At 36.2% G+C, this 124,311-nt stretch overlaps 4 protein-coding genes across 7 annotated transcripts in view; 3 read left to right on the top strand and 1 right to left on the bottom strand.

The window, feature by feature from the left end:
- The window catches only part of kcnq3 (potassium voltage-gated channel, KQT-like subfamily, member 3), a 56,042-nt gene extending 9,571 nt beyond the window's left edge, over positions 1-46,471 (top strand). For 2 of the 3 annotated variants that reach the window (XM_058794592.1, XM_058794600.1), the window contains exons 5-18: positions 20,139-20,229; positions 20,323-20,449; positions 21,018-21,190; positions 21,486-21,659; positions 25,597-25,707; positions 26,637-26,732; positions 26,833-26,927; positions 29,697-29,723; positions 41,267-41,502; positions 41,775-41,880; positions 42,359-42,490; positions 42,673-42,768; positions 43,045-43,129; positions 43,206-46,471. In XM_058794592.1, coding sequence (XP_058650575.1) covers positions 20,139-20,229; positions 20,323-20,449; positions 21,018-21,190; positions 21,486-21,659; positions 25,597-25,707; positions 26,637-26,732; positions 26,833-26,927; positions 29,697-29,723; positions 41,267-41,502; positions 41,775-41,880; positions 42,359-42,490; positions 42,673-42,768; positions 43,045-43,129; positions 43,206-43,733 — 2,077 coding nt within the window. In that variant the 3' untranslated portion in view covers positions 43,734-46,471. The remainder of the gene's footprint in view (positions 1-20,138; positions 20,230-20,322; positions 20,450-21,017; positions 21,191-21,485; positions 21,660-25,596; positions 25,708-26,636; positions 26,733-26,832; positions 26,928-29,696; positions 29,724-41,266; positions 41,503-41,774; positions 41,881-42,358; positions 42,491-42,672; positions 42,769-43,044; positions 43,130-43,205) is intronic. The other variant, XM_058794608.1, reaches the window with a different exon arrangement.
- Positions 46,472-49,538: 3,067 nt separating this feature from the next.
- Positions 49,539-61,146, top strand: LOC131528588 (HERV-H LTR-associating protein 1). The gene is made up of 14 exons (XM_058757857.1): positions 49,539-49,620; positions 49,702-49,758; positions 50,113-50,193; positions 51,206-51,289; positions 51,422-51,505; positions 51,585-51,668; positions 51,828-51,884; positions 54,005-54,085; positions 54,187-54,216; positions 54,349-54,447; positions 54,550-54,816; positions 58,550-58,745; positions 59,287-59,369; positions 60,928-61,146. Exons 1-14 carry the CDS (start codon positions 49,539-49,541, stop codon positions 60,969-60,971), a joined length of 1,329 nt encoding a protein of 442 aa, XP_058613840.1. The 3' UTR covers positions 60,972-61,146.
- Positions 61,147-61,941: 795 nt separating this feature from the next.
- Positions 61,942-71,978, top strand: oc90 (otoconin 90). The gene is made up of 15 exons (XM_058757843.1): positions 61,942-61,984; positions 63,602-63,664; positions 63,815-64,010; positions 64,248-64,354; positions 64,768-64,890; positions 64,973-65,032; positions 65,292-65,342; positions 66,301-66,417; positions 66,562-66,669; positions 67,706-67,798; positions 67,880-68,971; positions 69,634-69,732; positions 70,175-70,346; positions 71,036-71,142; positions 71,297-71,978. Exons 1-15 carry the CDS (start codon positions 61,942-61,944, stop codon positions 71,677-71,679), a joined length of 2,814 nt encoding a protein of 937 aa, XP_058613826.1. The 3' UTR covers positions 71,680-71,978.
- Positions 71,979-72,578: 600 nt separating this feature from the next.
- efr3a (EFR3 homolog A (S. cerevisiae)) lies at positions 72,579-113,716 on the bottom strand. Of its 2 annotated transcripts, XM_058794564.1 has the most exons (24): positions 113,598-113,713; positions 113,283-113,391; positions 102,022-102,098; positions 99,539-99,666; positions 98,820-98,970; positions 97,862-97,983; positions 96,399-96,548; positions 93,616-93,720; positions 86,998-87,076; positions 86,736-86,871; positions 85,168-85,335; positions 84,962-85,076; positions 84,302-84,353; positions 82,671-82,843; positions 81,027-81,102; positions 80,776-80,937; positions 80,511-80,642; positions 80,368-80,435; positions 79,860-79,987; positions 76,573-76,658; positions 76,439-76,487; positions 76,254-76,357; positions 75,315-75,364; positions 72,579-75,204 (listed from the first exon to the last, which is right to left on the bottom strand). In XM_058794564.1, the coding sequence occupies exons 2-24, from the start codon at positions 113,290-113,292 to the stop codon at positions 75,099-75,101; spliced, it is 2,427 nt and encodes an 808-aa protein (XP_058650547.1). In that variant the 5' UTR covers positions 113,293-113,391; positions 113,598-113,713; the 3' UTR covers positions 72,579-75,098. The 2 variants fall into 2 exon arrangements, 1 of the variants encoding a protein (XP_058650547.1); XR_009273793.1 differs by lacking the exons at positions 72,579-75,204; positions 75,315-75,364; positions 76,254-76,357 and having other exon boundaries at positions 79,860-79,941; positions 113,598-113,716.
- Between the last annotated feature and the right edge of the window lie 10,595 nt (positions 113,717-124,311).

Genomic DNA, 124,311 nt, shown 5'->3' with positions numbered 1-124,311 from the left:
ATATCGAAATATCGGAAATGTGTTTAAAAATCATATCACCGTTATTGAAAAAATATATATCGTAATACATGTTGATATCGAATTATTGTCCAGCCCTATATATATATATATATATATATATATATATATATATAGAAAGATGATTTACCTTTTATATATGAATAGATATTTTCAATAATTAATCATTTGATTTTCAGGCTGCACCACTAGAGGCATAATTATCTGTATTGGGTGACCCAACTATTGGTAACTTCCTCTAGAACTTGCCTCAGTTGTTCCCATAGCGATGGGGTGCTCACTATTGGCTGATATGAGAAAAATATATCCAACCAGCACACTTTTTATGTCTCTGTCTGGCATCTTTAAACTGAAATTGCCAAAGCCAAGTTGTCTCTGACAGGTCAAAGTCAAAGTGTGATGGGGAGTTGTGAAGTGAATAAAAGAGAATAGAAAAGGGTTTGTAAATGCCTCATCAATAGATTGATATAGTAATGATGGGGTGGGATGGGATCAGCAGAGCTGCTTAACTTAGTAAAAAAGTGGGTTTGGATTTCTTATGTCCATTATACTTGCTCTTTAAAATTTGACAGGATATGTCGGATTTTCAGAATTGAGTTCTCACTTTGCCTTTGGCTATTGATTAGTGACCACCAACGTACAACAGGGAATTGTAAAGCATATCTCAGAAATTCCTTGATCTATATCTCAAGAAAGAACATCCCGCTTTTCTTGAACACACAGAAGATTGGAGATTAATCTTGTATAAGATGTCAGCCTGACACATGAGGCTGATTTACTCAGAAGATTAAGATGGTGACGTTAGTGTTGTGAAGAGTCGCTGGCTTAATTAAACTTTCCATGTGCTTCATTAAATGAGTTTTGGAAAGGTGTTAAGTCATGTATGAATAATGATTGAAGCAGATTACATAAGTCAGGGCATTGATGATTAATTGAAACCACGCTTTAATGTTACCTTGCATATATGAAGTCAAAACCTTCAGCCGGACTGAGTTGTTGGGTCTGATCATAGCTTGTGGGTAACAGGGGCCAAGGCCACTGACTGCACTCTTGGCCAGAAACTCTAAGTGGAATTTGATACTGGCAGCTAAATCACACTAACACAGGGAGCTCAGCAAATACATAACGTGAGAATTTATGGAGGTTGAATATGACAAGCTGCAAATGGGATGGTGGTAGCAGCTTAATGGTTAAAGATCTGAGCTAGTAATCTGAAGGTTGATGTGGTGATTCATAAAGTGGAGAGCTACTGGGATCCTCCATCACTATTTCGCCCTTGAGCAAAGCACTTCACCCAGGGTTGCTCTGAGCAGGCGGTTCCTGTCATAAATATATTGTTAAGTTGCTTTGGGTAAGAAAGTGTCAGCTGAATGACTAATAAAAATAACATGCTGGATGGATTCAAGAGGGCCAATGAGGAGCGAGTTGCAGTAAACCAGTCTAGTAGCGGGTGGCTGCCGCAATGCAATGATAACCGAAGGTCAGTTAGACATCTAGGATAGTGTCCAGGGTTTGTCCTCACCTGGTGGTGATGACTTGTGACCTTCAACCCATAGAGAGAAAGAGGGCATGTGGGGGAGGTTGTGACTGGTTCAGAGGGGAGCTCAGGGTCTTTGCAGTTTCATTGCTGATTAATGTTGATTCACAGTTTTCTACGGCAAACAGAACCGTGCACTCCTATTCCACACGGAGGTGATCCCACCTAATCCATTCTCTCTATTGACCCAGCCATTATCCATAATTAGAACAAATGTATGTTTAAAGGAACAGTCTCCACATTCATTTTAAAACAAACCCTGAAGTCGAAATGTGTCGTGTTTGTCGATTTGACAATCCATTAAATAAAATTCTTTCTTTGGCGCAGTTTTACTCAGAAACAAAAACCGGAGTTTTGTTTCTAGTTTTATTATGTTTATAATTATATTAAAAAAATATCTGATATTTATGTATTTTTAGCTCTTTCCACACCAGCATTTTTTTTTTTTTTATGTTCCCAGCCAACACCAGCATTTTTGATCATGTTCACAAAATTTTCATGGCCCCCAGAATACTTTGTTGTATGAATATCTGAACATGCAATATGTCAAAAGAAAGAACTGAGACTCTGCTTTTAAACAAACGAACGAACAAAAACGTTTTGTTCTTTGTGCTTTCTTTTTATCATCACTTGGATGTGGGCAAAGCAACATTTTGAACAAAAAGCTGAAAAAATTGTGTTTTTGTAAAAGTCTACACCTGGATCGGATTCAGAACAATCGAGTCCATCAGTATCACCAAAGCTTGCATGGTCCTATACCACTTTGTGGGTCGACATTTAACTTGGTAATGTAACGTTAGACAGTTTTGATTTATATTTTCTTTAATTCTTGATCGCATTATTTTGTAGGCTATATGCATCTGCTCACAGTATGAAATCGCTGCTTCTTCACCAGGCATTCAATATTCTTTCAGAAGATTTGTAATAGCGCCTTCTACCATATAACAGTGGAAACATGGAAAGCCGGAATATTCCATCTGTGGCGGGAAAGCTTTGTCTCATAAATGACGGCAGGGAAAGGGTTAAAGATCTTACTTTTTATTGAAGTGTAGTCAACTACTTTTGTAAGAGTAGGGTACAACGGGCTAAAGGCACACCTTAAGAAAAAATTTGCTATTCACTGCGCCTAAAATGTATAATTGCAGAAAAAATATATATGTTTGTATTGAACATTAATGGAGCAACAGATTTTATGTGAAAATAAATCATTCAAGTTGTTTATTTTGTTTAAAAAACCAGGCTCACCAGCATGGGGAAAAAGGCACAAAGTATTGCTAAAAATACTTCAGCTAAAATAATGTTTTTTTTTTAAATAATGTCTAAGTTAATACTTGTTCAAAACAATCACTTTAGCAATGTTTGTAGATCCAATAATAATTGAATATATATTTACAGTAGTAACAACAAATAATATTTTATTATATGGTATGATTAATATCATATTTTTAAATATGATGGTTTCATTCTAAACATGGTGATTATCTCTAATATGAACACCCAACATAATATGATATTTACCATCTGAATCTAACCATGTCATGTCAACAAATGGAAAAGTCAGCCATCTATTAATTATCAGAGGTGGGACCAAGTCATTGTTTTGCAAGTCACAAGTAAGTCTCGAGTCTTTGCATTCAAGTCTCGAGTCAAGTCCCGAGTCAAGACAGACAAGTCCCAAGTCAAGATAGGCAAGTCCAAGTCGAGTTGCAAGTCCTCAACTTTTAGCTTCAAGTCTTAAACAAGTCATTAGTGCTCTTTGCTGAAATTAGTGTCTCAGTATTAATTACCACATCAAATTTATAGTCATTTATATCAGGATGTTGGGTAGAATATGTTTTACATAGGCTAGTTTAATTTCTTGTGAGATGGGTGCCCTTAGTAAAACTGCTCAAGTTCAATTTAGGGATTGTGCCAAAATACAAGCAGTGAAAAAAACTATTTTATTAAGTTAAGTTAAGTTAAGTCAGTAACAGAATTTCATAGAAATAACAGCTGCAATACTTTGCATGTGTGCATAAGAAGAATATATGCTTCTAGGTGTTATATCTAAGCCAATGAGCCATTATTTGGAACCTCAATGAAACAGATTTAAAAACGAGAGCGGAAACGCAGAAAGAACTGCTTTGAAACAGCTAGAAGAAATAACTGCTACCATACTTTACAAGTGAGAGGAAACATGCAATATGGATGCAGACAAACTCATGAAGACAGTCATTCAAAAAGGATGCGCTACAATCCTTTATAACTAAGAGTAACAAAGACAAAATGTTGTACGTCAAATGTTAAGTTTATAATATGCATAGTTGATCGCTAAATTTAGGGGCTATGCATGTGCGCTATATACAGACTGATTTACAACATGTGAATTCAGTTATTTATCCCGAAAGAAATAAAAGTGAAATGAGTGCCTGGTGAAGAGGGAGAGAAATTGAGTATATTTTATAGTTATATATACAAGGCTCATTTTGTGAAAGAAACACTTCTTCAAATTATATTTTAAATGATCATTAGGCCTATTGCTGCTTCAAATCATAGCTAAATTGTTTGCAATGATTAATTTTAAATCTAGATTAAATCAAGGTTTATCTAATAATTCTGTTGCACCAAACTTTAAATCTTTAAAAAATAAGCAGGTTTACATTTTAACCCATCATTTTGATCCTGGATTTAAGTAATATTTAAGATTAACTTTAATCCTGTTGCACCATAACTTTAAACTCAGATTTAAATCTCGATTATGGATTAACTTAATTTAATGGAGGTTTAAATAAAATAAAATGCACATGCAATCAAAATATGTAACTGACTGAACAAAAACAGTGGAGATCTGACAAAAAAAAAGAAAAAAAAAGGTCTCTGAGAGGTGTTTATTACAAATAAAAATGAAAATGAAAGCACATCGAGTTGGCAGAGTGCAAGGGTCATGGCGGGATTCCCGGGATGTGGATCCGTCACTCATGGTGCACCTCGTTGTCGGACAAACAAAAGAAGTGAGGAATATGTTTAGCATTTCACAGCAGCGGTCACGGTGATGATAAGGCGAGCACTAGTGATCACGGCAGTGCCTCTTGTTTCTCATGCCTGCTCCGTGTGTCTGCTGGGCGGTGATCAAACGGGCAGGGCAGCGCTTTTCACAAGTGGAGATAGCTACTAGACGAATCATGTCATTTTTTTTTTTTCTTTTTCCTTTTTCTTATCTCAGTTCTTATGTTGTAAGTTATGCTATTACTACATTAATTTATACTAGCATATACTGTATATCAAGCGCTCCCTGAATGCAGTCTCTGGCTTACTGCCAGTCAAGCACAAGCACCCATCTAGAGTGATAACGACCCTGATCTGATCATAAAGTCTTTCTGAGTCACAGGGCTCAAGTCCAATTCAAGTCTTGAATCATTGCTGTCAAAGTCTAAGCCGAGTCTTAAGTCTTCTTTAATTATGTCGAGTCAAGTCGCAAGTCATCAAATTTGGGACTCGAGTCCGAGTCAAGTCTCGAGTCATGTGACTCGAGTCCACACCCCTGTTAATGATCATGTTAATTACTGTGCCTTTTAGCCCCAACAGCAGGGGCGCTTTTTACCCCAAATACCATACTTTTACATATTCTTTCGTTATTTAAAAACTGTTGCTTTAATTATCTTAAACAAAACTGAAAATGGTTAAGAAGACCTTTGTCTCAAAATATATACATTCATTGTAGTGATTCTAATTTGCTACTTAAATCTACAACATTTAAAAAAACATAAAATATTAGATCATGAATCAACTGTGAATCAGATGTGCCCGAAGCGTGAATCCTGCTCCATAGTACTTGGCTGAGTACTGTCGCTCCATAGTATAAACAGAGTACATGCGATCGCGAAACAAAAAAATAAATCTCCGCATCCACACGTACATACACAACCATGGCAACAACAATTGCGGAAACAAGCGAAGATGACACAAAAGCGTATTCAAGCAAAAGCCAACACGGATGAGTTATGATATTTACGCGGGTCCTACCTCTTGCCTGATCGTAACCCTTCTTTTTAATGTTTTGTTTCTCTGATATTTTCCTTTTTCTTTATCTGCCATCTCTCTCTATCTATAGTCGATCTGCTAATATCAGTCCTGTGCACTCAAATAGAGCGCTCTCTTCTCTCTATCAGTACAAGACACGCTCCCTTACTGCTGATTGGCTACAAGTGTTTTGGGACTTGGTCAGACACTGCGGTCAAAAGCGTTTTTCAAAAATCGCTTAGTGCACGTTTAAGGAGCGGCGGGCCAGGCCATCACTACTTAGGCTAATGTAGATAGCGGAAAACCCTGATTAATCCTCTGTTTACCGATGTTGCCTTTCGTAGAGACAGTGAGGGGGACGGACTGGGTCACCATGAATCTGTGGGTGTCATGTCCCCCCCGTCTCTAGTGCCATCTGCGCGTCTGCCTACTGTACAGTGAAACTTCTCAAGCTGCTCATAATTTATTACTGCAGTTAGGGTGAAGTATGTTTTTTTTTTGTACTGTACTAAAGCATAAAAATACTATAATATGTTTGCAGATATTTAGAAAACATGTTAGTTCACATACTTGTTTCTCCATAAAAAAAACAGCCAGTTATTCTAAATGTGAGTTCCGTATCAGAATGTCCGTTTTTGTTTTGGTCTGTATGTTTTCGCCTATTGCCAATTTACCCTATATGATTTTGACACCCTGGGTTGCCAATTGGTGGAAAATACAGCGTATTGCAGCCATGGAAGCCAGCAAACGAATTTGGCCAGAGATCACAGATTCTACCCAACATAAAAAGCCTCGGCATCCAACTAAAAAGCTCCGTGACCAGAGCAGAATAAAACTCATCAACTTACAGTTTAAGGCTCCTCGCTTTCCATTGTTAATTGCGCTCTGTTGTGTGTCCTCAATCTGGCAACCTGCATGAGTGTCGAGTCTGAGGAGGAGCAGGCGGGAGAAACAGCTCTCTCCAATATTTTGAATTTGGCCTGCAGTATTAGTCAATATTAAGTCAGTATTATTAATATTACATACTGCACCTTTTAAAAGTAGTTATCTGCAATAAATATCAGTCTGCATAAATATCAAACTATATTCTTTTATTTATGATAGATAGATTATAAATAGGTGTTGGTAAGGTCTTTTAATTGGTTACTAGAGCTTTCTAGGGTATTTTAGCTGGTTGCTATGATGTTTTAAATAGTTTCTAGGCGTTGCTAAGGTCTTTTGGTTAATTACTGGACATTTCTGTGCTATTCTAGCTGGTTCTGTCTTCAGATCAGCTAAGCATAATGAGCTCAGTTGATAGAAAAATTAGTTTTCTTACATTTGCAACAGGTGATTTAGGGACTTCAGTGTCCTTTTGCCTAAGCAGCAGTTTTACAGTGAGATAAAACTGGAAACACTAACGGCAGTATCACCTCACACATTTGCAGAAGGTGCAAAGTCTCTTCCTCCCTAAACTGCATTACCCAGCATTCTGAGGCCACATGGTGATTCCTCACCTCTAGTTGGCCTCCTCTGCAAGTGTGTGTGTGTGTGTGTGTGTGTGTGCATGTGAGTGTGACCTTCGCAGTCAGATAAAAGGTTAAAGGATTTGTTTCTCAAAGTGAGAGAAAATCCATTTATGTCATATATGTACAGCTCTAGGCCAATGTACTCTGTCTCTTTCTTTAACACACACACTCGCAATTTGGAGGTGTAAATATGTTTGTGTGAGCGCATGTGCTGTGTGTGTGCGCTCTCTGCTGTTCTGTAATTCACAGATCATTTTATCACGGCAGGTTGTTGTGTTACTGAGTGAGAATGGAAATGGCGTGCTGTCAGAGTGGGAAATCCCTCTGTATGTGTGTGTGTGTTCAGATATGTGCCAACAAAATAATGTGTTCTTATTTTTGCTAAGCAAACTCGTTTGTCAAACTGAATTAAAGATGCTGGAGAAGGTGGTTAGCTCATGGGACATGGTGCTCATCTGGGCAGCTTGAGTTCGAATCTAACATTTCTCATTCACATTCCCTACCTTTCTTCCTATGATTTAACATCCCTCTCTCTTCTGTACCTATAAATAAAAGAGACAAGAATCCACAAAAAGGTGTGCATAACAATAATTCTTTGCAACGACCGAATAGACTATAGCTGTACGATTGAATTGTGGCTTTTACAAGTAATTTGGTTTGTAAGCAAACATAGCTTTCTCCTGGAGACAGATTCTCACTATAATATGTGAGTAGTGTAGAGTAAATGTTGCCTGAATCGAGGTGCATTTTTTGTGTGTTGCTCCACTCACATATTCCAATCCTCATGTCATATTATGTCTAGTCTGTTTTCATTAGTCTGACATTTCCCATAAAAGAGGTCAAGAATTAAATGGCAATTTGGTGATAAAGTCTTTAGCAGAATATGATAACTGTATTATTGATATTTATTGCAAAATGTTTAAATAGATATTGTTTGTAGTACAGTACCCGCAGTTGGATTTAAATTGTGTATTTTAATAATATATTAATTTTTCTAATATAAATTACACATTAAAGTGATAGTTCACCCAAAAAAAAAGAGAAAAAAAGTCATCATTTATCTGATCAAAATCAATGTAAACCTGCATGACTTGCTTTCTTTTGTGGAACATAAAAAATATGTGAAAGGCAGTGGTGTCCAAACAACATTGATTTTTATTGTATGGGAAAAAGCATTTTCAATTTATTTATAACATTTTATTATACATGTAACATACGGAGGATTTTCAGAAACTATATATGATATTAATGAACATTTAAAATGTAAGATAAATTTATATGTAATTTTGATATATTAAATTCTATTAATAATCTTTTTGTAAATGTTGGACACTGTAAACAGATATTGAAGTTCTGAACGTGAACTTGTTAACAATTTGTTGTTTTATCAAACGAAATTCTGCTTTTGTGTTGAATTTCTTTGAATTGCAATTCAGTAAATTTAGCATGCTGTGGGGTGTGGCCAATTCACTTCAAATTAGGGGTGGGCGATATGGCAAAAATATAATATCACAATATTTTTAAGAAAAATCACGATTCACGATTTTATCATGATTCTTTGTCATGTTGGTTTTACTATTTTGCAAGTTGTCTGAGCATTACAGCCAAACTAATTTCCCTATTATAAAGACAAAACCTTTCAAGATAACAAAAATATTAAAAAAGAATGGCGGATATTTAGGCCAAAGTGTTATTTTTATTTTCAGGTAGTCAATAGGTGTATTTAGCAGGAGCATTCAAGAAATTGAATCAACAAATATAAAAATAAAACACTATATAGATTGATTCCTATTAAATCATCTGTATTAACATTTTTCAGTCATGAGTAGTGAGTGATTTTTCTCTTTGTGTTTTGGTGTTTTATTAACATTGAAGGAATAATTAACCCCAAAATAAAAAGTTTTATATTTATACTATCATTTACTCACTCAAAAGTTTCTTTAAACCTGAATGAGTTTCTTCTGCTGAACATAAATGCTATTTTGAGGAACATGGAAAACCAAACAGTTGCTGGTCCCCAGTGACTTATTCCATAGTATTTTTTTTTCCTTCTATCAAAAGTCAATGTGGACCAGATACTGTTTGGTTACCCACATTCTTCAAAATATCATCTTTTGTGTTCAGCACAAGAAAAAAATTAATACAGGTTTGGGACAACATGCGAGTTAGTAAATAATGACAGAAATTAAATTTTAAGGTGAACTATCCCTTTAATGACAGTCGGCAGCATCTTCAATATACAGAGGCACGCATCCATTTCTCTCAGCTGTTTACTTACTCATTTTAGACATAAGCAACGGAGTCTATACATAAACCTTGTATGTTTTGACAGTATTAGTGCACAAGATAACTTAGTTCAGTAATCAGGCGCTTTTTGACGGGCTTTAGCACGCGCGCTTCGGGTGTACAGGCTCAGAAAAAGCGCACGTCAGACCGAAGCGTGAATAAAACAATTAACCGGCAAGGCTTTAAAGCAGATCCGAATAATGTACAGTATATTGAGACGGAGGAATAAGAACTGCAGCTGATAGAATGTGCGCTGTAGCACGATACTACGATATTTCTTCAAAAGCAGATCGTGGAGACATTTTTATCGTCCACGATCAAAAATCGTCATATCGCACACCCCTACTTCAAATTCTAGATCATGTATTTAAAGGGAACCGATTCTTAAAGGGATAGTTCACCCCAAAAATCTCTCATCATTTACTCACCCTTCCAAACTTGAGTGTTCCTTTAAATCAGGGGTCTTCAACTAAAACGGCTCGAGGTCCAGTAATGAACCCTCCCCACCAGCCGAGGTCCGAACAATTATATATAAAAAAACAATTGATGGTTTTTGCCAGGCCAGGGTATCTGCAGGATATTTAAGCTTAAATTCAAGACTTTTAAAGACCTATTTTAAGACCTGCACAAAAAAATAAATTACAAATTAAATGACTGTAAAAAGCGTGATTTACAGTTCAGATGCAGGTTTTCACAAAAACAATCAAGTATTATATTAATTAAATAACATATAAATATATTTTACTGCCTTAATTGTTTACATTTTATAACACATGATCTTCTTGTTGATCAACCAGTTCACATTTACAACTCTGCGTGTTTGCTGCTTAAAAACATGGGTTGATTTTCACATTGGCCTTTGACAACAGCAGACTGTACGGGCTGATTGAAAATGGAAAATCATTCTCTTCCAGCAGGTGGCGCTTTGGGAATGGCAGTATACAAAGCCCAAGAGACAGACTCCACAAAGCAGCGAAGCAGATGACTTTGAAACGTGCAGCGCTTATATTTATTCAATGAATAGCCGTTTTTAAGTTTAATCGCAATCCTTGTCTTTCAGTCCCCACATTTAAGACCTCCTGAAATCATAATTAAGACTTTCTTGTAACATTTAAGATTTTTAAGGACCCGTCAACTTTCCTAATTTTTGAAAATGCCATTGTTTTTCACCCACTGAAAGTTTCATCTGTCTGTGCGCAGCGGGCCGCTCTCTGCTCTCATCACTGCTCGCATGACTGCACTGCACCCAAACAGCTCTAGAGCTGACCTTGATCTGCTAGATATAAATTTGATTTACTAGAAATTAGCGTTTGGTATTTATTTCATTATGTCAAAAGCCTTCACGGATTTGGACCGGAGTCCACTACCGTAAAGACTACAAAAGCTGCGCCAGTTGAAATAGAAGCTAGATATGTAGGTCCAGGTCCAGATGGGACGGCTTCTGGGTCCGGACCCGGACCGCGGTCCGCCTGTTAGTGACCTATGCTTTAAATCAGTGGTCTCAAACTCAATTCATGGAGGGCCACAGCTCTGCAGAGTTTAGCTCCAAGCAGCTCCAACTCACACCTGCTTGGGAGTTTCTAGTAATCCTGGGGCCTGTTTCATAAAACAAGTTTACCAATAAGCCAGGTTTATTTCAGTTAGTCTGATTTATTATCAGTTGATTTGGTTCAAAATAAGTCAGAATAACTGAAATAAGCCTGGCTTGTTTGGTAAACTTGTTTTATGAAACAGCCCCCTGAAGAGCTTGATTAGCTGGATTAGCTGTGGTGGCCCTCCAGGAATTGACTCCTAAAGACACATCAATACAGCAGAAGTAGAAGTAGGTACTCTCTGTACAGGTGAACGTAACCTGCTGAATACAGAATTTGTTTGAAGCATTTGAAGGGAAGCATAAAATGATCTACCACTGATTGATCTTGCTGAGTTTAATGAGGCCATGAGCGCCGGCTCATCCACACACACACACACACACACATCTGCCTGAGTCAGGTCTGTCTGGGTAAAAGAGTCCCCAAATGTACCAGGTCCAATTCCCTCAAGCTCCAAATCTTTGCCTACTCTGACAGAATGACTTGCAATAAGTCTGAAATGCTGCTTGTCATGTGAAAGAAGCGGTCATTCAGCAGACCTTTTTATCCAAAGCAGCTTACGGAACATTTATTACAGGCACAATCTCCCTGGTGCCTTGCACAAAAGCACAGCGGTGATCGCTTATGAGTCATTCTGCTTTCTGGCTCTAAGTTTTATGCGGCATCACCTTTCTAAGAAGTTTTGTTGCTGTTAAGTAATGGTGAAGTAGTGAATATGGTCAAAAGTGAGCGGCTTGATGTAAAGCCATCAGGGGCTTCCTTCCTGTTTGGAGCTCTTAATTAGATCTGTTCTGTATTAGATCTGTTCGTTTCTTCCATATATTTAAGCTAAAAGCTCTGCCAAATCATATTTGAATCTTATTCTAGTTTTGCTTCAGGACAACCAGTTCAGGATTCTACATTAGACATCAGTGGCTATACAAGATAAGCGCAAAAACATCTTTAAAATCGAGCATTAGTTCATTAGGTTTCTGAATAATATACAGCCCTGCATCTTGAAAAAAAGCCTAATATTACCTAATTTGATGATGCTGAGTTAAAAAAAAAACTTTTCAGTTTTTTTCCCCTTATGATATGAGATTAATAAGGCCTTTAGATAGGAAGTACATGTTATCTAAGAAAAATATAATTATATTTTCAGAATGACATAACTTTTAGTTTCAAACCTAGCGTGTGGGGTAAAATGCCCCCAGGGGGCATGGCTTAATTACTGTAGTTACTCTGTTCTGAACATCAAATCCTTTGTTTTTCTATCAAATGTATTCTAACTAGTTGGTTGAACAAAAATATTTGGACTTATATATTTTATATTGGACTATATATTTAAAAATGATCTCAAGTTAGCATCAGGTAGCTAGTTAACTAACCAGTTAGCATCAGCTAACTATATTTTTCAAATACATTATTATTTTATTATTCATAATTATGATTATATTCTTTTAAATTTTAAGCTAAAAAAGCCTGTACTCTGATTTTGCTGTAAATGTATAAAGCTGCTTTGTCAGACTGGGGGGCATTTTACCCCACCCATGGGGCAAAACGCCCCTTGGTACATATTAATTGCAATAATAACATGAAAAAATTTGACATTTTTCATACTTGGTTTATAGTTTATGTCATTGTCACTAAAACTATAATAACTGTTCTGGACACTTTCAACTTTTGTTTCACAGAAGAAAATGACAAAGTCCTTAAGGGGGCGTTTCCCCCACTCTACCCTATGTGCTTTAATGCACTTCTAAAAATAACAAAAAGCAGTCAAATGTCACAAGTTTCAGTTTTAATGACAAAAAGAAGTATTCAAAATCTTTCATTTAACTGACAAAATCTGAAAAGGAGTGGAAAAATATTTTCATTTAATGGGATAAAATAAGATCTTCACCTTTGTTGAAAGTGAAAATGCTATGAAATGCATCATATTTTGTAAACAAAAAAACAAACAAAAAAAAAGTGTGATTGGCAAGAGCAATATTTTTGGAATCGGCACTCCAAAATTAGTAAGAAACAAGTAACAATTATTTTTCATTCAGCAAATATTGATGCAGGCCAATGTTATTTATATTTATGAATATTATGCAAAATTATTCCAACATTGACTGGATAGGAAATTGATTGTTTAATGCTCTTGGTAGCCAATAATTCATCTCACAAACAATTTTTATTATAACTGCAATACTTTTGTTCTTAGTTTTGAAAAGAGCAAGTCATGCAACCTGTCCATGTTAGCCTGTTGCTAACTGTGCACATTATATATGGTTAGTTGCATTTTATTATTTGGATGTAGCATTGTTTTAGAGTTGAGTAGTAACATACAAAGTGTGTTAATAGTTGTGAATCACGTGTTCGCTGAAGAGTTTGTCTTTAGATGTTTCTTGAAAAAGGCAGATCTGTCCACTTTTAAACTCTTCTTGTTAATGTGTTTTCTCTAATCAAACAGATGCACTCTAATGTGTTCTATAGTGTAGAAAATGGATTTAATTTGATGTAAAAATAGCATTTTTCAGTGTATCTCTGTCTTTTCCTCTCTCTATTTGCTATGGCCGCTTTACTGCCTCCTCAAGCACACAGTCATGTGACATGTTTCCACGGTAACATCGCCTTGTGCAGCGGAGGAGGGCTGCTCAACTGTCTGCCGTGTGAACATACACACTTCCAGCATATTTACACCACTCAGCCTCCTCACCACACAGACACACACTTACGTGCACTTCTAATTTAAGCAGTTGCTGTGCAACCAACAGCAAACAAAAATAAGGGAGTAAGTGTCAGAGTGTGTGTGAGCGTTCATGCTCGTGTATGTGTGTGTGATAGTGAGTGCATGTGTTTTATTCCCTATGCATGACACAGGGATGTGCTCCACAGCTTCTGTTGCTCAGCAACTGTCCCAAATTAGAGCCACAGCTAAAAGTGAACAAACAGATTATGCCTACACAGGAAGATTGTGTGTTTGGCTTACACGTACATGACACCTTATGCACATAGAAATGTGGAAGTCTATGCGTTTGGTATGTGTATGAGTGATTCTGGTGCCGTAGGCAAGATGGAATATATAAATGCGCTAAAAAGTACAAGTACCTTTGTTGATGTTGTTTCATAACATGTATTTGCTAATAAACATCATCTACATGTATTTGCTAATAAAGAAAATAAAACAAATTTATTTGATATATTATTATATATAATTTTTTTTAATCATTTTATTTTTTTATTTCACCAGCTAAATGGAACAAATGGAGTGTGTGTGTGTGTGTGTGTGTGTGTGTGTATGTGTGTGTGTGTGAGAGAGAGAAAAAATTATTATTATACGAATAATATAAATTATTATATTATTTTTTTTAACAATTTATATTAATGTTTAATATTATATTAAAATAATTATTTATATTTATACTAATTATTTATTTATTATTTATATCTCTAATGGATGTTTTTGTATTATCACATTGCATTTTTGACATAAAATAAAACATTTTATATTTTACATTTTTATTTTATTATATATTTGATGTAATATTTTATATTATTTAATCACAGCTGTCCAATTTAATCTCAGTGGATGTTAACACATTACATTTCTGACAGTTTTTACAGCATTTCATTTGTTTACTAGAAAAGTTCACAGAACACCCATTCTGCCCCTGAGAAAAAGTAACTGAATTGGTCTTGAAATCAAGAAAGGAAAAAAAATCTTGTTTGGCAGTTAGATTTAGGAGGCTGTCACAGGCAGACTTTACTGCAGCCTGTCATGTTGAGTTTAAATGGACAAACCTTTTTTTGAGATGAGTGTTCACTACAAAGCTTTTACATGTTCACATGCCCCGATTAAAGAAACAACTGAAGAAAAGTTTAGCTACTTTAGTTTGGAAAGGGTTACAAAGTCCATTTCTTGGCCTCTGTTGAACCACGGTGCAGTCCATTACCTGCGAATAGAGTAGTGGTGAATATTCCCAGAAGTGGTTGACCGGACAAAAAATTCTCCAAGAACACGGCAGCTCCTGATCCGGGAAGTCTCAAAAGATCCCAGAACAACAGCAGGCATCTCAAGCATGAGCTTAGGTCGGTGTTCGGGACTCAAAGCTTCATTTCAGTGGCTGAAAGGAAACGAAAGTAAAGTTTTAGAGTGGCCTAGTTAAAGTTTTGAGTTGAATCCTATAGAGAGGAAGAGGGACGTGAAAAAACAGTTCACACTTGAAGACCTAGTTTGTCAGGGTTAAAAGAGAGTTTTTCAAAAAAGAATGAGTTCCTCAACAGAGACTTGTGGAGGTGTTTAGTTGCAGTTATTGTCATCCAAGCAGATATTAAGTTTAATATTATGGCATTTACTTTTTTACAGTGGTGAAATGAGTGTATGTTCACTATTTACACTTTTCAGCAAATTTTGTTTCAAAAACTACAACCAAGATATCTAAAAAAAAAGTCACAAAGGGGGCACATACCTCATGGCTATCTGATAAGTCATTTCTAGACATAAGACACATTTTCAGTTCAGTTTGTCTAAATAATACTAATAACCCTGCAGCATAAATTTTTTAAAATCAGCCAAACAAAATAGACCTGGAAACCAATTTTGGGGGGTTTTGAAGCTCTTGTCTGCACATGCTTGCTGCTTTGTGCTCTGGTCTCCGGTGAGAGCTGTAATCTGCTGTTCCCTGAAATCAGCAGAGAAATACTGTGCTTTTAACATCCACCTCACTAATAACCTCTAATGGGGCTACATGTCTCTCTCTCTCTGGCTCCTTCTCTTTTCCTCACAAGTACTACAGAATAATTCACTCTAGTAGAATCCAGCATGCTCTGGAGCAGAACCGCACGGCTGTGTGTATGTGTGTGTTTTATTATAAAGGTTGATGTGTCCTGTTATGACTCACCTCATATATTGATGCTCCCATTACAGCCAATATGCCCTCAACATCGATCAGACAAACAGCCAAGTTACACACACATTCTCACAGATGCACACGTACACACACACACACTACACACACACACACACACACACACACACACACACACACATTACTCTCACAGCATTACCAAGACAGAACACAGGCATAGGAAAGCTTCCATGACAGACTCTCTCTTTCGAAGACATGCACAGTATTTTGGGTTTTGGACAATTTATGTTTCCTGCACTTCTGCTGTTCTCTTGAACTTTGTTTTAGACCCAAAAAAGAGACTGAAATGAGAAATACTGTAGAATTTCGTTCTGTAGAATAGAGTATATCCCCTGGGAACGGCTAATGTTCTGGCAAGTTATGAACAAAATGTTCTTTCAGTAAAGTTAATATAATGTTCATTCAAAGTTTTCTGGTCTTTAACAATGTTTTAAAAACAATAGCACAAAAACATTATTTATACATCATTCATGGAATGTTTTTCTGAAACGTTTTAGATGGACATTCGTCAACGTTTTTTTTTTTTTATATATATATTACTTTCAGAATGTTCAGAGAACATTTATGTAACATTCCCATAATGTTTACAAAAGGATCAAATGGAATGTTCCCTTAACGTTCATATATAATCAAAACAATGTTTTTTTTGAATATTTAAAAAAGTGGGCCTTTATTTTTACTTTCAGGTAAAATTCATTAAAAAAAATTCATAATGATTTGATCAGTAAGTCAAGATTACTTATGTTTTTACATTACTTTAACTCATCAAAATAAGTTAAGCAATTTCAATTTAAGTTGATTTTATAAGTCATTTTAACGTAATTTAAGTTGGAATGACTTGTACATCAAGTTGATTATACTTCATAATTTCAAGCAGCAGCTTAAGTTGAAATAGGTGGACATTTGTTGCAATGTAGAAATGTTAGCAAAACGTTCTTAGAACATATGTTTGTTAGCCATAATCTTTATCTAAATCTACTAAATCTTTGTATTTGTCTCTGTTTTAAGTTATATGTGAATGTGGGCTTGGTTTAAAGCCGACAAACCCCAGCAAAATATAATTATGCAAATAATTTTTAGATGCAAATCATATTATAGTTTTATAAGCCTCTATGGTAAAGTGTAACAGTAGATTTATTAGTAGTAGAAGCACTGATCATGTTTACCCCATAATTAATATGCATTCTCAAAAATTATACCTTGTATGTCTCTGCATGCCGATGGTCTTATTTGGTTTTTAGTTAAAAACTGCACACTGCATAGTTGCCTCCATTCAGTGGAGTATAAAATGATTCCACTTACCAACTGAATCACTATTGATCGGTGTGGATTGCTCTCACCAACCTCTATATTCAACAAACATCTCTAACAATTCTTTGTAAACAGCACTGAAGGGGTCATTTTACGAACAATCAAATTTTCCTTGATGTTGTTGGATAAAAGAGTCTGATATACTGTGGAAACATACTGGAAATTTTAAAACTTCCTGTCAATCCAAAAAGAGCTTTTATTGAAACTAAGCTGCACAAATGACTCGTTATAAACATCTGCAACTTTATGACATCAGACAAATGAAGGCATCAACACGTGACTGTCAGTGGTTACACATTGATGACACCTATAGAGTGATCAGACACTTGTTGTTGCTGGAATTTTTGTTTTGTTTTGTTTTTTGTCTTGTTTATGTATCTTGTTTTTTGCGAGGAGGTTTTAAAAGTTTTAGTATTTTTCCACAGTTTTGTTTTGTTTTTGTTGTTTTGTTTTGTTTTGCTTTGCTTTGCTTTGCTTTGCTTTGCTTTGCTTTGCTTTGCTTTGTTTTGCTTTGTTTTGTTTCGCTTTGTTTTGCTTTGTTTTGTTTTGCTTTGTTTTGTTTCGCTTTGTTTTGCTTTGCTTTGCTTTGTGATTCTCTATGTTGGGGAATTCTTTAATTGAAACCAAGCTGCAAAAATGACTCAACTCACAGAGAATGTTCACAACTTTGTAACTTCAGAAAAATGAATGCATCAGCACATGACTATCAATGGTTATACATCAGTGACGCCTATCGAGTGATCGCACACATGTATCTTGTTGCTGGAATGCAGTCATCTGATTTGATTATGAAATAAGACACCACCATTATTTTTCAGGCTTTGATATTATAGACCTCACAAACATTTGATTATGTAATATTAGATGCATTGCTCACCTCACACCAAAAATTCCCTGTGAAATTTTAATGGTTTTTGTCTTTTTAATAATTATGAATAAAAATAATAATTAAAACATTTTTAATTCTGTGGATAACAGTATGTGCAGTTATTTATCGCAAACACATTCGCTTGATCAAATTGAGGCCTAGATTAGTTATATATATATAATCATATTTTTTCATAATCATCTCTACATTCTGGGTTGTTGAGTGGTTTTCTCTCTTAATAGCCATTTTCATTAAGAACATAATCATATTTTAGAGCAACAGTTGAGAATGAGCACCCTGAGAGTCATGGTATTCCATCGTTGTGTTGAGGGAAGCATCACTCTTCAAGAAAACCCTGCACACTTCAGTCGACACACAGTAAGAGAGATAGCAGCATGACCATTACAGGTTATTAGTGTGCTGATGCTAAAAGCTTTCACTGGAGACCAGATGCTGAGCATGTAGCAGTGTGTATGACTGTGTATATGTGTGTGTGATGAATATTTGTATCCATGGAAACAGCACAGATATAACCTACAAATGCGAAACCATAGAAACTGCCAACAGGTCAACTGACAAATAGAGTGAGGATGATAAGGGAAATATGTGAGTCTGCATGTGTGTTCTGCTGGATGCCACACGGTACAGCTAGATTCCCAGACGTAACAGAACAAGACAGCAGAAAACGGCTTAATCACCCCAGTCACTTGCATACACAAATCATTACACACATTTATGGCTGTGTTTCTGTGTTCAAGTATTTGGCACTATATCCTTGCTAAAGGTTTATTTCACACAAAAAATAAAAATGATGCATTATAAATATATTATGGCTCATATAACTCTGTGCTTTATAGAGTATTCCAGTATTTCTAAAGCTTTAAAGCCTCTATATTTCAGAAGTAGCACTATTATGATTATTTTACTATTATTAAAGATACTAATCTAGTTTATAAAAATATTTTATTCATTTTTATTTTAGTTATAGTTTGTCATTTTGTTGTTTTTGTCATTTTTATTCATTTTTTAAATACAGATTTTCTCATTTTTATTTTAGTTTAAGTTGACTACAATAACCCTGGGAGTGACAGATCTTTTCTTTCATGTTGTAACGGACATCCAAGTAAAAACAGATTAACTTAAGGGACTTGTTTGTTGACTGGTTGGAGGCTGATCTGAATGTAAGAGCGCAGTCGATTGTGAGAAAGTGGTGGACTAAACAGTTCTATACAGAAGTCCTGAATACTTCACCAGAGATAAGTGTGTCATTTCACTGGAAGTTAAAAAAAAAAAAAAAAACAAGGTAAAAAATGTTTTGAAAATGAGACATGCATAGGTGAATAATAAGATTCATTCATTTATTAAATGGATAGGAAGAATTTTTATTTCATGCCAACTTGCTTTTTGCTGAAAACGGTCTCCTTCACTCATACTCTATTATGCTTCTTTTATGGTGTCTTTTTTGCCTTTTTGTGGAGCATACAAATCATATTATAGGTTTCTAAAGACATGTGGGCGTGTAAAGGATGACAAAATGTATTTTTCTTTTCAGTACTCATAATTAAATACCCAGGTAAGCGAGCACAGCATGTCTTTGTTTGGCTTGATATTCAGGAAGGAAAATGAATGAGCATCCTATACAGTATACAGCAGCACCAGGTTTCTGATTACCTGTTGTAAAAAATTAAGCTTGTAAATCTTACCAGCTCAGCATCTGGTAATAGGATTGTTTTGCAAATGTGTGTGAGAAGGGAGGATATATCCAATACATCCCTCTCTCCCAATACAGTGCCGTGTATTCATCAGCCCCCTCTGCTGGTAAAATGATACCGTGAGCGTTTATATCTAAAGGTAGCAGGTTTTTCCAAGATAGAAAAAAAAAAAAGATTTTATCATGACTCAGCTGAGGTATCCATAGCAACTAAAAAAGATCTTCATTCCAGTTTTTTTCCCCCACAGCTGTTTCTATCTATCTGTCTATCTATCTATCTCCTTGTATATACTCCTTGTATGTATACACATATATATATATATATATATATATATATATATATATATATATATATATATATATACACACACTGTATGAAGCTCCCGCTCACTCTCTGTTTTCTGAATTTCTAGGTTTCTGATTGTTTTGGGATGCCTGATTCTGTCAATTTTAACAACGTTCAAAGAGCACGAGAAAGATTCGGCACACTGGCTAGTGATTCTGGTGAGTGTATACCTTCTGTTCATAGCCAATGCAATGTTTGCATATGAGACTGAATGGTTGAGGAAAATGACTGAATGTTTCTCTCACCTGTAGGAGACATTTACAATCTTTATTTTTGGAGGCGAGTTTGCATTGAGGATATGGGCCGCCGGCTGCTGCTGTCGATATAAGGGCTGGAGAGGACGGCTCAAATTCGCCCGCAAACCGCTGTGTGTCCTGGGTGAGTTAAACTCACTGACCCAATCAAACACACAGTCACACTGAAACATACGCATACAGTATGCACATACACTACTACATTCAAATGTTTGGGAGTTTTTTGAAAGAAAGTAATTTCATTCAGCAAAGACATAAAATTGATCAAAAGTGACAGTACAGGCATTTATAATGTTACAAAAGTTTATAATGTTTCTAGTTCAAATAAATGCTGTTTTCTAAACTTTCCATTCATCCATAATCCTGAAAAAATGTGTCACAGTTTCCATAACAATATTAAGCAGCACAGCTGTTTTCAACATTGATAATAAGAAATGTTTCTTGATAATTGAATCAGCATATTAGAATGATTTCTGAAGGATCATGTGACACTGAAGACTGGAGTAATGATGCTGAAAATTCAGCTTTGCCATCAGTGGAATAAATTACCTTTTAAAATATATTCAAAGAGGAAATAGTTATTTTAAATTGTAATATTTCACAATATTACTATTTTTATTGTTTTTTTAATCAAATAAATGCAGCTTTAATGAGCATAAGAGACTCTCTATGCTCTGTTTCTATGTTGTCAGATATCTTTGTACTGATTGCTTCGGTGCCGGTGGTTGCCGTACGAAACCAGGGAAATGTGTTGGCCACGTCGCTACGCAGTCTGCGCTTCCTGCAGATCCTTCGAATGCTACGAATGGACCGCCGCGGAGGCACCTGGAAACTGCTTGGATCTGCAATATATACACACAGCAAGGTATCCACACACATGATGTGATGTACGCCAACAGACCATTCCCTCTAGATCAACATCTAAGAGCACGTCTTGCTTGTTCAAATCACGTCAAGCATGCTCAAATAAACCGATGGGGTTGGCAATATCCACACAATCCCAAGTACACACACACTCATTCCTCAAAAATGCTATGGTCTGCGATACACAGACATGCAAAGTACATACGCAAGCACAAACAATCAGATATCAGTGTCTGGTGAAGTTTGATCTCAGTACTGCTGTGTGTGTGTGTTTCCCGGCTGGTGTGTGCGGTCAGGAGCTGATTACAGCGTGGTACATCGGCTTCCTGTCATTGATCCTGGCTTCCTTCCTGGTGTACCTGGTTGAGAAGGATGATGTCACTGTGGAGCCATCATACACCGAGGGCCCCTCCCCAACACCAGCCCCGCAGGACTTTGACACCTATGCAGACGCCCTCTGGTGGGGACTGGTGAGAAAGACGCACGGCCCTCGCATTTAGAATTTTCTTTAAATTGATTTGAGAATGCCTTTTAAATTAGTTCAAACTGAGGTAGCAAACTCAGAATTTGGATATAAGGAAGTAAAGTAAAGATATATACACACACACACACACATATACATATATATGTGACCCTGGACCACAAAACCAGTCTTAAGTGTAAATTTTTTCGAAATTGAGATTTATACATCATCTGAAAGTTGAATAAATAAGCTTTCCATTGATGTATGGTTAGTTAGGATCGGACAATATCTGGCCGAGATACAGCTATTTGAAAATCTGGGGCCGGTTGCACCAACTAGACGTAAAAAAGCTGGGTGTAAGCCCTTCGCTGGGCTTTGCTACATCCAGCTTTACGATAAATATTTACACCTGTTGCACCAACTAAAACTACAAACAGACGCAACTATGCCCGGCGTAGACGATGCACGTCCACGCTGACACATTCTCCCGCAGTTATAGATAAAGCTGAGACGACGTTCACGCTGCAATGGCTACAACTACTAATATAGAACTGAATTGCTCAAGACAGCATAACATGTGAAGCCACCATTACCATTGAGTAAACATTTTCTAACAAGTCCGCGTTTTTATATCTGAAATCTCCCTGCACGTTAAAATAAAATATAATAAATGCAATTGTCACGGTACACGGGGGCACGGGGGCACGGGGGCACGGGAACCAGGAACGAGGAGACGAGGAATACACGTGAAGAGTCTTTAATGATCCAACAGGAAACACAGAGAACAGGCAGGGTAGACACTCAAAGACCGACAAACACTAACTGAAAGGACTGGGGCTTATAAAGACAGGACAATCAAAGAACTAAGGAGACACACCTGGAATCAAATCAGACAATCAAAGGGAGACAGAAACTGGGTCACAGGGCACACATGGGGAGCAAAACACACAAGACAGTCCAGGGGCGTGACAGCAATACAATGCTTCTCTCTAGTTTTTTTTTTTTTTCTAGCTGACTATCGAGTTTATGCTACAATGAATGTCTTTCCTGAGGTAAATGTGACTTTTCGTGACATTGTTTTACTGACATCTTTCTGTGGCTGAAAAACCACATTTATAGTTTGTATTTTGTGATAAAACTGACAGAATTTGAAAGCTGATACTTTATTTCTGATTAAAAGCAACAAAGCACAGAACTTACTGCGATTATTGGATGGCAGGCACGCTACAAATAATGAATGGAATTAAAGACGTGAAATATTTCCAAGCATAGGCCTACTGTCCTTCCAAGCAAGATGTCGAATGGTACATTTCTTTTAATAATCCCAGATCATATGTAATATTTTACTGCATAATTACAAGCTGTACTTAAATATTTTTTTATTAGTTCAATTACTGTCGGCAGAGTGTCATGGTGCGTTCAAGTCATGTCAGATACATCGTATTTACGAGTTGAACGCACATGAACGCCACCACAAAGTCCTTATTACGAGTGGGAAACTCAATTTTCTTTAAGCCCCGAGTTTCCGAGTTGGGGGCGTGTCAGTGAAAAAACGTGTCGGATGCAATGGCTGCCAAAGACTAAAGATATGCAGCGTCGGTAAAGTTGTTGAAATAAATAAAATTCTTATTTTTTTGTAATGTACAATAAAACTATATAAGTTACATATACACAATATTATATTATTGTATAATTATAATAGAATATATAATTATTCAGTTTACATCACCTTCATAAATTAAATAAAAACGCAAAAAAGAAAAAACACACTGATGCACATTCTTCATTCAATATTTTGTAGATGCAGAGTTTAAAAAAATCGTTTAAAAATCATTAAATTTTATGTAGAAAAGTTAAATCGCCATCTTTTTCCGACCAAAGTGACTTGAACGCACCCGACGTCGTGATAACGACTTGTCAACTAGTAAGTGTGAACGTCCCAGGAGGACTTGAACGCAGCATTATAGTCAACACCGAGCTCTGCGAAATCACTTATCCTGTCCGAAAAGACCATAAACATTACAGTTCATGTCTGCAGTAATAATTAACTAAGTCAAGTCAAGTCATCTTTATTTATATAGCGCTTTTAACAATACAGATTGTGTCAAAGCACTTAACAGTATCAAATTAGAGGATAGATTGTCAGTAATGTATAATGATAAGATTAAACACTCAATTTTCTCAATTTTCAGTTGAAGGCATTTCATTATTGAATTCAGAGATGTCATTGTCTAGCTCAGTTTAGTTTAAATAGTATCTGTGCAATCAAATCAACGATAATCACTAGAAATTAAGTGTCCCCAACTGAGCAAGCTAGAGGCAACAGTGGCAAGGAACCAAAATTCCCTCTGTGACAGAATGGAGAAAAAAACCTTGGGAGAAACCAGGCTCAGTCGGGGAATCCTAACAGACATGAATCCTAAAAACTAATAATGTCCGAGAAAAGATGTCGAGATGGTGCAGCGGGTATAAATTCTACGCACGACTTAAAGTGCATTTTACGTCCAGGCTAGTCTTACAACCGGGTGTGCGTCCAGCTGGTGCAACTGGCCCCTGGAATCTGAGGGTGCAAAATATTGAGATCTTAAAGTTGTCCAAATGAAGTTCTTAGCAATGCATATTACTAATCAAAAAGTTTTGATATATTTACGGTAAGAAATTTACAAAATATGGAACATGATCTTTACATAATATCCTAATGATTTTTGGCATAAAAGACAAATTTATCATTTTGACCCATACAATGTATTTTTGGCTATTGCTACAAATATACTCCAGCGACTTAAGACTGGTTTTGTGGTCCAGGGTCACACACACACACACACACACATATACATATATACTGTATAAAGTTAAAAAAAAAAACTCATTCATTTTGATTTAGCTTAATTTTAGCTCCATTTTTGAGATGCTCATTTTTAAAATTCATACACTTTGAAGGCCACTTTAAAGTTTGTACCAAGCTGACATGATTACTTTTTAAAATTATTATTATTATTTTTAAAGCAAATATATGATAGCTTGACTGAAAAAATCAGCTCAATAAATAAAATTAAGAAAAATGTTGTAAAAAATAAAAATAATAAAAAAAGTTTACTCTTGACATTTTTTATGCACTGGTTTAGTGATTTAAGCTTAATTTGGCTCCATTATTGAGCTACTCATTTTTCAAATTCATACATTGACACTTTAAAGTTTGTACCAAACCTGCATTATATTACTGGTTTGTGTAATGTTACTTTTTTCAGTTTTTATGAGTGAATGTATAACAAAAAACAGTCCAAGAGCACACATCCAGTAGGCAAAAGCTCAATGTGGGTGCTCCACCACACAAGAATTTGAACCAAAAAATCAAAGTAGGCACACCACAGCTCCAGGCAGAGATAGAAACATATTTATGTTCTCACCACAGGTGACGATTCGAGCTTAGACGCTCTTCATTCAGCTCACATCATGAGCGAATGTATTGAAACTCTGCTGAAAACATCAGCTCCACAACAACAAAAAATATAATTGTAAAAAAAAATTAAAAAAAATTGCCTTATGCACCTGTTCTGTGATTTTAGCATTTTTTGAGCTACTGTGGTGAAGATCCATAAAAGATCCATTTTCCTCCATGATGAAAAGCGAAAGTCAATTTAATAAGAAAGAACATCTGAACCATTGTTTGTCACAATTTCAAAAGTGATTTTTTAAATGCACGGTAATTCTTTTCACAGCAGCTCCATTAACACTACCATACGTGACGGTTTTACATCAGTTCCATTAGTACTACTGATTGGGATGGTTTTATAGCAGCCCCATTTATACCACCTTTCGTGACACTAACAGCAGCTCCATTAATACTACCTTTTTAATGGTTTTACAGCTCAAGTACTTTGATAGCCTCTTAGCCGTGCTAGCCTTAATCACACTGATGACATATGATTTCACTCTTGTGTCAGATCACCCTGACAACCATTGGTTACGGTGACAAGACCCCAAAGACGTGGGCAGGGCGTCTTCTGGCCGGGACCTTCGCTCTTATCGGTGTGTCGTTTTTTGCTCTTCCAGCCGTGAGTACAGCTTCTTTTTTTCCTAAAATACATTTATGCTGTTACAAATTACAGTATAACTGCTAGATTATCCACCTTATTTTTAACGTTAGAACAGGTATGACCATTTGTAACTTATGGTGTCATCTGCTTCCAGTTATTATTCTAGAGCTACAAAAACAGTCTGTTATGTTACTTGATATTGCAAACATTTAATTTATTAATTCATTTTATATAAAATATTACTGACAAAACTCATTATATGTATCTTAAACTACACAGTGTCATATGAACAGCAAATCAGTAACTGATATCAGTCTAACCATATGTTGGTTAGGTATGTTTTGAAGCATGGCAGCTGGTTCGAGCTGGTTATAAGCTGGTTATGAGCTAGTTTAAGCTGGTCATGTGCTGGTCCTAAGCAACTAGCTCCTGCACAGGACCAACTAAGGACCAGTTTAAAGCAGCTCAAATTAGCTGCCATGCTTTTAAACATACCTAACCAACATATGCTGTTTTTTTTCAACAGGGAAGTGCAGCACAAATTGTAAGCTGTATGTGTTTGATTCACTAACACAAACTGACTCATAAGAGAGATCCGAGCAGCCTTCTTCCAGAAAAGGCTAAAAACACATCTCTCCCACCTTTTTTTTTTTTATTGACCCTTGCACTCTCTATTCGTTTTCTAACTGCTTGTTTTCCAAAAAGGCCTCTAACACTATTATTTTTCTATTCTATCTACTTGTTTTCTTCTTAATTACTATATAAAAAACAAACAAAAAACACCTTGCTATGTGTACTGCGTTAGGCTAACCGAGACTTGTCATAGCACGTCGCTTGTTTGTAAGTCGCTTTGGATAAAAGCGTCTGCTAAATGACTAAATGTAAATTAGTTATGCTATTTTAAAAATAGCCTACCACTTTATGCTGAAATCTGGTTATGTTTGTAGGGTATTCTTGGTTCTGGGTTGGCTCTGAAAGTTCAGGAACAGCACAGGCAGAAACACTTTGAGAAACGCAGAAATCCTGCAGCTTCATTAATACAGGTAACCAAAGACAAACTTAAATCCGCAGTAAATTCACTCCTTCAGGCTCATTCCTCAACTGCACATTTGCTTAATATTCAATACTGAATATTGATTTCAGGCTGCATGGAGATACTACTCCACCAACCCCGTCAGAGACGATCTCATCGCCACATGGAGATTCTATGAGACTGTGATCTCTCTGCCATGCTTCAGGTATCATACACATACATCGCTCACAAAAAAAAAAATCAAATCATTTGAATATATTTTAGTTTACAGGGACTTGCTTTTATGTTTGTCATCATCATGATTTCATGTTATGCCTGGGTTGTTTTATGATTTCACGGATACTCATGACAGATTTCACTTGTTTTATTCTCATGATTTCTGTGCATCTCTTTTTAATGTTCATTTATTTTGTTTATTTCCATATGTGTGTTTGTCTGCATGCAGAGACAGCATCATCTAGAGGTCTGCTAGAGGTTACAGGGAGGTACTCACACCTGTGCGTGGACAATTTACTTTTCCATCATAATTGTAAAAAAAATTCTTTGGTTGGAGCCTGAATACAAGATATAAAATGTACTTATATTAATATTAGAACGAAAAAAAAAACAGTATAAATTTTGCAGTAAATAAGGAATATTTGAGCATATTTATGTCTTCTCAAATCAATAAATCAGTGCAAAATGTGTTGCTTGTTTGATAGTTAACGAAAGTCTAAATTGACAGGGTCAGGGACAAATGTATGCAAATATAGGTCCATTTCACACTTTTAAGAGCCCTACCAAAAAGTGGACACTACTCTAATAAATGTGATTTTATATGTTGTTTAAAAAAAAATCTGTCAGAAAAAAAGTTCAGACAGAATGCCTTCGACGAACTAATGGCTGAGTTTGGGAGCAGGACTCAGTTATTACTATTAACTAAAACTAAACCTTTTAAATACATTTCTATTATCTGAATTAATTCAAAAATAAAATAAGACTGAAATATTACATGAAAAACATTAAATGATAAATAGGAATGTTTCTTTGGCAACTAACTGAAATAAGTTGAAGCACTTAAGTTGCCAACTTGAAATAAATAAAAACTTAAATAAATCTAAATTAAACCCAAATAGTAATATTTCAAAAATAAATAAACAAAAATGACAAAAGCACAATTATTTTATATATATATGTATGTATGTATATACATACAGTGGGGGAAAAAATTATTTGATCCCCTGCTGATTTTGTATGTTTGCCCACTGACAAATAAATTATCAGTCTATAATTTTAATGGTAGGTTCATTTGAACAGTGAGAGACAGAATAACAACATAAAAATCCAGAAGAACACATTTCAAAAAAGTTATAAATTGATTTGCATTTTAATGAGTCAAATAAGTATTTGACCCCTTCGCAAAACATGACTTAGTGACTTGGTGGTAAAACCCTTGTTGGCAATCACAGAGGTCAGACGTTTCTTGTAGTTGGCCACCAGGTTTGCACACATCTCAGGAGGGATTTTGTTCCACTCCTCTTTGCAGATCCTATCCAAGTCATTAAGGTTTCGAGGCTGATGTTTGGCAACTCGAACCTTCAGCTCCCTCCACAGACTTTCTATGGGATTAAGGTCTGGAGACTGGCTGTGCTTCTTCTTGAGCCACTCCTTTGTTGCCTTGGCTGTGTGTTTTGGGTCACTGTCATGCTGGAATACCCATCCACGACCCATTTTCAATGCCCTGGCCCTGACGGTACATGGCCCCGTCCATCGTCCCTTTGATGCGGTGCAGTTGTCCTGTCCCCTTAGCAGAAAAACACCCCCAAAGCATAATGTTTCCACTTCCATGTTTGACGGTGGGGATGGTGTTCTTGAGGTCATAGGAAGCATTCCTCCTCCTCCAAACACGGCGAGTTGAGTTGATGGCAAAGAGCTTGATTTTGGTCTCATCTGACCACAACACTTTCACCCAGTTCTTCTCTGAATCATTGGCAAACTTCAGACGGGCTGTACATGTGCTTTCTTGAGCAGGGGGACCATGCGGGCGCTGCAGGATTTCGCCTTCACGGCGTAGTGTGTTACCAATTGTTTTCTTGGTGACTATGGTCCCAGCTGCCTTGAGATCATTGACAAGATCCTCCCATGTAGTTATGGGCTGATTCCTCACCGTTTCTGAGATCTTGCATGGAGTCCCAGACCGAGGGAGATTGACAGTTATTTTGTGTTTCTTCCATTTGCGAATAATCACACAACTGTTGTCAGCTTCTCACCAAGCTGCTTGGCGATGGTCTTGTAGCCCATTCCAGCCTTGTGTAGGTCTACAGTCTTGTCCCTGACGTCCTTGGACAGCTCTTTGGTCTTGGCCATGGTGGAGAGTTTGGAACCTGATTGATTGATTGCTTCTGTGGACAGGTGTCTTTTATACAGGTAACAAACTGAGATTAGGAGCGCTCTCTCCTCATCTCAGCTCCTTACCTGTATAAAAGACACCTGGGAGCCAGAAATCTTGCTGATTGATAGGGGATCAAATACTTATTTGACTCATTAAAATGCAAATCAATTTATAACTTTTCTGGATTTTTTTGTTGTTATTCTCTCTCACTGTTCAAATAAACCTACCATTAAAATTATAGACTGATCATTTCTTTGTCAGTGGGCAAACGTACAAAATCAGCAGGGTCATTTATTCATACTGCTCCCTTACTGACACTTGGCATTGTGATTTCAGTTAGTAAAACTGAGTACTTCTAACTAGCAACCAATAAACAAACTATATCTAGCACTATTCTTTTGATCTGTTTAATTATTTTTGGTAAATGAAATTAATTTCATACTTGTTTACAAATATTACCACAGTTACGTGAAAACGCATTTGTGTATGTGAATACTCAAATGCACCCTAGTGGTCATTCGGAGCCAATGAAGAGAGTTTTGTTATTTATCATAAATGTAATCTGGTCAAACTAAATGTGTGTGTTGTTTCTGTCACCTGCAGGAAGGAGCCTCTTGAGGTTATGGCTAGGTAAGTCTCTCTCTTGCTCTCATTCCCTCTGTCTCTCGTTCACTGTTTTAAAGATTTACAGCATCTCTGGGAAGTGTGAAATTAATGAATCTGTGAAATGTGTTTCCTTAAATAACTCCTCATAACCACCACCTCCATTAATTCAGTGCCAAAGGCGTAATGACCAGCAGTGCGTTTCTGTGTGTGTGAGTGATTGGGAGAGCTCGTTTCTCAGTTCGGGGACACGTGGACAGTAGTTCTATATGTGATATTACCAAGTCCATTAGAAAAGAGTGAATTATGGATCACTGATAGATGACGGTGTCAGAGCAGAGCGAGGGAGAGGGAACTTGAGTGTGTGTGTGGGAGAATTTAATGGACGGCTGGATGTGTGACGTCCATGTCACTGTAAGGAAAATGATGGGAACTGTTATTAGCGATCTAAGCATGACGAGCCTTGACAAAGATGGACTGCATATATAATAATAATGAGTATCAGTTGTCCTTGACCTGGACACTGGCCTGACAGTCCATTTGTTAAAAGATGGAAGATTTACAGATAGAAACAGAGGGAGAGTTGGATTGAGTGCTGGGCTTGTTTGTAGCGCCTGACCCGAGACCTGTAATCCATGTTCAGTCCAGATCAGAGATCAGATTACACATTAATACTGCTAATACATTAGTGCAAAACACACACCTACACAAATACACACCTGCGCAAATATCCACATACACTGGGAAACTTGTAGCCTGACATTATCACTACCGGTGACCTAAAAATATATTTCATAGTTTTCACATTTGCTCACAAAATTGCCCTAAGAAACTTTGCATTCACTCACAAACTTTATGCATTCTCTCGTCAATATATATGCTTCCCTGAGCACTGTTTTTCCTCCCGCCTCATATTATTTCTATTATTTCTTTTATGCAAGTGCATGCAAAGTTTCTCCAGGGAATGCAAGATATTTGCGAATTAATACAAAATTTAATGGGGAACACAAGGATATGCAAGCGAACACAAAAGTTTCTCAGGAGAATGCAAAATATTTGCAAACAAACGCAAACTATCACGGGAATGCAAAAGTTTTGCAAGCAAACACATTTTTTAAGGAACAAAAAAGTTTGTGAGAAAACGCATTGTTTAGCATTATTGTTTAGTTTAGACTAATTTTTGAAAGGAAGAGCTGCTTTTTGAAAAGTGCTCAGTAAAATAATCAATAATAGACTTGCTAAGTTGAATCAGAATCTTGATTCCTTATGACTTCATTTCCTGACCAATCCTTTAAGCACTTTTATATTTTTATTAAAACATTGTCTAGTATGCAGGTGATTTCAGGTCTTACCATCCATTTACAGACATTTTGTTCTCACAATGTAAGCAAAACCTGACCTACTGGTACAAATACGTACACACACACATACAAACAAAGCCAAATGGCTGGGAAACCTGCAGTCTGACATTATCAATGACCTACTAAAACAAGTCCAAAATGGAGAAACTGGATCATACACACACACTGTTAAGTAGCTTGTGATATTTTGCTCCATTCATTTTTTTCATGTGAAATCTATGCGTTGATTCTCTTCCTGTCTGTTCTCACGTTTTCACTGCTTTCCTGTATGTCCGATGTATCTACAACACACACACATAAACACACAGAGTCACTTCAATCATAAAAACCCTCTCAGACAATTTGAATCGACTGTAGACAGATTGTGTTTTGTGTGTGTGTGTGGGAAAGTGTTTTATCAGTAACTGGTTGGTAATAAGCTGTAATTGTGGAGCATTTCAAGATGTTTCAGTCTCTCTCACCACTTCAATTTTCTTCTTTTCACTGTACTCAAGAGATACTGTGTGTGCCACAGCGCATAGTCTATGTCTGTGTGTGTGTGTGTGTGTGTGTGTGTGTGTCCATCCTTGGGGACCCTTCACAAGAGAATGCCCTGCGTTGTTTCTTTGGAAGGGTTCAGTTTCTCCTGCAGGAAGAGAGAGAGTGTGTGTGTGTGTGTGTGTGTGTGTGTGCGTGCGTGTGCGTGCGCGCGTTTTTGTGACAAATGAGGACATAAATTTGTTTAATGACAAGGGTATGACATAGGTATTACAAGGAGAAGGTGACTTTTCAGGACATTACCCCATGTCCCCACTTTTCAAAACGCTTATAAATCACACAGAATGGAGTGTACTGAAAATCTGAAATAGCACAAAGGGTAGGTTTAGGTGTAGGGCAATAGCACATACAGTTTGTACAGTATAAAAACCTATTATGCCTATGGGATGTCCCCACTTTTCACAAAAGTGTGTGCGTGTGTGTGTGTGTAGGACCACATTAAGACTAACTGATTCCCCAAGGCTTTATCTCTTGTGGAGGGCCCTGCGCACCTTTGCATAGACCTACTGCCTTCATACTCACTTACATTAAACTAGAAAAGTAAAGTTTGAGATTAACTTTAATGTTGGCTTGAAAGTTGAAATTAGTTCTGAATAGTTTTTGAGTTTGAGTATAGTTTAAAAGTTAACTAAGACTGGTAAATATAATATTTCAAATATTCTCTCATCAATCCTGCATTTATTTAATCAAAAGTGCTGTAAAAACAGTAATATTGTGAAGTATTATTACAATTTAAAATAAGTGTTTTTATTCAAGTATAATATGAAATGTAATTTATTTCTGTGATGGCAAAGTTGAATTTTCAGTAGCCATTACGTCAGTCTTCCGTGTCACATGATCCTTCAGAAATCGTTTTAATACGATGATTTGGTTTAAGAAATATTTCTTCTTATTATCAGAGTTGCTTAATATTTTTTCCATTTATTTGAAATAGAAGTCTAATAAATGAATTGGTCCCACTTTATATTAGGTGGCCTTAACTACTGTGTACTTACATTTCAATTAATCATTTGGTACAATGCACTTATTGTGTACATACATGTTTTTACATTGTACTTATATTTTTAAAAATACCTATATGTAGTTACATCTGTAATTAATTTCTGTAATTACATTTATAATTACACTGTTGACCCATCCCTTACACCTTAACCCACTCTTAAACCTACCCATACCACCAATCCTGTCCCTAACCTTACCCATATCCCAGCTCAGTAGCAGCAAAAGTGTTTTGCAATACAATATGACCACAATAAGTACATTGTACTTATTTTTTGATGCAAGTACATAGTAGTTAAGGCCACCTAATATAAAGTGTGACCAATGAATTTAATAAATGTCTCTACTGTCACTTTTTAAAATTCAGCCTTTTGAACGGTAGTTAATCCATATATATATATATATATATATATATTAGGGGTGTCAACGGTAACGCATTAACGCATGCGATTAATCAAAAAAAATGTACACGTTAATATTTTTTTAACGCAGGTTAATCGTTTGATAAGGTTTGACCCCAACTTCTTCCTGTCATCGCAGCGCGGAAGGTTATCTATCATTGTGTGATGAGGGTACAGCGAACCAGTGTTGCCAGGGTAACGGCACAAGTGTGCTATTTTGAAAATACAGTCGCGGGAAAAAATTACAGAGCCGTGGGCTGCGGTTTATTGGGCTACTTTTATAATGTACCGCGGCCGCCCAAGGTGTATATAGTTAAATAAAAATTAAAATAGATCCTTTTACTAATGTGTATTATACATGGAATGTATCCCTGGCAACTTAAGAACGGAGAGGCGGTTGTAACATCACAAACAACGTGAGTTTCAGCCAGATCATACATGTTAAGGCTTTTACACAGCAGAAATAAACATGACAACAGCCACTATAGATTATATAAGATAATAAACACACGATTACGATAGATATGGTTTGTATGTGATTTTCTGGAGTTGAATGTGTACATCTGAAATGCTAATTTGTGCAGCGATATAAAAGGCTATAAATAGCATATTTTAACAACAGTAAACGACCAAATTCCACATGTGATCGTAAAAGGAAGTTATTACAAACACTCGATGGTGGTTTGAAGTGAGTTCTGAGTAAAAGTGTACTATTAATCTCATAAATTGTCTTATGTAGCATGATGCTAATATTAGCTCTAATGCAGCTGCAGAACAGTTCCAATTCTTCTTCATAATTCTTCATTTTGTCATAATACTTCACGTAAGGTCGCAAGAAAATGTTTTGTTGTATTTATTTAGAAATACTATTGATAATAGTTGGTTAAATGTATACTGGGATTGAAGCTTGAAACGTGGCTTGGTAAACATTTTATTGCAAGTATAAAGGCTGATAATGGCTAAATAAAAACAAAAGAATAATGATAAAAGAATAATAAGGATTATGTCTCATACCTGGCAGAAGTGTGAAAGGTTCTATTTCCTTAAACTAGCTTTTTGACAAACTAGTTTAAGAAAACAGAACCTTTCACACCTCCGCCAGGTATGAGACATAATCTTTATTATTCTTTTGTTTTTATTCAGCCACTATCAGCCTTTATACTGGCAATAAAACGTTTACCAAGCCACATCGCTTCAATCCCATTATACATTAACCCAACTATTATCAAAAGTATTTCTAAATAAATACAACAAAACATTTTCTTGCAACCTTACATGAAGTATTATGACAAAATGCATTATGAAGAAGAATTGGACCTGTTCTGCAGGTGCATTAGAGCTAACATTGGCATCATGCTACATAAACGGTTATGAGATTAATAGTACACTTTACTCAGAACTCAATTTAAACCACCATCGAGTGTTTGTAATAACTTCCTTTTGCGATCACATGTGGAATTTGGTCGTTTACTGTTGTTAAAATATGCTATTTATAGCCTTTTTTATTGCTGTACAAATGAGCATTTCAGATGTACACATTCGTTATTGTTATGAAAATATCCAAATCTCAAGAAAATCACATACAAACCATCTCCTATCGTAATCGTGTGTTTATTATCTTATATAATCTATAGTGGCTGTTGTCATGTTTATTTCTGCTGTGTAAAAGCCTTAACATGTATGCTCTAGGGATGTGCGCTACGACTAATTTGACAGTCGTTTAAACGGAAGTTTTGTATCCGACTAGTCTAAAAGCTAGAAACTCCCCAAAAAATGGCAAAAGAAAAAAAAAATGTGCGTGTATAACAGCCTACACTTGAAGTACTTAATCTTTGCATCACACTGTCAAATCCCTCAATGAAATCTGCTAAAAACAGGTCACGATTATGCCGTATGCTTGCCTCACGTTATCATCATTTAATTTTAGGCGATCGTTAAACAGAAAATAAGGAAGAGCATAACTCAACATAAACCAGTGCATAGCTTATTTATTCAGATCAGCTGGAGAAATGCAGAAATGGAAAATAGACTGACAGAATTCTTCATTTTCATATAAACATTAAAAATGTACTTCATGTTGGCTATATTGTCTAAAAACAAAACAATGCTCGTTTTACTTACTCAGACCATGCGCATTTGTTCAGTGAATTTAACATGTTAACGTGGTCTGGCGAAAGACGGGACTAGAGGCGATTCTGCACTTGAAAAAAAAAACGCGCTCGGCAGGAACTGAAGTCACAGGCACGCAGAGAGATAACTACAAGCAAGCAGACCATTTCGAAAAGAGCCTGGAAATCCCGCACCACCACCGAAGTGGGTTTTAGAGGAATAGATGGCGCGGATGGGATCGCGGACCTCAGCGGCAGGTTGTAGTGTATGACATGATTGACATTTGGTGGCTTTGTCTTCAAGCTAACGCATACGTGCCTGTATTGAATATGATTACGCATCGCTCCAGTAGAGTTATTGTAAGCCAATTTGACATTACACAGTTTACACAAAACTTTTCCGTTTCCTTCTAATTCAAAATAATCCCACACCTTGCTGGTTCTTCGCTGGTCATTTTGATCTCGCCGCAACTGACGAGAAGAAAAGGCATGCGACGTCTGAGGTAAAAATATAGTTTCCATGAATCGCTTTTAAAAATAGTTAAATATTTTGATATTTATTATTTTTCAAAAGTTTTATTTTAGCTTGTTGTTAAAATGTTTTAAATGTAACGTTAAATTTATGGTATTTTTTTTTTCTCTCGTTTAATAGACTATTGATTTCAGTGTCGACTAGCAGGAGCTGAACCGTTTAGTCGACTAGTCGACTAGTCCCGCACATCCCTAGTATGCTCTGGCTGAAACTCACGTTGTTTGTGATGTTACAACCGCCTCTCCGTTCTTAAGTTGCCAGGGATACATTCCATGTATAATACACATTAGTAAAAGGATCTATTTTACTTTTTATTTGTCTATATACACTTTGGACGGCCGCGGTACATTATAAAAGTAGCCCAAAAAAACGCAACCCACGGCTCTGTAATTTTTTCCCACGACTGTATTTTCAAAATAGCCCAATTGACCCAAAGACCCTGGCAACACTGGTTCGTTGTACCCTTATCACACAATGATAGATGACCTTCCGCGCTGCGATGACGGGAAGAAGTTGGGGTCAAACCTCAACAAATGATTAATTTGCATAAAAAAAAATATTAACGCATTACATTTTTTAGATTAATTGCATGCGTTAACGCGTTAGCATTGACAACCCTAATATATTTATATACAGTATATATTAGTGCTGTCAAACAATTAATCGCAATTAATCACATCCAAAATAAAAGTTTTTGTTTGCATAATGTGTGTGTACTGTGTATATTTATTATGTATATATATAAATATACACACACAGTATTTATTTTGAAAATATTTACATGTAATTACATGTCTATATTTATATTCATATAATTTATATTATAAATAAATATATTTAATAAATAAACATAACATATATTTTTTAAAATATATACATGCATGTGTGTGTATTTATATAGGCATAATAAATATACACAGTACACATACATATTGTCACAAGCCAGGCCTCTGTGGCTCTCTCCGATCACCATCGGAGGGCGCCTCACCCGAGTACTAACACTCGTATGGACTCCATTTCCCACACACCCCGTACCTAGGACTAATCACCGCCAAGTGTTCTCTATCAACCCCGCTATATAAGCCACACTCTCACTCTCCTCCAACGCGAAGTCTTGTTTAGCCTGTCTGACATTTCTGAGCGTTTTACTTTGACTGTTATTCTGTGTTTGATCCTGGACTGCCTTGACCTTTGGAATTCTCTGACGCCTGCCCCTTTGATTGTTTGTTCTGACTCTGACCTGATCCCTGCCTGCCGCCTGCCCCGACCCAAGCCTGGTAATACGTTTATGATTCTGGTTCTCTGTGTTATCCAAGACGCTGTTGATCGACCTCTGTCTGCTTGTTATACTGATCTTAATAAACACTGCAAATGGATCCAATTGCCTCTGACTCCTCACTACAGAAGACTTCGCCACACCAGGACCCAGCAGTGTTAAATCAGCTCTCCACTGAGGTATCAGCTTAAGCCTCGATGCTAGCCGCACATCATCAACAGCTGCAGAAGCTCACCTCACTCACCGAGGAGTTAGTGAGGACGCTGCAAACCCCCGACGTGGCGAATCTGCCACCGAACCCCACTCCGCCCGCACCAGCGCCGGTGCCAACCACTCCTCACAACCCACAACTTTCGCTTCCCGACAAATACGACGGGTACCCGGAGAAATGTAAGGGCTTTCTTATGCAATGTTACCTCTACATCAACCAACAACCTCTCACTTTCTCCACAGATGACAGCCAAGTCTCGTTTATTTGCTCACTGCTTACTGGCAGAGCATTGGAGTGGGCCACCGCGATGTGGGAGGGAAACCGCATGTCTTTTCCCTCTTATAACAACTTCCTTCGTCAGTTCCGGGAGGTTTTTGAACACTCGGCCAGTGGAAAGGAGGTGGGTGAGGAGCTGCTCACTCTACGCTAGGGCAACAGCACTGTGGCGGATTACACCCTCGCTTTCCGTACACTCGCTGCTCAGACTGGTTGGGAGGACGATCCCCTTAAACTGCTCTACCGAAAAGGACTTAACGAGGGGCTTCAGTCTGAACTGGCCTGCCGTGACGAGGGGAGAACCATAGAACAATTCATGGAGCTGACCATCCGCATTGATAATTTGATGCGCTCACCACGCACTCGTCGTCCAGCCCTACCTCAGCCCAGCACCCAGAGACTCCCAGAACCAGAACCCATGCAGGTCGGTGTCACCCGTCTCTCCGCTGAGGAGAGGGAGAGACGCATCCGTCAACATCTGTGTCTGTACTGCGGGGAATCGGGGCATCTGAGGGCTGCCTGTCCCGCTCGTCCATCCTGGCGAGATTCAACTATGGTGAGTGCTGATCACGATCACCGTACTTCTTTTGGAATCCCCATCACTATTAACAGGGAGGAGGGAGGAATCGAGACACTAGCCATGATTGATTCTGGGGCAGCGGGGAATTTCATTGATATTTCATTTGCCAAGTCTCATAACCTTCCTCTCATTTCATGTGAATCCCGGGTAGCGGTGGCAGCACTAGACGGACGACCGCTGGGCTCTGGGAGGATCAAATACCTGACTCCCGAATTACAAATTCAAACCGGAGCCCTACACACCGAGTCCATTAGGCTGTTCGCCATTGAATCTCCTCAGAATCCTGTCATCCTGGGCTTGCCGTGGCTGGAGAGACACAATCCCCGCATCTCATGGTCGACACAGCAAATTCTCTATTGGTCAGAGTTCTGTCAACACCACTGTCTGACTTCAAGCCCCAAATCAACTGCTCTCCCCATGAAAGAGAGGCCCGTGCTCAAAGATCTCCTTGAATTACCCATCGAATACTAGGACCTGTCAGAGGCCTTCAGTAAGGCCAAAGCCTCCAAACTCCCTCCGCATCGACCTAGCGACTGTACCATAGACCTTATCCCAGGGTCTATGCCCACTAGAGGCAAAATCTTCCCTCTCTCACAACCCGAGTCAGAGACTATGAAGCAGTACATCGAGGAGGAGTTGTCAAAGGGTTTATTGTACCATCAAAGTCTCCAGCATCAGCGGGGTTTTTCTTCGTCAAGAAGAAGGACGGAGGCCTCCGACCCTGCATTGATTATTGAGCACTCAACGACATCACCATCAAGTTTCGCTATCCATTACCCCTGGTCCCAGCCGCCCTCGAACAGCTCCGTACCGCCAAATACTTCACTAAGCTAGATCAGCGCAGTGCATACAACCTGATTCGAATTAGAGAGGGAGACAAGTGGAAGACAGCTTTCTCGACCACATCCGGGCACTATGAATATCGGGTTATGCCGTTCGGACTAGCCAACAGTCCTTCTGTGTTCCAGGCCTTCATCAATGAGGTCTTCTGGGACATGCTGAACCAATTCGTCATCGTCTACATTGACGATATTCTGATATACTCTTAACTCCCTTGAGACCCATGTCAAACACGTCAGGGCAGTGCTCCAGCGGCTCATCAAACACCAACTGTACGCCAAGGTACAGAAATGTGAGTTCCACCAGACACAGATCTCATTCTTGGGCTATGTCATCAACTCTGAGGGGGTTACCATGGACGACAGTAAAGTGCAGGCAGTGCTCAATTGGCCTAAGCCCACAACAGTAAAGGAACTTCAGCGTTTCCTGGGATTTGCAAATTTCTATCGACGCTTCATCAGGAACTTCAGTGTGATCGCGGCTCCCCTCACATCTTTACTTCAAGGGGGTAAACAACGTCTAGATTGGACACTTACCAGCGAACAATCCTTCCAGCAGCTAAAAGAACTTCAGCTCCCATCTTACATCATCCCAATCCTGACCTGGAATTCACCGTAGAGGTGGATGCTTCGAACACTGGAATCGGGGCAGTTCTTTCCCAGCGTCATGGTAATCCATCCAAACTATTCCCATGTGCTTTCTACTCCCGCAAACTCAACTCAGCGGAGAGGAATTACGATATGGGTGATCGAGAATTATTGGCCATGAAGGCCGCCTTTGAGGAGTGGCGGCATTGGTTACAGGGGGCAAAAGTACCATTCCTCGTGTTAACAGATCACCGCAACCTCGAGTACATCAGATCCGTCAAACGACTCAACCCCAGACAGGCAAGATGGTCCCTGTTCTTCTCCCGTTTTGACTTCAAAGTAACTTATCGACCCGGATCTAAGAATGGCAAGGCGGACGCCCTATCAAGACAGTTCGACCATCTTCCCACATCTAACACGGCCGAACCCATTCTGCCTTCCACTATCATTCAAGCACCTGTACAGTGGGACATTATGACTGAGATTTCCGAAGCCCTCATTAATGATCCAACTCCGGCCGAATGCCCGCCTGATCGAACCTACGTTCCCTCCGCTCTACATCTTAGGGTCATGCAGTGGGTCCACGAACTCCCTAGTGCCCAGGTCATCCAGGTATCAATGCCACCATTCAACTAGTCTCTAATCGCTTCTGGTGGGCGACCCTACAAACAGATGTAACACGGTTCATGCAGAAATGTGACACTTGCAACATCTCCAAGTCGTCCCATCATCGACCAGCAGGTCTTCTCCATCCCCTTCCCATTCCTCAACGACCTTGGTCCCATATCGCCATCGACTTCGTAACAGATCTACCCAACTCCATTCACTTCACCACCATACTCACCGTGATCGACCGTTTCTCCAAAGCCTGCCGTCTAATTCCCCTCACAAAACTACCCACAGCATTTGAGACAGCTGAAGCATTAGGGTGAATCCCATTTCTCTGTCTTACCCCTTACCCTTCGTCTTACCCCTAGCCCTTGTCCCTCGAAACCGAGTGGTAAGCGCTAGGGGTGAAAACATACCCCTATGAAATGAGACACCACTTGGTTACGGTTACGTCATCATACACCGTCGCTAGCTGGCTGCTACGTCACCAGAGCCGACAAGTGTTGATCACAAACTTTGGATCGTTTTACAAACTTGTTAAAACTGTAGACATGCATGGAGTCCATTCAAGGCTAGTCTGCGGGACTGTTGTGCAAATCAGCAATGTAACGTTAGCGTAGCAAACTAGCGATTTTTTTTATTTTTTTTTTTTTTTTTTATAAACGTTTCAATTAAGAACATGGTTGCAAATATATATGTACAGGACTGTCTAGAGCACAAAACAAGACTGTCGTAATTTTTAAATAAATTATTTAAGCCGAAAATACTTGAATACTTGATCGACCTCTGTCTGCTAGTTATACTGATCTTAATAAACACTGCAAATGGATCCGATTGCCTCTGACTCCTCACTACACATATATTATGTAAACAAAAACTTTTATTTTGGATGTGATTAATTGCGATTAATCGTTTGACAACACTGATATATGTATATATATATATATATATATATATATATATATATATATATACTGTTAGAGATATATATATTTTTAAGAGATATTTTTCATTAAAAATTGAAACCATATGTCAGTGGAAATAATTTCTATTTTGTGATTTTGTTAACTTGACCTGTGCTGTTCGACACTATCAACATCCGCTCTTCTCCCATTTTTGATTTCTTACAGACAAAGAGACTGTTTTGTCTTTTGATGAACACTCAATAAGAATTACAAGATGATAAGGAATATTAACTAAATGCGTTCAGAGCTCTGAGATTCAACTCATCTGTTATTCTGTCTCTTCTTCAGTCAGAAGTTGAGTTTGTTGGAACGTGTGCGGCTGTCGACCCCGAGACCGTCGACGGTAAGGGCCCGTGTGATGATGCCTGCTGCCAATCCTGAAAGTGTGTCAGGGAACTGTGGGCCAGCAGAGGCGGTTGAGGAGAGTCCATCAAAAGAGGGTAAACCAGCAGGGTTCAGTAACAGAGAGAGATTCAGAACTGCTTTCAGAATGAAGGCCTACGCCCTGAGACAGAGCTCAGAGGGTATGACACACTCACACACACACACACACACACAACATTCACATACTGTACTCAAGATGCATTTTTAAAACCTGAACTTCTTTAAAGTACTAAACTTTTTAACTAGTGCATACACAGTACTTGTACAGTTAATATGCATACTCAGTATACATACATATACACACTCTTAGCAATTTACACACTATAATAATAGATACTCCTATAAATACATAAATATAGTAGACACTTACACAATGCAATTAATCTAACCTTGTTTTGTTGTTTCACGGTAGATACAGGTGGTCTGCCTGACCCCACTCCTGAGGAGAAGGGCTTTCCACCAGACATACTGCTGGAGGAGATGATTCCAACCCTCAAATTAGTCATAAGAGCACTGCGGTACACAAATATTAAATCTTGTGTCCATAACCCTTAAAAACCACTTGTGATCTTTTTTTACTTTTTCTGTAATTTTTTTTATTATTTCTTTCTTTTGTTCTTTCTTTCTTTCAGCAATAAATTGACTAAAAGTAACAGTAAATTGTTTTACATTTTTACAAAAAAAAATCTTCATTTAAAATAAATCCTGTTATTTAGAACTTCTTCATACAATTCTGAAAAAAAATCTATCACATTTTAAGCAGCACAACAGTTTTCAACATTGATAATGATAATCAGCTTTGTCATCACCGGAATAATTTACATTTGAAAATATTTAAATTGTAATATTTCATGAAATTACTTTTTCTGTATTTTTATCAAATAAATGCAGCCTTGGTTAGTATTACATTTACATTTATGCATTAAGCAGATGCTTTTATCCAAAACAACTTACAAAAGACATTAAAGAACTTCTCTTATTTTTCTCATTTTGTAGGATCATAATATTCCTTTTGAGTAAGAAGCGTTTTAAGGAGACTCTGAGGCCGTATGATGTAAAGGATGTGATTGAGCAGTATTCTGCAGGACACCTGGACATGCTCACCAGAATCAAATATCTACAGACACGGTAACACAAACACATGCACATTTTCAAAGAAATAATATAGAAAACTTTTAAATGACTTCATGATGATAAAGTGAGTCAAACGTTTTTCCATTTCAAATTGTTCACTTGCATCGTTTAAACTGTAACATATAATTTTCTTTTGAGTAAAATAATCTAATATTTGCTGTTTGCTTCATGTGTAGACTAGATCTGATACTGACACCAGGACCACCTCTCACTCCAAAACACAAGAAACCCCAGAAAGCACCATTTCCATACCCCACCCAGCAGTCACCAAGGTAAAAGCTCACCAAACTTTAAGGAATATTTATTTTTATATTTTTATTGTTTAAATCTATATTAAACATATTTAAAGCTACACTATTATTTTGCTAGAACATAACCCTAATAAAACCACAACCATATTTAATAAATGACTAATAAATCCCTATATTGAATAAAGAGCTCTGCAGGTATATAATTTATTATTAAAAATTTATCATTTTTCTATATTTATTCAATTAAGTAGATGCAACAATTCTCATTTACATTCCCTCTCCATTTTTCTCTCTCAGACACGAGTCGTATCTTGCCAAAGCAAGCCTGCCAGATCCTGAAGACCAAAGCATGATGGGTAGATTTGTGCGGGTTGAGAGACAGGTACTGCGCTCTGACAGCTGGTTGTGTGGCCTAGCTAGAGTTGTTTTGCTAAACACTGTCGTCGCCTCACTCACAGGTGGAAGACATGGAGAAGAAACTGGATTTCCTGGTGGATATGCATATGCAACATGACCTCACAGGTCCCGGCCACATGACCTTGGAGCGCTGTGACCCCACGCTGACCGTCAGCGTCGCAGGCGACCGCGTGTACTGCAGCTACGGCCCGCCGCCTCACAACACGCCGCATTACACGCGCTCCGACGCCAACCCGCCCAGACCGACTGTCCTGCCCATCAGCCCACTGCCAAGCCACTCCCCGTCCTCGGGAGGCCGCAGGGTGGGAACGCCCCTGTCGCTGTTGTCGGTCACTCACGAGGAGCTGGAACGCTCGCCCAGCGGATTCAGCATCTCCGCCGAGAAAGAGGAGGTCACGGGCAAGACCTCAGGGTTAACGGCGGGGTCGAGCTGGGGCCGCGACCGCCGCTATTTAGCCGAGGGTGAGACGGATACAGACACTGATCCCTTTACCCCCAGCGGACCTATTCCACCCTCGTCCACCGGAGATGGGTTCCACTCTGATGGAGCGTGGGGAACACCACCCTAAAGACGCACTCACACACATTCACTCACTCTTTCTAAAGACTACAGACTCTGTACAGCACAAAACGTCACAGACATAATACTCGTCATATCTAAATATGTATCCACGTCGCGCTTTACCCCTGCAAAGCAAAGAGCACTGCATGGAATGCATGCGTTTTATCTCTAGTGGTAGACACTGCACTCGGCAGATCGAGACTGTGTGGTTATATTTGACTGGGAACTTTAAGGGAGGAGAACACAACAGATGCTATGCCATTTTTGTAAACATTTATTTTTCTATTTACACATCTTTTCATATGCATGGACTGCATGACTCATCCACGGAGCAGCTAAATGTATCGACGTCTCCTCCGGTTTGCACTTGCTTTCGTTTCGAATACTTGGGTTTGAGGAAGCTTCTTTCTCTGCACATCTTGAGCTTGTTTTTAGTTCCTTTTTGCAGATTGTACAAACCTTTTTGCTCTGGTCAGCATGAACTGCACTCTGGGACATGTCATATTTTCGCCACTAGCCGTTTAAGGACCAAAAGCAAAGCCTCAGTTAGGAATTCCTCAAGTGTCTGGCCTTAATCCAACCAATGAGCACATCCTGTCTGTGAGCGGCACATAAAACTGCCAGCTCAATGAATATTGCCGCTGTACCGTGGGACCAGCGTTCCCGTGATAACTACAGTTTCCTTACGGTAACCCTACGTCAACCGCACTGTGGGAAATGACCAAACTTTATCCTTACACAGCAGAATTAGTTTTTAACATTGACCAGTTTACCTATCAAATTACAATAATAATAGTTACACTTACTGAATGTTTTAATCCAAAACAAATACTTAGGTCTTCCAAAAGGTTTCACATTGAACAGATCCTGCGTAAATTCAGTGTTCAAATGTGAATTTACTGACTGGTTTTGTTGTAAAATTTTGTTTTATAATTTTTTTTGTGCGTGTGTGTGTGTGTGTGTGTATTTTCCATTTCATTTTCATTTTAAACTTGTGTTTTTTTGTTTTTCTATTACCGTAGTACATCAAGTTAAACTAAATGAAAATGACAAATGTTGCCCTGGCAAATAACTGAAATAAGATCAATTTGAGTTTTTTATATTTTATTTCTGTTAACATTTATTTGAAACTATTTGTATTGTTTTAGTTTTAGTTTTAGTTAACTATAACCACCCTGCCCCTGGGTTCTGCATATTATCTAATTATTTATTATACAGTTCACAATGTATCAATTATCAAGATAATATTTAATATCAAGATTCAGATCAATTCAAAGTTCATCAATCTGAGGTTCGAGTCATTTGTCAAGTCCAGTTAAGTGTTGTTCCAGTCAGTGTTGTCATAATGCATCGTTTAACATCGTTTCGCTCACCATCTCATTCACATGGATGAATAATTCTGACTCAAGGGACTTGATGCTCAGTAAATCTTGCACAAATCAAATTTTGAAACTTGCATTTAGGGTTTGAGATAAATAGTACTAATATTAGTACTAATATACCTGTAACACACAAAAAAAAAAAAAAAAAGAGTATGAATTCAGAGAAAAAAAGCCATAAAATGGAAACGAACAATTACTCTTAAAGTTTTAGTTATTTCATTTATTGGTAATTTTAACCATGGATGTTTTTTGTTTTTTTCTCTTTGTTCCATTCTTTCCTTCTCTGTTACTCTGTCTGATATAAGCCTGGGGTTATGATGAGGTCAAGGCAGTAAAAATACATTTTTTTCCTTCTGTATACACAAAAGATGATATTTTGTCTAAAAGAAGAACGTTTTTGTCCATACAAGTAAAGTCAATGGGGTCCAAAACACTGAGACATTTTTCCAACTATCTTCTTTTGTGAGAAAGTCGTGAGAGTTGAGTAAATGATGACAGAATTTTCATTTTTGGGTGAACTATCCCATTAACCATCCTATAATCATGCGATCATGAGACTAAACACTGCCGCTCATTATCGTCTCAGACTGAACACTGTTAAACTCAAATTAAACTCAAATATCCATGATCACAAACTAAATACTGATGTCATTATCCCAGAATAAACACTACGATCAACTTTTGAATTCAAACTAGTCAATAAGCACAATGTCCAAACACCGTTGTCCATTACCATCCCCAAATCAGTCACAAATCAGCCCAATAAAGCGGCCCATTAATATCTTTATACACTTTATCTCGGATTAAAAACTCAATTATTAGTCAATTATTATCTCATGCACATTATTATTATTATTCACCTGCTCTCTGAAAGTAAGGACTGCTATCTGATTTTCTCTCTGACTACCGACTGCTGTTTATTCTGATCTCAGACTACTGATGTACACAGATACACTGCTGTTTATTGTTTGTGCCTTGGCCTTTTAGAGCACCGGTCCCTCTCTGCTGGTCATTACATTCTCTTCACCATGAATCAAACCTGCCATTATTTTGCTTTTTAGGCCATCCATAATCATTTTGCTCTTGGTGGTATCAGTAAAGCATCTGTTCATTTTCCTTGGACCTATTCGGTTGTGTATTTTCCTTTTAAAGACCCAACAAATGATGTTTTCGTTCTCTTCTTTTTGGTTTCAGATGAAATGATTTCACACTAGTGGCCTTCTAAGCTCTTATATTCATTCCAGTTTTTGAATAATAATCTTTATTTACATTCTGGTCAAGGCCAGTTTTAATAGTTTAATTTGATGAGATAATATGCAAATGTTATGACGAACTTGATTTTTTATGTTAAATCTTCAAATTGCACCAGTTAGTAATAAAGATATATTAAAATATACATTGCAGTTTGTTCTCGTTTAATTTGAAGTCCTCAATTATGACTTTGTTTAGAAACAGATGCTGTTGCATTCAAGTCAGTGTTGTTTGGGAATGTTACATTTGAAAGTAAGTAGTAGAGGTTAGAATAAAAAGCAACTAGTTATGCTATATTATTACTTATTTTCAACGTAACAGTTATTTTTGCGTAAATCTTTTGCATTTCTTCACTGTTATTCTGCCTGAAGAAATAAATATTATGGCTAATTAAGAGTTTGTATATTAGCCAGAAGCAATTGTTTGAAAGTAAAACCATTTATTAATGGACTGGTTTTTATAAACACCCAGCTTTTCGCTTCACAAGACATTAATTGCTGGACTGGAGTGGTGTGGATTATTTGTGGATTGTGATGTTTTTATCAGCTATTTGGACTCTCATTCTGACGGCACCCATTCACTGCACAGGGTCCATTGGTGAGCAAGTGATGTAATGCTAAATTTCTCCAAATCTGTTCTGATGAAGAAATAAACTCATCTACATCTTAGATGGCCTGACGGTGAGTAAACTTTAAGCAAAAGTTAATTCTTGGGTGAACTACTAGTGAATTATGGTGATTGCAAACTTTTGAATGGTAGTGTATATGGTGATATACAGTATATTAGATTTTTTGGTTTAAATTTAATATCCCGTTAATCATACCTAAAAACAGTAACTGAAAGTAACGTGTTGCTTGTAAAACATGACACTAAAGATTTCCAGCTGAACTGACATTTAGCATCTCCTGGTCACCAAAGAGCCTGCCACCGAGTTCAGTAGAGTCACAATAACAGAATATAGCTGGAAATATTGTGCCGAACACAAGTAGAGGGGTTGTTGTGGGAATGGCCCTCTGCCTAGTTCTTGGTCTCCAGGACAACAGAGTTTCCCAGGCCTTGCACCGTCCCAGAAACCATACGCTGCCAAACAGAATGTGCACGAGAAGAGAGGCGTAGTGTACAGGACATGCGATTTTCGTATTTAAAGAAAGGCCAAAAGCGTCAACTTCATGGATTTTTGAACAGCTACATCTGCAAGAGAAAAGAGGCTATACTATAATTGGGCCAAATAAAGTGAAAATTTCATATGAAACCATTACAGTGAAACTGGCATGTGTGTGAGTTTGTATAACTGTGTGTTACATTTAGCGGGAGGGAGAGAATCTATATCTGTGAGAGTTTCTTTGTTTGTGATTGTGTGTGTGAGAGAAAGAGAACGATTCTATATCTGTGAGAGTATCTGTGTGTGTGTGTGTGTTGGGCTGAGAGCAGGTCCTCTGTGTTTGCCAGCTGAGCTCAGGTGACACACTGGAGGGCTATTACAGCCTGTTGCCCTCTCCGGGGACCATGATGCCCTGCTGGTTCTGTGTGTGAGTGTGTGAGAGACAGCGGACAGCGAGCAGACGGCTGTCTGTGTCCTGCAGTGTCTCCGTCTCTCTTCTGCAGGTGAGTGTGTTTTTTTTTTTTTTATTGTTTAGTTCACACTCTTCCTCGTGCTCTCTGTGTTTGATCTCTCACTGCCACTTTATGAACTTATGCTGCTTTTTAAATGATTATTCATTTTATTTTTATTTTGTGTGTGTAGTGAAATTATAGTTTGGATAAATGATTCTGTCTTTGTGGAAATTTTCAGATGTAAATATCTCTTTATAATATTTTTGTAATTGATTGATTTATTTATTCATCATTATTCATTTATTTATCAATTTAAGTATGTATATATGCAAATACATATTTATTTATAGTTCAATTTACTGAAAGAAGCACCTTATTTATTATTATTATTATTTATTTTATTTTTTTTAACTGGTGGTAAATGTCTGCCATGTCAAATGTCAAATATTCATAAGAAAATAATCAGATGCAATTAATAAGAAACTTTGAAAATATTTTTTTTCCTCTCTCTTTATCTGTCCATTTTCTGTCTCTATTTGTGTTGGAATTACATCAGGCGTCTTTAGACCAAATCTGAAAGATTGACTGAAAGATTCGAAATCTTAACTGTAGCTATTCCAGACCGGCGTTAAAAGGATTTTTGTTGCTAAATTTCTCTTGGGGATTGAGCTGATGCTGTTGTAATGCTACTAATGAAGTCTTTCATTTTTAATCATATTTGTTCAGCAGTGAAACGCTCATTTTAACTTGTGAACATCATGATCTGTGTACAGAGCTAGAGAAGAGCCGCTGATTCAAACTAATTGAGTTTGCAGTGACTGATCCAGTCTCTGTGGAGATTAATTTGAAGTGTGAAATCTGTCATACTTAGCAAACATGTCCACAGCAGAGAGGAAAAAAAGTCTATATTTATTTGTATTTTTAATCAAATAAATGCAGCCCTGGCAAGCACATTATATAATTTGTGTGTGTGTGTGTGTGTGTCTGTGTGTGTGTGTGTGATTTTTGTGGAATAAATAACAATTAATAGAATAAATTAATTAAAAAATATATATTTTTTATGCATTGTAGAGTATTTATTGTCTTAGCATATTTTCTGCATAATTTACAGCTATTTTGATGCTGAATGTTTGATGTTTTTATGATTCAAATTGAGAATTTATTTCAATTAACTCATTTAGTTGTTTACTTATCATAAATGGACAAACTGTGTTTTAATATTATTAGACATAATAATAATAATAATAATAATCCTACTTAAAGTTAAAGGCAAATAATGCCCATGGAAGGGAAAATACTGTACCTTAAATAATAATAATAATAATAATAAAAGATCAGTGTTTCAAATGCATTTTGAAATAATCAAAGGCATTCCAGGCTTGATTTAAATATTTTTATATATTTATTTCTTTTTAAACAAGCTAGTAGTCAGGCAGTGAAGTTCACATGCTTTACTCACATGTAGAGGGCAGCACAATCTCAGCTCTGTTGCTGAAATCTCACTGCATAAAATGTATGTTCTCATTACTGTGCATTTGTAGGTTATATGTAATTTATTCAGGTACAAACCGTTCCAAATATGAAAGCTTTGTTTGTAAGGTTTTTACTGTGTTTGTTTTGCAGAGATGGCTAAACTCAAACTGAAACATTGGATCAGCATCAGAATATGCGCTGTCATAGTAACACTGTTCCTTATTCATACACAAGGTTAGTAACTGTAGAATAAAGAAGACAATCTTTGCATTAATATAGCTGCTTGTTAAGAGGTAAATAATATGTCTTTTTCAGTTATAAGACAAAGCAAGTTGATCCGCACAGAAAAACGAGAGCTCCTTGTGTCAACAGGTAACCAATCAGAGTCTCTCATGGAGGACAAGCACCAATCAGAAACAGTCACATGAACAGTACAGAGCTTTTAATGTACAGATACACTTATGAAGGCTGTTAAGTGCATGAATCATTGCAATCACTGTATATGAAGGGTTTAAAATGCTTTTACTTGCTCAGGCATTTAGTCCTAATTATTAGGTGCATGTGAAATGATGAATGTGGTGGTGAAACCTGGTAATGAGGTTCATGTACAGGGTCCACTTCTGTGTATGTGATTTAGGAGGATTGTACAGGGCTGTAAAGAATGGTTTTGCAGATCGATAAATACCTTTAGCGAGGTATAAATCAGTGTAATCTTCATTTACCCAGAGATCCCAGCCGAGTACATTGACCCCGCCTCCATAGATCTTACTGAACTCGTCAACACACTCATCAATGCTTCACAACCAGGTACTACACACACACACACACACACTAGGGATGGGCGATACCTCTTATTTTATTTTCGATCCGATACCGATATTTTCAAGCCCAGTATCATCGATATCGATGCAGATACCGATACCTCTAAACTAAATTGATCTTTTAAATTATTAAAAGAATATAATCAGTAATTATACTCACTTAATATTAGACTTTAAAGCCATGATTTTTTTTTTTTTTTCATAGGCCTTTTTTTGTTTACACTGTCAGAAATAAAATATACTAAAATTGTATTTTAGCTTTACTGGGGCAGTAATCTCAAAGGTGCACCTATACCCCTAAAAGGGAGCGTATTAGTACCACACAATACATGTTTTAAGGTTAGATAAGGTGTACCTTTGAGGGTACCTCAAAAAAAATAAACATGGTATTACATAAGTACTAAGATGCATTATTATTATTACCATGGTAAATTTGTGGTTACTGCAGTTTTACTACAAATACTGTGGTAAACTGTGGTTACTGTAATAAAATCATGGTTAATTTTTGTAAAACGTTGCCAGGATGTTGTACCCCTAAAGGTGAAACTTTAGCATATTTTTTTCTGTCAGATTTATTAACAGCAATTACAGAACATAACACAATCTATTTGAACTTTCAACAACCAGTTTAAATAAATTTACTTGCACGAACCAGCCTATTTAAAATAAATATTACATGTACAAAAAGTTTGGGGTGATTAAGATTTTGTAATATTTTTTAAATAAGTCTCAGCCTATCTTAATGTTCAGACCGAATATTTTGATTGGACAAACATTTTATGGTCCTACACCTTCCACAGACGATATAAATACATATAAATAAATTTAGACCACTTAACTTAGTGATTGCTTAGAGACTTAGAGATTTGAAGAAATTTTCAACCAGTATAACAAAAAATGTTTATGAACCAAATCGCCTACCCTGCCTTTAATAGACAGAAATAATTGGTGAGTGTTTTAAACACACACAAAAACATCTTAAAATATTATGTTTTCAGGTTCACAGCATCTTTTCTCCTTACTCAGTGTGACGTCACACAGTTCACTCTCTCTCCACAAGCTCACTCTGCTGGTCTACAACAGTAACTACCCTTATGCACACAGCCAAATCACACTGTAACTACAGCACCATTATGGCACAAATATGATGTAATTCTGTGTGTGTTTGCATGTGTGTATCTGTGCGTCATGTACACATGTATGGGTGTGTGTAGTCTCAGAATTTCAGGACATTGAGAGCAGTTTATTTCCCTTGAGATACTGTTACTGTCTGACAAACAAGACCAATGACCTCACAGGTGAAAAACCTTCTTCACTATACACTGATTGCTTATCTATCTATCTATCTATCTATCTAATCACTTTAGTGTTTTTCAGATTTTACAGCTATTCTGTTGGATGTAATGGGAAACTCCACCAGTTACCTGCAAGAGCTGTTTAAGTCCAGCTCTATCCTCTCAGGTAAAGCACCAACTATAATCACCTACACAGACACACACACACCCCTGTATCCAATGTAGTGTATTGCACTAATGTAACTATAAAGTTGGAGTGTTGGTGCTCCTCACATACTACATCAGTGTCATTTTGCCTGTGTGTGTGTTATTATCATTCTTCCAGTCAGTAAGAAGAACAGCTCTGACTGCATCTATATCTGTGTCATGGCTGGAAAGTCAGGTGAGTTTGAGTATGCATACACTTTTTTTTTTTTTTTTTTTTATTCAAATGTTAATTGATTTATAAAAATGATTCATTCTAAATGCCACATGCTTCTTTTATTTCCTACATATTTTATAAAATGTATAAATAGTTAAAGCTGGAGTATGTAACTTTTGCCTCTATCGCCATCTCTGTTTCTAATATAAAAATGCAAGTAATTTGCAGAGTTATTTTTATACGTGGGTTTTGCCTCTGTACTGCTCCTCTCAACAAGTATTTTATCTGCTGCTTTTGTTCTGACCAAATGGAATTGCAAATGTTTTATAATAAATCATGTTACTGATGTTTAAATCTAACGATAGCTCAGTCAGAAAATACTCATAACTAGCAGAAAATTAATGCAATTTAAACCACCACCAACAAAAACAAAAGCTCAATGCATATCTGAAACAATCGAAGAAATGGGCTAATGTTGGCTAGCTACTGAGTCAAGTCAAGTCAAAGTTTATTTCTATAGCACGTTTAAAAGCAACAGAGTTGCGCCAAAGTGCTGTACAACAGATACAAATACAATACAGCAAATACAGTATATATATATATATAGATATAGTGACGGGAGGAGCCAACGACAGACACAGTGGGTGTGGCGTCAGGCCTCGGAGAGGCTTTTATTAAACAAAATTACTAAAATAAAGTGTCCAGGGGAAGAAGTGTCCAACAAAACGGGGGGATCTGGTGTCCTCGTTGTGCTGCGGGGCTCGTGAAGGAGGGCAGTGTTCCAAAGGGGAAGGGTCCAGGGAAGGGGCGGAGTCCGGTGGCGGCACGCGCTCCCGCTCTGGTCCGGTTTACGAGGGGCGGCGGCTTCTTCTGAGCGGCGGCTCTTCCTCTTCTTCCTCGGCCTTCGGCGGGACTTGATCGGCCCGGCATCCTGGCCCGACGGCCGTAATACGGGTGCGGCGTTCTCCCGGACCGCGGGTTCTGCAGCTCACGTCTCCGGTGGCGCGATGTCCCTCTACGCACCCTTCCTGGACCCACGAGGACACCAGCGTGCATGCACGGGGAAGAGACCGGTCTCGAGGAGAGGCGCGCTGGGCATTTAACAGCGGCGGTGATGAGGCTTCATTCAGTCCAGCTGTGCCTCATCACACGCCGCCAGCCGCGTTGATCCCACGCCCCTCCTCTCATCCACCCACTCCAGTCGGGAGCCTGGTGAAGGGCGGCGAATAAGGGACGGGTGGTGATGATGATGAGGGGAGGGCCACCGATCCGTCACATTATTTATATATATATATATATATATATATATATATATATATATATATATAAAAACATCATATGAAAATTAAAAACAGAAAACAGAATCTAAGCCAAATTGGCAACAGAGCCTTAAGCATGCATTATTCAAAAGCCAGGGAGAACAAATAAGATTTGAGAGCAGACTTAAAACTAGCTAGTGAAGAAGCAAGTCTCACATTTACAGGCAGACTATTCCAAAGTTTCAGTCACTGAAATGTCTTACCTGACAGCAGAAAAAGCCAAATTTCATGCGAAATCGGACCCGATAACTTTAAAATTAAAAATCATTATTAAGTTTACCTTTGTGAATCGGGGCAAGGTAAGGAGACAGTTTTAAACACTGATGTCTAATGTACTTGCTCAATAACTTGTTTTTGATTTTTAACAAAAAAGTTACATACTGCAGCTTTAATGTTTATTATTAAAATCATTATTAAGGCATAATTCACCCCCAAATTTAAAATGGTCACCATTATTCCTGCTTATTTCATTACAAAACCCCAACTTCCTTTCACAAAAGCATGTAGACAAGAGCAATGCAGATTTAAGTAATATTGTTTCCATATCAGGCCAAAAACAACTTTTGAAGGAGAATTCATTATTTGAAACGATGCACAATTTATTTTACTATTTTAATAAACCAAACATGCAAAAGAAAGACGTTATTTCTTAATTCATTTAAGATTAAATGAGTACACTCTAAATAAATTTACTACTGACAATCATCCCTGGTCTCATGCACGTTTTATATGTTAAGTCTTAAATGAACTAGGTTATCAAATTATATGTAATAAAACTGAAAATAAAGCAAAAATGAAACTAAAATTAAGGCATGTGTTCAGACAGTGATCTGTCTCAGCTCTGGGACATGGGCTCAGTCAGACCTCTGTTTAATCAGACCATCACAGAGGAAATACCCAGAGGTACAAACACACACATACTTACATTTATTACTTCATCGCTTTATATGCTTAGAAATGTGCTGGTCAGATTCTATGATTTTTTCTCTCCTGCTTTTCTGTAGGTAATATGACATTTCCATTGCTGCCCTTTGGTAAGTGAGTTCAGAGAGCATATTATTGTGTTTATGAGTGTCTGTTGTCAGCTATGATACAATACACTGTATTGTGTCTGTGTGTGTGTATATAAACTGACCAATAAGAGCCCTGTCTTACATCTACAGTAGTGTGGCATGACCTTCCAAACATTAGTGACCTGGTACTATGGCCTAAAGCCAGTACAGACTCCTACAGCACTCCCAGTACAGATTCCCACAGGAGCAGAGGTATTTTGACTGTTAAGGAGTTTGGTGTGCTGAAGCAGACAAAAATTAGACTTCTCTGAGAAAAAACTGCTTTAACAGCTTGATTTTGTACTCTTTCCACAGTACCAACCTCTACAATGTCATCACCACCTCTTATTAGATCAACAGCAGCTCCTGAAACTACTGTCACTGTAACGACCACCACAACCTCACCCACTAGTGATCTCACAACTGCTGTGATCATCACCCAGCCAAAAGCTGTAACGTTACCGGTAACCACAAATACCGTCGCTCCAATGATGACCGTGACAGTTTCACTGCCAGCACGGAGACAAACAACTACGACAAGCACCCAGCAGCTCACTAAAGTATCTCATACAGAAAAACCAGGCAAGACCCTCCTTTACCACACACACACACACAATGGAATCTGACATTTTTGACCCTTTATTCTGTTAAAGCGGCCACGGCGGCACAGCGGTGCACGAACAGGGTTAATGTTATTGTTGCCATGACAATGATTTGATTTGAATGGAGTCAGGCCGGAGCCACTGATAGTATCCATAGCAACGGTCCATTATTTTCCCTGGAGATTGTTTTGATTTGGCTGGGTCAGGAAGGTTAAAAGCACATTAAAAATCAATATATACACACTTACGCCTGTCTCATCGAGTCAACACAAAGAGGACGCAGCATATGCAAGAGAGAGCGCGCTATGAATCATAGACATCTGAGCTGCTTACCTGCTGTCCATGTCAACAGCTCTCGATACAGGTGCCCTCATTCAGAGCGGAAGACATAGAGAGAGAATGAGAGCCCTCATCGACCCCTTAAGTGGACATTTATTCCAGTAAATTAAAATAGAGATGACCACTAGATGGCACCACAAGCTAATGTAAAATGTGCAGCTTTGCACTGAGGTACTGTAGCATCCTACAGCATTGCTTACATGTGAAGCGCATACATTCTGCACCACTAGAATCCCCGAATAAAAACAAGTGGGCCTATATCTGTTTAACTTTTACTCGACTAATATTTAATCAGAGTATCTGTACTTTAACTCAGATACAGGATTTGTTGACTTTGTCCACCACTGAGGAGTAGACATTTCCGAATTCATTTAATGTATTTATCTGGATACTGTGCACTGTAAACAAAAATTTCCGGTAAAAAACCGGCAGCTGTGGTTGCCAGAATTTCACTATAAAAAAAATAACGGTAGCGACATTTTAGGTTTTACGGTTTTAACTTAAATTTACAGTTAAATACCGTAATTTCATTAACTGATATAATGTTAATATACCAACCTACTGAAGTACTGAAATCTGTTTTGTAGCTTTGTAATACACTGATAACATGATGAACTAAAGCCTATCACAAGCAGCTTTTAAATATTAACCTATATAGAAGGTGCACAGTGTCATTCACACAAACACTAAACACATTTACATTTAATCATGTAGCAGACGCTTTTATACAAAGCGACGTACAAATGAGAACAATAGAAGCAATCAGACCATCGAGAGTGCAGCAGTATACAAGTGCCACGACAAGTCTCAGTTAGTCCAGCACAGTAGACGTAGCTAGTTTTTTTAAATTTAATTTAATTTAATTTTTTAATAGGTAAGTGTTAGTATTAGTTAGTATAAACACCATCATGGTAACACGCATGAAACTTAAATAATGCAATAAACATTGATTTAACAACATTAAATGTAACAAACAACCCTAATGTACAAAACTGATGAGAAGAAACATTTTGAAAATTTGAAATGCAACGCAGGGAATTCTGAGAATGTCAATTTACAGTTATTCACTGTAAATTATACATTCTTTTTCCAAAAACTTCCAAAAACGGTATACTACCGGAAAATTACATGTAATGTCCAATACAGTTTTTCACCATATAGTAGGGGAACTTACCGTTAACCATTTAACAGGTTTTTACTGTATTTTTACAGTTTTTACAGTTAAATTCACAGTCATTTTTTACAGTGTGAGATGCATGTGAATGTTTATTTGTTTTATAACGACGGCTTAAAAATGGTTTGCAATGTTCACAGTTCAGCTCCTACCAGTGTTGGGAGGGTTACTTTGGAAATGTAATAGGTTACAGATTACAAGTTGCCCTATTTAAGTATATATATAAGTAGTGTAACTATTTCAATTACTTTATTAAAATAATGTAAATAATTACATTCGATTACTTTTTGATTACCTTTCTAAATTTTTACCGAATGTTTTCAACTGTTAATCATTTTCAAACATTTAAAGCATGCAGGGTTAACCTTAAAGTAGTACTCAACCCTGATTACTGTCAGACTTTCAAAATCCTTCATCACTTGAATTAAGATTATAAAAATATAATTTAAAATCACAGCCACCACAAAATCAGACTTTTGCACCTCTTTTTACTTTGAGATCGTTCTGGGGGTAAATACTGATTTAAAATCATAACAAGATATAGTTTAATAGCTATGATACTGTTTTTGAAATCAAAACTTTGCATAGCTATTCAGGAAACACTGACATCTAACAATGCCTTGGAATAAACCGCTAATCTTAAAAAGTAAAGCATATACATAAACCCAAATAGGAAATAAAATGAATATTATCGAATAAGCATGTGTCCTATTCCATGTCCTAAACTCCTGAAACATTGGTGTCTCATATTTTAGAGCAGTCAATGCAATTTGGCAAATAAAGCAATTAAATCTGTGTGTGTGTGTGTGTGTGTGTGTGTGTTTGCGTGTGAAAATATTCAGATGCAATCCCCTTTGTAATCGTTAACATTTTCATAAGTAACTGTAATTTAATTACACATTTTTTTCTTAGTAACTGTAACTAATTACAGTTACATTTATTTTGTAATTAAATTACCTAATTCTATTACATGTTAGTAGTTACTCCCCAACACTGGCTCCTACACTATAGTATGTACACAATTGCGATTATTGATTATGTATGGTTATAAAAGATGATGTAGCCAATGAGAGTAGTAATGGGGCGGAGCAACACATATAGACCCGCCCCCAAACTCACACCATTGGTGAAGTAATGTTGCTGCATTTCGAAGCTCAGACAAAAAAAATAAAGCTACCTACATGATAGCGGCATTGATGCAGCGTTTACCTTTATGTTAAGGCGAGACACTGCAGGTGAATAGGGTAAAAAAAAAAAGTTATCGCCTTACTTACCTAGTTGATTGATTACATTGATAATTGCAAACATTTTTTGTATTACAAGTTTTCTAAAATGTTAGGTTTAAATATGCAAATGAGGCATTATTTAATGAAATATGCACTAATTTGCATACATTTCTAGTACAAAAATCTAAACACTGGATGAAGTCAGTTTCAAAATTCTTGTTTAATTTTTTTTGACATATTACAATCAAAAGTTTTACAGAGGGAATTTTAGGTATCTCATTTTGTCACTCCATAATTAAGAAAATACTTTTACTACAATTTTGGGGGGATTAAAATGTTGTATATAATCAAGCAAATTATATATGAACAAATCCCTCTGTAAAAACCTTCAGGATATAGACAGGAATAAAAATGTAACGTATGGTGTGTGTAAGTGCTACTGAAGTGGAGATTTATGGCTCAGTGTAGGAGAAAAAAACTCCTTTAAAAATATGTATTGTAATTGAAATCTATTGACACAAATAGATAAAGTGCTATAAAAGAAACACTTAACAGTGTCTTTTGGATGTTTTCGTTCTACTAGTCTGAAAAAACACTTTATGAAAAACCAAAAAGCCCAAAATCTCAAAATTGACAGGTGCATAAAAAAAACAGTGTTTTTGCCTGCAATGTCTCCCCTTAAGTAGGCATACGAATGTCTTGCTTAAAGTAGTCTCTGTATATTATTCTGGAGAAACTATTCTATAACTATAAAAAGTAAAATATCTATGCAGAGCCAACTGAGCACAGCAGTGTGCTGTGAAAATGTTCCTTCTCAAAAGCACTTGGAAATCTTGAAATCCTTTCATATGTTGCATTATCTTATTTCACAGGGAGAGTTTACTTCGGGTTTCCATTATAACTTATCATACTGATCTGGAGATGGTGCTTTTTCTCCCTCATTCTTTTTGTGATGATATTATTTTTTCTGACAGGATGTCCATGGAGAATAGAGCTATTTCATCAAGGCAGTGAGAAAGGGGACCTGAAAGAGACCCTTGAAGAAGAGCTGATCTGGGGAAGGGCGACTATCAGCTCAGTGAAGCTGCAGCCGTGTGTGTTTGAGCTGTGCAAGTTTTACTCTCAGTGTGTGTGCAGAGGATTCAGTCACAGAGCAGCAGCGTTACAGCGGTACAGCACTGCACAACCACTCAACAACTATTTAGGCCATCTTTTAAAGTCACAAAATGGGCGTAAATAATAGAGATGCATGCTAGAACACTTACAAGTTCAGTGGGCTCCAAAAGTCTGAATTCACATTGACAGTCTGAGAATCAAAGTGTGTTAAGAAACAAAGATTACAATTTTTTTAAATGGATAATACAGTTTTAAGATTCTTACCAAGAGTCACTTACCAAATTTGTGACACTGACTGTATGACCTCCATTGTGCAAGGTTTCCTTGCTTCCACTGAAGCACGCAAAATATGTTCACTTGAATTCTCAAGTGCTGCTCTCAAGTGCTTTGCTATTGAATTCTCAAGTGCAAAATGGACACATTCATCTTTTCACTCAAATATTACATTTTACAAAAGTGAAAATCAAAACTGGTCACAAATTATCCACAGTTTTATTTATATAATTAACAGAATCAGGGAGTGAGACAATAATTCTGTGTGTATCCTCAATATTGTTGATGGTATAAACAAAATAGTCAATATTTTGTTCTACAGATATTGTGTGGATAGCCATCGCTGGTATGAGAGACATACAGCAGAGGTCTGCAGTCGTATGAGGAGAGTCACTTTTTCCAAAAGTGAGTTACACAACATCAAATCTAACCCTAACAGCAAACAAATCAAAACATACTATCATATAATACAATATACAACTATCATATTATCATATACAAATATACATCACAGACCTTCACTAAAAGTTCATTAAAATCATCAGTGGCAACAGAAAGAAATCTGAGATGATTGAAAACCATGTATCATTTCTTCTACAATACTGTAGTTTAACAAAGTTTTATTCTTGTTCTTAGTGCGACTGAAGTTTTAATATCCCATAAAGGGTCGTTACTATTATCATTATCATTAATATCTTCATTAGTGTTTCTCAGTGAATTGTTCTGGTTTATTTAAATCTACGGCTGGCTGTGGTTAAATGTGTCCGAGCAAAGAGACACTGGATGTTTTCCTCGATGAGTGAATGACTAAGATCATTTTATCATTCCCTCTCTCTCTCACACACACACACAGGTCACTGCAACCTCATTAAAGAATTTGTTTCTGTGTGTGTGTCTGAATACCTGCATGTGGATCTGTACTCATTAAAGTATGTGTGTGTGATCCCATTAAAACACTCTTCCTACAGGACTAATGATGTGTAAGGTCAGTCTTAATGATGGTGAAGAGTGTGTGTTTTGTGCTGGACAAAGATAGACTAAGATGAAATAGGCTGCAGACAGTCACTTGATTGTAGTGTCTCCAGCAGTGAAACTGAAGAATAAGTCACAGGTTGCTGTTGTTAAACGTGTTTAGAGTTAGTTCAAGGACTTGAGAACCTCGTGGCATTTGAGGCCACATGCAGCGCTTTGTTTACCTACCACACAAGCATCCTCAAATATAATTGTCTGATGTCAGACATGAGCTGATGAAGCAGAAAAGCACCAATAATGCACCAGTCATCAAATCCTACAGGAATATGTACAGAATTTGGAATCAGTCCTGAAAGATCCTAATGGGATCAAATAAAAATAAAATGTCCTACTGGATGATATTGAGATATTGAGTATTCTCTAACTTAGTTAACTTAGTTATAGTTAAAGGGATTCACACAGGTTTTCTTATGTTAATTATAATGTCATATAGAACAATTTATTCTATTATTTTAATAATCCTATTAGAAACTGTTTTTTGTTTTGTTTTAATAAAATAAGCAATAAAAATGCTTAAAAAATAAAATAGTTATAATGCTTTGTGAATGGTTCTTATTCATTCCAAAACCCAAAAGGAATCCTGTATATGTTACAATTAAATTACAATTAAATAAGTAAATAAATGAGTAAATTAGAGTTGATCCAGCAGGCATTTGTTTAATTTGTCTTACATTTTCATGAAAGATTACAATGACAAACATCTTTTTTCTTTGGAATATCATGCTCTGATGAATCTTACAAAGCACAACCAGGGGTGTGTTTCCCAAAAACAACTACAGTCACAAGTTCAGTTGTTACCAATAGAGTTCAATGGAACTAACAACCATAGTTACCTAACGATGCTTTTGGGAAACAAACCCCAGGTCAATTAGAAGTTCATATTGGAGCAATTTCTTTACTAATATAACCACAATCTCTTTCTTTCTCTCAGATCTGAAGCAGAAATGTCTGGCAAGAATGTGTGTGAAGATGTAAGACGAGAACTGCGTTCATTTGTGGGTGACAAACATCTGAACCATCTGAATAAAAATTTATGTACAGTATGTTTGAGAGAAAATGGGTTTTGTCAAACACTGAACTGCATTGTCATCATTGAATCTGTATAGTCTGTGCATCTATAGTGGCCAAATTGCATTTTGTCTAAATAAAACCAAACATATTTACCCACGTCTGATTTTTAATGTAGTTTTACACCAACAAACACAAAAATCATCTGAACCAAAAAAAAAAAGATGTTGAATGAGATGGGAAAAATGTTATATAAAAATGCTCATAAAAGCCATTCAGTACTGAGAGGTATCACTAAAATGTGTTCATTGTCATTAAAAATGGATTAATACACCTAATATTTGTGTGCTGTGTATTTTTAGAGTTATTAGAGCATTTCATTGTTAGCAACATGCTTATTTCAAACTCCCTAGAAACCAAAAGCACACAAAGAATCATTTACAACCCCCACTTTCTGTTTGATCCTCACCTGAGTTCCTGTCCACACACACACACACACACACACACACACACAATGGTCAGTTGTTTAAGGGGGTAAATTCTCAGCTGGGGTCAGGACCTTTACCCTGCATAAAAGAGAGCTCTCTCTCTGTCTGTGTGTGTGTGTGTGTGTGTGTGTGAGAGAGATAGAGAGATCCCACTTCATCTCTTGTGTGATACAAACCTAAAGAGTGTGTACTTCCTGCAGCCCTGTTACTATAGTGACCACTTTGTCTTTTGCCCTTTGACCTTTTAGAGTGTCCTAAATAGGCCTTTGTTCATTTTGGGATTGTTTTCTCATCTCTTACACGCACCTGCATTAGAAGGAGGTTGCAAAGCGCCGAGTTTGGATGTGTGTGTCTCTTATTGCTGAAGCTCTTGGCTTGGCCTCTGCACTGTGCTGGACTGAACCTAGGAATACTGGATGGTGCAACTGATTGTTTAGTAGCAGATAAAGATGAGGCCACTGTATCTTTTCCTCCTCTTCACCCTGCAGAAAGGTGAGAATATGCAAACTCTCTTTGGTCAGGAGCAAAGGTGCAGGTGAAAGTGTGTTCATCACCTTGAAACTGACATTTATATGATAATTATTTTTAGTTCTTACACTTTTTTTTTATCAGCATATTAGAATGATTGAAGGATCATGTGACACTGAAGACTGGAGTAATGGCTTCTGAAAATTCAGCTTTACCATCACAGGACTAAATTACATTTTAACATACTGTATATTAAGAAATAAATTCTTATTATATTATTGTACAGTATATTAAGAAAGAACCCTTAAGAAATTACTAGTGAACAAGACCAAAATCTTGTATTTTTATATTGTAAAAATTTTATATTGTTGTATTTCAACATATTTGTCAGTTATTTTAACAGTCAATATTCAGGGATAAAAATACTTTTACAATTTTAATATGAAATTGTACCTACACCTTTACTTAGTATCAAATTCTACAATTTGTTTTGTTTAAAATGCACTTTTTTTTTTAAATCAGAAAAAAATCTGCCAGTTCATTAAACTTTAACTCACAGCAAATTACAAAAGTATGTTTTAAAAAATAAATAAACATAAAATAATATAAATAAAAAATAAAACAATATTTGGATTTGGCATACATTTTTTTATTTATTTATTTTTTTTATTTTTATTATGCAATATTTTGACAGGTTAATTTTTAGGTTTGTTGCATGACTAAAAATATATAGGTATTTAGTTTCATTCCTAGTGAAACTGAGTTAACAATTTTAAATTAACAATTTTTAAAATCCAATAAACAAAAATAAAAAATACACTAAACAGAGTAAGAGGGCCCCCACTTCCAAAGCATTGGATTATATGTATTAAGTAACTTGAGATAAATTAATAATGGATAACACAAAACAATAGTGTGAATAAGAAAAGTTTTTATTGGCCATCTAAAATATTCATTATGTGCTAGACAGTCTAATTTACTCAAGATTTCCTACACTCTAAAATCAAAATGGTGCTATATAGCACTAAAAGTGGTTCTTGGCTCGTAAATCATAGTTGAACCACTTTTGGTGCTATATAGCACCATATCTTTAAAGGTGCTATACAGCACCTTTGTCCAATGGTGCTATGTAGAACCATAAGAAGTGTCATATTGCATTGTATTTCTTCAACAAAAATGGTGCTAAACAGCACCAACAGTGGTTCTTTGGTTTGTAAAGAACCTTTAAAGGAGCTTAACAGGTTCTTTGTATGGCAGTGGTGCTATATTGCACCTTAATCACCCGAAAGAACCACTGAAGAACCGTACAAGAGCTTAACAGGTTCTGTATATGGTAGCGGTGCTATAGCCCCTCAGTCATGCCAAAGAACAGGTGAAGGACCGCTGAAGAACCACTGAAGCACCAAGATTTGGTGCTATACAGCACCAAAAGTGGTTCCCCTATGATTACGAGCCAAAGAACCACTTTTAGTGCTATATAGCACCATTTTTTTTTTTAAGAGTGTACAATATTTGGGGCAAACATTCTTATTTCTGTTGACGTAAAAGTACACTGCATTATTCAGTTTATTGGAATGTTATAACTTATGAATTGTCTATGTCAAACACATTAATTTACGACAAACTCTTTTCTTTGTGCAGTTCGTTGCACTGCTGTTTTCTGCCCAGAAGCAAGTGACCTCAGTTCTGATGAGCTTCTGATTGGTAAGTTCCATTAACAATCAAACAAATGCCCAGGAGAAATTATTACGGACACTTATATAATTTCCATATATATAACTTAAATATAGCCTATATAAATAATGAAACCACATATTAATCGTTTATGTATGTTCGTGTGTGTTTGTCGCACAGGCTGTCTGGGTGTGCGGTTCACCTGGCTGTACGCTGTGTTTGATGACCTGCGGTCGGTGCTGGAGTTCGCGGTCAGTCTGCGGTGTGAGACCGGATTCTGTCCCGCGGACATCGACAATCACGGACATTACTGCAGCAACGCAAACACACGGGACACCGCGCGCAAACACATACAGCCCGCCGACACACTCGACCGGTGAGAGATGGGAAGCGGATGAAATTAGACTCAGGAGGGGGTAGAAAGAATTTAAATGGATTTATTAACTTCACAGTGGAGTCCGCACACACACACACACACAACACACTCATCGCTTGCTCTCACCCCTCTTTCTGTCTGTTTAGCTGCTTCTCTATGCAGTTGGTGAAAGAATATTAAAAGGCCTATAAATAAAAATACACAAATAAATTGAAAATGAATGTGATTGTGTTGTAGGTGTTGTTTTACCCACTGGAGATGTTCTCAAGAGCTAAAGGAGAGAAACTGCAGTCGGAGGATACCAACATACAACAACTACACCTGCAGCTACAACTCCAGCTGTGGTACACACATGAAGTTATTTCCAAATAAGGGATAAAAATATTTGTACTATATGCTTTTAGAGCCCTGCAGTGATGATATAATTTTGTGTGGTTTTCAAATCACCCTGGTTCCTTTCGGCAAAAACTATTTCTTAAAATAGGGTCTGTGACAAACAAACATTTATAACTTATAAACATTCATCATGACAGTCTTAACAACTCAACCTAACTGCAATCGGCATCTGTAAAAAGCCCAATGACTTAAAGAAAATGGAACCAGTGCTAAAATGCTAATTTGTTTCTGGGTTTTGGCCTACAAAAACACCGTCTATAGAGTCACTAACCAGTGTAGTATTTATATGACATGATTAAGTTGCATTTATTAAGTGGAGAAAACAGTTGGTTGACCTCAATTCTGTATCCAACATTTGCAGATATGTTGGATTACTGTGAGGAAGGATTCTGTCATTGTGATCAGATGGTTATAGACTGCATCAGCTCCAACCATCCAGTCACAAAACAGGTTGGAGATAACAAACCAATCACAGCACAGACAGGTAACAGTAACAGCAAAAATATATTACATGAAAGCATAAGAACATTTTGATAGTTTTCATCTCTCTTTTATGTTCCCTTCAGACTCTCCCTTTGTGACGGATCTACCTGATAATGATACCTATGCTAGTGTCAATGGAACAGGTGAGGCTGTTTAGACCCATATTAGTTCATTGTTTTATCCTTTTTTTAATTATTTGTTCTCTTCATTGTTGCCTGTATATCTGTAACAGCTGTAAAGCACTTTGTTGCTTTTAAAATGTGCTTTATACTGTATAAATGAGCCATTTCAAAACCCAGCCATTTCAAAACGTTTTTGAGGGAAATAATGGATTGAAAGAGAATGAGAGAGAGAGAGAGATTTAGTTACGTTGATCATCTAACAGTGTGGTTTGTGTCTCAGACAGGGTGGAGCTTTCTCCATCAGACATCGACATGGAGATCATGTTCTATGGTAATGCACAAAAATATGGAATCTTTTAATATAAACAAATATACCAATACATTTACATTTATGCATTTAGCAGACGCTTTTATCCAAAGCGACTTACAGTGCATTCACGCTATACATTTTTTTATCAGTATGTGTGTTCCCTGGGAATAAATATAATAATATATTATAAAAATAAATATAAAATAATAATAATATTAATATTAATAAAATATAAATTATTATTATTAAGTATAATTATATATATATATATATATATATATATATATATATAATAATAAAATATAATAATAAAATATAATAATTTTAAAATAATTATAAAATTACATATACATTTTATATACATTTATAAATAGCTATTTAAAAATCTAAACCTTTTGTAATTTTTTATGATTTTTTTAATATAGGAAATTAGCAATGGTGAATTAAATTGATCAAAAGTGACAGTAGACTTTATAACATTTATATGTTATGAAATATTTCTAACTCAAATAAATGCTGTTTTTTAAAAACTTTCTATTCATTGAAGAATCTTCTAAATCATGGTTTCCACAAAAATATGAAGCAGCACAACTTGATAATAATAATAAGAAATGTTTCTTGAGCACCAGATCAGCATATGAATGATTTCTGAAGGATCATGTGACACTAAAGTCTGGAGTAAAAGCAGCTGAAAATTCAGCTTTGCATCACAGGAATAAATTACATTTTAAAATATGTTCATTATAGAAAACAGTTCTTTTAAATTGTAATAATATTTCACAATATTACTGTTTTTACTGTATTTGATTATTATTATTTTTAATAAATAAGATACAAGATGAAAATCCAGCTGGAATTTTGCATAAGAACAGTACATGAGAAACCTTAAGCAATTATTAGTGAACAAGATACACTCTGTTCTTAAGGATATTTTAAAATTTCATATAAAATACCTCCCTCTTTTACTCTTTGTCTCCAGGAGTTAATGGCACACTGAATGAGACTGTGAGTAACTTCACCAATGAGCTGGTGCTAGTTAATGGTTCTCAGAGCAGCAATATCCAGAGCACAAAGTACCCTGGGATATTTCAGTCAGGTAAAGCGCTTCACTGAACTTATATTTAGACTCTTTTCTGTAGCCCAGAGGGTGATTTTTTCCCTCACATCGCTAGTTCTGAGAACTCCAGTAATCCTCAGCCACCTAAAGACTTCATTGATCTCAGCTGAACTTCATCTTCAGGTCCAGAGGAACAGGAGAATGAAGCAGAGGAAAGAGAAATGGACAGAAACTCAGAGAGAGGAAGTATAGTTGAGAGAGAGGAAGAGGAGGCAGTGGAATATGAGGATGGTAAGAGTGTGCCGGTTTTTACAGCCTCAGATGCACTGTGTTGTTTATGCATTTTGAGCTTTTAGCTAGTCACAAACAAATTTATCTCAACTTGTACAGTACATCAAGGACTTCTTTGAAATTCACTGTTCAAAAAAACACTTGATCAAATGTGATCAAATTATTCTAAATGACGACAAGCCTTTAAACCCCACAATTTGAGTTCAAGTAAGGCTCTTAGCATTTCTACTACTTTCCTTTTTGTAGCTGCAGGCTTCTTCTAATTCTTAATTAAGCAATTTAAAATAAAGAAAGAAAGTCTATATGTAGTGACTAAAGATGTAAATCAATAACCAATGCCATAAATTACCCAATAAGAACGCTAAGTATCAGAAGCGAAACTCATTTAGTACAATAATTATTTAAAACAAGTATGTAATATGAGTAAACACATTAAAAGAGATGTGAAAAAAAATGAAAATTCTGGCATCATTTTGCTTCCAAGAGTGTATGACGTTCTATTGTGTGCACCAGTGTTATTTTAGTATTATTTATATACTATTATAGTATTAATATTTATAAATGTATTTTTTTTATATTTTGTATTATATTTTTATTTTTTTCATTTTAATTACAGGTTTTTTTTAATTGTTATAGTTATTTAGCTTTAATTTATATTATTTCAGTTTTAATTTTAGTAATATTAATACTTCAACTTTAACTTTTATTTTATTTCTGCTAGTTGCCAAGGCAACATTTCTAATTTATGTGTACATTTCATGTGTATATGTGTACATTTCTAATAGTTTTAGCTGTAGTTTAGTTAACAAAAACAATACTGTTCTTCACAGCACAAAAGAAGATATTTATAAGAATGTTTCAACAGTTTTTGTTTATATAATGAAAGCCAATGAGGACTAAAACAACAACAAAGACCTTGCATTCTTCCCTTCAAAATCAAATGTACAGAACTCAACAGAAGGGTCACAATAATCCAAAATTATACAGTTATTATATAAATAAACATTTCATCTTAAAACCACTTTCTGTATTTTAGTTACTGCTGTGCTGACGACAGAAGAGCCGGGCAGAGACAAAAAGGAAGAAGAAATCCCTACTACCCACAATGCAATGGAGTGGAGCACAAACAGTGAGGATTTCTTAAACTGAAAATGAATTTACAAAAACATTCAGCATGTTCTCTGACTGTAATATTTTGGTTTTATGACAGATGAGCCGACTTTTAACATAGCACTAACTGCAACCACAGAATCACAGACTGTCACAGAGTCACCAGATACATACACAAACACGCATCCAAACACACACACTCCTCACTATACACCCCACACAACACCAGCAACTCACACACAAGCATCTGAGGAGGACGACGATGAGAGTGATGAAGACGCACTTCAGTCAATTGCAAGCAACACTTCAAAACCTGTCACACACACACCAGCACATACTACAACTAATGACCTAACTGACATTGCTAAACCGTATGTCAGCCCACTTTCACAGATCACAACAGAGCAAAAGAGTGATGAGTCACAAGAGGAGAGAGACGAGGAACAGGAAATGACAGCACGTGACAGAGAAACAGAAGAACATTCAACAAAAGCCAGTCAAAGCCCTTATATAGTTCTGATGACCACACCCACTAAAATAACAACCAATCAATACTCACATCACAAAACAACACCGTCAACAGCTACCAATAAAAACACAATAGCTGCAACCACTTTGATGCAACGCACATTAATGAAAGGAAGTGAGGAAAAAGAGATATTGATTGAAGAGCTGGAGAAGACGAGTGAGGAAGATAAAGAGACTGACAGAGAGAGTGATTTCAAAGGCGACTTGAGCACAACCAAACCATCTCTATCTGAAGAGGATGAAAGGCACAAGAAAGACAGTAAGGAAGATCTACAAAGTAACGAAGAAGAAGATGAATCAGTGAAAGCCCAAACCACCGTGATCCCATCCAGGGTCAGAGAGGTCAGTCCATCCACGCGGATCATTCCAGCGCTGTTCCCTAAACCTCACAGCTTATCACCAAGACCAACAGCTCACACAGCTGCAAAACCAACGAAGAACCACAAGACCACATCTACAGCTCCTCACAAACCTGTCAGCACACGGACCACAACATCAGGCCTCGCTGCTGTTGAAACCACCCCCCATCCCCAGAAACCTCCTGCCCTGGACCGCTCGCCGTCATTGACCACTACAGCTCAGCAGGAGTCAGCTGAGGAAGAGGAGCAGGAGAAAGAGGAAGAGAAAGAGCCATCCGACAGCTCACAGGAATCAGAGAAAACTGGTAATGGTGGGCTCCAATAAAAACAATATGATTTAACCAAGAAGGACGTGTTCCTGATTCAACAGTCTGTGAAAATGGTCAATTAGGCTGATATAAGGATGTGATGACGCATTTTCACAGTTAATAATGTCATAAACCTTGCAATAGTTTTTTATATTTTCATATAAAAAAAAAAAAAAAAAAAAGATTTATAACACTATGCTTCTGTTTTATTACCTTGGCATTAATTTACAGAAAACTGGTTAATGCTGTTTCCGATACAACGGCTGACCAATGTAAAAAATATTTTTTCCCTCTTTTGTCATTTAAACACAATTTTAGTTTTTTTTCTCTAGCTTTTGGGGCAAATGGGGGCTCAGAAATTATATTTGTTGTACAGTAGTTTCTGTTTACCACTATAGAAGTTGTCCATTTACACTTTCGAGAACCCCGGAACTGTGAAGAGTCCAAACTTGTTTGTGGAATCGGAGGAAAATGATTGGTAGATGATAACCCTGTTCCTAAAATCTAATTGGTTGATTGGTATGGTAATGTTGTAGCAGGATGTTCATCCAAGAACTTGGCCTGCTTGGGTAAATTATGTTAAGCTATTCTCCAAACACTCCAGCACATCCGTTTGTACTCCAGAGAAATCAGTGTGTATATTTGTGTGTGTGTCCCAGAGTCTCACCGGGTCCGGAGACGGGCGGCGCCGCTCTTTGCCTGGTCTTTATTGGAGGCTGCTGGACTGTCAGATCTGCAGCAGCAAGACGACTCTGAAGGTGAGAAATATAGAGAGAAATGGACAAAAAAATACATACATACGTCTTTCCAGTAATCTAAAAGAGACTTATGAAGGCAAAAAAGCCTAAAATCTTTGTGAAAAAAATCACTCTGTTTTTCAGCACATCCACACAAAGCCAAAGCCAACTGTAGTCTGATTAACTTGTATTCATGCTGCACAAAGTCAAGCTACAATTGCATTACTTACAGTAGGTCTGTTAGTCTGACTTCACAAAACTGCCTGGTATATTTTCAGTCAGACTAAACAATTTACGTGCCAATTTAAAAAGGCAAATTAACGCTTTAGTGCAGCTGAAATCAAACTATTATGTATGCAAGCATACTTATATTGGATAAGTAACAAACAGACACAGAAATGATGAGAGAGAAACGAAAAGTGTGGTTGCATTAATTTGTGTGTGTGTGTGTGTGTGTTTGTAGAGTGCAGCACTTCTTTCCTCCAGTACAGTGCATCTGGTCAGGTGCTGAGGGACATGTCTGCTCTGGGAGAAATGCTGCACTGTCTGACCGGACGATGTCCTCACGAGTATCAACACTACGGCTGCTACTGTGGGCAGCAGGGGACAGGAAACCCAGTGGACCAGTTGGACCGGTCAGAACACACAATCACACACATTTTCACTGGAAAAAATGCTTGAGTTTACCCATTTATACTGTTTCAAAATATTCCTTTAAAAAAAAAAAAAGAATCCTGAAAAAAAAATGTATCACAGTTTCCACAAACTTACTGAGGCAGCACAGCTGTTTTTAATGTTTCTTGAGCACCAAGTCAGCATATAAGAATGATTTCTGAAGGATCACATAACACTGAAGACTGGAGTAATGATAGTGAAAATTCAGCTTTGCATCACATAAATAAATTACATTTTTAAATATATTCAAACACAAAACTGCCATTTTAAATTGTAATAATATTTCACAATATTACTGTTTTACTGTATATTGTTTTACAATAATTGATCAAATAAATGCAGCCTTGGTGAGCAGAAGAGACTTTGAAAAACATTTCAAAATATAACTGACCCCAAACTTTTGAATCTATCTATATCTAGTATAAAAACTAAAATCCACTATGTATGTGTTATACAGAAATCAGTCGTTTCTTTTCAAGCATTTAAGCAATCAAAAGATCATAATAAGATCATAAGAAACACAAAATAAGTTAAGGGTGGCCAAGCTATTGAGTGGTAGTGTACAGTATATAATACAGATGTACACAGACAATTCAATTCAGTGAAGCTCTGTTGTGTCCTGACTATCCTTGATGTGTCTCTGTGTCAGGTGCTGCTTTCTGCAGCAGTGCTGTTTGGAGCAGCTCATTGTTCTGGGCTGCAGGAAAAACAGAAAACTCAATGCTCACATCAGCTGCCACAATGGAAAGCCTCGATGTATGGCATCACACACACACACACACACACACACACGCACACACACACACACACACATAATACATGCAAAAACTACTTCAAAAATACAAAAATTACGAACATCTTCTTTGGAGGTCAGGTTTGTGTTAATGATTGTGTTGTGTATGTGTGTCAGGTTCTGGTGTGAGTGTGTGTGATCGACTGCAGTGCGTCTGCGATCGTTCGACTGCCGAGTGCATGGCGGCTTCACACTACAACCACTCAGTCACCTCCTCGTGTTCTGGGCCCCGTGCTACGTGCCACCGTAAGCCTCATTCTTCAGCACAATCAGCCAATCAGGACTCCAGTGAGGAGAGCAATGAAATGACCCCAGCTCGGCCTCAAATGAACACACATGTGCAACCACACACACCTGCACTTGACAAAAAACCCACACACAGCAAACCAGAACTGGACATCGAAGAGGAGGAGGAGGAAGAGGAAGAGGAGGAGGAGCCAGGAGAGGAGGAGGAGGAAGAAAAAGAAGAAGAAGAGGAGGAGGAAGAACTGGAGCAGTAGAATGATGCAGTTCTATAATTTTGATATTTTCAGGGAGCTCTCAATAGAGGAATCAGTCAGAAAGGATGTCATGCACATTTAATGAAAAGTTAAGCTCAGTCTGAACTCACTCAGTATCCAGCGGCCACAAAAGATCACCCAAGATCTGCTGCTCCTCCTCTGCTTGTGCTTGACCTATTAAAAGACTGTTTGTATGCTGGATCATAAATGCCAGCATTTTTATATTTCTCAGTATTTTTATCCACTTGTAACTGATGTCTGTGTAATTAAAAATAAAGGCATTTATTATGTAAAGATTAGTTTTATTTCATTTAGTAATTTTTATACTTCAGCTTAAACTAATTTTTAGATCTTTTTCAAGATGTTTCTAATTTTCATTTAAGTTTTTCATCTAATATTTATATTTTATTTTAGTTTAGCTTATTTTAATTGACAAATTTTTTAAATAGTTTTAGTTTCAGTTAAAAACACTGGTTTGCTCTCAAATTGTCTTTTGTCAAAATTGACAAGGCGGCCAAAAACAAGCAAAAAATGTCTAGGTGAATCTCATGAAATATATCAAGAAATGTCAGTCCTGTTTCACAAAAAAAGTAAATAAAAATGAAAATTGCATAAAGTGAAAAAGAAGCCTATTTCTATGAATTTTCGCCCAATTCTCAGTAGCCTTCTGTAATGTAATATAAAAAAATATATAATTTGCAGTACTGTAATGTGAAATAAATTATACATTATTTAAATATTATTTAAAATACATTTAGGTACAATTGTAAGTATACATCATAGTAGTTTTCAATGTATTGAATTTAACCTGATTTTAATAAAAAAAAAAAATGTGGCCTTCTTTGATGAGAATTTACAAAAGAAAACAGAAACAGTAAGTATTTATATACAAAATCTTTATTAAGACTTTAAGATCTCGTACATAAAATCTCATTGCACATTAATGTGGCAGACACTGTCAGACAGCGAACCTGAATATGGCTAATTAACACCTAGAGATTTCATGGAAACTTTTATAATCATGTATTGTAGCAACACTGCAGTGGTTCGTACCATTTCAAATCTAGCATGATGCATGTAGACATACGCCTGTCCTCTGGACTATCTTCACACAGAAGATTACAAAACCATTTCTGTTCCATATCGACACATCACCATCAACTTGAAACCTACCGCATCTAATTCTTTTCCTCTTTCATTCAAACAGAAGAAAAAAACAATTTTTTTTCAGATAAAACATAACTAAAGATCAGTTTCAGATAAGCCATGTGATAAATACTAAAGTACCATAAAACATATCTTGTGAATTACACTAAAAATGATATTAGCAATTACAGTAAGACCCTTAACAAGATTTCTCTTCACTGATGTAAAACAAAAACAGCATGCAAAAAATAGACTTATTGTATCCCTCTAACACACACACACACACACACACACACATCTCTAAAGTTGCATTACAGATGACGTGTCAGAGAAACAACACATTCCTATTTCATATTACACCAAAAATATATTGCATTATTCTAGAAATTATTTATGATTTTATATTTCTACAGAAATAATGTGCCTGATTTCATCACAGCATTTTACGCATATTGTCGCAAAGCAACTTCTACTGAAATGCAGTAAGTTACTGAGAGAAAAACACAACGGCCAAAGGCCAACTACTGACTATTTCCTGTCCACCAACATTTTGTCACTGAAATCCTTCCATTAACACTTCAAAACACCTCAGACGTCCTTTAACAGACTGGACAGATCAGAAAATCTGCAGTCATCAACTCGGATATTATGGAAATTATAGGAGACAAATAATCGATCCTATTGCGAATTTAGAACAAGCCACCTCTGAAGTTGAACCTTTAAGTAATTCAAGACATTCTTTACTTTCTGTGCATACAAATCCCACAATGAAGTGGAAGTCTCTGGTCACAAACAGTCGAACCATTGATTTCACAGGCCAAAAAATGGCAACAGCATCGCATCCATAATCAGCATTGGATGCACCAAATCTGCAGAATAAACACCCGTCCGTTCACTTTCCGTTCCATCCACAAAAATACATTCCCAAAACAAAGACAAGCCAATCATATGACAACAAACCCCCAGAATCCATGAAAAGCACCTCAGAATCAACCAAAATGTCCTAAACGGTCGTGCATAGACACGTTTCTACCAGCTAAACACAACTGAAACCGATGACAGCTCTCACCACAGGAAGCACAGATGATGTGAAACATTTCCAGCAAAGTATTTCAGCATCTAACAGTCACAAATAAATTGTCAGAATTCAGCATGACACATTTTTTGTCCAAGGTAGATGAATAAAATTACCTGAAAAGCAAAAAAAAAGAAAAAAGAAGCATTTTAACGCCCTTGTGGCTCGATGTAAAAACAGCTGGTTGATGAATGCAGATCATTTTATCACTGACATCCATCATTTTTCAGGTTCCAAGTTTTCTAGAAACTGTTCTGAGGTTTGAGTTCAAAAACACAGCGGTGTTCCCGCCCTCAAAGAGAATTCAGTTTCTGATTGGCTCAAGATCGGCCGCGTGTGGCCATAAAGGAAGGGCGTGGGCGGAGCTCTTTGGTGATGAAAAGCAAATGTTTTGGTTTCTCTACACAGTGAAGGCAAAATGGAGAGCATAGTGATCACTAAGAACTCTGGGTGAACAAAAGCCCCGTTGACATCCACAACATTGAAGTTAAAGGCTAATTGTAGATTAATAAAGGCCTAAACTCACAACCGTTTGCAGTGAAACATTGGCTAAGCCATGCAAACAGAACACAAACACTCTGCAACTATCAGCAATCATTTCATCTAAAAGTATATATATATATTTCTCAAAAATAGCCTATACTATACACTATAATCATTTATATAGGAGAGATTCAAGCGAGCAGAAGTGTACTGTATGTTCAAATCTCTCTGCTGATGATGGCTTAGAATGACTTAATGAAAATAAACTAGCACTTAAGCTAATGCTAGCAATTAAGTTCCCTTAATGTAGCCAGAGTGAGTCATTTTCTAAATGACTCCTATGAATCAATACATTAAGAAGCTAAAGAATCAAGTGTTCAAAAGACTCAGTTTGATTCCTAGAGCTGCCTTTTAGTGCAAGAATCAAACTGAAAACCACACACATAAGATTTACATGATTCTACAGAGCTGGTGTATGATTGGACAGCTGGTTGTAATGTCTGCGTGCTGATTGGTGCAGAATGGAGGCATGAAGCGCCTGTCCAGTTCGCACCCCTTCTCTCTGCTGGACATGAATGTATGTGACATTTATAGTGAAAGGTGCCTAATGAAGATGAGTTTAAGGTCACAGGACCAAACATAAAGAGTGATAAAGGTCAGTGGTCACATGTCAAGGTTGAGTCTGTGTGATAGAGTTAAGGTGAAAGGTCGTGGTTCAGTAGACGCAGAGGTCAGGGAACTTCATTTCGTAGACTGGCACAGACTGGTACTGGGCGTGGCCTGACGTCACCGTCACGGTGCCCGATGGGCTCGGGGGAGGGCTGATTAGAGATGAATAGACAAAACCGCCAATCAAATATCAGTTCACGCTGAAAATATTAGATGACAAACATTATAATTAAATATTATATTTTCTGAAATGTCAGCTTACCGAATGGTGAGTTCAAATATCTGTGCCAAGCGATCGTGCAGCATGTTGGCCTGAAAATACATACAGGAAGTTCAAATGCTGCGTCAAGGGCTTCTAATTACCACAACACAGACTTACACCAATTATATTTAATAAACCAATAAAGTGTAAGGTCGTACATCTTAAAAATATTTTTTTTTAAATCAGGAAAAGTCAGAAATGGTTTAAGCTAACCCCCATATTTTTTGCACCTTGACAGGAAATGGTTTATTCAATGCAGAGTTTGGTAGAGTAATAAGTCTTACAAAAACTAACTATATATAAATGTACTTATACCTAATCTAATATTATTATATATTGGCCAATTCAAAACTTGTCATCACTGGTTTTGGAAGGTTGCATTTGTGTAGTCATAAATACAGTAAAATGGTAATATTGTGAAATATTAAATAATAAAAAATAAATCTATTTCTATTTTAATTTATTTTACAATGTAATTTATTCCTGTGATGGCAAAGCTGATTTTTCAGCATCAGTCGTCAATGTCACATGATTCTTCAGAAATCATTCTAATATGCTGATTTGCTGCTCAAGAAACATTTCTTTTTATCAACGTTGAAAATTGTTGTGCTGCCTAATATTTTTGTGGAAATCTTGATACATTTTTTTCTAGAAGACTGAACATAAAGGTTAAAAGAACAGCATTTATTTGTACTGTTATCAATGTCTTTCTGTCACTTTTGATCCATTTAACGTATCCTTGTTGAATAAAAACAATAATTTTCTTAAACAACAACTAAAAATGTCCACATACTTTTGAACAGTAGTGCATATACGCCTATATATGGCTTATTGGGCTAATATATATAAATTTCTTTACTATCATATTGGCACATTCCTCGTTTGTTTTCAATTGTTTTAAATGCAAACAAGCTGATTGGCAGAACACACAAGCTCTACCTTGGACTCGCAGTGGGCAGCAATCTCCTCAAACGGAGCTTTCTGGAACTTCTCCATCACCTGCCGTCTCCTCTCCCTTTCCTGTTCCTCCAGACCTGTGGTATCTGAGAGAGATGGAGCGACATCAGATGCTAACACGCATAAAAACGCACACCAACGCTGAGCAGACACTAATCCACACATACCGATGGCCTTCTTCAGGGTCTCAAACGTGATCTCCTCTGCAAGCTGAGACTACAGGATAAACACATAAATATGTTCTTTAGTCTAATTCTTAATGTTGAACAACTCAAGCATGATTAAATGATGTCCAGTGTACCTGATCGGGCAAGCTGTTGGAAAGGATGTCAACTTGGAGAGAAATCGTGTCGACAAAACTCTTCCTACGGGGCAGCCGGTCTTCATCTGTGGGTCAAAAGTCAATAATATAAATGGTTGAAGCTTTAAGGACTGAAATATTTCCGACCATGCACAGATTCGACCTGGATTTGTGCTAAACTAAACCCAGTATTTGCATATGTGATATATGGGTTTAATTCGCCTCTTATTCATGAAGGGAGGTGAATTTCCCAAAGCCAGCCAGTGAAATCTCACTGACTGCTCATGTTTAATGAATGTAATATTCAGGCAAAGCGGCATGAAAGCATTATTAAACAGAAGGAAATGCAAATCACACAAACACAGGCAGCAATCAGAGCAAAATAAGTTTCAAAACAAAAATTCATAAGTAAAAGTGAGAGATTCAGGGCAAGAGTGCTGATGACACATTCATTTCAGAAAACTATATACACTCACATTCTATCAAAACATCCCTTTCATGTTTTCCTATTAAAAGTTTACACCACAAGAAATGAATAAAAGTTTAACAAATTAACAATTTTATATACAGTATGTATGTAAGTAAGTACAGTACAAGTATCATTTTTAATTAATAAATTATATTTAATATATTTAAAAATGACAATTGTGAAATTAATATTAATTAAAATCTCACCAATTCATTGTAATATTATTAATAAATATCTATAATGAAATCATTTTAGTCCTTTTTTCACACAAATCAGCACTGAAAATGTGAAAAAGGAATCTGTGGCCATATTTATGTGTAAAATAAACCCTCTAATCAAAGGTTTTCTCGAGTGGAGCAGGTCAACTGCGATTGGTAGAAAGTCAGGTCCAAAAAAGGCCAATAAAAGGTCAAATGATACTTCATCAGCACTCTCCCTGAGACCCAAGCTACTGAACTACAAGCTCGAACCGGTGTGTGTTCTCTCTTTAACCTACCAGTAACACCGTCCAGATGACAGCAGTGTACAAAACACCAAACCAGTTAAACAGGACTAATTTATCTCATTAGACAACATACATGCTGTATGTTTCATCTCAATGCTGAAATTCATTCAACAACACATTGGGGAGCTACAGGAAATCTGTCACGGCTGCTACGGAGGAGAGGAAGTCTACATATATAACTGTGGAAAACATACTGTTGGTCTAGAGAGAAACTAACTACATATTCTTGCTATTTACTGAACATTCTATCCACACACACAGACAGGTGACCTCACTATCTCAATGATGGTACCTCTGGATGTTTGTTTGCATCTGTGCAGAATCTTTCCTACCGTGTACAGGACTACAATGCAAACACACACAGACAGAGAGAAGGCAACAGTGAATGAAGCGGGTGAATTCTCATGTGACAAGGAAAGACCTTCAGGAAGTTAGTATTAGTATTATTTTAGAGATCTAGAGGGACTTGGTGATTAATTGTAGCACCAGGTTCTTGGCTGGAATATAATACATGACTTTCAAAATCTGAACAGATTTTAAAACACTAGGTATCATACACTAGCCGACTTTGTAACTGGATACAGAGAAAAACTGGGCATCAGCTGAAGATCAAGCACTACCAGACTTTCAAGACTTTCCAAACGTAACAATCTAATGCAGAAACATGCGCTTCGTTTGTAGGATATGCCTGACAAATCAGCTCAAAATATCAAACGTGCCATATCCTCTGACTGGATGGAATCAAAGTCTGAAGTCTGTACTCATCATATACAATCACACCAGATTTTCTGTGAAATCTGTCAACTACTACTGCCCAAAATCTGCAGGCTGGATACGACTTTTAGCTAGTAGACAAAGGCAGCAGTAGGCCCCCCCACAGACATCCCTGTGCCCCCTCTCCAGACCGAGGGGGACGGTCGGACTTGAGTTTAACATGTATAATAGTCTAACTCATACAACTGCCTGCTGTTGCTTCTGACTGCTTTTAGATGGAAAAGCTGCCCATAACTCCTGGTCTAGGATCTGTTTTCTTCGTAATAGTAGCCTAAGGAAATAGATTTTGCAAACAATCCAGTGTATCTGCCTTTCTGCTTTGGAAAGCGTCCAATGATTTTACAATGCACTTTCGCAGAGGTGAGCAATGTAGCCAATGACAGACATGTTTGTTGATTTTTATAACGCAATGTCCAATCAGAGGTGCTTAGGTTGGAATCCACCCACTCACCGCTCCAGTCACCGAATTTTGTCCAGTGCTGAGTTCTATCATGTTCGTAAATTCTTTCTAACAAAGACATTAAAAAAAGAGATTTGTTGTGTCGTCACATTCATTGGTTAAAACGGAACTCTGTGAGATCGTGATGAATGAGTGACAGTTTTTAACAAATGTAAAGGGAGCGCTCTTTGCATGCTGTATACGATAATATATTCAGAATTTAAATAAAACTTGTGTTTTTCATGCTTGACAAGCGGCCATGTACGACACAGAGATAGCTAACTGCTACATTATATACATAAAGATCATTTCAGAAGAACAGGGTGATGTGATTTTGCAACAGAGCCTGGTCCAAACGCAGGATTTAGGTAAGGAAACGGTTATTAATTATTTGTTTTGGCTGCCATGCCAAATCATGCACAGCTGCTTGCTTCTCTGTTCAATTTAACAGTGTTTTATGAACATATATGCTTTAATAACAAATAATCGTAACACTTTACAATAAGGTTCCATTAGTTAATGTATTAAAGTGTTAGATAATTATTGTAAAGTGTTACCCCCCCCGAAAAAAATAAAATAAAAGTCCCCCCAAGTTGTGTGTCCTAGCGCTGGGTCTGGGCAGCAGATCAGGCCAAAAATCTGGGCAAAAGAGGTGCAGTGTATTCCAGCTGTAAGTATGGTTAACTGTTTAAAGACAGCATGAAATGGCATTCACAATTTTATTTTCATAATGTGACATTTTCATCTGAAATGAAATATTCAATTAGAAAAAAACAGGACAAGAATTTATTTTACCCACTGTGATTTTTGAGTGGACAGGAAACTGTTATACTAATCATAAATATTATTTCTTAATCAAAAAGTAATTTCATAGGCAGAAAATATTTTATATATATATATATATATATATATATATATATATATATATATATATATATATATATATATATATATATATATATATATATATAAAATTGTTAAAAATTTAAATGCCAATACAGAGTTAATTAGCATGTAATGTTGCTACTTTAGATTTAATCTTGGATACTGAATTAAATCAGATGATGTCTTTATATTGTACAGTACAGAATGTTGTTTACCTGTAACCTGGGGTATGTACGGTATAGCCAGTCTCTCTACGTTATATCCAGGTACGGACAGAGCTTCTGCCAGATCAGCCGTCTGAAAATACAAACCAACATCGTCCCGGTCTAAAGAGTCTGGGAGCCTGATCCAAACACACAAACATACAGATACACAAGGAAAGAGACCTGAGATGAGTTATGCCATTGTTATTATTCATTATTAAAATCGACAGATTTAAGCTATGGTCGATATTAAAATCCAATACTACTGTGACTAAATGAGTTAGAATTTAAAATAAATCAATCATTTTAAAGGCTACAAGTAAATTTAGGATTCACAACATTATAAATATCCATTAAAAATGGATATTGATTCTGAGTGGTAGATGAAGGCAAAGGTAAATGAAGGAATTAGAGGAAACGCCTGCATAATTAATAATATCAATACATTTAAAAAAATCTTTATTATCAGCTGATTACTGATATAGTCCTTTACTAAAAACACATTCACTGAAATACTCACACACACTTCTCTCTGAAGACGTGTTCAGGCAGAAGATACGGAGCATCTAGATTTCTCATCTCAATCACCTGACAGGAAGAAAAGGAGTTACAGGATGTTGTATGTAGGATGCGTGTGTGCCGTAAGCATGTGCGCACATTTACCTTGCTGACGTGTTGGCAGAAAGGGGGATTTGCAATCATCTGACTCAGGAAGTTGAGGTATGCGGCGACCAACGCCATGATTCCACAGCGAATAAACATTGGCATGTTCTCCTCGTTTGCCAGGGCCATATCCTTCAGCCAATCAAAACAGAGATTAGTATAATAAATAGGAAATCTCTGAGAAATTGCTTCTGCTAAGTCTCTTCGGATTCAAATCTAAATGAATGACTGCTAAATGAATGACTGTCAATGTAGGTGAGCATACCTGCAGGGCGATGGACAGGCGCATGAGATCAATCATCACCTCCTCATTGGCCAGTTCAATAGTGATCAGTGCCAGAGCTGTGAAGAGCAGCTCAAAGTTCTTCTGCACGTTATCTTCCTCCTTACAGCCCAGATAGATGTGTCTGTATAGCTGCTGCCCATGCTGGAGAGAGAGAAAGAGCAACAGTTTAAGGGCTGCGGTTCCACATGTGTGCAGTTGTGATGTCTGTGTGTGTTTGTGAAGTCTTGTACCTTTTTCATGAAGACCACATCCTGTTTGGAGATTTTTTCTCTCTTGATCTTCAGAGCAGCTACATTAGGAATAATCCTGCACACAAACACAAAGGAAATGGTTTAGAAAGCATCTATTCTGATGCATCAGAACACACTCGCACCTAAAACTGCTGGCACCAGTGTTATGTTATTATTGCTTAATAAACTATTAAACTTTAAAAGTTGTTTTCGTTAAATGGAATAAAGCTTAAAAAAATAATATATGAATATTAAATATAAAAACTTGGCAAGTAAATTAAATTAAATTTGTTAAAGTAAAAGTACTGCAATTACTAAAACTGAAATAAAAATATAAAGAATTTTTGAAAAATAGCACAACAAAATTACTTAAACTAAATTGAAAATAAATACATAAAAATCGAATATACAAAAAAGCACAAAAAAAAGTACTTAAAATTTTAAATAAATACATAAAATCCAAATATATAACATATAAAAATATCTAATGCAAAATATTAATAAATAATATAATAGTATATCAATAATAAAAATAAAACTGGTCATGTCAATCAAGTAAAACTTTTAATTTTGATTGATCTCATAATTTTCAAGGAGTAGTTAAGAGTTATGAGAATATATTGCACTATATTAATACAGATTAGATCACAATAGTTATATGGTGCTTTTGTGTACTTTTTAAAGTTTGACCGTGTCCACATTTACTTTCTTAAATTAAAAAACAGATTGTGGTCTATAAAAGAAAGATCGCATACTGATTTTTAGAATAACATGAGGTTGACTAAATAAAATGTTCATGTTACAAAAAGAATTTCAACATACAAAAAAATTGCAAAAAAAGAAGTTAAACATCCCAAATGTGTTTTGATTTATAAATGAATAACCCATAAAAACTGATAAATACTCATAAACGCCTGCAGGAATCATGATACTTGCACTGCAGCTCCACTCAGCTGTAATCAGGTTTTACAAATCACACTGAACATAATGAAACAGTTATATGTTATATGAATAAATGCATTTACAGAATTAAGTTAACACCTGTGATTAATTAAGTTATTTAACACCGTTTTTTAACTTAATTAATCACAGGTGTTAACGCATTAACTTTTGACAGTCCTAGTTTTCGCACATTCACTTTAGGGCAGGAATGTCAACCACAGCCCACAGAGGTATCCAATCCGGCCCGCAGGATGATTTAAAAAAATTATATAAAATAATAAATAAAACATCATTTTTTAAAATTAAATAAAGTATTCACTACAATATTTTATTCTGAATTTAAAGTGGAACAAATTGCTCATTTATTTAAGTTTATGTTACACCTCGGGAGTCGGGACACCTAACACACGTGTTTTAAAGCGGTGCCAGAATCTCGAGGATAATACGACGATAGCTGCGTTGTAACTGATGCTTGTGTGGCAATTTACTGGTGATTTTAAACCAAAAAAAAAAAAAAGTTGTCCTAGATTTTTTTGTCAATTATATTGTAGTTTGTATGGTTAATATTAATGTAATTGTGAGCAAACTAGGCTTTAACAAAAGGTAATTCAGCCTGCACAAGGGGACATTTTCTCCGATCCGGCCCCCAACCTAAAAAGATTTTGACACCCCTGCTTTAGGGTGTCTAGTTTGCATCCATACCGGATCCCTCTGAGTTTGGCTCTGTTGTCATGGCGATCGATGATGTTGTGCAGAATCTCCAAGACGAGCTGCCGGAGTTCACTATCTTCCATCAAAGAGATGGAGCATAACGGCTCCAGAAACGCCATGGGCAGGCCAGCACACATCGTTTTACACTTAAACCCTGACGTAACCTACACACACACACAAAGAAAGAATCCATCAAATATGAACAGCACCATTATTACAGTACATATTCACACTAGTAACTCTAGCAACACAGTTGCACTTGTGGAAATGGCCAGCAGTGGGAGATGCAGAGCAAAAACTGTTGACATCCAAAATAACAATTGTACATCTCAACCTGCGGCCCATTTCCTGCCTGTTGCTGGGCAACGGCGCTTGAAAAGTTGCCCTGTCTAAAACCAGCCATAAACCAGACTAAAGACAAAATTGGACATTAGAAAAAAAGAAGAAAAAGGACACTAAGCACCACAGGCAGCTGTAATCTGATGTTATGATCCGTGCAGTCTGCTGTCTAGGAACCTTCAGAAACTCCCTCAGGAGGGTGTGGAAGGTTTTTACTAGCAAGATCAGAGACGGAATATAAGTCTAATATATATTCACTAGTCATGACTCTGAAGCGATGCTTGATACCAGCCTTAAAGGGATAGTTCACCCAAAAATGAATTAATTACTCACCCTCCCTCATGTTGTTCTAGACCCGTAAGACCTTCATTCATCTTCGCAACACAAATTAAGATATTTTGATGAAATTCAAGAGCTTTCTGACCCTGCATAGACAGCAACGCAACTGAAACATTCAAGCCCCAGAAAAGTAGTAAGGTCATCATTAAAATAGTCCATGTGGTTTAACCGTAATGTTATGAAGCTACAAGAATACTTTTTGTGCGCAAACAAAACAAAAATAATGACTTCTAATGAAACTTTCAACAGTTTCTTCTCTTCCGTGTCAGTCTCCGCAGCTATTCGTGACCATGAGGCAGATGTGTGCATCTTCCTTTGCTTGTAAACAAGCTGCAGTGAATACTCGCAGCAAAGTATTCTTGTAGCTTCATAAAATTACGGTTGAACCACAGACTATTTTAACGATGTCCTTCCTACCTTTCTGGGCCTTGAATGTGGTAGTAGCGTTGTTGTCTGTGGAGGGTTAGAAAGCTCTCAGATTTCATAAAAATACCTTAATTTGTGTTCCGAAGATGAACAAAGGTCTTATGGCTTTGGAAAGACATGAGGGTGAGTAATTAATGACAGAATTTTCATTTTTGGGTTAATTATCCCTTTAAGGTGCGGCAATGTTAGCAAAATTTATGCAATTTTTTCTGGCAAAGAGAGTCAGTTGTCAATAGTGTAGATGCATGAAGCTCAAACAGAAGTCACTTTTTCTAACCGAGCAGCTTTTTGTTAGTCAATGTGACAAATTTGTTTGACCGTCTGAACCTGATACAAAATTTGCATGAAGAAATCTTTCGCCATCATGTGAAATTACAGACTGCATAGAATCCTATTGAAACTAATGAATTGACTGGCAAAAATTCAGTGAGCAATGACAAATGTGATCACATCTTTAGATTCTCTTCATCATCACTACCTTACACACGCACAAAAGAAAAGAAAGAAAAGAGGCTTACCATAATGAGAGAACTTAACAGCATTGTCTGTATTCTCTTAGTGCCCTGATGCCTGAGAAAGAAGAAGGAGATCATTTAAAATCTTCAGTATAAATAGACCTGCTTTCTTGTTTTCATTTTTACATGAACAATGGCTGGATCCCTTTTTTCATACTATACACCCTAAACAGTAAGTGTATAGTAGTAGGTATTTCAGCAGTTGGTAGCAACAGCAATGACAATGAAATCTGACAAACCTTTATTATTATTTGACAAATCACGATTAGTATTTGAAATGATTAAATTAGATGAAAACTATGGCATATAGCCTTCACAAACATTTCTCATTTATATGAACATTGCTTTATGTTTTTAAGTAATAAGTAATGCTGTACAATACAGAACAAATAAAAACAACTAAACAAAGACACAAATGAAATAAACAGTGCTTGAAGTATTTTCTTTTTAATCTATAACCGCAATATTGAATTGTCTGATTTGTCTGTTTACACTCACTGAAGACGCACTTTTGACACCCCTGATTACAAGTCATTTGCATGTTGCAAATATGCTTGTGTCAGTTTAACATGTGCAATCAGTGCCATAATCAAGGATTTAAGAAACTTTCTGCCAAACACTACAACTGCCATGACGAATGCAGGATCACACACACTGTCCTACCCGATCTTGACGGTGTCCAGCGTGTGACACGGCGTGCCGTAAACAGGAACTTTCCCCATAATGAACATCATCACTTCAGCTCTCTGATAATCAGGAAGATTTCCTCCAAAGAAACCTAGACACACACACAAATCCATTTTATTGAATTGGTTTAATATTTGTACTTCTCAAAAGGTCAGATTTTAGTGAGCACGTCGAGCTGTCACCGATGGTTTGGATGATGGCGTTCTGGACGATCCGCTCCTCGCTCTCTTTAGTGCGGGTGGAGGAAAGGCTGCTCGCGGAGTTCCTACGGGAACCGTCGCCCAGCTCAAAATCCACACTCATACGCAGATGCTTCAGCAGGGTGTTAAACACCTCCAGGACTGTGGGACCTGAGAATACACGTACACACAGCACAAAAGTAATTATGCAGAATTGTGCAGATTTTCCTTCAAAATCAGCATAGAAGATGCTTAAAACATCACAGATTCTGTCTGGACCTACTGAATAAACACAGTGATATTAAAGGATAGTTCACCCAAAATGGACAATTCTGTCATCATTTTCTCACCCTCATGTTGTTCCAAACCCGTATTTTTTTCTTCTTCTCAGCATAGAAGATATGATGATAAGATATGATAAGATTTTTGGTTACCAAAATATCTTCTTCTACTAGGTATGGAACAACATCAGGATGAGTAAATGATGACAAAATCATTTTTGGTGAACTATTCCTTCAAAAACCACATTAAAAGATTCATCAAACTAGATGCAGGAACTAGAGAGCACTGCTAGGGTGCGCTGTAGTTTCTCTACACAGCAAACCCACAAAACCTTCAGTCACTTGTCAAATAGACATTGTTAATTAATCAATACACCATCAAAACCACCTGACGGGACCCTAAAGAGTTCACTAGTTCATCATATACATGCCAATTTAGTGACCGCCTGAAGGTTTTGACTGGGTGACAGCCATGTTAGTTAACATACCCAACCACAGATTGGGTGGTGAAGAGATGGGACTGAGAAATGTGTAAGCATTGTTTTGATTATGAGCAATATGACCTGTGAGAGAAAACAGATTTCAGGAAGGAGACAAGGAATAAAAGACAATGAGGAATGAACATCAGAAGGGATGATGAAATGAAAAGAGGAAATGTAGTTTGTTATTTTCGGCATCTGTTTGCAGTTGTAGTGACTGACACACAAGCAAAAGAACAAACAGAATGACATTAAAAAAAAGAAAGAAATGAACAATGATTTCAGGATGAGAATAAAACAGCAACAAGTAGACTGTTATGTTTAAACCGTACACTACCGTTCAAAGGTTTGGGGTTAAGTTCATTTAAAAAATTACTTTTATTCAAAGGAGCATTAAACTAATTAAAAGTGACAGTAAATGCATTTATAATGTTACAAAAAATAAATAGCTGTTCTTCTGAAATTTCTATTCATTGAAGAATCCTGAAAAAAGGTATCACAATTTCCACAGAAATATGAACAAGAACAACAGTTTTTCCTGTATTTTTGATCAAATAAATGCAGCTTTGTTGAGCACAAGAGACTTCTTTCAAAAATATTCAAAAATCTTACCAACCCCAAACATTTTTGGTAGAGTAAATGTAACAATGATATGCAAGTCCTCGGTTTGTGTGAGTCTACTGGATTTGTTTAGCTGTTTTAAGTCTTATATCTCAGACAAATACAAGTACATCTCTCCTCAAAAAGCCACACATCATCTATGTCCTTAACGCAAACCATAATACTCATGATGGTTAGTACTCAGTCTTACCGATGGAGCCCTTGGCTGCTATGGCAACCGTCTCCAGCAGCACCTGAACGATACCTGCCCTCACACGTGGGGTGTTCTTACTGTGGGTGTCGAGGTGAGACAACACTTGCTGGATCACGTGGTGAGAATGCTGGGCCTGAAACACACACACACACACACACACACACACAGTTTGTTACATATGCTGTAGAAGTGAATTAAATTCTGCAACGGTCACACAGGATTAACACGAAGAGATGAAGAGAGAATCTGGTTGCTTTACCTGTATTGAGTACATGATTATCCTGAAACAGGAAACAGCAAAATCATTTGGGTCCCACAGACGATGGTTGTCTAAATGCCTGCAGGAAAATAAGGCTGTGTATTATGACCTCTTATAAGACAACATGTTTTTGATTACATGATTATCCATATATACCAAGATGGTTCACTTATATTATTATGAATGGGAGAGAGTGCAATGTGTAATATGATGGAATAGGTCCTGCCTTCTAAGGAAAAGAGCAATCAGCGTCTAGGGATGTGAGCTTGAGACTACAACCCGGAATATATGCTTTTAATGCTATTTGAGTATGAAAAACAACATTTATGACAGATATGAAACATGTTATTAAATGTGAAAATTGCCATATTTAAATCTGTAGAATTTACCCTTTGCTAAACAAGAAGTTACTGACCAATTTTATGTTAGTAACCTTTAATCTCTACAATTTTCTCAAACAAGCTTTTAGCCTTTTTTAAATGTAAATCCATGGAGGATCTGTTTGGATGTTTTTATGCAATTTATGGAAATCATCTAAAAAAGTAAACTGTCATCATTTATAATAATGAAGTAGAGATGTGGTATTTTTGCATTCTTTTCCAATTTTTTTAATTCATTTACAAAGATCCATTAAAATATCTTAAAACATGTTTAGAAATATGTAAAAAGCATATTTTTTACTCTGCTCCGGAGGGAGGGAAAACATGATAGGGCTAGTTTTAATCTAGTTTTGAATAGCAATTGGGCTTTTGTTTTGTTTTGCGGATCTGGCAATCATAGTGAAAGTATTAACAGGATTAAAAAAGCGTAATAACCAACATGGGAAAATTACATCGGTTAGAGGTTCTGAATTTCGGTTTTGATTACTTATTGATTAATCGTGAAGCCCTACGTTCTGTAAATCTTGTATGAGTTTAATACTTACAAATTGGAGTTATGAAAACACACACACACACACTTGTTTCACTATCCTTGTGGGGACATTCATAGGCGTAATGTTTTTTATACTGTACTTACTGTATGTGCTATTGCCCTACACCAACCCTACACCTAAACCTACCCCTTACAGGAGACTTTCTGCATTTTTAGATTTTCAAAAAATTTAATTCTGTGTGATTCATTAGCTTGTTTGCCCGTTTGACCTCAATTTAGGTCCCCACCGTGACACGAGTCCACATGAGTCTGTGTATATTCAGGTTTAAGTCCCCACCTGAATAGAAAAACAAGTACACACACACACACAACAGCCCATAATTAAAGAGATCGTTCACCCAAAAATAAAGATTTGGTCATTATCTACCCGCATTTTGTTTGAAACCCGTATGACTATATTTCTTCTGTGCAACACAAAGAAGATATTTTGAGAAATGCCTCTGTGTTTTTCATCTATACATTGGAAACCAATGACCACCAATACAGTTTAAAACCAGCCTTCTTTAAAATATCTTATGTTTTGCAGAAGAAAAAAGTCATACAGGTTCGGAACTCAAATTCCATCGGTAAGCTAGTTTGAGTCTTTAAAGCCTCATGTGCAGCCAGGCGACCACATTCACAGTCTGTGATTTTTATACAGGTGTTTGGAGTCAATTCTGGCAGCGCTGTCTGTTATGTCAGACACAGTGCTTCCACTCAACAGCAGCTGTGATGCGGAAAACTTGAGCATTCCTTCGTCACATCAAAAATCCTGTTTCCACACCTATATCTCTCCTCTTTTCCGCAGTCTGATCTAACTCTAAAACCTCTATGCCACCATCGTCTCCCTTCCTGCTGTCGCCATGGTAACATCAATCTGATCTCACCCCCCATCCGATGTGAGCTATTTTTAGAACGCCTGAAATCCCCCTCCACCCAAAAAAAGCTCTCGCTGTCTGTCTGTCTACCCGAACACCAGCTTTATGTGTTATCCGAGGTACAGATATCTGCCCTGGAGCTCAACGTTCCCTCAAAACCTCACACAAGTTTAATAAATACAGAGCGCACAGCGCACGGTTTAATCAGGAGAGAGCAAGAGAAAGAGCGAGACATGAGAGACGGAGAGATGTGATGGAGAAGGTGAGGCGGTGTGATAGAGAAAGAGACGTGCTTGAGAGCCCCTAGGCGCTTTGATATTCTCTTTTTACAGACGTCTCACTCAGCGCTAATTGGCCAATGACTGAGATGAGCCAAAACAGTCTCATTAATGAGCCCTGTGAGTGTCCACACACACACACACACACACACACACACACGCACATACACACACACACACACACACACGCACACAAGCATGCTGCATATGGCTGCATGTGTCTGAATTGTGTGCTAATAAGCTGCAGATGGAGACCAGGTCAGAGCAGTCAAACCAAGAACTGCTCATTTACAAACGACGCCAAAGTCAAAGCCGCTCGTCTTCAACTGAATCTAAAGTTTCACCTTCAGCCGGCATTAAACTTACTGACAGACAGACCTACAGCACAGAGCTTTAATTCATTACCTAACATAGGGCCCTATATGAAATAACGTTTTCTACATATATTTACGCTTTGATTTGAATGAAAACAGCGTACCGGTGTGGCACAGCTGACACAGAACAGCATATGCAGTTTGCGTCCAGCGGATATTATCCAAAATGGCGCTACGGTGTAATTTTTATTTTCTTTGCGTACAAAAAGTATTCTCGTCGCTTCATAACATTCAGATTGAACCACTGATGGCAGATGGACTATTTTGACGATGTCTTTCATACTTTTCTGGGCCTTGACAGTGTTATTTACTTGGCAGTCAATGGGACAGTCACAAGCCTCCCTGTTTTCATCCAAAATATCTGGAATTGTGTTCCGAAGACAAATGAAGCTTTTACGGGTTTGGAACGACATGGGGGTAAGTGATTCATGACAAAATTTTCATTTTGGGGTGGAGTAACCCTTTAATGGTTAAATTAAATTGTATTAATCAAAAAGCATGTCTAATTAATTGAAATCATGAAACTTACAATATTAAACAGCAATTTATTAAAAGTTTAACAAAAATTAAATTAAGGCCCTATGAAATGTATTTTTTTAATGAAATTCAGTTTTATTTTATTTTTTTTAACAAATTCTGTTTTCCAGTTAGGGTTAGTTAATGGTTTCATTAAATATTAATAATCAAAAGCATTACTAATTAATAGATTTTATTTTTAAAAATTAGACCTATTTTTTTCTTTTCTTCCAGAAATACTGTGTTATGTATTTACACTTTTCTGCTAAATAAATTTTGGTAAACATTTATTCTGCTAAATATTCCTTTAAAAATAAAAAATATTATCAGTAGTTGTACTATCATTACATTAAGTAATATAATAAAACCTAACTTTTATTTTGACGGGTTGCTGTGAAGACCTTTAGGTTTCTGTTTGTATACGATAAGAACGATAGTTTTTCTCAAAAGAAACTGTAAAATGCTCATGAAGTAAGTCTCAGACCAGTTCTAGAGACTATGTTTATATATTCATGTACTCATATACTGAGGCGGCTGAGACACCGCGGGCGTAAACGAAAATGCACATCTGCCCCATTCTTTCACACAGAGACACGCAGAACAGACAGGATTCATATTTAAATGTTTTTTTTTGGCTTAATATTCACAGACACCAGTGGATATCGTGTTTTGATTTAGGTGCACTGACCTACTTTTGAGCATCATTACTCCAAGCGTCAGTGTCACATGATCCTCCAGAAATCATTCTAAATGATTTTGAACGGTAATGTATACAAAATTTCTAATAAATACATTTTCTAATATAAACAGTTGTATTTTAATACTTAAAATCACATTTCAGTGCATTATAAAACCTTATTTTGTGGGTTTTATTGCATGAAACATCCTATGTCATAATGATACATTCATCATTAAACCATTTACTTGTTTATAAAATGACCTAGAAACGACTTCACTATTCCTCTATACTTGCCTGGATGTGCGCTGCATGAATCAGGAGAACATTAGTGCTAATGGAGGAAAAAAGCAGCTATGATATGATGAGATATTCAAGTAATAAGACACGAGAGAACAGGCTACGGAGACCTTACTATAGTTAAGAGGTGTTAAGCATGATAGAAAATGAGTACTGAATTATGAGTGCAGCCACAAGTATAGCCGAAAATTCACCTGCAGGTTCTTTAGATAAAGAGATCTATTCATTTATAATATATAGTAGTACTTTAATATTTAATACTGCTAAACTAATTCCAGCCGCATGTGAATAATCAATACTGCATTCAATGCGCACTGTCTACTTTATGTAATATAGACTCTAAAATGGGTTTTTGCAGCTTGTCCAATTTAATTAAAATAAATTGATACAATTCTTGCACATTTTATCATGCATGCAATTAATTTTAATTTGTAAAATGAAAGTTTGCTTAATCCATTCGCATTGAGATGAATAATTTTCACCGAGACAACACTGGAAAATTATGTAAGCATTTTTAATCTAATATCATCGGTCCATGTAGTCTATTTAATTTGGAATGCTGCTAAATTAAAAAATGCTTATTTCTTTATTTTTGTAGAGCAGGAAAAAATTAAATCAGTATCCAATGATTGGTTATAAACAGCTTAAAATGTTAAAATGTGTAATTATTATGCAGTAATATAATAAAGTAATACCTGAGTACAAATTCCACCTAATTCCTTTTCATTTTATTTATAATTTAATTTAATTTTTTGCAAAAAATCTATTATTGAATAAATAATAAATTTCTAAAGATGTGAAATCAGGGAAAAAACATGAATGGTAATATTCCATGTCAATAGACTGGAAAGTCACTAGGCTGCAGAGTCAGTGTGCAAGCAGAGACACATATTTGCATCTGTAACCCATTTAACACATAAATCAAGCACAGAACAGCTGGATTCTGATCACAATTCCTTTAACACAAAACAGAGCCATCTGGGCGCTGCTTGCATTTTCTGCATGACGTTTGTGTTGAGACTGGAATGAATGAATCCCATCATGCCCACAGCATGAGAGGAAGCAGATGAGCGGCTGACAGCAGCAGCAGCAGCAGCGTCTGGACACCTGAGCTTGCAGGCTAACACCGCGCTGTGTGTTTGTCTGAAAACATCTGCGTGTCTCTGTGTGTCTCAAAGAGCTCTGGCACCCTTCGCACATGAGTACGCGCTGCATATTTGAGACTAGAGCTCATCAAGATCATACAACACCTGATCTATGAAGGGGAAAAACATTTTGAATGATGTTATCATTGTATTGTCTGCTTTCAATTTTCTCTTGCAATCTCCACTCACAGTCAACCCTGAAAAGTGATTAATGGAAACTGACATCTTTGAATAGCTGAAACGGCCACACATATTGTAGCCTGCGCGTTTGTGTGTGTGTTACAGGGTTACATGAAATATCACAGATTTAAAATGCTACAATACCAATATTTCATAGATATCTGCACCTGACTTTAACATGTAGGGATTCAGCACAGTTCAGGCAGTGTGATGTAAAGGATAAAAGTGCATGTTTAAGGGTGAATAATGCATCAATGCATGATTTTAGAAAAAAAAAAATGCATTGATTATGGAATTCATATTCATTTGCCATGACTACAATAAAACAGGTATGTAAAAGCTTTGGTGTGAAGTGTGAGACAACATTTTGGAGGAAATGACATGCCCATAAATACGCTTCCAAAGCACAAAAATGATTATAAAACTAAACTTACTAGTGATGCAACAAAATTGATTTCTACTGAAACTCCAAAATAAAGTTTCCATTTAGCCCAAAAAACTCAACGATAACTCACATAAAACCTGATTTGTATAAAAACCATTTACACTGCACATACCTGTATATGCAGTTTTTCTATCAACTTTTTCATTATATAATTATGTTTCTACTCCAATTATTTGTTACAATATAAATATTTTAATGGTGTCTATATTCAAATTTGTAATTGTATAAAAGTGCTAATTAATCATAAGTCAATGATTCCGCACCTCAGCCTAAATTAATTTTCAGCCAAATAACTAAATCAAAGCCCATCAAAAGTGAATCCCATGATACTGGGGTTCCCATAGCAACAAAAAGTGGAAGTTATAAAAATAAACGTTCAACTGCAATAGCAACGTCACAATAGCTCTCGGTGTAGAAGTGTGCATTTTCAAAATTAGGGATCGTGGTACCCTGATCACAATGTAATGCTACTACTATTGCAACAAGCCCAGTACAAAACCCTCAACTTAAAGTCAAAACCTGTTGATTTTGGTCCAAACGCTCTATCAGATAGCTCAAGAAAACAACAAACAGTGCTAATATACACTCACAATGTGATGTAATACTACTGAAAAATTATTATCCTAACCTTTATCTCTATACCGAAATCTCAGATGGCCAGAGACTGATTCATCTTTTATAAATCATTAAAATATTTGTGTCTGGGAGTTTTTAAAAGCTTAAATGTACAACATGAGCTCATGAACGGCTGTTGAGTATTCTCAAATGAAACGAGTAGAGGCTTGGACACGGAAACAGCATTCCTTACGTCACGACTTAACAAGCGGATAGTGAGTGAACCACTGCTGTTGCCAAAGTGACAATTCAAACAATAGCACTGGATAATGGTGCCTAGGTATGGTGATGGTACTTACACTAGTACAGGGTGAACGGCGTTGTTCATGTTGCCGTAAGCAGCACGACCCAGCAACTCTCGAAAGCAACTCTCCGCCAGTGAAGCCGGATTTTCCTCTCCAGCCCTGAGAGTGAGAAACATACACATAAGTGTAAGTGCAATGTACTAAACTGTCGTTTAAAGTGTGTGGTTTCACATTCTGCATTCTGATGTCAAACACACAAGTGTATTAAATGATGCATTAAGGCCTTTTAGGAAGAAACCCAGCTCTCTCTCTCACACACATACACACACACACACACACTCTTTGTCCCTTCGGCTCACCGACAGCCCATGGAAAGCAATTAACAGAATCTGACGACCTTGAAAAGCTGAAATAAGCACACAACTATGCACACGCACACACTCATCAGCTGTGTATAAGTGTGTATGTATTTTCTGGAGCCAATAATAGCCACATATTCAATCTAATCAGAGTGCTATAAATTAAAGCACCGCAAACACAAACAGTGGCTATGTTTTGTAAAGGACTACTCGCATACTGCTTGCTTCACAGTATATACTGTATATTTCCTACTATTTTTCAATAAAAAGTTTGTAAAGTAGTATACAGTAGGTTATAAACTGAATGCTGTCACATTACTTTAATACAGGGCCGTTCACACCAAGGATGATAACTATAATGATTTAGGGCTGAACAATTAACCCAAATAAAACTAAAATCGAGATATAGCTTAGTGCGATTATCAAATCACAAAGGCTGCAATTTAATTATAAATAAATAAATAAATATCTGTGCTGCATGTTTCAGAGTGAAGCGCAGCATGTGTTTTTTTTACACTCAAGCAGCTCATGATCCAGTGTTTTCACTCTTTAAGAGCAGCTAAGGTTGAAATATTACAATAGTAATAGGTATTAATATTATTTTTACAGTTATATTGATATATAAAGCACAAATTTTGCCCAATTGTGCAGCGCTACAGACAAGAACAGTAAATCTTAAAGGGATAGTTCAACCAAAAATGAAAATTTGATGTTTATCTGCTTACCCCCAGGGCGTCCAATATGTAGGTGACTTTGTTACTTCAGTAGAAAACAAACGAAGATTTTTAACTCAAACCGTTGCAGTCTGTCAGTCATATAATGTCACTCAATGGGACCCAAGGCTTTGAGAGTCAAAAAAAAAAACATACACAGACAAAACCAAATTAAACCCTGCGGCTCGTGACGATACATTGAGGTCTTAAGACACGAAACAATTGGTCTGTGCAAGAAACTGAACAGTATTTATATCATGTTTTTTACCTCTGATCCACCGCAATGTCCAACTGTCCTGAGCACGTTCACAACAGCTGGCGCGTGACGTAAATCCCATTTTAGCCGTCGTACCCAGAATCTCTCTGCACTGTATAAAAAATGAGTGACGCACTTGCTTCTAATATGTCAGAGCTAGTTGACGCGTCACACGCTGGCTGTTGTGAACACGCTCAGTGTTCAGTTTCTTGCACAGATTGATCGTTTCATATCTTAAGACCTCAATGTATCATCACGAGCCACAGGGTTTAATTTGGTTTTGTCTGTGTGTTGTTTTTTTTTTACTCTCAAAGCTGTGGGTCCCATTGACTGCCATTATATGACTGACAGACTGCAACAGTTTGAGTTAAAAATCTTTGTTTGTGTTCTACTGAAGAAACAAAGTCACCTACATTTTGGATGCCCTGGGGGTAAGCAGATGAACATCAAATTTTCTTTTTTAGGTGAACTATCCCTTTATTTTTTATCAGAAAACAGTAATATTTTATAACACCACAGCTATAACAAAAATGACACACAAGAACAATATCACTGGAATCCCTTTTTTCAGATTTTTTTTCCAGGTTATGTATGATAAAACTCTGACAGCCAAACAGAATCCACAACTTGCATTTTAACCTAAATTTATGTAGAAATTATAAATAAGTAGTCAATAAAAAGTTAATTGTTAATAGTCATACAGTATTAGAGATGCTTGGACAACTTCAGTGCAATACATTGTAGGACAGAGCACTCAGAGCAGTATGCAATTGGTATATATTGTACATTTTAGCTAATGTAGGAAGGACTGTTAATTCTATGCACATAATTGTGTAATGTATACTACAAAAATAGTATGAATAGTATAGTAGATTATGCAATTTCTGAGCATACTCTTTATAACTAGAGTACATACTTGCAGTTACGCATCTAAAAAGTAATTACAGTAAATAATGAATTGAATGAAACATTTAAAAATACCAATTTAATATATTCAGAGAGATAAGTGTCCGCTGTGACATTAGCAGGTCAGATGTCATTCCCGATCAGCTTACACACGTCAATCAAATGCAGGCCCAGGTTTGTGTTTGCAACCTTAATCACTGATCGATGCACCCGATCGGATTTCAGCTCCTGATTATAGGGCAGAAGGGTATGATTGATGTTCCCGTACTCAAGAACACAAACAGGCAATTAAACTTAAGTATTCTGTGCACACAGGGGCCCTTATCTGAGAAACACTCACGTTTTATTCTCACACAAACACACACGACCTTAAAGGAATCAGATATCCTTGATTGCCCTCTACATGTGGACCTCCAATGCTCTCTTATCAAGAAAATCTTCCTCCCTGCCTCTCCGTGTGTTTGGTGGTGCTATGGTGGTTTTATTCAGTGCATGGCACAGAATAAAAAATATCAAGAACACACTGAACAGCAAATATCACCTTGAGCTTCAAAAATTAAATGATTTTGCCGTCTCAAGTGTGTGTGTGTGTGTGTACTGTACCTCTCGGAGTCCTCATTATCTTGCATGTTGAACAGCATGGAGGGGATGAGTTTATCCATGTGTTGAGGTTCCCAGATGATTGCCTGCAGTTCATCATTCACAGTCTTTCTGACGACACCCTGGAGACCCTTAATGCCTGCTACACGGATCCTACAGCAAGAACATGTTAAACACACTTAATAAATGAACGCTAAATAATGCACACATAATTAGTGCCAATTAAATTAAATACTTATAGTGGTCCCAAATGTATTTGAATACTTAAGTCATATGTTAACTATAGGAATCTGACTGCATTACTAATACAATTGGCAGCTGGAAACAAATGACGCTTGACTTTTTCTCAATAATGACTTCAGAATCCACATATAGATTTTTGGGCTAGTGGAGAAAAACTTTGTTAATGTACTTGTTTTCTTTCCTTAATTAGTTAATTTGTTTATTAAATTAAAACAAATTAAATAAAAAAAAATAAATAAATAAATAAATGCATTTTAGGGGGGAGAATATACTGTATATAAATACTAAATAAAATACTACAAAAATGCATAAAATGTATAAAGTTATTTTTTACAAATTACTATTTAAAATAACTGTTTTTTAATTTAATATATTTTAAAATGTAATTTATTCATGTGACGGCAAAGCTGAATTTTCAGCATCATTACTCCAGTCTTCATTGTCACATGATCTTTCGGAAACCATTCTAATATGCTGATTTAGTGCTCAAGTACCATTTCTTATTATTATCAATGCCGTTGTGCTGCTTAACCATGTTTTCAGGATTCTTTAACGACAGTTTGAGAAATTTAAAAAGAACAGCATTTTTTATTTTTTTAAATAGGAATCTTTTGTAATGCAAACACACAATACTGTTATGTACACATTTATATTATATTATATTTAATGCTGAGCAACGATTAATCACATCCAAAATAAAAGTTTTTGTGTACATAATGCGTGTACTGTGTATATTTATTATACATATATATATATATATATATATATATATATATATACACACACATACATGCATGTATATATTTATGAAAAATAAGTTATGTTTATATATTAAATATATTTATATATAATATAAATTATATGAATATAAATATATACATGTAAATATTTTGTAAATATATGCTGTATGTGTTTGTCTTTATATATACACAAAATAAATAAACACAGTACACACACATTTATTATATAAACAAAAACTTTTATTTTGGATGCGATTAATCGTTGCCCAGCACTAAATTTTATTATATTAATTAATTTATTATATTATATTATATTATATTATATTATATTATATTATATTATATTATATTATATTATATTATATTATATTATATTATATTATATTATATTATATTATATTATATTATATTAATCATATTTCAGTTTTTTTTCTATTGACAGCCCAAAATGAAATAACCACAGACACAAACTAATGCACACACCTGCTGCAAGTTTCGGGGTCCTCGTGTGTGGAGTGACACATGGCACTGAACTGAGAGACGAAAAAGTCATATCTGCGATGGTAAGATGGCGTATCCTCCTCAATGTTTGCAAACTTCACAAACTACAAGAGAAAAACACACACACTCACAATGATTATGTCAGAAAAACACAACCACACCCAATCTTTTCTCACACAATAACAGATTCAAAAACACTCCCATGCAGAGGTGTGAAGGCGATATTCCTCTCCCGTGATGTGCAGAGGAAGTTACTGATATCAGCCAGAGAAGTGTGACATCTCATTAGAGGAGCAAGAGTGTGTGTTCAAGTGCATACAGCATGTGTGAATCATTGCCCGTTTGAATTAAACTATTTAAAGATTACATATTTGACATTTGTAGTATTTTATTTCATTAAAGCCCACTAAAAACATAACCATTCCCATTCAAAATTAAACATGTATTAAATCAACCTCTATTTTCACTGGCTTCTGCTTGGAATTTTTCAAAATACTAAATGGTGTGGGCAATCCTATGTTAATACACTCAAGCAGTCAATACCATGATGATTTCCGAGTGACCTGCTTTTGCAAAGATATTAAACAATATCTCATGTTATTTTATGCAGCTTGACTGAGAAATGTAGTTTCAGCCTTCAATAAATGATGCAATGTTTAAAACACCTAAACAATTCAATGCAGCAGAATCTTTGCAATGCTTCAGATACACTGGGAACATATTTGAAAAACCCAGATGAGGAATAATACAGCAGAAAATTGAGTGAGCAGACAGAGAAAGAGAGAGAGAGACAGCGCAAGAGAGAATAAAATGAAAAAAGCACCATAGCACAAATAACAGTCAAAGCCATTTCTCATCTTCCACCTGAATCTCTCGCATCTCCTGAAGAGATTTAGGATTGCATTCACTGGTTTGTTCAGTCACACTCACACAAACTTACTGAGTTGGTGCCCAGCACTTGTAAATCGGGTTCTCTGGATTCCAGCAGTTTGGCTACCATGTGCAAGAAGCTCTCCACAAACGGCTTGATACTCTGGGAATGACACGCCATCAACAACTGATCCAACGCCTCCATCGCTATTACCACGTACCTGTGCACACACACCAAAATCAACACTTGAACATACTGAGCATGTGTGTACTCCAAATAGTAGTACAAATAAAAGTGTAAGAAATAAAATAAATAATACAACTGTAAGAACAATGGTTTGACCATCTCTGAAGTGACATTCAAAGCAATTATTAATGAAAACATCTGTCACAACTTGGCTATCTTCTTTTGGACAAATTATCATCATAAAATTTTCTATCATATCACTATTTTTTAATCCAGAGCACGTATGCAGAATATTTATCAAATTAAGATACCAAAAATAAAATATGAGGAACAAAAGCTAAATAGGTCTTTATTAACGCAATAACATCAGTTGTCATGTGGACAAAAACATAATTATCATAGAAAAGAAAAAACAATAAACAAAAATAATGCAATACAAGTACAATTTTATAGCCAGTAAAAACTATTTATGGTCAATGAATCAACTTCAACTTTTTCAAATTTGACTCATTAATGGCAGGTGTGTCAAAGGTAATTCTGCATTGGCACTAAAGCGATGTGGGAAGTAATTGTATGTATGGTTGTAATCATGCGTATCTTACCCGTAGCGATGTCGTACCACATCTCTGCTGAGACGTTCGGCCAGGTACGCTCCGATACGGTCCAGCTTTTCTGGTGCTGACACTGCATAAAAAGTCAGCTTTTCCATATCAGATTTCACTAGTCCATCCTGAGGGGGAAAAAGTGCAATAAACTGTAAAATACAACTAGGATTTGACTGGAACTTCACAAGAAAATGTGTCTTTTTACCAGAAACTGCCACTTTCTGCAATAATCTTGGACTATTAAGTGTCTGTGCTGTAGATGCATTAGTGTACTGTCTGTATTCATTTATACTGTGGTTATTCTTTATTTTCCCAGTTAAAGAAAATCTCCTAAATTCTGAGCAGGTTTACTACTTACTATTTCTTAGTAAAATATTTGAAATATAAATATTATTTGAAAGTATTAAAATCTTTGAGTTTTTAAGACAGAGTAGAATATTTACAGTGAATGTTTTCTACTGAATATAAGAAGTGTTATTCAAAGCAAAGCATCAGAAAATCGCACTTACCCAGAATCCCTTAAGAGAAATAAACTCCTGAAGCTCTCAAAGTGCTAATTAATTTAACACGATTTTAACGTACGGTACATAACATGACTGTAGGGAATCTGTCTCTCTCTGTGTGTGAGTGTCGGTGGAAACAGTCACACCATCTCATGAGAATATTACTCACACTTAGCCTACAGAGAAAACAATTGTGTGTGTGTATGTGTGTGTGTCCCTCTAATCAACAGAGCTAAATGTTAATGTGATGAATATGGAGTAACAGCAAGGTTAAAAACCTTCCCAGTGTGTCTTGGTGTATATCACATTCTCAAAAACTGCTGAACGGGTCAAAGGTCAAAATTAAAGCGCTAATAATATATTTTAATAATAACAGTGCCAAGACACTTCTCTTCAACAATATGAATAACGAGCAACAGCTGCTAGTCAATGGTGCTTTAAATTTAGATTGATAGTCCAAGCAGCTTCTTTATTATTATGCGTGGCATTTACTTTAGCTGGTCTCCGAGGACAGGAAGAGCCGATAAGAATATATTTCGATCACAGCACTTGAACTTGAATGTGTCTTAATCCCAGTGCATGAACTCTGATATACAGATGGTATTTAAAGAAGCGTTTATTTAAAGCATCTGTCAAAAACGTATGTAAATGAGCAAGATTGTTGACTGCAGAATTCTTCTGTGTCTCCTTAAATGAATCTATAGAACTGTTTAAAATGCAGATGATACTGTGAGATATTGATCAGGCCAATATTTCAGCCATTTTAAGATTAACAGCTAGTATCCCATTGCTTTGCCAATGAACAAGATTCTATCAGTTACAAAAATGTATGATAGTCTTGTCAAACAGAAAGTTAAAATACATTCCAAACAATCAAATATTTGACTGAATTTTAAGATTTCATAGTGTAATGAAATAAAACAACAACAACAAAAAAAAAAAAAAAAATAATAATAATAATAATATATATATATATATATATATAACAAAATAACTAAAATATAATAAAATACCTAACTACATAATACTACTATTGTTAGAAATTGCAACAAAATTAAAATAGAAATATAAACTTTTGAACTGCGGGTTTTGTCTGGTCAGAGGAGAACTGGCCCCGACTGAGCCTGGTTTCTCCCAAGGTTTTTCTCCATTCTGTCACAGAGGGAGTTTTGGTTCCTTGCCGCTGTCGCCTCTGGCTTGCTCAGTTGGGGACACTTAATTTCTAGCGATTATCGCCGATTTGATTGCACAGATAATATTTAAACTAAACTGAGCTAGACAATGACATCTCTGAATTCAATAATGAAATGCCTTTAACTGAAAATTGAGTGTTTAATCTTATCATTATACATTACTGACACTCTATCCTCCAATTTGATACTGTTAAGTGCTTTGACACAATCTGTATTGTTAAAAGCGCTATATAAATAAAGATGACTTGACTTGACTTAATTAGTATATCAAATTATGTGTGTGTGTGTGTGTGTGTGTGTGTAAATACAGATGATAAAGTGAGATATTGATCAGGCAATCCTGTCAAATGGAAAATTAAAACACATTGCAAATTTTAAAATATTTTTGTACATTTTAAGATTTCACAGATTATATATATATATAATTTTATTTCAATCACTTTAATTCTACAATTAAAAAAAGAATACAGATACTTGAAAAAATTTAATTACTAAATCAAATTAAATATATAAAATGCATACATGTATGTATATGTACATATATATACACATATATATATACACACATATATACATACATGCATATATATTGAGTTTTTTTTTTTTTTTTTTTTTCAATTTTGTGCATGTCTCATGTATAATTATATTGCAAAACTAAGATGTAATGCACTTAAGATGGATGCCTATCAGACAAGTTGGCAACCAGGAATATTTAATTTCATTCCATTCTTCTAATATTCGAGAAATTCCTCGCATTTCCATCCATTCCAGTGATATATGTTACCTTGGGGTCCTCTGGGAAAATGTTGTCCACTAGACGCTTGTAGCGTGGCCGCAGAGGACCACAACATCCACACACACCTGTGAAAAGAAAGAAGAAGTCTTACGCATGCAAAAGATGCACAACCTTGACATTTTAAATCAACTTTGTATGTTTTCTGTTCAGTCTGCATGAACACAAATGATTGCAGTGAGTTTGAATTTGTGCATTTAATGAAATAAACAGATCTAAGGTACCGTTCTTACATTTTTCTGCATGGTTTTGCAATCGTTTTATATTTTAATGTTTTTTAAGCATTTTCTGCCATAGCATCACATTTTGAGACAGTTTGTTAAGCTATTACAAATGTGACACCTGCTTTCTGTTGTGTTTCACTGCGCTGTGTCTGGAGGTTTCTGAATGCAAGAATGGCCCTAATGAGATAGGACAGATATGCAACATAAGCAGTCTGACACATACATTCAAACTTCACCCACTCAAGCCAATAAGAACTTCAGAATCTACATATGCATCATATTTAAATGAGCTGTCAGGATGAAATGTGTATGTGTGCACTGATGAAAGGCACAATGCAAACTACAGTCTGTCTGTGTGTGTGTGTGTGTGTGTGTGTGTGTGTGTGTGTGTGTGTGTGTGTGTGTGTGTGTGTGTGTGTGTGTGCCACACAGTTTGAAGGGCTGATTAATTATTAAAAAAAGTCAAAGAAGAAATCTGAGAGCAGCAGAGCAGCCAGTACACACACAAACACACGCACACTTCTTATATTCAACACACACACACACGCTGCTCTGACAGCCCTTCACCAGCTAGAGATGAAATTGTTCATTCATCCAGTCCAACATGGATAATAAATCTGGATTGCATGTGCATGCATGTGTATATGCCAAAAGAATGTGTGTGTGTGTGTGTGTGTGTGTGTGTGTGTGTAGGGATTGTAAAGTGAGATGTGGAAAAGGAGCCGCCATTATCAGCTCAAACACCTGATCCAACTTCAGAAAGACGGAAAAAGCGAGAGATGCTGCGAGGGAGAGAAATAAATAGAATAGCGAAAGATAGCGGGTGAGCGAGTCGAGCTCTACGGCAAAGTGACAAATGCATCAACAATCTTACTAACAATGGGTGTGCAACAGGCTTGTATTAATCATCACGATCGCACACAAACAAACACACATAGATACCAAGTCTGCTAAGGATAGATCTCCTCTCCCAGGTGTGTCTGTATCTGAAGGTCCCGTCAGCTTCTGAGCGCGGCACCTGCCTGTACCTCCTCATCATGACCTCTGACCTTTGTTGACTCCTTTAGACCCCCAGAACCTCAAACCTGGTCAAAACAGCGACCTTTCTGCCTCCTGCTTCAACCCTGGTCTGAGACTCAGACACACCTGGACTGAATACCTGTAGAGGACTCGCCCTCCACTGGGACTGGCAGGAGAGCCAACCAATTACAGATGAATGGAAGTTACGCCTACTATGATCTGTCAGTGAGGTGACAGACAGAAATGAGACCAGGACTCAGAAAGAATAATCTTAAAATAAATAAATTAAAAATAATAATAATAATAATAATAACAACAACAACAATAATCATAATAATAAACGGAAAAAATGGCAGTTTTTGATGCATTTAACTTTGTAAAATTATGCATTTAAAATCGATGCATTTATTGATTTAAAAAAATCAGCAGTAAATAATGAAAGGTGAGACTGGAGTTGATTGGTTTGTAAAAACTGGGGCATATTATTTGTTAAAATAATATTTTCTTGCTCATAGGACCTTGTTTACATCAGCAGACAGAAGGAAGTATCATATTTTGATGAAAATGTATAACACGTTTGTTTAGAATAACGTACACAATGTGCACAAAAAGATTCTCTCGACAATAACTTTTTTTTCTGTCCCAGCTAACATTTAATTTTTGTTTTTTGTTTTTTTCCAGACTGTAACATATATTTGTACATTCATGTTAAAATAAATAAATACAACATATTATTACATAATATACATATTATTAAATATTATTATTTGTTATATGTAATATATATTTGGACAATGTTAAAAATAAAAACTAATATATTAATTGCAATTAATCGCATCCAAAATAAGTTTTAGTTTACATATGTGTGCTATGTATATTTATTATGCATATATAAATACACACACATGTATATTTCAGAAAATTTTTATTTATAATATAAATGATATGAAAATAAATATAAACGTAAATATTTTCAAAATATATACTGTATGTGTGTGTATTTATATATACATAATAAATATACACAGAACACACACATATATTATGCAAACCAAAACTTTTATTTTCTATGCAATTAATCGCGATTAATCATTTGACAGCACTAATATATATATACAGTATATATATTATTCACAATAATAAATGGAAATGACAAAAATTATAAATTCACAATATAAATTAATTATTATATTGTGTTATAATGTACCTCTATGTCAGCTTTAAATTCAAAAACACTTCTGGAAAATGATGGAATAGCATGACAGTTTCTACAAAATATATTGTGAGCTGGCTAGATAATGTAATTCGGTGACAAATTAGCAGAATTTACAACAAGCACGTACATCACAGAGAACCAAATATTTAAGTTTGAAAGGCATAAAAGATGCATAATCATAATCAACAGAGCATTAGGGTCTAAACAGGCCAAGTGACAATTCAGCCAAGTGAACGACAATTCCGAATGTGGGTCCATTTGGATTTCACATTTTTCATTTTCAAAAAACACAAAACAAGTTAACAAGTTCAAATGAAGAGACTATATAAATAATTAACACTAATGTCAAGGGCATTCTGAAAACAAAATCAAGTTGTTGTTTTCTTCTTCATCTACATTTCCAAGAGGTAAGCTCTATTTCATAACAAAGAAGACGCAGCCACAGCCAGCAGGGGGCGCTCACCCTGTGTGGGCCACCCCAGAGCAGGGTGCAAATCCTGCTTCCCACTGGTGCCTGTTGAATCCCCATTACTGCCAACATGAGAGCGTCTGGGGAAATGAAGAGATTGATTCAGTGCCTGCAGAGAAAATCCTCTTAACCTTATGAGGACCTGAAATAGCTTAAGAGTTTGAAGAGCGAGAGCAGAGCCCGAGAGAAAGCTGCCATAACAGAATTACCATCTATCTTAGAGACAGACCATGATGCATAATAATGAAGGCAAAACTTTATGACCTTTGTGTCCACATGACAAACACACAAAACAACCTGTGGGGAGTAAACTAATAAAAAAAAGAAAGCTAAAAAATACATTTATATTTGTTTTTATTCAACTTTCTAAGCATTGCAGTCAAACATTTGTTTTGATCTGCCACAAGATTTTAAATATAGTAAATATTCTAACCTTTGAGTTTAACCCCTGACCTTTCATTTGTGCATGTTTAATTTAGTCTGTGTATATATACCGGGCTTTCTAAAGACCAAAGTCTATGATGTAAAAACCCATAATCCTTTGCCATCTGACAGAGTACAGGTAAGAGTCCATACAAACACACTCTCCCAAACATACCGATACACACACTGTGCTAAATTTACCAGCATGGGTCGATGGAGTGGAGGGCAGATAACAAAATATGCATGAGCTAGTCAATACGGAGCGAAAAAAGGAATGGAAGAGAGAGCGAAAGAAATGGAAAACCTCTTATCTCGTGCTACCATCCGACCAGTTTTACATTTGAGCGAAATTCAACCATTTACACGGTGTGCATCGTCTGCGCATTTGCTGTGCACTTATGAGATCATTAGCCCAGTTACTATTTCCCATAATGCACTGCAAATGCCTCCTAACATCTAGCTCTTAAAAATATGACTGACATCTGGGAATACGGCAGGCAGCGATAATTTAGAAAACTACAAACAAAATCATGCGTGCCTGCATACTGTGTATTGGTTATGAAAACAGCATGAAGTATGTATGGCATTTGCTCAGGCAGTATGTAAATATGCTGTTTCAAACACATAATCCCCGTTTTTCTCTCTTATTCCATGTTCTTTATAGTTCTTCTAATTAACTTCAATGGCTGAAGCCAATATTTACAGATCAGGATGGTCAATGTATGCTAAAGGGTAGTTGACCCATAGCATGGCTGCGCATCAATGATCAAAATGCTTGTCCTGGTGAAAAATTAAGTCATATTTCATTCCAAACCGTTTATATTCCACAGTAGAAAGTAAGTTCAAATTTGAAAAGACACAAGGGTGAGTAAATAAATAATAGATTTTTTGGGGCTGAACTATACCGTCATTAATGCTAACATAAGTACTGGCAAGGGGAAAAACACTGCTGTTGTTTTGATAAGTTAATAATAGTGATGCACCAAAATTTTAATGACCTGAAAACAGCAAAAAGCAAAAAAAAAAAAAAATCTGGTTTAAGCCTAAATAATTTGGATTCCAGTCCTTCCAGCTGGTTACCACCAGATAAGCAGCAAATACAGTGATATGTGACCCTGGACCACAAAACCAGTCTTAAGTGTCAATTTGATTTTCGAAATTGAGATTTATACATCATCTGCAAACTGAATAAACAAGCTTTCCATTGATGTATGTATATTGTTAGGATTGGACAATATTTGGCTGACATACAACTATTTGAAAATCTGGAATCTGAGGGTGCAGAAAAATCAAAATATTGAGAAAATCGCCTTTGAAGTTGTCCAAATTAAGTTCTTAGCAATGCATATTACTAATCAAAAATGAAGTTTTTATACATTTACGGTAAGAAATTTACAAAATATCTTCATGGAACATGATCTTTACTTAATATCCTAATGATTTTTGGCATAAAAGAAAAAGTTATAATTTTGACCCATACCATGTATTTTTGGCTATTGCTACAAATATACCCCAGCGACTTAAGACTGGTTTTGTGGTCCAGGGTCACATATATTTCATTGACCGAAACAATAACGTTTAATTAGTGCTTCTTAGCATTTTGACTGCATCAGTGTCTATTTCATGCACACAATGTCAATACACTGCAACAGGTTCACGTCAGCAGTGTTTACACACTTCACCATGAGCAAAAATCCTGCTAAAGTAGCAATATGTAAAATTGTGTTCCGGTAAAAATATCTAGAGGCAGCTCATTGCCAAATAACTTGACTATGACTGGTTTAATTTATCACCTGAGAACAAGACACCTGAATACAGTTACAGTTACCCAAATGTGATTATGTTATCATCTGAAAGAACCAGATCATTGAATAGAATCAGACTTCACAGTTTGCCTTCAGTCTGAGGATTACAGGTAATAATGTTTTTTGCACAGACTCATTATTTCGCTTCGTAAGACCTCAATATATCGCCAGGCGCCACAGTTAGGGGTGTCGAAATTAATCGTTGCATCGTGATGCGGACGTGGACGATTCTGCATACATGAAGTAATAGACCATAATCGATTATAGCCTACTGACGTCATTCGCATATGCGCTTGTCACTCAAGTATTAAAAATGCACTTTCTATTTTAAAATTTGAGCTTGGCTTTTTCCCGCATAAGGCACGTGTGCACAGTAGAGACAATCGCGGCGGGCTTCATTGCACAAAATAAGACACGTGAGCATTGCTTGACAGTGCTTCCACCTGCCGTTATTTCAGTGTTTTACTTTAGATATGCTTTCATTTCTGCCGTTTGGAATGCAGTATGTATTAAGACACAAGAAACTCACGTACTGACAGACTTTCACATGTGCACTTTGTGTTTGTCCTGAAGCTCGTTAAATGCACTTGCATCTACTTTTATGATACGAAATTGATGTAAACACAGCAAGTTATGTTTTCAGAACAGGACAAAACATCTGATATGTCGAAATATATCTGTGCATTAGTGTGAATGCAGCCTATTTAAGCTGCCACTGTCTGTGATCTCATCAGTAATAATCAAATGGCAATAACACGGAGGAAAAAAGAAAAACCCATAACTATGATTGTCTGTAAACTTTCGGATACTTGAAAAGCACTTTCAGTCTGGGAGTGCTTTATCACTTGTAATTGTCTTTTCCCCTTTATTACTTTATATTTGCTTGTATGTTTTTAAAGCTACAGTATATTTACTTTTAGTTCTTAACAATAAATAATCAATTATATATTAATTAACATCATAATTTTTAAAAGTAGCCTGCTTGTATAATTTAATAAAACTGCACAAAAAAAATGTGATATAATCGTGATATCGAATTGAATCAAATCGTTGACATGATAATTGTAATCGAATTGAATCGTGAAACCGGTGCCGATTCACACCCCTAGCTACAGGTATTAATTTTGTGTTGCCTGATATGCTTTTTTGACTCTCCACGTGACAGTAGCCATTGACTTGCATTTTATGAATCACCAAGGTCCACAGTCCTTTTTTACTTTTAAAATAAGGTTTAATTGAAAAAGGACTACATGCCATTGTTTTAAGTCCAATCAATCAATTAGCGAGGTTAACTAGATCCATTTATATATATATATATATATATATATATATATATATATATATATATATATATATATATATATATATATATATATTTTTTAATTTTATTTTTTTTTTTTTTTTCACATATATACACATATAGTACATCAGTATTTTAATTTGCATGCTGACTGTGTTGTAAGCTTCAAATTATATTTAAATTTAAATCAAATGAATGTAAATTAAATGAATCTATTTTGACATATCACCGGTAAAATCATACACATTCAGATGGACATTTTTGGCACAAGTGGGAATTATCACTTCTATTGATCGGTTATTGGCCGATGATTTCAAAATGGCCAAAAATTAGCATTGCCGATAAATCGGTCAATTGTTAATTCTAATGAAAGCTTTTTCACCTAATATTTTGCCATTTAAGATATATTCAACTGTCAGGCTGTATATTTGAATGTTTCTATATATTATACATGCTGAAAAATTACCTGAAATCAAGCAATCAAGGACACGCGGACAAAAAACAAGCACAAACACACACGGATCAGACCTACCAGCATCAGCGTTCTCTGAGTCCATGTCTGTGTCTGCTCACTGGACCTGGGAGACAATCGCTCTCTTTCTGTCTCTCTTATCTTTCCCTCTCTAGGTGCTGTACAGTGCAGGAAGTCTAACCGTATTCTATAACACACGCACACACACACGCATCTGCATGAGGACAGAGGGGTGAGCAGTATTTAATTCTGATGATGCTGGTGTTTTAGGCACATTGAAAATTTCACCGCAGTGTCAACACGAGCATCTGAGCGAATAATGCCACCATGCACGCGCACACTCTTGACCAACACAAAACACACACGCCGCCGCCTTCCCTTGATGTTTTCCCTCACACTGAATCTTGACTAGCACGTCGTCCACAGCGCATATGAATGAGACATTGCTGAAAGGAAAGCGAGGAACACCAATACAAAACAGACGACAGATCAAACACACACAGATCAAACTCTCTGGCGCACTCAAAACGGAAGATCAAACTTTGCTTTGCAAACGTGCACATTATCATCTCAAAGCCATGAGAGAGGGAGAAAGATCCTTGAGAGAGAAATAAACAGAGAGCTCCTTCAGAGAGAGAGAAGCGGAAAGATCCTTGAGAAAGAGAGAGAGGCTGGGCGGTCATTGTCCCCTGCACACAGACATTTCAACAGCATTTACACTGTCAATCATGATTCTTTTTTCACTGATATTTGAACAGACCAAATCCAAATGACAATATCATCTGACATTCGATTAAGTACATATTGTGAATATCTGACATAGTAATTTTTGCTGCAACATGAGAAAGATTTAACATCTCATGCTGCTTAGATATCCTAGCTGAAAGGACAAAAAGACACAAAATCACATTGAAAAAGCAGTTCTCATTTTCAGCAAGGTGTGCAAACTACAAACTAGCAAGCAATGACTTCTGTATCCAAAGTCAGGATTTGCCAATGCTTTGCTGCCAGCAGAAGCTGTTAACGGTATGCAAACTCAAGTCCTCTGTAAAAGATTAAAACTCCATTGTTATCAATAAGAAATAAGATTTAATTTAATATTAAAATAATAATTATTGTTTTATTTTTAATTAAAATAAAATAATAATCCTTTATTTTAGTGGAGAACTGAGTTTTTTTTATTTTAATTAATGCTCTCTAGATTTAAAAAAATGTGATTATTTGGACTTGAGTAAGATTTGTAAAATTTGGCAATGACTTCTATATCCAAAGTTAAGTTCTGCCAACGCTTTGCTGCCAACAGAAACTGTTAAGGGTGTGCAAACTCAAGTCCTCTGTAGAAGAATAAAACTCAATTTTTATTCTTATAAATTCAATAATTTAAATTAATTTAATATTAATAAGTGCTTTTACTGTTAAATAATACTAATACTAATAGCCCATTATTTTATTTGAGAATTGTGCAGTTGACAAATGTTTTTTGTTGTTGTTGTTGTTTGTTTTTTATTAATGTGCTCAATATTCCAAAATCTTGATTATTTGGAATCTTGTATCCAAGATGCTTTGCTGCCAACAGAAACTAATAAGGGTGTGCAAACTTTAATAATAATAACTGTCTTCATAATTAATAAACAACTGTCCTCTAAAATAATTATTTTAGATACTAGCTATGCAGTTGACAAGTTTTTTAATGTTTTATTATTATTAATGGGCTCTAGATTCAAAATGTAATTGTTTGTGATTGAACAAGATTCATAAAATAGAAATCCGGAGCATGAACAATGCATGTTATAAGAGAATCACTGAACAAACTTCAACTGAACCAAACTCTGACTACCCCTTATCACTAGCCAACATTGCAGACAGGCCTGGTTAGACGTAAATCACTTGCTGCTCAAGTAAGTTTAGTTAATGTATACGAAGACCTACACATGAGTTATATTATCAGGGCAATCAAAAAAAACAAGAACCAGTTACGTATCTAATGTCATGACACAACTGACATGTGCCATATTTTGCAATATTTGGTCAACCTCTTCAAGACAATTTAGAGTCAAGCACATGCAATATAATAATGTAATGCGATATAATATGTTAGATCGCTAGTAATTAATAATACAGTCAGTGATGTCTTAAATGAATGTACAGGGAAAAATAAGTCATATTTGTGTCAAGGAAATAGGCCTGTAGTGGGAATGCAGCCGCAAAACATTTACAGAATCACTTTTTTCTCTCCATTTTCCTCTCTCATCCCATGTCAAGGATAAAGGGCTCATCTTACAGGGTCCTGACTGCCCAGAAATAGACTGTGTGTGTGTCAGAGCAGAGAGGTTATCATACTCCCTCTGAGGGGTGTGGGAGTTGTGTTTGTACTTCAGTGGAGAGGTCACTCTACTCTCAGTGTGTGTGTGTGTGTGTGTGTGTGTGTGTGCGTGTGTTTGTGTGTATGTGTGTATGTGTGTGTCTTCTGAGTGCAGAGCGTCAGCAGCAGTAACCCTCAGGGGTGTCTGGTCTACTGCGTCAAACTACACATTATGCAATCTGACGAAATAATGCAACACTAAACAATATCACAAATGGCAAACTAAATGCCACACAAAACTATATTACATGCGAAACTAAACAATGTCACAAACATCAAACGCAGCAATAATGAAAACAACACCAAACACCAGGAAAAATAATATGCCAAATTTAACAAATGGCAAAACTCTTGCTAAACTAAACCACCAAAACTATCGCAAAGTAAACAACACCAAATCAGTATTGAAACCGATTCATAATAAAACAATACCAAAAATGGTAAATCCAACAACAAGATAATTTTGTAAACATCAAACAGACAAAAATGCAAAATGATACCAAAACAATCTTTTAAGCTAATGAACACCAAAACATCCACAAATGGCAAAATAAATGGCATATAAAACTATACTATATGCTAAACTAAACATGCAAACTAAATCTCACAAACACCAAACATAACAGCAGCCAATAACAATAAACATCATCAAAAAACATTAGAATCAAACAGGATGGGAATATATACTCTGCAATGGTAGAAATGTCGAAAATAAACATTAGAATTTGTTTACAAAATGTTAGATAGATTTGCACAGCTAACGGTGGGAAGGACTACGTTGTGGTACCTAAACATGTGAAATGTGAATGTGAAAATAAAATACAAAAAGAAGTTGTTACTACTATGTGGTGCTGTCACAACTTGATAAATAAATAAATATAGAATTTGACTTTTAATGTATGTATATCAGACATTATAGCTTCAAATATGGCTGACTCAGAATATACTGTAGAATTCAAACAGATGTCACATTGTATTTCATACCGACTTTAAGTCCAACAACACCAATAACCCCCAAAACGAAACCAACTGAACAACACCAAACAATTCTGCAAACACCAAACTAAACTAAATCAAAACCACAAAGTCCAAAGTAAAGAATATCCCAAATATCAGCCTAAAATCAAATAAGACTAAACAACATCAACCATAGTAACATCTAAATAAATAAATAAGCCACACGTGTCATATAGTGATGGCCTCAGATAAAAGAAACTAAATCATTTTTTTTCTTTTTAAAGTTACTTGAAATAAAAAAAAAGTTTAATTATAAGGAAGCTTTTTTATTATTATTTAGTTTAACTTGATATACTAAAATAACTGAAAATTAAATAAAAATTGGAATAAAAATCAGAAAATGTGACAAAAACTAGCCTAATTCAAAATAATAATAAAAACTACAACTGAATCTCAGTGATTCTAAAATAACACTGAAGAACGAAGCGAAACAATTTCTCTTGGTTGCAGGAGACTTTCATAAGCTTTTCAGGAACATTAAAATCAGAGATGTCCAAATACATTACATAAGATGTCCATCTTGGACCCTGCTGAGTAGGATTTTATGCTGACACTAAATCACATGCCAGTGCCACCTGCTGTCAAGGTCTATGGCATCAGTGCCAACACCTCAAGAGTCTGACATGACTCATTGTCCTGCATGGGATCATGGGTAAAACAGATTGCACTGTCAATGACAGTGGGAACTCTGGGAATACCATGGTACTACTGAATGATTAGCATTTTCATGTCCCTAGTTACTTAAGGAGAGAATACCAAAACAATGGCAATACCATATAGTATTTTTGTGCTTTTCTGCAGAGCTGAGGTCAGCAGAACCCCAGTAGGCTAATGACACTGACTCATTCTCACATACACACTGCAGCACAACATTTGCAGCATAAACCGTCTTAAGTTAATGACAGAGGGCTGAGGCTGTGACCGGCTCGGGTTTGGGCTCTTACCGGTAGGCATTCCTCCACTCGGTTCCGTCCAACCCGCGTCCGATGCGCTGCGTTTGGATCAGATCAGCTTGAAAGGGGGGTTGGGTTCGACATATGGATCGGAACACGTCTGGATCACACACATACAAATACACACACACACACACACAGAGAGAGAGAGAGAGAGAGAGAGAGATACGGATTAAGCGAATCCTATCAGAACCCGTCACCGAGGTTAAATTGACGGCAATAAAAACACATGATTAAAACTGGCAGTACGGCGTCTTGTGTTGTTAAGAATGAATAAAGTAAAGAAAGAGAGTTGTGTGTGAATACCTGTAGATGCAGATTAAGCGCAACACATCCGCGTTTCCTGCTTCACATTCCGCGTGACGTCGGGACACGCCAACACGGAAGTGATAGTCGCGCGGCGCTGAGAAGAGAGAGGAGCGTCGAGTTTGAAAAAAACAAAAACACAGCACACGCTGCGGGGATTCACCGAGTGGAACAGGTGTGTAGAAGAAAGAAGTTGTTTGCTTATATTGCATTATAATAACAAGTGTCTGGAAGTTTGTGTGAATAGTATATGCTCTCCCATCCAGCTTCTAAAATTAATAAGCAGGGCAATCTCAGTTGCTTTTGATTTAGGTTAATGAACTGTTCTTTTGTGTGCGTGTGCAAGTTGGTGGATAAAAAGTCATTAAAAGAGCTATTACCGCTTTCGGAGATTTGCATGGCATGTGGCCAGATTATTTTTACTCTCAATTTCTTTTTAAAGGAGTAGATCAACCAAAAAATTAAACTTTTGAATCATTTTACTCTGTAATGACTTTGTCTTTTTTTCTATGGGACTCTACAAGAGACATTCTGTTGCTTGGTTGGTTTTCCAATGCCAGTAGCCTACAATGAACTGGACCTTGTAAGCAGCAAAAAGTATTAAATGCACCGTAGAGTCATCAAATAAGGTAGTTTATTCCATGGCTTTTCAATCTTTTAGGTACCATGGACTCCCAGTTATGATAATCCTCATGTAAAGGATCCCCATCCTAAATTTTTAAAGGCAGCTTGTAAGAAAAATGTATATTATAAATATGTGTAAAATATTTGGAAAAAATTTCATTTGTTTATGTTACATTATTATTGTTTTACTCACTATACTCTACTGTTAGGTGTATTATTTATTTATTTGTTTATTTTTAATTTAATTACATTTTTTTATATAATTTATTCATTTTATATTATATATTTATTATTTAATTGTTTATTTAGTTGATTTAAAAAAAATAGTTTTTCATTTTTATATTTTTAGTATATTCTCTACAATTTTCCACTGACCTACTAGCACTACTTTGCAGTCCTTTCCAATCCATATTCAAAGTCTTTTTTTTTTTTTTGTCAAATCTTTTCAATTAAGCATTTAATCCGGTTCATAAAACTGCTCTCACTTATTTGTTCAGGAATTTGATAGATTCCCTTCTCAGGTTCAGCTTTAACCTAATTATTTGGTCCCAGTCACCAGTTAATGGTCCACTGGAGGGAATGATTATCAGAGAATAACTTTTACATTTTGGTATTGTATCTTTTCAGTCAGAAAACTTGGAATATAGTCATAAGAACCATTTTTATGAGGCTTTTGTGACCTTTTTCGAACCATAAAAGCTTTGGTTCCTATTCATTGTAACTGAATGAGTCAGTGTGACATGCCTACATTGAAGTCTTAATAATTTCTCCTTTTCTGTTCCACAGAAGAGTGAATGTAATAGGTTTAGAATGACATGAAATGTGAGTAAACTATAATTTTATTTTTCGGGTGAACAATTTCTTTGAAATCTGCAACCAGTGGCCTGACCTTTTAAAACATCTGAGCACATGTACCAAGTTGCAATAAACTCTTTTAGGTTTGAAAACCCTTTACATACTAATTTTAAAAGATTTTACTGATGAAATGAAGAGGTTTGTTTCAACTGGCTTTTGATGACTTTGTTGTTACAAAAACCTGCCACTTCATTACGACACATTATGGGCAGAATCCGATCATTTACAGTAGTCATAATGAATAATAATACAAAGCCCAGTAATGTCTGCCTGTGTCAGACCTCCTGTGTATAACTGGATTATATTAGGATAAGCTGAAACCATCCAGTCAAACAGCCTAAGCTATGAGGACCTGAGCATGTGTGTCTGATGGAGAGAGAGAGAGAGAGAGCGAATACACAGTATTAAGATAAGACCTTTGCTTTACAGGAATTATGTGTGATTAAGCTCCATTTTATCCAAACATCTGTTAAAACACTGAAAACACACACATGCAGTCTCAATCACTCACTTTCTCATGCATACTTACAATTCTCTGTAACTAGGTGTGTTTACATTGTATCATGGCTTAAATGTTTTAACACAATGTGCAGGGAAACAGCAGTGCTGGTGCACAAATTGGTTTGATACAGCGCTGGCAAACATTTGCATAATAATTACTGAAATGCTGGCCAAATAATCCTATTTCACCAATAATCTCCATCAAATCTGTGTGATGTGATTTCTCCCTGTGGCCGGCCACACACACACACACACACACACACACACAATGTTTTCTGCCTCATTGATATTGGTGGTTTAATGAAGCATGAAAGTTTGGGCAGTTTGATTGATTGAGTAATGGTTTAGCCGTGTGTGTGTGTGTGCGTGCGTGCGTGCGTGTGTGTGTGTGTGCACAAATGGCAGCTGGTATTGCCAGTCATTCAGTAAAGTGCTGTCGTTATTTGAATATTGCATGCACGCGCGTGCACACACGCAATGCAGTGATTGCACCTAAAATATGCACTTTTCTTTTGTATGTGTGGATTTTAATCTAAAATCTGCATGTTTAAAATTAAGGATACAGTATATTATTTTTCAGCTACTTGCATGTACCACACATACTCTTGCTTATTATTCTCTTAATCAGCCTGAATACTTGAATTTGTGTGAAACGCAAATGTACATTTTTCTTGATTTGGTAACTTGCATATATGTAGAAAATAAAGTAGATACAGTATTATGAATAATGCTGTTTTAATTTCCAGATTATAACACTGTTCTTCTCTAGAAAACTTGGAATATATTGCACAATTCATACTTTTATAGTACTTGTTTTTTTATTTATCATTTTTTGATCTTGACAGCCCATTACACTTGTATAAGAGAAATGCAGCATCAAAAAAAAAAAAAAAAAATTGTTGTCTAGAGAAGAAATAAAGTTTGGAACAACTAAAGGATGAATCATTTTTTTTATGTTTTACAAAAATCCTTCAATATTTCACATTTAATTCCCTGTTATTTGCCATTTTTTTTGTTATTAATTGTGAAATTTGCTAGCTATCTGAGAGTGAAAATCTTTTTTTTAATGACACAATGTATGGTAAATGCTGTTGTTTTCCATCCTCATTGTGCTTTTTCTATATAATGCTCTGAAAACACACAGAATTAATTTTTTAATTCATATCTGTATACATGCCAAAATAGGGCTCACCTGTTTTTTTACATACTTACACAACATGTCCACCTTTAAGGATTTTCAGTTTTCCACCTACAAGCTTCACACCGAGCTTCAGATCAATATTGACCCATAGAACAACTGTTTGTGTGAGAGAGAAACAGACAATTTGATTTTTTTCTCTTTTTTTCTGTCTCCAGAGGGGGTTTGACATTTTTCACCAACTAGCACTTAGGCGCAATGTCTATTCAGTGTCTTCAGTCAGAATCGATGTATGGATGGATTGCGTAATAAACACACGCATGGTATTTGCAATTGAGAAAGACTTCTGAATATTCTCTCAAACCCCTGACAAGATAAAAAAAAAAAAAAACCTAGACTCCTACATGATGATTCAAAATGACAATGATTATATTTATACAAAAAAAAAAAAAGACGGATGGCTGGGCATCTTATTTTTATAAAATGTCTGAGAAGCGCCCACAAACATTATTATGACTCTGAGAGAACAGATCACTCTGTCAGAGCAGATTTCAAAGAATGAAGATCATGAAAGACATTGAAATGTTGCCTTTGTAAACATTTTGAATTGAATGGCTATTTATGTCAAATTTAAGGTCATCTGTGTACAACATAGAAATCTTGCAAATGTTAAACTGCATTACCATTGCATTTTTATTAACCATAAGGCTGTTTAGGGTTATTTTCTTATGTGTAATAGAAAGTACATACTGTATATAAAGTAGCAGCTACTAGGACAGGTACAAGTCGAGTGCTAAATTTAGACCCTCAGTACTAGGAATAATTCCAAGATCATGATGCAAGACAGACAGAACCTGTCAGGAAACACTAGTCATTAAGGATGAGTCAATAGGTCTTGTAGAACTATGACTGTAGTGGGAGAGGATGAGCACATTCGAGGTAAGGCTCTAGGGTGATGAGTAGTCAATGCGTCAGAGTTGAATGCAGAGATCTTTTCTGAGATGAGGGGAGATAGAAAGGTGAAATGTAACTGAGTGTCAGTTTAATCAGACTGGAATGTGTAAAGACACAAGATCAGTTTGAAAGCAAGCAGGAATACAGTCCAACTCGCTCAAATCACCATTCTGAAATTTCCATCGGTGAGCTGATTCCTACAGACGTTATTTTCTAACATCCTTGTTAGGCTTTGAAGTATTTATGAATGCAGGGTATATACAGTGTGCACGCTATTTTAGTATAACAGTAAGAGTTAATTCTGACCTTTTTTATTTGTCATGACATTCTAAAACTTGTCATGCTTTTAAAGTCAGCATAAAATCGAAATGAACAGTGGCTGCTACTGTGGTGTTTTTGTGCTGAATTCCTTGGTGCACTCTGCATGCAATTCTTGCCTTCGTAATCTTTCATCAAAACTTTTTCAATGTCCAATTAAATCTGGAGAAAATCATGCCCTACCCTACTTTTTTTTTTTTTTTTTCTTTCATTTGTGATATTTTGTTATCCAGTGAGGATAACATATTCAAGATATATTGAGACTGTGTGAAGGAACTCAGTCATTTCATAATTCTAACACAAGTCTTAATATTAACTTAACATTTGATTTGATTTTCGCACATTTTAAGCCTGGTGCACACTGTTTTGGACAAATTTTGTGAATCCTAAAAGATTCCTTTGATTCAAAATCTGTAGTCTTTTATCACCATCTTGGCATGTTCGCTGACAGCATATTAATGACCATTGTGTTCAAATTTTACAATGAAATTATGCCGGTGTCGGATGTTTTGAGGCACAAAACGATTTACAACTGTCAAATCAAGAACCATTAAGAGGATATTTCCCCCAAAAAAGGACAATTCTGTCATCAAGTTGTTCCAATTTCTGTCTTCTTTTGAACACAAAAGAAAATATTTTAAAGAATGTTGGTAACTAAACAGTTGCTGGTAGCCATTGACTTCCTAGTGTTTTATTCCACAAGAAAGTAACTCATACAGGTTTGGAACAACTTGAGGGTGAGTAAATGCTGACAGAAGTTTCATTTTTGGGTGAACTATCCCTTTAAGAGAACATAACCTGATTATGCAATTAGTGTGACTACAACAAACCACTTGCTTCACACACATCTTTTTTTCCCCATATTGTCTTTTTAATACAAGCCATGGTCAAAATTAATGCTAGCTGTTTTTGTTTGCTAGTCACCATTTCATTTCCAAATGTAAATCCAGCTCACCGACACCATATCTCAAACATGTTCATACAGTCTGACAAGCAACAATCGGACTAATATAAATCATACAGAGAAGATTTAAACAACACTGCACATTAGTTTTATATATTAAATTGTCTGGGAAAGTGACGAGGTGTTATATGCAATATGTTAACAACACGTGACTGAAACTCCTTTATAAAAGTTTTATAAGATATTATATCATTGATAAAAAAAAAAAACATTCATTTCTTATGTGAAATAATATGGAGTGTTTCGTAGGTGTGGTTTCAAACCATGAATACAAAATCCCACTGAATTGTAAGCTTCTGTATAGATAACTGTTCTATTTTGAATGATTAAAAACCGTATGCAATTAACTTGAAGTGATAAAAAGGAATTAGCATCTGCCTGTGTTCTGCAGTGTGAAAAGTGAGGGATTCAACATTCAGTCTATGCAAAATGTCTCAAGGCTCTGAGATGTGGTTTTCCTGAAGCGTTATTAATGTACTTGTGTAACTGTGTCAATCATATTTCTAGCCAAAGGAATAGATTTTGAATATTATTCAGAAGGAAACAAATGTGTAGGTTTTGTGAACAAACATCAGCATTTGACTAAAATGAGCTAAAATGCTTCTCATTTTAAAAGTACTTGCTAGAGTAGTTGCTAGAGAGAACAGGTGAAAGTCGGTCATTTAAATTTTAAAGAAACAATTCAAAATGAAAAGTGCTGTTCAGCATTTTTTTTTTTTCTTCTTTTCAGCAATTGGCCAGTCATGTCACGTTTGACTTTGACATTTGATGTGACATGAGTATAATTTACAACCTGATCCCATATTTTTGAAGACATTACGTTTCTGTAAAGTCTCAAAGTAGGGCATTACATGTGAGGGAATGTGGGTACATGAATATGAATGTGGCATTTTTGTTTGTCATTTCACAAAACCAAATTGCAATAATGGTCTTTTCCAAACAAGGTTTCCCAAACTCTTCCTATCTGTGATTTGTGTGTTTATTTATTTAATCTATCTGAATGTAGTAGTTGACGTGTTTGGAACAGAAATAGTGACCCTGGACATGGACACTGAAGATAAAGTTTCCCCTCCAGCGCTTTTACTAATTTCCCAATGGTAACACTTCTTTTTCAGATATATTGTTATTTGCTATTATCACATAACTTGTATTATATTAGTGTCAAATTACCTGTAACCGCTACATTACCTACAACAGTACTCTAAAACAATGTATAAATAGCTGTTTGGCTTTTTCTCACCATTACAGCCTAGATAACATCAATCAAAAGACATTGCAGAAGCAGAGCTGCATACAAAGCATGTGAGTGTATATAATTTTAAACACATTTTTTAATACAAAGTAAGCAGACATTTAAGTATAAAACATTAAAAGTATTGAATACTGTATTGTGTGTGTGTGTGTGTGTGTGTGTGTGTTTAAAATATATAAATACACTACTGTTCAAAAGTTTCGGGTCGGTACAATTTTTCTTTTCTTTTTTCTTTTAAGATTGAATTAAATTGATCAAAAGTAGCAGTTGCAAATAATAAATGCTGTTCTTTTGAGCTTTCTGTTCATCAAAGAGTCTTATAAAATTATCTGTTTTAAGAAAAATATTAAACAGCATGACTGTTGTCAACATTGATAATAAGAAATGTTTCTTGATCAGCAAATCAGCGTATTAAATGATTTCTGAAGGATTATGCAGCACTAAAGACTGGAGTAACAATATAATACTTAAATAATATTGCGTTATTTTAAATTGTAATAATATTTCACAATATTACTGTTTTTACTTTATTTTTGATCAAATAAATTCAGCTTTGGTGAATCTACGTGACTTCTTTTAAAGGCATTTAAACAGTCTTACCAACCACAAACAATTGAAAAATAGTGTAAATTTACATTTAAATATCTTTTTATATTCTTGTTCATTTTTACTTCTATCTTTCAGGTTATTCTGTTTAGGATTGTGTTCTGTCTCGCTACTGCAGGGTTATGAACGGAACAGATTTGATATGGAGGGTTTTCATTATTTATAGTTGTGTTAAGTGTACTCTCATGCTGTGAAACTCTGGTACTGTCTCTTTCTCTCTCACACACAGAATGTTGGCTGCCTCTGAAAGGGAAACTCAAAATAAAAGTGAAAAAGGCTAAATGAAAGAGCGATGTGCATGGAAGTGATGCTATAAAAAGAGAAAGAGAAACTATTAATTATGAAGCAGGTGAGAGAGACACAGCTATGTGTATTTAATTATAGGCAGTCTGATTTTTTTTTGTTTGCTGTGATATTCTGCTTGCTTTTTCCTACTTCTTCACGTCTCTCATAGTAACGGCAGCATGTGTGAACAGCGCTGGACTCTGGGGCTGAATTTTATGGATCACTCCCACAGTTCTGGAACCTAAAACATCAACAGCAGAATGGGCTGACAGGTGGCTGAATCCAACACACATACACATACGACACACAAGCAAACACATGCAAGCCTGCACAAGACAGCATGTTAGTAGAAATGTGGGTGGAATTATGGGAACTTAAGTTTTAACTACTTGGTTTCTTTCTCTGTGGTTTCTCATTTATTTTGTGAGCTTTAACCTTGTTAGAAATCAAAGGAACAAATTATTCACTTTCAAATGTTGTTTTACTTTCAAGATTGTGTGACTTGTTAATGAAATTCTGACAAATGTTTTAACATTGTTTTTTATTTTGTCAAAAATGAAGGCGAGACATTATGGCGCATATTGATGATAATTAAATGATTGCGTATAAAACATATTGCTGACACAAATATGATGAGAAAAATACAATGACAAAGTAATTACCAAGGCACTAAATATTATTTGAAGTCTGGAAAAAAGGATTGATTCAAAAAATCCGCTAGAAGTAAGCATAGCACAGACAATGTTTCCATATTTGGTGAAATTTTAAGCTAAAGTTGACTGCAATTAGATGTCATTTTAGTAAAATTAAGTAATCTTGAGTAAAATTGGTACAAAAGTTTGGGGTTGGTAATACTTTTATGCTCACAAATGGCTGCATTTATTTGATATTGTAGAGTACTGTTACAATTTAAAAGAACTGTTTTCTATTTTTTTTAAATATTTTAAAATGTAATTTATTCCTGTGATGCAATAAGTGTCACATGATCCTTCAGAAATCATTCTATGACGTTGATTTAGTTCTCAAGAAACATTTATTATTATCAAAGTTGAAAACAGTTGTGCTGCTATATATATATATATATATATATATATATATATATATATATATATATATATGAAAAATAACACGTGTGACTAATGTCCAGGTATTCCCTTTGTTGTGGGGACATTTAGTAAAACCTAAACATTTTTTGGATGTTGTGGGAATAAAACAGCTTTTAAATATCCAGTTATTATGAAAAATTTAACTGTTGTTTTAACCTGTGTGACAATGTTTGACAAATAAAAATTGTTGTTAAAAACAGCTTTTAAATGATACTTTTTTTGTTGAATGTAAAAATGCAGAAAAACAAATGTAAAGTGTGTACAGTGTAAAAATAACTTAATTTTATATAATTTTGTGTGTGAGTGTGAGAGAGAGAAGAGAGGTTTGGATGGCTGCTCTCTACTGCCTCCTGCTGTCCTGTGTTTTTTGGGGTAGAGACACGAAGGTCTTTACCTGCAAATAAATTCATAAAGGTTTATGAAAAGGTAAGCTGCTTTGTTGGGTTTTGTGTGTATGTGTAACCAGAGAGACACAATGACATTAAGGAGAGTGAATTAAACTATGACCAGGCATTTAATTTTAAACACCCTGACCATGATAAACACAATTTAAGCACCTAACACAGGCACCTGGTCTTTCCAGGCAGAGATTCTATAATTACGCAAATGTGTCTGCTGAATATAGAATGTCCTTCATGCCTATCTGGGCCCAAACACTCAGCCTCTGTGTGTGTGTGTGGTAATGCTTTTTCTGCAGAAGTGCTAATGTATTTTCTGTGTCTTTTATCAAAGGCTATTTTAGTGAAGGTTTCCTCTTTGCTGTGTTTCAGTTGTGAGTGTGTGATTTGTGTCTGGATGTGTGTGTTGCAGCCTCCCTTTTTCCTGATCTTCTCAGTCACTTATTCACCAGACAGCCTGATGGAGGAGGAGAGAGCGGCAGACAAAGAGAGAGAGGTGTGTCATATCAGTGATGTCTTTCTTAGCATTGAACCATGATTTCTGCCAATAATTACTGTAATCAAGACGCTTTAACACGCACAGGTGTGTGAGGTGAATTTTAGAAGAATGAGTGGACCGTTCTGCTCCCTAGTTCCCTAGAATGTGAATCAATGAACATGAATTCTTGCATTAGCAAGGGCCTTTGAAACATAGGGACGCTGATGACTCAATTACATGTGACACACACTGTTACACATTTCTGTAATTTCGACAGTTATTTACTGTATATCACCCAGTGTAATACTGCAAATTCCCTTTACAGTGAATAACTGTAATACCCTTTGCATCATGGGAATTTTCTGTGACGTCAGACCCCACATACAGAGACTTACTGTATTTTTTTAAATTGCTGTATACTACTGTAACGGTCTCTTTGGCGCCATTATACTGAGGTCGTTTTATTTTCCTAATTTCTTACATTTGGATTGACACAATTTACCCTACACCGTGTCTACAACACCGCAGCAGCTTGGGACTGACTACTGGAGGTGTTACATCGCTTGTAATGATTGGAAAATCCGTTTGTACTTTGTGTCAGAAACAGTGCCAGCGCCTGGAGTACATCTGCACGTCAGAAATATACCGGGGCATCACATTACTGTCCGCATCCACTGTAGATAGTATATATAATGGGTTCTATATTGTTTTTTATCGAGTCGCGCCGCGCCACTCGCGTCGGAGGAAGACACGGAAGCAGCGGGGCAGCGCCGGGGATGAACCCGTGAGAGTGGAAGGGCTCCGGAGAACATCTATGCTGTGTGTCGATGCACTTTACGAGAGAATAAGACCAGCAAGCAAGGTAAAAATATATGTACGTTTGTCTGTGTGTTTGTGTCAGATTTTTGCACACCAGTTTCACCCACAGTAACATTTACTGGTCAACATGACGGTTACAGAACTTTACCATGGTAAAACTGCGCTGTCGTTTCAAACGACTTTTGTCAGCTTATTGAATTAAGTTACCGAATTAAAATTGTTTTTAACGAGCAACGCTCATCTTATATTAACATTAGGTTAACTAATGTGAAATTTAGTTCAGGTGTAATGTTGGCCAGTAGCCTGAGAAAATAAAATCGTATGTTAGCTAGGTTAAACTAGTTTTAATGGCTAGCTGCCTTTCTAGTTTTAGAATTAGTTTGTTATAGTTTTTAATGGAATTTTTTTGTATTCGT

Source organism: Onychostoma macrolepis, chromosome 02 (assembly GCF_012432095.1).
Source record: "Onychostoma macrolepis isolate SWU-2019 chromosome 02, ASM1243209v1, whole genome shotgun sequence".
Lineage (NCBI taxonomy): Eukaryota > Metazoa > Chordata > Actinopteri > Cypriniformes > Cyprinidae > Onychostoma > Onychostoma macrolepis.
Note: the sequence above shows the minus strand (reverse complement) of the source record. Positions and strands in the feature narration are given on the sequence as shown.

Excerpts from the sequence above, each read along its gene's own strand:
- LOC131528588 (XM_058757857.1), top strand. The coding sequence starts at position 49,539 with ATGGCTAAACTCAAACTGAAACATTGGATCAGCATCAGAATATGCGCT. Across the intron at positions 49,759-50,112 it reads AGAGCTCCTTGTGTCAACAG|AGATCCCAGCCGAGTACATT; the intron begins GTAACCAATCAG and ends TCATTTACCCAG. Across the intron at positions 51,290-51,421 it reads CACTCTGCTGGTCTACAACA|TCTCAGAATTTCAGGACATT; the intron begins GTAACTACCCTT and ends GGGTGTGTGTAG.
- oc90 (XM_058757843.1), top strand. The coding sequence starts at position 61,942 with ATGAGGCCACTGTATCTTTTCCTCCTCTTCACCCTGCAGAAAG. Across the intron at positions 64,891-64,972 it reads ACCAATCACAGCACAGACAG|ACTCTCCCTTTGTGACGGAT; the intron begins GTAACAGTAACA and ends TGTTCCCTTCAG. Across the intron at positions 70,347-71,035 it reads CCAGTGGACCAGTTGGACCG|GTGCTGCTTTCTGCAGCAGT; the intron begins GTCAGAACACAC and ends TCTCTGTGTCAG.
- efr3a (XM_058794564.1), bottom strand. Across the intron at positions 84,354-84,961 it reads CTGGACACCGTCAAGATCGG|GCATCAGGGCACTAAGAGAA; the intron begins GTAGGACAGTGT and ends CTTCTTTCTCAG. Across the intron at positions 82,844-84,301 it reads TGTTAAGTTCTCTCATTATG|GTTACGTCAGGGTTTAAGTG; the intron begins GTAAGCCTCTTT and ends GTGTGTGTGTAG.